At 39.2% G+C, this 142,911-nt stretch overlaps 11 protein-coding genes across 27 annotated transcripts in view; 1 reads left to right on the top strand and 10 right to left on the bottom strand.

Moving 5' to 3' along the window:
• The window catches only part of spop (speckle type BTB/POZ protein), a 60,556-nt gene extending 33,553 nt beyond the window's left edge, over positions 1–27,003 (bottom strand). The window contains exons 1-2 of one of the 3 annotated variants that reach the window (XM_079457626.1): positions 26,878–27,003; positions 9,332–9,450 (exon numbers count right to left, since the gene is read on the bottom strand). The gene's annotated coding sequence lies outside the window, so the exon portion shown is untranslated. Of the gene's footprint in view, positions 1–9,045; positions 9,186–9,331; positions 9,451–26,877 lie in introns of those variants that run through there. The other 2 variants (XM_079457627.1, XM_079457628.1) reach the window with 2 other exon arrangements.
• A 23,630-nt stretch (positions 27,004–50,633) lies between these two features.
• ndufa4a (NDUFA4 mitochondrial complex associated a) lies at positions 50,634–54,173 on the bottom strand. Its single transcript, XM_079455617.1, has 4 exons — positions 53,693–54,173; positions 52,270–52,358; positions 51,935–51,995; positions 50,634–50,937 (listed from the first exon to the last, which is right to left on the bottom strand). Exons 1-4 carry the CDS (start codon positions 53,732–53,734, stop codon positions 50,881–50,883), a joined length of 249 nt encoding a protein of 82 aa, XP_079311743.1. The 5' UTR covers positions 53,735–54,173; the 3' UTR covers positions 50,634–50,880.
• Positions 54,174–56,039: 1,866 nt separating this feature from the next.
• Positions 56,040–61,664, bottom strand: slc35b1 (solute carrier family 35 member B1). 5 transcript variants are annotated; one of them, XM_079455718.1, is made up of 10 exons: positions 61,145–61,402; positions 60,770–61,046; positions 59,797–59,900; positions 59,500–59,630; positions 59,396–59,426; positions 59,083–59,243; positions 58,850–58,976; positions 57,830–57,936; positions 57,540–57,693; positions 56,040–57,038 (listed from the first exon to the last, which is right to left on the bottom strand). In XM_079455718.1, exons 2-10 carry the CDS (start codon positions 60,889–60,891, stop codon positions 56,986–56,988), a joined length of 990 nt encoding a protein of 329 aa, XP_079311844.1. In that variant the 5' UTR covers positions 60,892–61,046; positions 61,145–61,402; the 3' UTR covers positions 56,040–56,985. The 5 variants fall into 5 exon arrangements, with proteins under 5 accessions (XP_079311844.1, XP_079311843.1, XP_079311847.1 ...); XM_079455717.1 differs by having other exon boundaries at positions 56,067–57,038; positions 60,770–61,049; positions 61,145–61,664; XM_079455721.1 differs by having other exon boundaries at positions 56,067–57,038; positions 60,770–61,049; positions 61,330–61,395.
• Positions 61,665–61,901: 237 nt separating this feature from the next.
• Positions 61,902–72,356, bottom strand: fam117aa (family with sequence similarity 117 member Aa). The gene is made up of 8 exons (XM_079457261.1): positions 71,790–72,356; positions 69,862–70,010; positions 66,037–66,132; positions 65,450–65,569; positions 65,010–65,126; positions 64,730–64,847; positions 64,185–64,338; positions 61,902–63,588 (listed from the first exon to the last, which is right to left on the bottom strand). Exons 1-8 carry the CDS (start codon positions 71,905–71,907, stop codon positions 63,336–63,338), a joined length of 1,125 nt encoding a protein of 374 aa, XP_079313387.1. The 5' UTR covers positions 71,908–72,356; the 3' UTR covers positions 61,902–63,335.
• Positions 72,357–73,504: 1,148 nt separating this feature from the next.
• Positions 73,505–87,802, bottom strand: rundc3aa (RUN domain containing 3Aa). 2 transcript variants are annotated; one of them, XM_079457259.1, is made up of 11 exons: positions 87,629–87,802; positions 77,924–78,039; positions 77,568–77,701; positions 77,401–77,486; positions 77,220–77,309; positions 76,780–76,860; positions 76,316–76,481; positions 75,986–76,143; positions 75,773–75,892; positions 75,532–75,632; positions 73,505–75,199 (listed from the first exon to the last, which is right to left on the bottom strand). In XM_079457259.1, the coding sequence occupies exons 1-11, from the start codon at positions 87,700–87,702 to the stop codon at positions 75,057–75,059; spliced, it is 1,269 nt and encodes a 422-aa protein (XP_079313385.1). In that variant the 5' UTR covers positions 87,703–87,802; the 3' UTR covers positions 73,505–75,056. The 2 variants fall into 2 exon arrangements, with proteins under 2 accessions (XP_079313385.1, XP_079313384.1); XM_079457258.1 differs by lacking the exon at positions 87,629–87,802 and adding an exon at positions 86,621–87,001.
• nme4 (NME/NM23 nucleoside diphosphate kinase 4) lies at positions 87,654–93,423 on the top strand. Its single transcript, XM_079457266.1, has 5 exons — positions 87,654–88,059; positions 91,141–91,271; positions 91,439–91,540; positions 91,731–91,843; positions 92,142–93,423. Exons 1-5 carry the CDS (start codon positions 87,936–87,938, stop codon positions 92,260–92,262), a joined length of 591 nt encoding a protein of 196 aa, XP_079313392.1. The 5' UTR covers positions 87,654–87,935; the 3' UTR covers positions 92,263–93,423.
• Positions 93,424–93,795: 372 nt separating this feature from the next.
• tlcd3ba (TLC domain containing 3Ba) lies at positions 93,796–103,666 on the bottom strand. Of its 3 annotated transcripts, none has more exons than XM_079457262.1 (7): positions 102,703–103,002; positions 101,036–101,189; positions 100,641–100,724; positions 98,043–98,265; positions 97,481–97,576; positions 97,009–97,118; positions 93,796–96,800 (listed from the first exon to the last, which is right to left on the bottom strand). In XM_079457262.1, exons 2-7 carry the CDS (start codon positions 101,152–101,154, stop codon positions 96,560–96,562), a joined length of 873 nt encoding a protein of 290 aa, XP_079313388.1. In that variant the 5' UTR covers positions 101,155–101,189; positions 102,703–103,002; the 3' UTR covers positions 93,796–96,559. The 3 variants fall into 3 exon arrangements, with proteins under 3 accessions (XP_079313388.1, XP_079313389.1, XP_079313390.1); XM_079457263.1 differs by lacking the exon at positions 102,703–103,002 and adding an exon at positions 103,559–103,666 and having other exon boundaries at positions 93,803–96,800; XM_079457264.1 differs by having other exon boundaries at positions 94,678–96,800; positions 102,263–102,989.
• Positions 103,667–104,061: 395 nt separating this feature from the next.
• On the bottom strand, positions 104,062–111,483 carry nlk1 (nemo-like kinase, type 1). Its single transcript, XM_079457257.1, has 12 exons — positions 111,288–111,483; positions 109,547–109,855; positions 109,331–109,460; positions 109,168–109,223; positions 108,709–108,815; positions 107,966–108,051; positions 107,669–107,878; positions 107,463–107,564; positions 107,054–107,140; positions 106,758–106,956; positions 106,568–106,661; positions 104,062–106,323 (listed from the first exon to the last, which is right to left on the bottom strand). Exons 2-12 carry the CDS (start codon positions 109,852–109,854, stop codon positions 106,275–106,277), a joined length of 1,428 nt encoding a protein of 475 aa, XP_079313383.1. The 5' UTR covers position 109,855; positions 111,288–111,483; the 3' UTR covers positions 104,062–106,274.
• An 861-nt stretch (positions 111,484–112,344) lies between these two features.
• On the bottom strand, positions 112,345–119,429 carry maza (MYC-associated zinc finger protein a (purine-binding transcription factor)). Of its 2 annotated transcripts, none has more exons than XM_079457255.1 (8): positions 118,343–119,429; positions 118,033–118,183; positions 117,417–117,784; positions 116,648–116,991; positions 115,251–115,314; positions 114,460–114,631; positions 113,960–114,383; positions 112,345–113,477 (listed from the first exon to the last, which is right to left on the bottom strand). In XM_079457255.1, the coding sequence occupies exons 1-7, from the start codon at positions 118,373–118,375 to the stop codon at positions 114,064–114,066; spliced, it is 1,452 nt and encodes a 483-aa protein (XP_079313381.1). In that variant the 5' UTR covers positions 118,376–119,429; the 3' UTR covers positions 112,345–113,477; positions 113,960–114,063. The 2 variants fall into 2 exon arrangements, with proteins under 2 accessions (XP_079313381.1, XP_079313382.1); XM_079457256.1 differs by having other exon boundaries at positions 112,558–113,541.
• Positions 119,413–122,538, bottom strand: cdipt (CDP-diacylglycerol--inositol 3-phosphatidyltransferase (phosphatidylinositol synthase)). Its single transcript, XM_079457265.1, has 6 exons — positions 122,353–122,538; positions 121,884–122,018; positions 121,656–121,809; positions 121,173–121,254; positions 120,823–120,904; positions 119,413–120,658 (listed from the first exon to the last, which is right to left on the bottom strand). Exons 1-6 carry the CDS (start codon positions 122,399–122,401, stop codon positions 120,513–120,515), a joined length of 648 nt encoding a protein of 215 aa, XP_079313391.1. The 5' UTR covers positions 122,402–122,538; the 3' UTR covers positions 119,413–120,512.
• Positions 122,539–123,628: 1,090 nt separating this feature from the next.
• Positions 123,629–141,013, bottom strand: taok2a (TAO kinase 2a). 7 transcript variants are annotated; one of them, XM_079457251.1, is made up of 21 exons: positions 140,889–140,967; positions 137,153–137,198; positions 136,053–136,193; positions 135,863–135,934; positions 135,594–135,695; positions 135,470–135,515; positions 135,156–135,252; positions 134,949–135,062; positions 134,592–134,683; positions 134,162–134,255; positions 133,600–133,681; positions 132,045–132,212; positions 131,749–131,955; positions 131,528–131,662; positions 130,713–130,949; positions 130,449–130,577; positions 130,084–130,287; positions 129,584–129,823; positions 129,162–129,383; positions 127,947–128,129; positions 123,629–127,857 (listed from the first exon to the last, which is right to left on the bottom strand). In XM_079457251.1, exons 2-21 carry the CDS (start codon positions 137,171–137,173, stop codon positions 126,949–126,951), a joined length of 3,495 nt encoding a protein of 1,164 aa, XP_079313377.1. In that variant the 5' UTR covers positions 137,174–137,198; positions 140,889–140,967; the 3' UTR covers positions 123,629–126,948. The 7 variants fall into 7 exon arrangements, with proteins under 7 accessions (XP_079313377.1, XP_079313379.1, XP_079313378.1 ...); XM_079457253.1 differs by having other exon boundaries at positions 129,171–129,383; XM_079457252.1 differs by having other exon boundaries at positions 131,528–131,659.
• Positions 141,014–142,911: the final 1,898 nt, after the last annotated feature.

The following is a 142,911-nucleotide window of genomic DNA, read 5'->3' as shown; positions in this document are numbered from 1 at the left end:
TGACTTTATTACCTTATTCAACCACATACAAATGCACTACAGAGCTGGAAACACCTGAGATTTACATTAAAACACATTACAAGTAACAGAAATCCTGATCTTTCCGCAATTGCCAAACATACCAAACTGTACAACACAAAGCACAATGTTATCGTGATCTGCAGGGGTTGCGTGGTGGAATCAAACTCTGGATCAAACAATTTAAAGACATTTGAAAACAGCCTTCGAAATAACAGATTCGTCAAATAAATCACGATACGTTCAGACAGCATCTGAGATTTGATCTATTGGCATGCACCGAGCGGGTGGGATGAGATGGGTGCCAAGCAACGAGATTCAGCCTTCGAGGAATTCATTACCGCAACTGTTACCCCGCCAAAATAATTAATGAATTAATGAGGGGAGGGCGAAGGGAGCACAGGAGGAATGGAGAAAGGGAAAACATGCAGCATTTCTGCGATCAAATTCTCTTTAAGTTGCGACTTGAAAGAGAAACATCAAGTACAGCCCCGCCCAGCAGACTCTCCCGACAGGCCAGAACCTCCTGTGAGGAAATGAGCGCCATCACATGACCTCATTGTCTCATTAAGCTCCTTCCACAGGGTGCATGCACACTGAAAAGGGTTTTGATTGAGAAAGGGGAGTGGCTGTAACGTGTAGGGGAGGGGCTTAAATGGTTTGTGGAGGGATTTTGGAAAGATGGGTCACCTTTTCCTTTTAAGTTTAAATTTATGCAGTCTCTTTCTTCTCTCTCCACAGACACAGAAGGAAAGCGAGACGTTGTAAGAGAGCAAAACACTTTTTAATTTGACCTTACTTAAACCTCCATTGACAACAAAAATACGTTCAAGGTCAATGTAGGGTCAACACCTTTAAGGAGTAGTTCGTCCGAAAATTGGCCCCATTGACTTGACTATAGTCATTTTTATTTCTACCATGGAAAGAGCTATGCTCTATTCCATTAAAAGCAGCATTTACATTGTGACAGTAGTAGTAAGACAAATCGTGTGACCTCTTTGATTTAACCTGGATTTCTGCAAATTTAAAGTTTGATCTTACCCTTGAATAAGTCCAACTGACTATAAATGAACAAAGTTCAACACTGTTGCTGTTTCCTCAAGAAATGTGGGCGTCCTGTAAATATGACTGCAAAAGCACAGCACAGAATCCTCTAGGATCGAACCCTGAGAGAACCCTGGAGTGTTAATGCAAGACAGAAATCTCTGGTACATGGCATGCAAATGTCTATGTTGATGTGTCAACAAGCGTAAACATACAGTACAGCAAAACAGTGTTCACAGCAGGACACCACAAACACTGCTGCACATCAGGTGTACAAAGAAGCACCTGCATGATCCAGCTGCAAAACATTCTGTGGGCAATGAATCCTGTTCTTGAGTTGTTTAGATAGAATACCATACATATGAAGAGAGAAGCACAGCACACCAACATCAACCTTCATCTGTAATTGTAAAGAATGGTGGAGGAGGCATCAGGGTTTGCTGCTGCTATGCCGCCTCAGGACTCTTACAGCTTGCCATCATTGACAGAAAAATAAATTCCCAAGTTTATTAGGACATTTTGCAGGAGGATGACCATCTGTTCACAAATTGAAGCTCAACAGAAGTTGGATGATGCAACAGGACTACGACCCAAAGCGCAGAAGTAAATCAGCAACAGAACGGCTATATCAGAAGATAATGCGCCTGCTGGATTGTTCGAGTCAGTCCTGACCTGAAGCTGATTGAAATGTATGTGCATGACCTCAGGAGAGAGATTCTCAATATATTCACTAAGATTTATGCTTTATTGGATTTATGCATTGGTTAAAAATTCCTCCCGACAATAGTGCAGGTCAGATCTGCAATTACAGGAAAGAATCATTTTTACCTTCGCTGTGTATGTTTACACCATTAAACATTTTAACAATGTTTAAAAAAGACACAAAAACACAGTTATCAGATGTGTTTGTCTAGCTTTGTTGCAGATCAAATTTGAAGACCAATATATGCAAGAAATGTTTTTTTCCTGAATCTGTATTTCTAAATGAAAATAAAAAGGATGAAAGTCTTGATTTAATATTATTCATCAAAAATGGAATCTAATGTTGGGAATATTAGACATGACCTTGGACCCTAAAACAGACAACATATTGAATGGAGCGTACATCGGTCCATGATCTATCAGAGCTTTGTTTGCTTTTGTAAATTAAATATGCTTTTTGAATAAATATGCGATTCCAGGTCAATAAGTTGATATTGCATAACTTAACGGCAAAAACGTGACAGAAGAGTGAAAAATGTATCAGCTTGACACGCAATCATTTCATGCATCCAAGCGTTCACCTCCTCGCTTCGTGTACGGAAAAATGAAGTTAATTATCAACTTGATTAAAATGGATGAGTAGACGCCAGGAAAGAGAGATGCTGCAGCAGAAAACCTTGTGAGGGTGAGATCGTGCCGGTCTTTCTCACATAAACACACAAACAGGAAAACACTTTAATGCAGTGATCAGAGATCAGCTGGTGAGACCCCGAAGGGGTCCATATTAGCATGCGTGGGATTGGAAGCATGTCCAAAAATTGCGTGCACAAATTTTCACCCAGCTCGCCTAAAATAGTGCACATAATAGTAGCTTAATATAACTAAAATTGCCCAGGAAAATTGATGTAATGAAAGTAAATGAAAGAAAATCCTTAGAATATCCCCGTCTCACTCCTTCTCTTCCCATAATTTCCTCTATTGACACAGAGAGATAAAGACGGTGAGGTAGTCAGGGTGTGTTTGCGCTTCTTAACAGTTTGCTGTTGCACACTGCTGCAGTGTAATCATTTAGACAGCTGACACTCACACCTTCACACCATCCTAGAAAAAATGCATAGGCTGTAAACACACACACACACACACACACACACATACAAATACAAATACACACAAACACCCCTCCCAACAGGCTGCCTCTTTAAACAACATCTAAAAAAATGGAAATGGAGCTTTATCGGTCTACTACACTGCACTGCATTCCACACATAATTGTATAAGTCACATTCAAGAACTTAACTGTTATCACTGCAATGAATTTTCGTTACCATTTTGTTGAAAAACATTCAGATTCATTACTGGGTTTTACAGTACAGTTAGAGAAAGAACAGGAAGCAAAGTGGGTGGTAGAAGAAGGCCCCAACTCATTGGGCATTACACATATGTCGAAGAACTGCCCCCAAGGCCATTGGCTCCAACATATCCTGCCATTTTTTGCTTCAAACTGAAATGGTTACACCGAGGCAAACGCTACAGACTGCAGCGTTAAGCTGAGCTGATCATTATAAACTAAAAATGGAATTGCGCTCCTTATTTCCGCCATGTAAAAAAATGAACGAATTTCACTCGAATCAATTGACTCCAGCAAGGCAGCCAATAAAATAATAGTTATATTCTTATTCCCTTCCACTGCAGTAGCATGCGTGTCACTCTGGAAAGGGCATTGGCCCCACAGGGTGCCCACCCGCTGCCTGCTATCCATCAGAACAACACAGTTAGCAAAACCACGGCTGCAACCTGCCAAAACCCACAGCCGTAATCTGTACATATCCTCCTTTTAAAGCGAGGTGTGTGAGGGGACACACGCAGGCTATTCCTCACTGTTCTAATACCGCCCCCTTCCGTATATCTCCCTGTCGCCCTTTCTCTCTCGCTCAGAGTTTTAGGGTTTAATAAAACAATTTAAGTGTGTCGATATTATGATCTTTCGCAGGCCCCAAATCCAATTCTGCCGTGATTGAAAACCTTGGCAGTACAAAAATGCCTTTTCCTTTACTGCACTGTACATCATCAAGGGTCCTCAAAATATTCTCTCCTGAAAAAAGAAGGATTAATGATGACTACCAATTGAAAAAAAACCATGAAAAACATTGAGAACAACAGATTTGATTCAAGAGATGAGTTTTAAATGAAATTTGAAAGAGAAAAAACAACATTTGATGGATTTTTCCGATCAGCTTTGTGGGAGCCTTGCCCACTGAAATTGCTCCAAACAACCAAGAGTTCCCCAAGGCCTGCCCTCGGGTCCTTTTCTAATTTGTCGTTTACGCTGAATTTAGTGATTGAAGCACATCAGTGAAGTTGAAACAACATTTTTACATTAGGTACAAAGGATCGGTTCCCTCTTGGATCATCAGGTCCCCTTTTGTTTTCAGTGATGACCTTCACCTTGACTTTGCCTCTTAACACCTTCCAGGCTCAATTATCCCTCTTCAATAGATTTCAAAGGTGTTTTTTAGTAGCATGAAGCGGGTAATTAGCGGGAGTCCTCGCTCACGAAAGCGTCCAAACAAAAAGCTGCTCGGTGGCGGCCAATTTTTCTGCTGTCCTTACAGTTGTGTCTAATCTCTGTTGATCCTTCCCTTCGCTTAAAGAGAAAAACACAGACGCTCACACACATCTAACAGTCCTCACCAGCTGAGCCCGAGCCATGTGTGAAAGCCTGTTCTGTCTCTGTCAAGTGCGGAAAGAGAAAACAACTTTTCGCTCATTACCGTATTCTGAAACCTAACTGGTATTTGGCAGAAATTCAAGTGAGGGGGTGCACATTTCCACCAATGAAAAGCCAAACGGATCTGGCAAGAACAACAATCCTGCACAAACAAGTAAACTTGGATGAGTATCCATAGTGCTAAGATGAAGGTCATTACATTAAGATGCGACTATGAAGTTTCGATAGGATGTAACGATTCACGATACTGCTCTCACAATTTGATTTAGAAATTAACAACTTCCATTTTAATTATTTGTATTTGTTTGTAAAATATCAGCATATCCATGTTTACCAAGTTAGCATTAAACACAGCTGCCCCTGCTGTTCAAAACGTGTATTGCGATTCATCAAACATCTCAACAGACTTGAATTGCCACAAATTATAATTAATGTTTAACCAGCTCACAGTGAATCTTTACATCTCTATATTGGATATATCTACCATGGATGAGTCTCCCTCTCTGTTTATGTGTGTGTAGCCTATACATGCGCAAGTGCAGCCTATACGCGTGTTTTCAAATAATTCCCAGCGAATATCGAATATTAAAATATTAACATCAGCCATTAATGTTGATGATTGTAAAATGAAAAAAAATCATTTTTGAACCTTTATTTTTATAGTGTATAGTGTAAATGCAGGAATAATGTTAAATTATTACAAAAAATTACTAAACAGAATAAAATTCAGCTTATTGTTATTCAAGCCACTTGATATGTGCAGAGAATTATATTATTTGCTATTCCCTAGGTCCCTGTGAATAAATAGAGATGAACAATGATATGATAACTAAATCATTAATCCATATTATTTCTATGACAACTAAACCACCAACAACTACCAGAGCATCACCAGAGTAATATTTCACAACACAATCGGAGACCTGGGGTGCACTTCAACTACACCGCAACCGTTCAGTCAACCAATAATGAAGGCAGCGATACAGAAGGAAGACAGTGACCGCACAAAGAGATGTTTGATTATTACGGCCAGACACACACAGATAAAGACCATGTTTGAGATCTGTCGAGCTAAATCTCCCAGTGCCCCCTCCCCTGTGACCTCATCACAAAGTTAACACATAACAGACGGGCCAACAGCGTCCTTCCTGTAAACCAACGACGTTCAAAGGCAAAGAATCAAACCGACCCCAAAAAGACTACAGCCCACCATAGTGTCACAGATTCACTGACACTTTAAAGTCTACATCAATGATCCGGCCCCTGAATGGGGAACAGAAAAGCGTCCTCGGCAGAGCCAATTATGATTGAGTTTTGTGTGAACTGGTCATGCTCTCCAAGCAACAGCAAAAACTTGTTGTCAAGGCAGGTGGGCTGCTGTGGCGATAAGAGAGGGTTAACTGCACTCTTTCCTCTCGCGATAGGACTGGTGTCAGTGCGAATACTGACTAGACTGTGTGCATTTGTAAATGGTGACCAGAATCCAGACTAGACTGTTGTTTATGGTGATCAAGATCTAAACCTGACTGTCGGGAATGGATACCAGAATTTAGACTAAACTGTCGTGAATGGTGACCAAGATCAAGACAAGATTGTTTAAGAAAGAAAATAAATAAATCTAAACAAAATTGATATTAGAACTAGAAAATGTATTCAAACTATACAGGAATTAATCTTGAAAGTGAACCGCCACAATTCATACAAAATTAATATTTATATTTTCATAGGCATCACTAGACGAGAGGCACAACAGTTCAAACACACACGGAAATGTGGGTGGCGAACCATACGGTTCGTGTTTTTACGGTGTGACTGTGAAATGTCTGAGTGACTGTGTGTGGGGGAAGAGATCGTAACGCTGCAGGATCTGTATGCGGCTTTAAACTGAGCCCCAGTGACATTCCGTCACCCAATTACCTGATGCAGACACGCGCACATATCACTGAATATTCTACGACTAGTGCACATGTACACACCCCAGAAAGAGAATAAAATTCAAAGAATTGAGTAAGCTGAATGTAATTTATTAAAAAGGAGAAGTGTGAGACTTCCTCCTATCAGCACAGCCTCGGTTATAGGCAATGACTTAATTGGGGACAAATTTACACTGTATGTGTTTACACCCCTTCAAGAACATGAAGGAAGTCACTGTTTTAATGTGGAAGAACACAGTAATGTGCGACCCAGTTCTTAAGACAACATGTTGTAATTGATCATCTGTAAACCCAATAAAAGGTGTTTTAAATCATTAAAAAGTATTCTCAATCATGTTGTGCGGCACCGCCCATCTCAACATTTTACTGGTTAAAAAAATCTTCACACAGCAGTCCCTCAAACAATATGCTCGGATTGGTTGTGTCTCGCTTTCTATGTGACATTACCTAATGGACGGGTCATCCAACTCAGATCTAATGGTGCCTGTCAACCTTAATGGTTAGACTGACCCAACAACCCGTATTGTATTAGTATTTTATTAGCTCGTGGGTTTGACACACAGGGATCACACATTCTTATAAAAATGTATACTTTGAATGTATCTGCAAAATGCATTAATATAAATGTAACTGCTTAATAATCCCTAAAAATTGCTCTCCATACAGTTTACACAGAAGGTTTGTTTGAACTGAATTTTTTTTATTTTATTTTTTGTTTAGCTAAGTTTATTTATAGAGTACAATAAAACAACGGTCGTATACCATTGTGCTGTACAATACTTATACATATTCAAATAGAAATAAAAAACAAACAACAAAACGGAGACATACAAATACAAAGAAACAAACAAGCTCAAAAACGACTCAAATATTGTAAGCCTTTCCTAAAAGGTGGGTTTTTTTGTTTTGCTTTACAAAGAGATTTTGTAGAAATGTCTCTAATAGAAAGGGGTAGGCAATTCCACAATTTGGGACCGGCTATGGCAAAAGCCTGGTCTTCCTTTCTTTTCAACCGCGATCTACAAACCTTAAACAGTTTCTGGCTAGAAGACCTTAAACAACTTAAGGTCTTAACTATTAAAAGTCACAAGTTCAGATAAATAGGAAGGAGTCGACCCATTTAAAACCTTAAAGACAAAGAGTAGAATCTTAAACTCTATTCTAAAACATACAGAAGAGGAAGATGGGGGGGAATGTGTTCATATTACGTGTGCCAGTAAACATTCTAGCCACTTTGTGTTAAACTTTATGACGTCAGAACTATAAACGCATTATGAGGGAGCAAAATTGTTATAAAATCATAAAAATACAGAAGTGGACGAACAACCGTATTAACTACTCTCGCTGTGTCAGCCTCAATATCAATATCACTGTGCTTTCACTACCTCACTGCAGTTTCATGACATCACGGAGTAATCACAGAATAATAAAGAGGCAAATCTATTTTTTTTATTTTTTTTACAGTTGAATAATAAAATATTGAAATTTAAACGTTATTCAAAGAAACTGACTTCTGTAGAAGCCCCTCAATTTGTTCAAGTTTCATCGCAAAAGCAGCACTGGTCATTGTCCTATCACAAAACATCACAGCATTATATCATAAACTATATTTATGCTGGCATTTTTCTTTTGGTTGCCTTCTTTAGTACATTCTGGTCCACCATTGACTACCATAGTAGGAAAAACTTCAATGGTAATCAAAAGTGCCCCAGAATTTCGTGCTTTCCTACATTCTTCAAAATATCTTTTTCTTTTGTTTTCAACAGTACAAGACATTTTAAAAGCAATTTTCCTACTTTTGTAGTCAGTGGGGTCCAAGAACCGTTCGCTTAAAAGCATTCTTCCAAATAACTTTCTGTGCGTTCATCAGAACAAAGAAATGTATGCAGATTTTGAACAACTTGAGTCATTTTTCTGTGAAGTGTTCCTTTAATTTCAAACGCTTGTTCACTACGATACAGATTTGTGTGACCTGGATTACGGACATACACATGCGCAATACGACAAACCCAACCCGTCATCAATTACAGAGCAGGGGAGAGAGCGCACGCTGCTCTTAAGAGAGAAAAGACACGGAGGTGATGCTGAAAGAGAATCAGAGTACAGAGACGTGGATAAAAACAGACACCGGGTCAGGATCGGCTAATTATGCTGTCAGCAGTAATGTGCTCACGGCTGTGATCACCGCAGGGTCATCCGTACTACACGCACCTGAGAATGAGGGGTGTGTGTGTTTTGAGTTAGCAAAAGAGTCTGTTTGCATGCCTGGTACGAGTTCTTCACCTATGGGATGAGCACGCGGGACCAGATAGAGAAAACCTGACACAACACACATATTAGACCCTTCACGGAGTTCTTTAAAAATGTTTGTTTAGCCCCAAATGACGCACCCTCGTGTCATTTGGGGGGTGAACTGTCTCTTTAACATGAAGGTACCTTAAAACTTAAGAGTTCTTCCTCTGTCTTTCTCTCTAGACACCCGCCCTCCTCCTCAACCTTTGCTCTACTGTTCCCATGGTTTTAGCACCCAGCCGTCCGTTATTAGCTGTAAAACTGCCACTTTCATTACACCATTGTCAGAGATGCTTAAATCTGCGTCCTTCAGCACCAAACCTTCACCTCTTCATTTCTGTTCAGCTTTTCTTTCTGTCTCCACTTCACATGTCTGCTTAACCTCCCAGCATCCTTCTCAGCCCATCAAAGATACGTTTTCCATTGTCCTCTTCGAAAACACTTTCATGGCTCCTGTTGTGTTCAGCCTAGCTTGTAAGTATGACAGACTCACCTCAGAGTTTCACATCAAAACGAAATTGTACCAAAAGTTAAAAACAGCCACACAAAGGGCTTCCCATCTTCAACTTCTCATCCATATGCTTCAATGGGTTGCCTAAAATTGCAAACTTACCTATTAGTGATTAGAAAGGGATGACTATCACATCACTGTCGCGTCTCTCTCTGTCAGCCTGACTATGCTGAGAGGGTTTTGATTTACAGTGAAAGGATGTTTCTGATCTGGATAGTGATCTGGAAAGAAAGTAAAAGAGAAGAGAATGAGCACAATGCTGTGATGTCACTGGGACATTCCACAATAATCTGTGATATCACAGAATGAAAGTAAAGATAAAGGAAACACTACAAAACGAAAACCATCTTATTTAAAAACATGTTGAAACAAACCAAATCCTAAAGTTTAGAGGGGCAGACAAAATGTCAGAAGGTTCAAGTAAATATACATTTACCTGTAAATATTGTTTTTGCTGACAATTCAAGCCAAAGAAAAAGAGAATACAAACACCCCAGTAAATTCCCATAAATAGTCTACAAATAAAAAGGTTATTTGTAGACATTTTTTATCCAAGATTATTTTTTCTTAATTTGTGATTTGGATGCAAAAAATAAATATACATTTGGCAGCGGCGTACAAACAGCCGTGCATTGCATGTAATACTTCAACTAAAAAGTCCCTATATTCGCTATATCTGTTGCAGTATTAATGCACAGAAAATTAATATTTCTTTCTTTTGCCGATACCCTATATGCTGATATTTGTTAAGTCATTTGAGCCGATAGCCGATATAGATATACTATACCAATCTGAAAGTATTTTTTGATAATGATAGAGCAAAAGGTGGCGCTTAAGTTTTTTCCTAAAATGGTATTTCCAATAGAGGAACCTAGGGTATTCCAAAACCACGTACCCAAAACTGTTCATCTGTAAAAGCAAAAGCAATCGTTTATTTATTTACATGTCTATGTTATATTTTACCTTGTGTAAATATCTGCAAATCTTATGTAAAAAAAATATTTGACATAATTACATGAAGTTTTTAAAGAGAGTTTTCTGTTTGACAGCAATAAAACATAGTAATGATATCTAATAAAACCTTTTAAAAAAACTGACAACTATTTAACAAGTAAATACCAAGTGTTTTCCCTACAGACTTTGAGAAATGATCAAAGAAATCACTTGTTTTAATAGCCAATAGCTTGAGCTGTGGCTTAGCATTAGTGTAAACAACTGCTGTTTTTACAGTGATGGGCGACACGGAAAGCCTTGACAGTGTCACATAGCAATCTGCAATAAACAATGTGCTTTTGTCCTCATAATATACATTCATAAATACCTGCTGACTGATTATGGCTTACTGATACAGCGAATCTGGATGGACACGACAGGAGTACAGTACTGTGCTATCGCATTAGCCTATAGCTGACAAACTAACAACAAAGCTGTGAAATGACAAAAATGTATAATCTGATTTGATCAGACGAAATAAGACATGAAAATGAGCTCTTGTGCGATGTGACAGCTGGTGTTTTTGCGGGTGCACGCTCATGTCAGAAAGCGTATCGGGCCGATATTTAATTTATAAGTCAATTTCGGCCTATAACATCTGCGTGCCGATGATATCATGTATCACTAGTACTGACGTATGCTATGATATCAATATGAATCCAAGCTTTTTACCTTGTAGTACAAAATGTTTGCTTTGTTTTCCAATCATGCTAACACTAAACGTCAATCTTCAATGTCTTGACAAATCCAAAGATGGTCTGGTATTTAAGGGGGGAACAAGCTCAATGGTAGCTGATCAGTCCAAAGCCTTGAGCGACTAAGGGCCAGTTCTGAATCCCATCATCCTCCAGACATGACATCAAACACAAGCTGAACTCTAACTGCTCCACAATCTCAGTAAAGCTCAAATCTCTACAGCTTAACACTACTATCATCAGAAAACCTGCTCACGGCAATCCAGGGCTGGATTCTCTATCCCTTCAACCCATCTGTATGTGTGTGCGTCTTTTCTGGTACAACAGGTGGAGGTGTAAATTGAGAATGAGAGATTACTGGGTCACAAGATAAATCGCTGCTTCACAGCAGACTGAATTATAGCCTTTGCACATAACTCCAACGTGAACCAAAGCATTTAGGGATGTGACGAGATCTCGTGGCATGAGATCTCACGAGATTTGTTAGGTCCCACGAGACCACAATATCCTCACACAATTGGCATGATGGAGTGCTGGGCTCGAAATTGCAACCATTTTAGTCGCATATGCTCCCTAAATTTAACCTATGCAACCTCAAAATATATTTGGGAGCATTTGTGTGAATGCACATTTTGTTGTGGTTGGGCTTGTGCCGGCATTACATTTTTATGTGGCGGTAATTGATGAAGCTTTAATTATGTAGACGGTAGTATCACGGTGATGAAATAAATTACAAAAACAGGTCTCGGTGTTATTGTGTCAAAAACAAGTTGAATAACTTTTTCAGATATCAACCTATAATAATAAATAAATCAGAAAGTACAGTGTATATACAATACAAGTGTATTTCGCATTCATAGTCAAATACATACAGTGAGGGAAATGATTATTTGATCCCCTGCTTGTTGAAGTTTGCCTGCTTACAAAGAAATTAAATGTCTATAATTTTGTACGTTTATTTTAACTGATCGGGATGGAAAATAAAATAAAAAACAGAATTTTGGAAACAGTGTTTTGTTCAGTCAGTTGAATGAGCTGCTGTTTTCTGCCGGTCGCTGCACAGATAGACCAAGAGAAAGACGAGCTGTGTCGGCAAAGCAACGTTGCATGAAGGCAAACACCCCCGATATTATCGGATATCACGATGATTTTAAAGTCGATTAACGACTTTACATTTATACATATACATTTTCTATCAGTTAAAATAAACTTACCATACAAATGATAGCCCCTTCATTTCCTTGTAGGCAAGCAAACTTACAAAATCAGCAGGGGATCCAATAATTATTTTCCTCACTGTATGTAACATAATATTCATGGCTTAACATTTAAATGGTCATTTTTACTGACACATCAATTCATTATAAATAATTACCTGTCAGCGTCCGTGGGATAGCTTATAAAGCTTAATAGACATTTAAAAGAAGCACTCTGTGGCAAGATACGATTGTGTTGCGTTTCATCTTCAACTTCAACTCAAAATAATTGTTCTGCCACAGTGCCATTATAAAGTACGATTAGCGGATTACTGTATTTTATTTGTCACTACAAAAATTGCTTTTTTTATTTAACATTTAACTTTCTTATATTATCCAAGTTTTCATTATTTACGTATGACTATTTAAAATGTTACTGCTCTGTGCCGTTTCACTGTTGGATTTGCACATTAAACATTTGCACATAGACGTTGACATATGTACATTAAACATCATCCTCATTTATTTCAGATATCATATTTCAAAAAGTATTTCAACAAGGTCTATTTTTCGCTTCCACCCGTCATGTGGTTGGCACCACTGCGTTTAATTTGACCATTACCACTGCGGTGGTAAAAAAACTTCCACCGTCAAAGCCCTTACCACATGTACAGTATAGCAATTGCAAGTTCACATTACCTTATTTTAAATATTTCCACAGGCAAATCTCTTCAAAAACAGATAATCTGTCTCTTACATACAGTATATGCAATGCAAGCATAAAACATGATTGATGTCGTTTTAACTGTTTCTCTAAAGGGTTCAGTCAGTGGAGGAAGTAGGATTGAAAGTGTGATATGATCGCCACCTCTGCTAACACCAGCACTTTGCAAAAGCATAGAGAAAACAACCACAGCTCTTTACAAAAAGCTGCTCCTGTTAAGATCGGGAATCATGCCATGTCATGCATTCTGACTTCTTTACACTGTTAAATATGCTGGCTTTCCATTCTTAACATGGCCAAATAGTTAAAAAATTTGTTGGACGTATGACATAGTATTTCTGTACTTGTTTCCAAAAGTTTTTTATAATTCTGTATCCTTGTCGTCAAAGGGATCCCATTCCTTTTATTGGCCACTCTCCCAGAAAAGCACGGCAAGGCAAAATAAAGAGCACGCCCAGCAGCCAACCGACAAGCGAGATCTGCAGCGCTTACAATCAAGATTATCTGCGTTACGTCAAGATGTGCTGCGCCGCTTTGCAGCTCGTTACTCTTGCGATAATGACATTTAGGTGTGTCTGTTTGTTCACGGCATTTCAGTGATGCATGCTATATAAACGGTGGATATAATGCTGGATTTGGTGATCGTTTGAAACTGATAGATGGCGTGGCCCCAGTGCTAAAAGATGCCGGACATGAACTGCATGCGGTAAGTCAAACTAAGTCATATGTCTGTGTTTTTGTTGGCAATCGGCGTGTACGTGCAAAATGTACAAAACAAGAAGGAATTAATGTTATGATGTGTTGCTTGCTCGTGCTGTAGTTCTATCTCACTCTTCCCAGTAGTCCCACCTCTAGCAGCTCATGTTTTTCCAGAAATAATCGTACAGCTGTATCTCTACTCTATAAATTTGATCAAACTATATACTCTTTAAAGATACAACACAACGTATGCAATACAACTGTATATGCACTCAAGATTAATATAAGACTGGCAGAAACCGCCTGTGATACGCGATCTTTAAGAAAACAAAGTATCATTTTTGTGCAGTTAGTGCCTGTCAAGAGTTTGATAACATTTGCCAGTGTTTACATATTGATTATTATTGCATTATACAATTCGTTAAAAACGTCTTAATATTTGGTCTCGTCTTGTTCTCGTGAACACAGTCTCGAGTCTCGTGGTAAAAGTGTCCTGGTCACACCCCTACAAAGCACTGACCTTTACAGAGCCGGAGTTACATCTGGCATCATGCACCTGGTCAAGGGTTGTGATCCGGTCCTCAAACAACTTTATTTGTCCATTTCCATCCTCTTTTTATGCTTACTGTTCTGATTACTATTCAAAAACCCAAAAATATTTGAGCCAGTTTATGGTGTTAATTTCCAAATTTCCTGCTACCTAGCAACCTCATAAAATCCTCCCTTCGTGATGCCGTCTGCAACCCTTTTTTCTTTAAGTGGTGGTCAAAGCACGTCACTCACTCTGATGCAGATACGCACAAAACCTTCAAAACATATGTGACAGGGATCGACAATACGTTAAACAGGGTTTTCCTGGCTCAAAATGAGGCAGAGGTGGTGCCATCCTTATCTTGTACACATGCATGTGTGGGCCTATTGTACCTTTAAGTGGCTTAATCAATCACTTTACCTCAAAAACATGAAATTTTTTGGAAATGACAATTATTAAGTTATATAAAAATTACTTTTATTCAACTAAACAGAAATGTTTTTTAATCAAATGAAGCTTTTTATCATTTTCAACTAGCATTTAGCCCACAATAGCTAACTAAATTAACCAGTCTTAGTTCATTTGCAAAGCTTGTTCACATCCTGTGTTCTCTTGTACTTAACTGAGGTTTGAATGATTCACTTATATTTAATATTCGCTAATGACTAAAAGGTTTCAACAGTTTAAACAAGTCGGATCAAAGGAGTCATTTGTTTGCCAGTCATTCTGATCACAATGTGCACATATGATGTCCACGTCAATATTTTTCTAATATAAAAACAGGAATAGGAAAGTACCATAAAAGCATCATCAACTGTTCGTTCATCCATTCATGTTGTGGTAAAAAGCACTGTGGGAACTTACCAACGGAACAATTTATGTTGCACAAAAGAAACACATTCAAACCAAACAAGACACAATAACAAGACGACAATATCATTTTTTGGTGAACCAAACCTTTAACGGCACATGACTTTCACATCCGATCAATTCAAAATGACATGTTTACAAATGTCGGTCGGCCTTCCTGCAATGCTGTTGAAACCACAGCTGTCGTAAAGCAGACAAGTCATTTCAGATCCTGCAGCTGTGCTACACATCAACAGAATTCTCTTGTTCCCCTCTGCTCTTACATGGAAATATAAAGCTAATAGGCTATCTAATGAGCTTTAGAAAGCCAATTCCTTAACATGCACAATCATAATGAAAATATTGATACTTAGCCTCAGTGTATGTATACAACTGAAAAGGAACGATCGTAATACTATACTATTGATTTCTGTACCTTAACTGCAAGAACGGGAACATTTCCCTTCATTTGACAAAGAACACTGGGGTACAAAAGTCCCATACTAAACATTTTGTGCATCTTCATTCAGAGAGAACTCCACATGACACAAAGAAGAAATATTAAAATATTCTGCATAGTTTCTACACCACTATTAAACTTGCCTGCCATTTAAAAGTTCACAAAAAATGAAGCCATTTGTCGTTATTTTTATTTATTTACCCTCATGTCACTTAAAATTTGACACTTTTTTTTCTGTGGAACACAAAATGTTATTTTGTAACTTCAATCCAAATATCTTCTTTTGTGTTCTTAACATACAGGTCTGGAATGACATGTGAGTAAAAAAATATTCTCATTTAAGCAATAGGATAACCAATGGTAAATATTCATTAATATTTCATTAATATTAAAGATTACTTATTACATAGGAACAGAGCACATCAGAAGCATTTTCCACCAGTGGCCTTACTACTACACCCTTTCCCATTTGGTCATTACGGATAACAGTAAATGCATGATGCTCTTCGGATTTTAAAAGACGGCAATAAAATACACACACAATTTCAGAGACGAAGAACAGTTTCCATCTGAAACAAAGCACATACACTGATCTTCAGAAAGTTTCGAGCAAACACTTCCTCATCAAGAAAGCAAACATATACACAACTTCCCTGAATAGAGGGAACGACCGATCTGTATCAAAATGAAAGAGAGAGAGTTTGATTAAAGCAAATAGACTCAAATGAAATAACGGAATAAGGTTGCACGTTGCATGCAAACAACCCTATTAAATAAAAATAACTTTGGCAAATAGGTGCATCAGTCCCTAAGATTGTGTGAATGTGTGTGCAAGAGATGAGAGTGAGAGAGATGAAATGAGAGAGTGGAAGAGACAGAACGAGACAGACGATCAACTCGTCATATCGCAATCTGCTATGAGAGGGAAAGAATGAGAGAAACAGAAAAGTAGAGATGATGAGAAATAAGGAGAAAGAGTGAGATGCAGGCTTCCACAATACAAAAATTAGCAAGGAGCACTGTAGCCCCTGACTGAAAAGCAAAAAATGATGGGGCACAACTTAAATCAGCCTGGGATGCAATTATGCACATTTTCCCCCCAAAATACCAATTACTGATACTGACAAATAAGTTACTTGATGACAGCAGGTTTGGTTCCGCTTATTTAAAAAGAGGCAGAATCTACAGAGATGCTTTATTATTAATTGGTGCTAAATAGAGAGAATGTTATCTGAATTCCTTTGAACCAACAGAAATTGTGCTTGTCAGAAATTATATATTTAAAGTGTTACACATAAAAGCAAAATGAAAGTCCTTGTTTTATGTTCTTACTATGATTTTATTGTGCATTAAGGACACTTTTCCTCATGTTCACAACACAAGTAAATATAAGTGATGGGTCTTTCTTGAACGATTCGCTCTTTTTGAATGAATCTTTAACATGACTTGGGAATAACCAGTGTCTCAGAGAGTGATTCGTTCATTTTGTGTTGACCGCGCATGTGCAACATTGTACCAGAAACAGAAATGATAAGTTCCTCTCTCGAGTCATCGGGTCCTAGTCCTTTCATTCCGGAAAGAGAAAACGGACCGTTCTGTTTTATCTTCGTAATGTATTTTTGTATGTAACACATTAAACGCGCATCTGTCATATCACGTGACAAAAGAACAAACGACTCAACCCGAAGACTTGGGAGATGAACAAATCACTTCTGTATCCGGCACAGTCTGCATAGACTGGCTTATTGAGATCTCACGTGACAAAAGAACGAACCACTCAGACCCGAGGACTCTGTAGGTGAACTAATCATTTATGTTTTCTGTAAATGCAGCCTATATGGGCAAAATAACAAATGACTCGAGCATGAAGTCTCAAGAGTTGAGCTATAATCCTTTTTGTTTCTTGTACAGATTTCAGAGCTTATATGGCTGTCAGGAAATAATTAGATTACCGTTCATTAGAATGAACTTCCCATCAAGGAAATATAACGTCAAATAAAACTTAACAAGAGCATTGGCCTGTAGTTCGTTCTTGCTGTGAAAGGATTTGAAATGATCCAGCGCTGTCTCACGTTATACACAGATGAACGACGTTTTCTGAACTCCTCCGCGTTAAGTTTTAAATGTCACGTATATTAATTTGTTCGTCCTCAGGCTCAAGAAATCGGCAACAGCAAACATCGACTCATAGTAATGTGCATGTAAACTTCTCAATGAAGACCTGAATTGTGTGTGTCCGCATCAGCGAGAAATATCAGTGACACAAGTGAGTGACCAATGCACTGACACGCAGTTGACTTACACACAGCCTGCACTGGTGGCAAGCTTGCGTTCTACTCGTCTATCCACATTAAATAACTAAAAGAAATTCTAAATTTGCAGATCGCGTTTGCGCGAGTTCTTGTAAAAAATGCTTGCTCCGACTTGAAAACTGGTCGCATAATGCGACAATTTAGACAAGTCTGGAGCCCTGAGATGAATGGAAATGGAAATAAAGAAAAGTTGGGTGGTATCTAAAACAGGCCCATATTACACATCCTGCATCTGAAGTGAATTTGTGGGGCAACAGCGCATACAGAGCTTTGACAAAGGACGGCAAGCTGCTGCCTTTACAAAAATACAAAGATTTTACGGTGTATGATGTACTTCCAACATCCGAAAATACCTTTTTAATGCAACCTAGGCTCTATTACAAAATTTCACAAAAATAAAAACATAGCATCGATTTAGAAGTGCCAACAATGACATGCCACCTGATACATCCAGATACACATCCACTATTGACCCACAAGCTGTGTGTTATTGCCCCCTTCAGTCAGGAAGATGTACAGGTGTGCGCTTCAGAGTACAGCGGCGTGTTAAAACGAATAAGTGTCTACATGAAACGGGTTGCTGTCAGCTGCAGGACGGATAGAAATGCTCACACAGGTACACTGAAGATAAACGCTTTCCGTCTGCACGTTCAACAAAAGACATCCAAGGGCAACAAGACACGATGCTCTCTGCCAAGGCTGCTTCGCTTTTCCTGGCGTATTCGTCCTTCCTCCCTCAATCCAAACACATTCACCAGCTTTTATCTGCACCCTTGATGTGCCTTTCTACTCAAACCCTTATCCAAATAGTGAGCGTGTTGATGTCAACAGACGGAGAATGCATTTACGCAGCTATTATTTCAATCTTTATTTTCCACGGTCGACAAAAGCGATAATGAAAGTGGAGCTGCGAAACAAAAGGAAGAACAAAGAAGCCACCAGAAGGATGCGGAAGGACTTTCTTGGACATCTGAAGACATTTATGAGAGAAAGATTAAATAAGAGGGAGATGCACAACAGATGAAAAGATGTACAAGGATAAAAGTGTCCGGGTGAATGAGTGATAAGGAGTTTGACACTAACTTAATCACTGATAATTGATTCTGCTCCTCAGAAGAAGGCGATACAAAGTGCTATAAAAGGCATCGGCGTGTGTGTGTGTGTGTGGGGGGGGGGCTGTCATGAGGTATTCTGTCTCTGCTAAGAGCAAGTCTATAAAGCATCTTGACATCATACCTAATGAGAATGACATCAGAGCCTTCCGCATGGCTTTGATCAATCGCGTAGCTTTTAAAACCATCAGACACTTTGAGAAAGCGAGATGTGAGGCCACCGGTGTGGATGGTCAGCACAAGGATGGAAAGCAAGCTTGTCTGCTTTGACCTGTCGCTTTTGTTGATAAACAGATGAGACTTCGATTATTTGCACAGCCCTAATAACAAATGAATCGTAATCGTCAATATTGGCCTTCATAATTTCCAAAAACAAGATAATGGAGGTAAACGATTATTGTGCTGTAGTCCATTTGGCAAGGATCCTCTCTTTTCTTGTGGTATAAATCAACAGCGAACCCTTTCCTTTACAGTGGTTCAGCAGTGCTATTTCTTTACATTCGGTGTTGATATATTTACTATTTCAGTGGGTCACGGTTGTGTGAAACAGCTTGCAATTAATAAACAGAGAAAGGTTTTATTATGGGACACTTCCTCTGTTGAGAGCGTTTTTAACATCAGCGATAATGAGGCCAGTTTTGGTTTGTAACCGTGAAACAAAGAAATTTAAAAGTGAATATCCATGTTAAAATGTTTGTTGTTATCACAGCAATCTGCACATTTTGGTTGAAAATAAAAATTAGTTTAAAAACGGTTAAGCTTTATAATTTATCAATGGCGATATGAAACATTTTGTAATTAATGTTATTTTGTTTTAAACCGAGACAGCGACAGAGAGGTAAAAGTAGCTGCAGCTTATTTCCCCCAGCTTTCACTGTGACATTAGCATATGGTACACACATTAGCATACACACAGAAAACAATTTCAATTTTATTTTTTAATTAGCAGTAACAGTAAATAGCTCCGAGCAAGACTGCACACTTAATGACACAGATTCTTCTTTTGCTCGAGAAACTTAATTTGTGAAATTTTCTGCAATTTTCTGAACGTTATCAGATGGATAGATCAGCATCTCTAGACTATCAGTATTAGCCATTATCAAAGCCATATTGGTCAGCCATACAACATAAACTTATCAGCAGACTATGCAAGCAATAACAAGCTAATGCCACCTGGAATGTCAAGCTAGTGGTGCATTTCCAATCACTTTTCCACTGCTAATTTTCCACACCGCTTTACTGCCATTCCCAAACCTTGCTTTAGTTCAGTCAGAGGTTAATGATGCTGAGGAGCTCTTTAAAAGATGCACCTCATGACTCCTAAAACGTCTGCATCAGCTTCATAAAGGCACTCTCTCCTAAAGAGAATACTTTTATGAGCTAGGTATAAACATCTTACTCCAATTCAAGCAATATGTACTGCAAGATCCACAAATTACGATAATGAGGACCAAACAAACTGTTAAGTCCTTCGTAAGATAGATATCTTTGCATAAAGGAATTGTTCACCCAAACATGAAAATTTTCTCATAATTGACAGGTCTTCATGTATAGGACTCTTTCTGTGGAACAAAGTTTTTTTATATGTAAAAGTATCCTTTACACTATATAAAACTAACACTATTTTGAGCATACTCAGCAAAACGAAAAAATAAATCTCACTTTACATTTTTTTTGTTGCGTGTTTAGGTAAAATGATAATTTTTGTTTTATTCTGTGAATAAACTATATTTCTCGCAAACTTCTAATAAAACAATAGTTTCTATTTGCATTTATTTGCAGAAAATGAAAACTGGAAAAACGGGTCAAAAAAGAAATGATGCTCTGTACTTTTCAGACCTAAAATAATGCAAAGAAAACAAGTTCATATTCACTTCCTATTTGTATTTAGGAAATGTTCACAAAGTAACCTTTATTCTTATCACAGTTTTCATGTGTCTTGTCAAGCTTTGTTGAAAAGTCAGCAATGTAAAATTCCTTATTCAACCGACACTGGACTGGAATGGCCACAAAATGCCAATAAAATGGCTGTTTATTCTCAAAATATAGTTCCCTCACATCTTCAATGTTAAAGTGATGGATAAAGTGATGGATATTTTTATATAAAAAAAACCTGTGTTCACCTGAAGACCTGAAGAGAGCAAGACGTATACATGAACTAATCCTTTAGAACACCTGCTAGAGCCTCCCTTGAGTTTTCAGAAAGATCCTGCATCTCTCACACACACATCATGTGTAAAGATGACACACACACACACACTCGCTCTCTCTCTCGCTCTCCTCTGTGTGGCTGCTGAGTGGCAAAGCTTTGAGATCAAAGGTTTTACAGATGGCTTAATGAGCAGTTAGAAACATAACAGCAGGAGACAGAAAGAGAGCGAGCGAGCGGAAAGAGACAGGTATTTAGACAGGTAAAGTCACGCAGAGAAAGAGTGAGAGAAGTTGACATCTAGAGAAAGAAATCGACAGAAAGGAGGAGACAGGTGAAGCAGAACAAAGCAGACGAAACTAGAAAATGTGGAAAATGAGTTATTAGGCTGCACAACAATACACACACAGTCTCTCTCTCCCTCTCTTGACTGAACATCTTTTGTTCTGCGTAAAACAGCGTCAACATGAAGACAATTTTCGGTTTGTATAATGCCGACCAAACAACAGACATCAACAAGAGCAGAAAACATACAGAAGGACACAATTGCTCATCCAGTGCCAAAGTTCAGAAAAAGGAGCACTTTGATCCATTTTTACAACCAAGCATGACACAAATAGACCAACAAATGCATTTGAGCCTTCCTCAAACAAATAAAAACACCCCAGCGCATCGGTTTCATCAAAATCCTGATCTACATGTTGCCACAGCCCAGTCTCATGAATATTCATCAAACTCATTACCTCAAAGGTAAGGTTACACAGCAGATTGATTGCAAACATACTTGCTTCCTTTCTTTTCTCACCTTTTCGATCAAATGTGTGTTCAAACATCCAGTGGACAACTTCCACAGAACAGATGCCAGCCACAATTAGACCATCCTCCCATTCATAAATGTTAAACAAGCAAATAAATGTCCTGGTTTGCACCAACGAATGGATTGTGCTGGTACAAGGACACTGACCAAGTGAAACAAGGGTCATTTACAAAGAAGTAACAATAAAAGTGGACTTCAGGGATAAAAAAAATGAAATGCTACAAAACATAAAATGAGCACCTTTTTTCTCTGGTGAGAGATGGTGAAATATAGTCCAATCTGTTTATGTTTTTAGTGTATTGGGTCTACATGAATACTAATGAGGGAAACAAGGATCTAGAAGACAAGAAGAGCGTGGGAGAGAATGTAAGAAACTGTTCTAAAGTGTCCTTATGGACTGTGTCTCTATGAGAAACATTCACTGAGGTTACATGTTTAAAAGTTTATCTACATTTTTCTAATTTCCCTGCGTTAGTTTTTTGCAGTGGTGCTTTAAAATGAATGAATTAAGAAACTCGGAGAGGAATTGAGCGTGCTGTGCTTTATAACATGTTGTTGGACTGTCAGCAGGACAAACTGCCTCAGATTTCAACCCCTTTAAAGCAATGCCACTAGAGTCATCAAAGCAGCGCTTAACAACAAATCCACTGCCTTTCTATAATACACGCATAAACACTTGTCAGACTTCAAAACTGCCTGCGTGCCACGAGCAATGTTGCCGGCATTATAGATATTCCTTGTGTCTATGCTTTTGGTGTGTGCTACGGTTATAGATCAGTTATTCTTTGTTACACATTGAAAAGAACAGTTTTTAATGTAAAACGACATGTTTTATTAGTTTTTCTTGAAAAAAATTCTGAAATGTGACGATTTATGACTGCATTTCAAAAATATACTGCTAACATAATCATGTAAAAACAGACATTTTCCAGCAACTATGGGGCGTCACAAATATACAGTAAAAATACAAGTTGATTCTCGTAAAAGTACATATTTTTCTTGCAAATTTGCCTTTTTCTGTAATTTGACCCCATTTCAAAAATATATAAAAAATTTCATAAAATTACAGTTTTGAACCCTACAAAAGGACTATAACATGTTTTGCATGTGCACAGAAACAAACATTGTCTTTTGTCACTAGGGTTGTGCGAGATATATCGAATCCGCTAATATCATAAATGTTGTTTTAATAATTCCTATCAGAAAGACACTAATCCAGTTCATACCTGATGGTGGCTGCTTATATTAATATAATCAGACACGCATACACCCTTCCTGACAACAATGCCTGATGTGTGTGCAAAAATAAAGAAACGCACAGACACTTAAGCAGGAAAATACCACAGCCTTTATGTGGAAGCTCATCCCCAATCCATATTTGAATTTCCATCCTTTCATGTAAACTAATTCAATCGCCGCTACATTTCCTCTGTGAAAAATGAGCCTGTTCTCACTATAGTCTCATATCTTTACCATATGCACATGGTCTTAAGCCAGATCCTAACTTCTAAACCCATTGATTTCGTCTTCGATACACATCATTTTCTCTTGGTTTTAAACTGCATTTGAAATACAGAGAGAGATTAAAACTGAACTATACTGGTACAATAAAGGGTGCAGGGCATATTTTGTTACCCATAACTTCCATCCACTGTTAATGTTACCACTGCTCTGTTCACAGTTCAGCCGGTTTGCTGAGCAGCCACTGATGTTTTACACCACTTCCTCTTTCCAAAGCCAAAATATGTGGTTGTTAAATGGGTAAATACACACAAATAGACACTTCATCAGCTCCCTTATTAAACATACACTGATCTATGTTTATTGTGCCTGAGCACGCCATTTACCGCTGTTAACATTACTCATTACTTAAAAACAACGGCTTAAAAGAATATAACAATCTGAATATTTCAGAAAGCAATCTCTCTTATTCGCAATCTGCCGCCTGGTCTAGGGTTACTTTGTACATAAATTAACACTGTTCATCATTTGAGGCAATTTGGTGCATAATAATATCTTGGCATTGATGGAGTTGCTGACTAATTGATTGATTACTTTATTTTCAAATAGCGGAAACTGCCAAGCCAGACTTGAGGTAGTAAATCTTTTCGCAATGAAAGAAACCATCACATTTCCACTGGACTTTAATCAGCGCCTAATGCAAGAGTTTATTCAGAGTCTCTCCATCAGCCCTGTTTTACACAGCTGATAGATACAGGAAAGAATCCATCATTCTAGACACCTGCTGGGAAGGCCCGTCAGATACATCAGCCCTAGAGCGAAACATAAATGCAGTCTGATTCACAATCTGACTTCAGACGGAGTCTATCTGTCGGATACAGACTCAATTGTATTGTTATATTAAACTAACTAAAAATTTTCAAAGTCTGTTGGGATTTTTTAAAAATGGCATGGTATTTAAAATACGTTCTAAAAAAATACCAGGGGTTTGGGACTAAAATTAAACTTAAAACTAGGGATGCACGATAAATTATCGGCCATATCGGTATTGGCCGATAAATGGTCATTTTTAATGTTATCGGCATTGGCCATAATACAATTTAGGCAGATATATCATTGCTGATAAATCATAAACCATTTCCTCTGGTTACACTTCTTCAGCTGCACGCTCCTCACAGTTAAAATACCGTACAGTACTCTCTTTCTGTCGTGATCATTCACTTACTGCTATTAGCACAATATTGTTGATGTACGTACAGTATATAGATACATCATGAATGTGTAGATTATAGGAACAAAACATATTGTTTGAATCAGACTGCTTTCTAGCTTGAGACCTGTTAGACATGTGGCTATTAAGTACATCCTGGGTTGCTCTGGAAAAACATCTATAATTTGTTTATTAAATAAAAAATATACCAGAGCAGTTTGAAGGTTAAAGTATCGCTGACTGGTGTAAAGTTTGTTAAGGCTCTTGTTTCAGTCTTAGGGAATTTTTTTATTAATATTTAGATACTTTGTATCGGACGATATATAGGTTATTAGCTTTGAATGTTAAAGAAAAATATGTAAAATGTAACATTTTGTGCAAAAGTGCATCCCTACTTAAAACAGATCAACCTAAAACTAAACGTCTGCAGATTTATGTCATCCAAACTAATACGAGTAAAAGGGTTACATACAATGTAGTGTTCCGCACAACCTATTCCACATTATCTGAATCCATATGATTGTTTTATGTGAGAAAGAAAACCAATGTACAGTCAATAATTCACTCAATTCACAAAATATCCTTATATAGCTTCAGAAAACTTAGTTATATCCTCAGTCCCAATAAGCTTTCAAAACATGGAAAAAATCAGTGAGCAAACAGGATAATATACAAGATGCACAATAATAAGGGAAGTAGAAGAAAAATGTTTCAGCTTTGGGGGAACCTTTCATTAAAACCAGCACACCCACCAGTCATATGGCTGCAATATAAGGAAGATATGAGATAATGCCGACCTGCAAATGTACAGCGATTATGCTATTGCCAACAAAGGGTATTTTACTAACACCTCACTAATAAATTACTTCTGAGAGTTCAGAACTCATAAAAAGATCAAATCCAAGTTGCATTGTGTGATATTTTTATAGATCATATAATGTAAAACTTGCCTCATAATCAATAGACTTGAAAAGGAGACAGACTAAAGGACTAGCAAGAAGTGGGGCAGACTGGTTTCAGGGTGTATGCTTAAATGCCCAAATATATAGGGAAATAAGTGTGTAAAACAGCAGATGGCAAACATTTTGACACATCTGAAAAAAGCAGCAGACAGGTGTTTAACAAATCAGACACTGGTGTGGTTTTAGCACATCATTGCTGGGGTTAAGAGCTAGGCATCAGACAGATTCTAAAAAAACGCATGATCAGAAATGCTTTCAGGGCTGTCAATCAGACATTTTCAAACAATCCAATATGCATCGCTCTCTTTAGGACACTCATGAGGTGCCTTGTGCCCACTAGAGTGGCATGAAAATGTGGTTTCAATGCATTTGCTATTTAAACGTAGTCATACACTGGGGAGTGTGGAATTTATATCTTGAAAGTGAGAGGGTCATATTTTCCATATTGGAGCCTAAAACATGGTAGCCGTGCCAAGCCAAGGTTGTGAAGACTACCATAAACATTTCAAAAGTTGCCAATAGTGCCACGTGGTCTTTGTTGTTACATAATACAATGTTTATTAATATTTCAAACACAGTTTGCACACTTTCATCATGGCTGGGTTGTGATCGGGTAAAATATCCATGCAAACACTTCATTGATCATGTATTGAAAGCAACCACACGGCGAAATTACACACAGTTGAGCTTCAAAACCGCCCGGGCAGACACACATGTCAACTCTTCCTAATTCCTGCAATGCAGCACCTATTCGACGCGTCTGCGTGAAGGGGGACATGAACGCGACTCACTTTCTGGCAAAGTGCGCCCCTGCAGCCCCGCGCTGCGCATGCGCACAAAACAACCCACTATTTAGCAGGACGCTAAATGTGATGGAGGCGCATGCGTGGATAGACGCTTCAATTTACAGCGAATGCAGGATCACTTTTTAGCAACGCTTGTGTCAGTGATACCCAGGCCTCTGCACGAAAACAAATTAAAGGCATTTACAACAATAATCGCGATTTATAGTGAAGGTGTCGACAGAGCGCCACAACTTTAAACACACCCCGCAGAGCTGCGGCGGGCTTATGACAATTAAACTGTCAGATGAAAACACAGTTTGTACATATTACACATTCGTAAACTGCACAACACTTAAAAGCAAGTGAAAGATTCAGTATTCTCATTTAACTATGCCAGTAGTGAACAAACTAATGACTAATTTGACAACAAACCGTCAATAAAATGTCTTACAGCTAAAAGACAGAAGCTGCGCATAAAACGATTTTTCGTATTATACAGAACTCATAAAAGTGATAGGACCGATAAGCGCAACAAGAGGCTAAGCTAACGTTAGTTAGCACTACAAAAAGCTCCAATACAAAACCACACGGCACCTGCAAAAGCGTTTTTCACCTTCACAACGCAAACTGAAGGCTGCAATAGCAAAATGTATAACTACACATAGAGTGTTGTGTTGTGTTTTTAAACGTACCTTTTTTTGAAGGCAGGTTGTTTTATCGTATCGGATATTTTTCTATGGAGCGGCTTCACGTCCGGGTTAAATGAATGACGGAAAGCGGGAGCGCGCACGCACTAGGATTTCAGCGTCGTGGGATTCGAACTGTACACTTGCTTTTGTGGTCTTTGTACATGATCATATGTTGTTCAGTTTGTATTTTATTGTATATTGAGTTAAAAATACTTTATTCCAGGACATGTTTCTTGTGTTTTTATAGTTGTTGTTGTTGTTGTTGTTTTTATACATTATAATTCATATAAGGAGTTAAATCTGAGGTCTAAGGACAGATGAAGTGGGGGTAGTAAAAATAAAATGGCAAAATTATATTGAATGTTATGATCAAAATGATCAATATTAAAATCAATGTTATGTACATTGCATGGTTTAGACTTGACCTAAATTAATGGGAGTTAAAGTTTTGTCCCATGTCGCAGACCGTATTCTAGCTGATGTTTGGTTGAACATCTGAAAGTATTTTAATTAGCAAGAGTTGCAGTGTTTAAAGAAAGATCTATTACTTGTGCTTCATTACATGTCATAATTATCATAAATGAACTCCCTCAATCTTTTCATTACCACCTCAGTATTTATTCCATTACACTCATTGTATAATTTTGTGAAGGGGATTATTGTGTGTGTGTGTCTGTGTGTCTGTGTTTCTGTGTGTGTGTGTGTGTGTGTGTCTACATTTTGTGTCCTCCATCCCTGTGAGCTTTGGAAGAGAGTTGTGTTTGCATAATGTCTTTCTTTCCCTATCTAAACCAAGAGCCAGCAGAAGTTCATGAGAGAAATTTAACAAAAGATGAAAAGAGTTGGAGAAGGAAAAAAGAGAACAGTGATGTGTAAAGTACCTAAGAGCAGTACTTGAGTAAAAGTACAAATATTTTGCCAGAAAATACTTTGGTTGAAGTGAAAGTAGCCTTTTAAAACAGGACTTGAGTAAAAGTCTTAAAGTAACAGTTAAATGTTACGTATCCAAAGTACTTTTTATATTAAATCTACTTATGTATTTAAAGTCAAGTTGAAGCAAACATCGGTAATACAAATTTCTTTTTTTTGCACAAAGATAAAAAATGGTGCTTTACAACTTTGAAATAGCTCTTTCTCAAACTCAGTAGTTTTATCTGGAACAATGTGTTGCCAAATTGCTATATCAAAATACAAGTTCAGAAACCACATCTTTATAACTTTACTTTATAAATTATAACTTTATAAAAGGATAGTTCCCTCCCACCCCCAACATTATCTCAGAACACAACTTGGAACAAAATCATGAATCTGTCTGGCCCTTACTTATTTCATTCCTTGCATTTTCAACAGTAACAACCCAGTCATTTGATAATTGACCAAAACTGAAAAATGTGTTGTTTATCTTTCAAATAAGCAGCACATTAAAACAAACAATGGAAATTAACCGTGGCGAGCACCTTTTTGCACTTGCATAATTGGCTGGTTCAGCACTGTCATGGTGACCGGATCTCTGACTTCTATGCTTTTATTTTGTAGGAACAAACATGTCTTGGAAATGTATCAGAGAAAAGTATACATATTGTTTTCCGGAAATGTAGTTGAGTAAAAGTAAAAGTCTGCAGAAATATAAACACTCATGTAAAGTAAAGATACTCCCCAAAATACAAAGTACTGTACTTGAGTGTGTTTACTTAATTACATTACAACACTGAAATAGAATCATATTTAATACACAAGTATAGGGAGGTGTAAAATATGCCAAGCTCACAAACTATAAACATCACTGGTTAAATCAAAATTTACACTTTACAAGTATTTACAATAAATACTTATTGTATAAGTGCCCTATGTTCCTTTCTTTGCAATAGAATGGATATAATAAATATTGCTCTATTTTCGTAATGTTCCTGGGCTCGTTGCCTATACGATTAATAGGATAAATAGGTATACATGAGAAATGTCTATAGAATGTTTAATCAAAATTGTATTACTTTGAATTATTGTTTACTGTAAAAATATTGAAAACATTGTAAAGATTTTTTTGTCTTTTTAATGAATCGGTTTATTTTCTGTTCAGCTTTTAAGCTTCTGCATTAAATGAAACCCTCTCCCTACTTCGCACCTTACACCATTCCGGTATAAGCCCACTTTTCACAAACTATTTATAGAAATAAAAACGTGTTTATTTCTTTTTGGATATCCTTTTTCACTTTCTCCACCAGGTTACCTGTTTCTGCAGATGTTATCAGTATGTCTTCAATGAAGTGCTAATGAAATCAGACATAAATAAGTATGCGGGAAACAGGAAGTCACAGCTCAATGGGGGAGTAAAGTGAAAAAACAAAGATACTGTAATTAAAGCAGTACTACCGTCACTAACACATTAATAAGGGAATGTGTAATTGTGTGCACGTTAATACACCCCCTGCTTGCTTACCCACACCAGCCCATGTTTCTGTGTATCGCTTGCCACTCATTCCCCCCTCAAAATATTATTATGCGTATTCAGAGAGGAATTGGGTTACCATCATATTATAGAGAGAGATGTAAGGCAAGCTCACACTCGGGACCCCCAGAAATGAACATTGGACGAGATGAATATGGGAAGAGAGGATGTTCCTCGGCACCATCCAGTAACAAATGGTTTGTTGTTTTGTTTATTTAAAGACTTAGGTCAGGGACTCCATTTAGTGTGATGCAAATTTAATGAGGGTTAAAAGTGTTCATTTGGTTGCACTGTCTATGAATAGACATTAAATGAATATTCTGTTATATTTTTATGTCCATCTATACGTTGCGTGCAACTAAAACCAGATCAAAATAGTCTTTCACAGAAAATGGACCAAAATACTGATGACTCGCATAGGATTTTAATTGCTTAATAAAACGCTCTCTAGAATGAAAATGCCCCAAAACCCGACACAGGCCCAAACTTTCTGTTTTTAAGAGATGGTCCAGCAACTCAAGAAATAAAACAGCACTAAAAAAGCAAAGAGGACGTATTTTTCCATTGATAAAGTGCCACATGTCATCTATAAAAAGAGCTCAGCTTCCATGAACTCCAAGGGCTCCTCTAAAAATCTGTCTGGTTTGGTGGCTGTCACGTAGGCTATCCATGATGTCTCTTTCTTCACCTGCATCTGTATGCAAAACAAAGAAAGCCATCCAGGCATGAAGAGGACATCATCCTTGAGAATTGATCTTCCTTGTCTCTCTGGCGAAACCATCTTCAAGAAATAATTTTCAGTTGTTTTTAATGCAGTTTATAACACTGGCGAGCGAGCTTGTTTTTTGATCTGTTTCGCACCTTTATGAGTGATTTCAAAACAACAGTTACTCTCAAGAGCAGGGGAGCGTAATAAAGGAAGTAGCTACAGTGCTGAAGTTTCTTTGTAAATATACAAATAACAAGTATAGCCATTTAGAGAGGATTTGCCTGCAAGCGTGTGATAACTGCCTCTTTAGTTTCCCCCCTTTGGCCACTCGGTAACAAAATAAGAGCATGCTTTAAAAACGAGTACATCAGACGACATGCGGCAAAGTGGAAGGATAATAAACAACAGAACCAAAGAGAAAATCTAATTTGATTGCTTGGCTGCACTTTAAAACACAATGGCAGAGAATATGAATAATTAATTGTAACAGATTCTTCTTAGGAGGTGCTTGCAGTTTAATTACCGAATGTGTTGTTTGCGCAAGCGTGGTGTAGATTAGGGTATTTCAAAGAGAAGAGCTGAAGAGGGCGAGAGACAGAGAGAGCAAGAGTAAAGGAGAGAGAGAGTTTAAAAGCGTGTTTGAAACTAAACTCAATTGGTTCTACAGTCAGGGTTTGAGGGATGCTGAAACCTATTTGTCGCGCCTCTTGTTGATGTATCTTTATCAGTCCTGTTTCAAATGTCAACATGAGTCCAAATGTCAAAAGATGGCAAGTTCGGCTTAGTGGAAAGCTCGAAAGTCTTTGTGTCTGCCGGCCCGACAGCAGTGCGTATTTATAATGTGCAAATGCCTCGTGTTCCACAGAGAGCCGGATGTTCAGAGAAAATCTGCATAATAATTAGTTAGGGAATAGACAACAGCCCCTTATCAGTTCTAAGAATGAGAACATTGAAATAAACGCACATACAGGGACATCTGTACATATAACATACAGCAGGGAGTCTGTGAAGTATTTTGTTTCCTTCACCCACACAGTGTATATTAAGTGAAGACTGTGGGCACAGACAAGCGTGATGATTCTTGAGATGCTTGCCTGCCCCCTCTCACTTGACTTTTGACTTCTTTGTCTATTTGTCTTTTCTCTCTTTTTTGTTTTACTTGTTATGCTCTTGTCATCCTACTGGCTACTTGGACATGGTTCTTGATAAAACTCATTGTTATTGTCTTTAATGTGACTTTAATGTTCTACTCAATATTACGAGTGGAGTTTTTCACGATAATTTTCCAACCTATTACATTTTTTGTGCCGTCTCTTTAATAACTTCTGGAAATAGCAGCTTTCCATGTGAAATGAGAAACAGTGCTTTGCTGCAAGCCGTGGGTTAGCTGTCACCTACAATAAAGTTTTTAACTGCCTCGTCCTTCAACAATGGCCTCATTGGAAAGGGCCTCTTTGGCCTCATTACATTGTGGCAGATGAAGAAAACAATTTGTGCTGAAATGTGTTTTTTTGAGTTCTGAGAATTTTTTTGTACTCCGAACTTTTTAAAGATCAAGGAAAAATTAAATGGGATATGACCCATTTCATCTCTCTCTCTCTTCATCTTTTATTGTTAACATTGGTGGTTGTGGTTGGTTGAAAAGTCCATAGTCATGCCTGCGGTCCAGGTACATAAAAATAAGCCCATACACAATAGACTGTGTGGATCGAACATCCCTCTCTTCTGAGGCCAACCAAAGGCCCTGAGCAAACAAATTACTGCTAAAAAACTGAATATAACAAATGAACAGAAATAAACAGCGACCAACAAAAGTGACTGTCAAACATATAATCAGACCACATGTGTCAATGTGAAATGCATCTTTGTGGTCCTCTTAAAGGGATAGTTCATGCTAAAATAAAAATTAATTTACTCACCTTTGAGTTGTTCCAAATCTGTATAAATGTCTTTGTTCTGATGAAAACAGAGAATGTTATTTGGAAGAATGTAGGAAAGCAAACATTTCTGGGGCACGTTGACGAAACCATTGTAATTTTTTCTACATGGGAGTCAATCGGGTCCAAGAACTGTTTGGTTTTAAGCATTCTTCCAATTATCTTTCTAAATTTATACAGGTTTGGAATAACTAGAGAGTGGTTAATACATGACAGAATTAAAATCTTTGGGTGAACTATCCCTTAAAAACCAATAGAGCTTTCAGTAACACAACATTGAGTGTTTATTAAACTGGTGAGTTAGATGCAGTTCGCGCAGAGGTAAATTGGAAATATAACACTGTTTTAAAAGGTCTTCTGTAAATATTCTCTTCACCAGACATCCCTGACCCACACAAACACAAATGTATGAAAATTCGCTCACGGTTTCCTCCCAATTAGAGGCGCCCATTGAAGAGAGTCTTATGATTTGGGATGTTGTTTGTGTAGCTTTTTCTATTTTACCCCATGGAGGGAAAATGCTGTGCGTGCACACCGTCTCTTTCTAATGACAAGCTTGAATGAGCCTGAAATGTTCTTTCATATACACTTCACTGAAAAGAAGAGTCTTTATTACCATCCCACAGGACAGAAAAATCACAAATGGGATCTCTTTAATATCTCCATTGTTACTTTTGTAGAGCAATGCGATTAAATGGAGAGCGAAAGGATACTTAAGCTAAACTCTCTTGTCTTTTGAATGTGTCCTCTGAGAAATGCCCCCACTGATCTTGCATGTTTATCCTGTACATTTTTCAAAAGTGATCTCACGCTTGTATGTCTCACACTGTGCTCAGACTTGACAGGACAACATCTGCATACAGATGTAAGAGATTTTAATGCCAACATTTCTCATCAAATGGTACCCTGCCTGTGAAATCCAGGCTCAAAAATCGTATCGAGCATCAAAGTTTGATTTCAGTTTCAATCTTTAAAAGATATCGAGCTTTTCACAGAACATTCTTCACATCATAAGATGATTTTATGTAGAAACAACAGCTTAAAAAATGATTTGTAGCTGGGTTTCTCAGTCAGAGCCACAGATTCGGCCAAGACCAATGCAATATACACACTGCACATCAGCTATTGCCTTATTTCTCATTTGTGTCTATTTTTATTCTCAGAACAATAAAATGTTCCTCAGATATTCAATAATATCCCATAATAAGCCTTATCTAAACAGAAGCCATGCAGCCCTGAATTCTGATTACGTTACAGCTCAGTCGGTTCCTGCAATTCTTACCAGATGAATGCCCTGTTTTCTTTTTCACAGTTTCCAGTCTGTGTCAACTCTCAGAAGTCTCAATTATTAATATCTTAATTAACCATCGAAACATGAAAAGTGAGTTTGAGGTATTTGATCTGAAAACTGCTGGAAGGATTCAGCATGTTTCCACAGCGTTGCTCCTTGAATTTGAATCTTCCGGTGGAACCCTGAATGGAATACTGATCTCCAAACACAAGACGACAGATGTGTTCATCTTTTCAGGAAAACATACTGAAATGAATAGTTATTCACCTGTGCCTAAACATCAGGAGATGTTAAAACGCTGTCATCACTTACTCACTCTCTTGTCATTTCAAACCTGTATGACTTTCTTTCTTCTACAGAACACAAAGGAAGATATTCTGAAGAATGTTGGTAACCAAACAATGACGGTAACCATTGACTTGCATCCATACAATTTTAAGTCAAAGGGTACCGCCATCAATTCAGCAATTATTTAATATGTTAGTAAAGCGATTTTTAAACCTTTAGGGATGAATTTGAAAGTCTTTGGAGTGCAGTTATAATTGACTGCAGATAAAAGGTTGCGTCAATGAAGCGTCCTCTGGCGTCCAGTTTGAAATGACAGACACAAGGGCAAGAAAATGATGACAGTAGTTTTGTTCTTTTAATGTGGCTTCCTTAATAAGTAGCTAGGTCAAGTCCTTTGGTTTTCTCGCTAATTTCATACGTACTAAACACAGACACACACGCTTTGGTGTATGCAAACACAGAAGACTGTCTAGCCATTACCGGAGCCAAGTGAAGTATCACAAGCATCTCAACACTAGACTCATTAAAGATGCCATCGACTGTTTAATTAAACCTCATTAGAGCGCAATTAAAGTGCACACGAGACGCTACCCACATTACTGTGAGATAGATAGATAGATAGATAGATAGATAGACAGACAGACAGACAGACAGACAGACAGACAGACAGACAGGCAGGCAGGCAGACAGACAGACAGAGAGACAGACAGACAGAGAGACAGGCAGACAGACAGACAGACAGACAGAGAGACAGACAGACAGACAGACAGAGAGGCAGACAGGCAGGCAGACAGGCAGGCAGACAGACAGACAGACAGAGAGACAGGCAGACAGACAGACAGACAGACAGACAGACAGACAGGCAGGCAGGCAGGCAGACAGACAGAGAGACAGACAGACACAGACAGATCTCTCTTTTCATGATCTCACTCGTTCTGTCTGGCCTGTTCAAAAGATTTCACAAAGAGCCATGTCCTAATACTTCATCAACGAAAATCCAACAGCCTGTTCCACAACAATATCTATTCATCCATTACATTCACATCTGGCCAAAAAAAACGGTTTCACTCAATTCACATGGCAAAAATAGGGGAGGGTGAGGGTTTGAGATGAAAATGGAATGTATCAAAAGAGATGAGAGGGAAGGAGAGGGAGAAGGAGAAGGAGAGAGAGAGGTTTGCAACGCACGGCCTGGATTTGGTGGTCTTAGGTCATAGCCGTTTCTGTCTTCAGACACAAATGGGGTTTCAATCCCTTTATACCGTCTGTAGAGAAGGTCCGGCGAGAGCACAAAAACACGCACACGCTGTTGAGAGCAGGTCGTAGTGACCTCCAAACGTAAATCCGAACCCTAAATCTTCCGGAACTCACATTGATGTCTGCGCACAGAGGGGGCAAGCGGTACATTTCATAAATTGTGCTAAACACACACACACGCATACACAAAACAGACATATAAAGGGCAGCAGACGGCAGGTCTGAATTTTTAGAATAATGGCTGAATAATAATGTCCATTGTAATAGGTCACATTTGATTTGTCATGTTTAGCATTACAGATTTAAATAAATGTCAGTGCTGGGAGGTTGAAATAAATTGTTACAAATACAGCAAATAAAAATTATTATAACTGAATGCCTAATACTAATCAAACATGAAAAACAACAACTTTGGAAAAATATACAGCATTAACTAACTGAAATATATACAGTGAACATCTGATATACTTTATACAATATTTGTGTGGTCCACTTCTCTAAGGGCCCTTAAGAGGACGATTATCATTAAAACATATCATGAACTGTATTTTTGACAATTACATTTATAGATCACATTTATCATAAATCAAATTTATTTGTATAACATTCAAGTTTCCTGCACTACATTTTGTTTTAATTCAAAAGCATTATTAAATCTTTAACCTCAATATTAAAGGTTAAAATTATGCCTGTAAAATAGTGTAAATGTCAAGGTAAAAAAGCATGATTTGCCTTTGCATTTACATTTTGCAGGTTTTTATTAATGTGTACACAGCCTATCAAACTTATTTTAAAATACTTTTATTACATGTCCTCCTTTAAATGCAAATTAACAGTCAAATGTGTGTCCATAGCGTGAATCCCATTGACAATATTTGAGGCTCAGGCTTCAATCTTCTATTAAATCCATGCACAAAAGGCAAAGGTCAAGCATGTAGACTCATTTCTGATCTTCACCGGCAGACAATAATCACCAGTCGTGCGGCTGGAATTAGCATTAGCTGCTAACAGACAGAGTAGAAACTGAGAACTCCAGGCTGATGAGTTTAGCCACTTCTGCGCGTTGCTGTGGTAACTCTATTATGGGGAAAGTAATAGAGAGCGACGTTTGTTTGCAAGCTTGGAATTTGTTTAATTATGAAACTACGAGCAACGCTGGTTCACATTTGCATATGTAAATCTACAGCGGCATCACACGAAGCGGTTTCGCTGCGAATAGGTGTATAGCTCACCTACATAAAAAGAGAAAAGGACATCTGTTAGTTTTAAAGCAGTTAGTCAGAATGTAAATGTGTAGTTTTGAATGGCAGTCGATAGAGAAACAATAATTTACCTGCATGATGGTGTAGTTACATTTACCAGAATGTATATCACAATTCCATGATGATTTATAATTATAAACACTGTATTCACAATTTTGCTGACGTTATGCAAAACCCTTTCCAACCCTTTACTAATTTTTCCTCTTTTTTTTTTGAGCATTCTCTCTCTCCGTTTCCATCTGTTTCTCTCTGTATGTGGTTTATATGGAGGATTCATCAACAGTAATTAGCCATCTTGAGAGGCTGACACACAGCACTGCTCCTCGGGGAGGTTTTTCACACTAGGTTGAAGGGCTTAAACGTGTCACAGCACAGGTGTGCACACATTTTACTCATATGTGTTTTTGCATGTGTGTATTTATGATATATTGCATTAATAGGGCGGCATGTCAGTTACAAAGACAGGATGGATGTAGCATCAGTGGCTCCCCGAGGCCAAAGAGGAGAGTAAGTTTGCAGAAGTTGAGGTTGGAGGCGGAGCCTGACTCCATTAGAAACCAACATGTATGCACCTTGAAATTCATCATAGGTGAGGACTAAAATGTATATAAATGTTCAATTTTTTTATTTTGCCTCTACTTTATTAAAATGTTGACATTACATGTTCATCTGATGGTTCAAAAAGTTCAGCACACACACACACACACACACACAACAAAACCCAGGTCTTTTCGTCTTGCTTGTACATTTGTCCCTGTCTTTTTTTCTCTCTAGCCAACAGATGCCAAGATTCTTACAGTCACCCCCGAGCGTGCTCTCTTTTTGCCCACCCTTCCTCTCTCTCATATCTGCACAGAACACCAGCGCTGTGCTGAGACTGAAGCTACACATCACCAATTAATCTCCACAGAGGACATGTTCAAGACCAGATGGCCATGTCTTTGGTTGAGTGTGCGCAAGTGTACATGTACATGTTTTATTGCATTATTAACAGCTTTTCTATGACCTTGCTGCACAACATTATTTTTTTCTCACCCCGCCTCCTCTTTCTGTCTGATAGTGACTGTGATGTTTGTAAATCCTCTTGTGGGTTGACCTGAAATCACCAGGGTCAAAAAGCCTCCTTTTTACGTTTTCTCTCTCTCTTGCTCTCTCGATCTTGTTCTTATTTTTGCTATAGCAGATGAAAGCCACACAGAAACAGAATCACAATTGCGAACAAACAGAATAAACAAATCAGAATGCACATATAAATATTATATGGACATTATCAGTACACGATTACATTTACAAGGTCTAATATTCAATGCAACATTTTTAAGGTTATTTTCAATTTATTTCAACATAAAAAAGCTAATTAAATTACATGTGTAGGAGTGATGATATAATAAAATATAGTATAATATAAAAAGAGGATATAAGAGGCTATAAAAACATAGAATGAGACTTTCTGACCTGGTGTGGATGAATACAAGATGACAGGTTAAAGGAAAAAGCCTCAGGAAAATCCTCTCTTGCTCCCAACTTCCTTCCTGACATGACACATGCAGGGCTCCACAATTCCTAAAATCAATGACTCAATATGTTCAGTCACAGATAACAGATGAGAATAAAATAGGCATAATAGTCCCCACGCAATGCACGAATGTCCATCACCACAGCATGAATATTAGACAGGAATGAGAGAGGAAGGTGAGCAGGGTGAGACAGAATCTTGTGGAAATGTCAATAGCCGTTAAATGAACGCCAAAACAGAAGAAAAATGAATGCAATATCTGGAAACGGAATTAAACTTTGTATAAAACGTGGATGTGGGAGAACTGTAACATTTGTCACCTCTATTGCTCCACATCCGCAAGAGTTCCTAATGTGGGAGTGCGTAGAAATCCAGGAAATGGCACGACCCGGATTAATTCCAGGGATTGCATTTGGAGAGTCACCGTTTAGTTCATCCTTAACTTTTTTCTTTACAATATTACGAGATCAACGTGACAAGCAAGATAAAACCAATCAAGGTACATTATTTCCTGAATCTCTTGGCTACAGATCTTGTTAAAAAATAAGTAATGCAGGTCACCTTGTGTTTTGGACGCTGGTGTCCCAACCACGCTTTTAAACAAACCAGACCATGCTGGTATAGCAGAAATATCTGCTTGTATATATTATAACTGCACCAGAATCAAACCACCAAGACGCAACATGGAAATCACACAATTTATTGAACTATATGGTTTGCAAATAAGATCTTGTTTCAAATGTTATCTCGCGCTGGGAATGAATAATGAGGGATCCCTTTTAGCCACTAGAGTAGCTTGAAATAGCTATTGACATTCAGACCACAATGTTTCAGTACAAACGTTGAATAGAAAGTGGGACTTTCCGTGGTAATCGCCTCGCTTACCTGGCTAGGACCATTTCCAGTCTCTGATTGTGAGTTTAGTTCCTGTTCGCACAGGTATCTCCTGTTCTATTACAAGCTGTCGAGGTGGAAAATGAACATTTTTCCGCAAACAACCCTTTTTTTCTCATACAATACGTTCTCACCTATCTCAAATAATACAACAGCCAGAACTAGTTATATCTTCATTCCATTTCCGCGTATTACACTTTGGAGACAAAATCAATCCACCTGCCGCAGCTTAAAAATAGCTTAAAACATGACCAGCATGATTGAATAAAATCCACTTCTAGTAAAAATGTAGAGTTCTCCTAGTATTTGATCTCTTTTTAGGAATATTACCACAATAATATACACAATAATAAGACACAGTGACAGGACTTTCTTTCTCCAGCAGAACACAAAATATATTTTGAAGAATGTTGGGGACCGAACAACGCCGGTACCCATTGACTTCTATTGTATGAACACAAAACTAATGCAAGTCAATTGGTTCCACCGTTGTTCTGTTACCAACATTCTTTTTCCAATATAACTTCTTTAGTGTTCCGCAGAAGAAAGAAAGTCATACAGGTTTGAAATTATAGGAGGCTTTGTAAATGACTGTAGAATTTTCAATCTTGTTTGAACTATCCCTTTAAATTTAAACGTTATATACTGTACATCATATATCTAGTCCTTTTTAGTCCATTTTTTATATATATATAATATAGTCTTTGTGTCTCAAAATAAAAAGGTTGAGTACACCTAGATCTTCATGAGTTTACCTTAATGTACTAGACACTGTTAAGTACAAAATTTGCTTGTGAAAATAGTGTATTTTAGAGCACTTTTTTCACCTGGGTGATACCAAAACAATGGCTAACATTGCAAGATATGAATATATTTAAAATAAATAAGAAAATGTATATTGATGCAATACAAGTCATATGTACATTTATTATGATTTTTAAATCATCTGTAAGTCAATTTTGTCATTCGACGTTGTCAGTAGACTAAAAGCCCAATACTTGAAGCTTTATATTTGTAAAATATATATATCATAGGCTCTTTTAAACACTATTTTCTCACTTTACAGAAGCAAAACATGAGTGTTTGTATTGCGTAGGAGGAGACAGACAAGCAAAAGGCACACGCTCAAACACTGCTTCCCCTGGCACCCACACGTCAAGCACCTGGACTCAGAGACCTGCCTTCTGTCTTGATAAATGTAATACATAAACACAGCAAATCTGTTATTCCAATAAAAAAAGCATAATTGCCGAGACTCTCTAATATTTATCTTAACACCTATCCTCGCCTTACTAACAGAAAACCTGAATTTATACGATCCGAGGGGTATTTAAAAGGCTTGTTATTGCTGCCTCGGAACAAAGACCAAATAATTTGTCCGCTCTCATCCTAAGGTTACATCTAATTGTCTCTTTAATACACAAACACTGACAGTGTCGTCTCATTAAATCCATCTGGAGTTCTTGAGTTTCGGGACTGAATGAATTAATCCTCGCCTCTCGATATGACCGTGCACCCTTCGCTGGTTCGAAATGAGGGTATGGTTACATGCAGCCAATATTTCTATAAAGATCTGAAGCAGCCAGGCTTATGATGACAGTTTCCAACACAGAAACAAGATTGTAATGGATAATTGGCAACACAAAGACTAATCAAGCACTGGTGATTGCCTGTTTTTTTTATTCTCTTGCAGCCCTTGTATCAATTTGCAACTTAATGGAAAAGGCATGTGCATTGGAATCGGTAATGTATGTTTCTCTCTTCTCTATGGGTCAGTGGCGATCGCAAGTTCAGGGCTGGTTTTCAGCGTTGGGACTGAGGGAGTGGTAGTGTATAAAAATAAAAAGGCCTTGCGCTTTGATTCCTGCGAGCACCGGTCAAGAATAATAATGCATTGCAGCTCACAACAGACACTGAAATTTGTCCACATGTCGTGATGTCCCACCGGAGACCCTCTGAGCTTCAGTGTAATAGCGCCCTCTGTGGATCTTATATATAAGTGCAAACAAATAGAATTGTTTACATTTACGCATTTGGCAGACGCTTTTATCCAAAGTGACTAAAATTGCATTATACCATACATTTGTTTCTAAGTATGTGCAATCCCCTGGGATCGAGCCCACGCCATTGACATTGCTAGTGCCATGCTCTAACCACTGAGCTTCATCAAAGCTGCTGCATATTAAAACGCAGATACAACAGATATAATATATATGATATACTTATAACAAATAAAACTACAGATCAAGGGCACGCAGACCCAGAGAAAGGAAAAGAAGCAAGTTTGTCCACTGCACTGGCACAGGTGTTTGATGTCACAGCAGCTGGTGAGGTGGGTCCACCTGTCTCCTGCAACCCACCCCCCCCCCATTCTCTCTGCTGTCTCCATAGTGACAGATGGAGTCCAGAGGTTCTGATGTATTCTTAGCGCTCCTCCTCATGGTCTGGTCCATTCCAGCATGCTCATTTGGACTCGGCAAGGTAGCGAAGGTTAACTGCTTACAGGAAGGGTCAAGACCGAATGAATGACAACAGAGACCCACACTTGAGCAATTAAGGGGCATAAATTGATTTATGGTCACATCTAGCAAAGGGAAGAAATTTCTCCTTTTCAGGAGTACAATTTTAAATAGGGTTGAAATGTAAATTATGATTAGGAATTTGTTTTAGTTCATTCTTACTCTTTCTGAATATGAGTAGATAAAAAATGCAGGCAGCATGTAGAAATCAATGTATCTGTGGTCTGTTTTCTCCTGGGACTAACCTATGTATCACAGTGTAGTATACTTTATATCCTCAAAGCTGATTGGATTGTTCCTATATTGCTTGTCCTGAGGATGATCGATCGCAATCCTGTAAATCACTCAAATCCATGTATCCTATAGGATTTAATAACGGTAGTTTGTTGGTCTTCAACCAAAAATCCGAAAAAGCCTTATTGCATGTTCATTTGAACCCATGGCATTCATGTCGACTAATATCTACTAGCTCGACATGTGAGGGAAGACACTTAACAGCAGCCAGATGAACATCAATGACTGCTGCCTCTGTGGGGAGAAAACAAGTGCCTACACACGAGGCAATAGAAAGCCCTTAATAAACAAGGAAATAAATAAATAAACAACCAGGCAACCCTAAAGGGTCTGTGAGACCTACATCTGTCTCATTTTCTGTCAGGAAGTAGCTCAGTTCGGCCCTGTTCCAGTTTTTTCCAAGCGCGTTTTGAAGAGCCTTCTTTGCCGATAGGTCTGAGTTATAACTATGGCGGCCATCTTTGCAATGGCTATGGAACTGCTTTGCTTCTCCTTGCGTCCATCAACACGGCTCCCCCGGATCCACAATGGCACATTAACCAATCCCCACCCGTCCTATAAAATAGAAATACTGCAGTACCGGCCGAAACAGCTAGACACTTTTTTCATAAGAGCTGTGGGTTTGCAGCCAAAAGCAGAATACCCCTAACCCCTTTATGACAATAAAACCAGATAGTCAGACATTTTGGATCAAATGGATTCACGTTTACCAGGCTCGAACTGATTCAACTATCTAAGATTCCCATTGAGTGTAATGTCAGTCTGTGAGAATAGGAATGACCACAGGACCTTACAGTCAGGCCGTATCTCCATGACAACAGTCAGTCAGGGCCACTGCAAGGCATGATGGGAGGTCAGCATATGACTTGTTCTTAAAGGTTGAGAGAGATAGTTGGAGACCAGGATATCACATACCTAAATAACATTTTTACAGACGGTATCAAGGCAACAACATAAACAAAAGTTACTTCGCATGCGCACATTTAAGGATCAGAACTTAACTTCCGTTACACATCCGCAAACACCAGAGTGCTTATTGATTTATTTTTTGATAACAAGCAAAAGAAACCGAGAAGAACCATTACTTGGCTAAACTTGCCTCTCCAATATTTTTAATTAAGACTGCGATACCAAGCTCGTCCGCTAGATATCAATATCACATACGGTTTCTTTAAATACAACAAAGATGGACCAAATCAACAAAATGTTTATTTAATAAAAAAGGAACATACTACATAATTCATCAAATCGTTAATTTAATACAATGAGTATACAATAAAATAAAAATATAAATTAATATTAATATAAATAAAAACAAATAGTTATAATATTACCACGTGCGCTCTATGAAACCGTCTATAATCTAGTTTTAAAAATGCATACGAATGAGCTACCGCATAAAGAAGTGACAAACTTTATGAGATCAAACTGTGTTTTTTCATTTTGCATATTAACTTGAACAGCGGTTTAAACTTGACTTTGCAAAAACTATGTGTACCTTAACCAAACTGGTTGTTATAAGCATTTAATTTCTAACTCATAGTGAAAATGTGTGTCATCAAGTGGCTTTAAAATATTTTTGTGCTGTGCATGAAACAACCAGATCCATTAAGAATGGGAGTCTACATGCCTGTGCCCATGTAGGCTACTCTAAATGGTTTACACAGAGCTGCATAGAAATACCTGTCAAATCACTCCCAGCAACCTTTTGAAATGAAATGCCAACAGTTCAGCGTTCCTGGCAAACTATTATTTCAAAAAGCATCACAATCAACTGATTTAGAAAGAAACAAGTATGTTGTAATTATAAAGCCGCCAGGGACATTTTGTAACCATCCCAATTTCAGTTTTTTTCTTTTCTCCCCCGTGTAAAGAGTCAGGGGACTCTCCGGCACATCAACGAGTGTGTAATATATCCACAGAGATAGTTTGGACCAAACATTGAACCGTTATCATTCACAACTTAATTACACGCCTAGGGAGTAACAGCGAGCACAGAGAGAGAGAGAGAGAGAGAGAGAGAGAGAGAGAGAGAGAGAGAGAGAGAGAGAGAGAGAGAGAGAGAGAGAGAGAGAGTTTCATAGTCACTAAATATAATGCATGACAACGTAAGACATATGATCAGGCTATTTAGAAGCTCCAAACACTCACTGGCAGACAGGATCAATATCAGGTGAACTGTGAGTTTGTTGGCGGGCACCACACTCAGGTGAATGGAGGTGGGGGCATCGCTACAGCGTGACGCTAATCAGCTGTTGGCAACGCTGGACGAACGGGTGGTCTGAGTCTGGCACGACAGCATCTTAGGACTGCGGAGCTCGGTTTGAAGTTTAATGATGCCAGCTGCCGGCGCTGCCAGCCTAGAAGCACTAACGACCGGGCGGTGCCAGCACAGAGGCACCTGGACGTTCGGCACGACGCAGCACGGACGGGGAGGCGGAGCCGTCACGAGCCGATGATGGGGCCGTACGGCGCAGAGGGGCCCGTGCGCTCTTTGAAGAGTAACCCCCACACCATTTCCATATTTCATTACACGCAGCTGAGCGACAGAGCCCAAGCCAGATGTTCTATTTTGGGCTATTTAAATTTTGACCTGCTTTTCCCGGCTTCTGTTTGCGAAGAAGAAAAAGATGGAGGCATTTCAATCAACAACAACAGCACAGATGCCAAGTCACTTGGAAGGATGTTGGGGTGGATGAGCATTTCTGTTTTTCACACAATCAATGTTTGATTTCAATCTAGAAACAGACTGACAAAGCAGAGAGACGTTTAACCCCGTTTAACATTATCGGTCTGTGGAGGGGTGTTTTCACGTGTCACACACACATTCACTTAGTAACTTCTAAAAGATATCCCATAGATTAGCAATGTAATACCATTTATTTTTCCTCAGCTGTAAACCTAACCCTCTATGAGACGTTTGAATAACAAGACGGGCTAAAAAAGGAAGAACCTTAATATAATCATGTATCGATATAAAAATGACCTGATCATTTTATTCACCCTTATGCCATTTTAGCTGGATATGACCTGTGTTATTCAACTCATAATTAGATATGAAACTGGTATTTTGTAACTTTTGAAGCTCCAAAAATCGCATGGATCCATTATTAAAGGTATAGTTACCCAAAATGTACTCACCCTCAGATTGTTTCAAACCTGTTTAAATTTCTTAGTTCTGCTAAGGAAGATATTTGGAAGAATGTCAGTAACCAAACAGATCTCAGCCCCCATTGAGTCCCATACTATTTATTTTCCCTACTATGGCAGTTAATAGGGGATGATCAGCAGAACAAAGACATTTATAAAGGTTTGGAATAACCTGAGGGTGAGTGAATGATGACAGAATTTTTAGAATCTTTTGGGTGAACTATCCCTTTAATGTGTCAAATAATCCCAAATACTCCAATGGGTCAAACAATACATCTGTGAAAGAAAGCAAACATTTTATACAGTATATATTAAAACCAAAACACAGATCGGCATGACAGATGCAGTAGACAGAATGATTTAACTTAGTCTTGAGACAATTTGATGAGAAATGTCTGAGGCACATTAGAGCACCGACATTGCTGAGATATCTCTAATGGAGACTAAGTGAAATTACTGGTTTCTCAATCAATCCTGGAGAAACAACTGACATATTAAAGGGATCTAATTCGTGAATCCTCTGGGAGTACAGGAAATACTCTCACTTACACCCTCCATTATCACATTAACATGATACAAATACTCACTTCCTCTATTCCACAGGGACCTGTTTCTGTGCAATTCACACAACAGCGCATTCAAACACATTGATACACCGATATAATTTCTCTCCAGGCTAATGTACTGACTAACCTAACTGCTATTAATATAGATTTGGTTCTGAGATCATGCAGTACCCAATACCGCTCTAAACTACAGGGACACGTCTGACCTTTGTATGAGTGTGTATAGGAAGAGATGGAAGTAGCGGGGCACAAAAAGAATAAAGGGGCGTGTTCACATTTACATGACTCATCTACATCATATCATATAAGCAATTTCAAAAAAAAAATTGTATTCATGTTTAAGGTAAAACATCTGGACATAATCTAGACATATACGAAGGCAGAATACTGTGTGCCTGAAGCAGAGATAGGTGCTGTCAACACTTGAGGCCATCCATCACTGTAACCCAATCATCTTTAAGTGCTCAATTTAATCCAATCAACCACAAGCACACTCGTTCATAATCCAATCGAAACAGGCCATTCCCTATCGACACTCCCCACCTGTCAGCGCCAATGAGCATGTGCCAAATGAGATATCTCATTGGTTTGTGGATTATTAGTGATCTTAGATTATCCAGAGCGGAGTTGAGACCCTCATGAAGCAGGTTGGGTCATGAAAGGTCATGTGCTTATCAAAAATAATGACTTGCATTGAAATTCAGACTCATAAAGCCAAAACGCAAAAGAGATTTGGGGGATCTCACCCTGTGGTCTGTATGGCTCCCGATGCCCCAATATAGTGATGGGGACACTATACTGTAAAAAGTACCGTCCTTCGGATGAGACGTTAAGGGATAGTTCATCCAAAAATGAAAAAGCTGTCATTATTTACTCACCCCCAGGTTGTTTCAAACCTGTATAAATGTCTTTGTTCCAATAAACACAAAGAAAGATATTTTGAAGAATGTTAGCAATTTTCAGTTCTGGTACATCTTCCACTACCATAGTAGGAAAAACAATATTCAATTTTTTTGTTCTGTTAAACACATAATGAGATATTTTGAAGAATTTAGGAAAACAAAAAGTTTTCTTGCACCTTTGACTACCATTTAATTCTTCCTACAATGGTGGTCAATGATGTCTAGGAACACAAAATTACTAACATTCTTAGTATTCCAAATATCTTTCTCTGTGTTCATCAGAACAAAGTTATTTATATGAAATTAAATAACGGTGAGTAAAGGATAACAAAATATTCATTTTTGTGTGAACTTTTTGAATTATAGGATGTGATAGATGGTGCGGTCCCAGTGCTTCAAGATGCCGGACATGAACTGCATAAGGTAAGCGAAACTAAGTCATACATCTGTGTTTTGATGGCATCGGTCTGTACGTGCAAAATCTACAAAACAAGAAGGAATTGTTATGATGTGTTGCTTGCTCGTGCTGTAGTTCCATTACACTCTCCCCACTAGTCCCACGACTAGCAGCTAATGTTTTTCCGGAAATAATCGTACAGCTGTATCTCTCTTTTATAAATTTGATCAAACTATATACTCTTCGATGATACGACGTATGCAATACTACTGTACAGGCACTCAAGATTAATATGAGATTGTCAGAAACTGCCTGTGATATTTAAATTAACAAATCAATTGTGTTGCTAACTATAATGAACATGACCCAGCATGAGTAGTCTACTAGGTGTCAACATTATGCTCAGCAATAAAGCTCAAATAGATAAGCGATCATAACAACTTTAGTAACTTATTGCTCTTAAACATACTTGCCTTTTAAACCCAACAGCATTTACTGATTGCAAAGAAATTTAAACCCTGTCAATTCATCAAATCACAACTTCGCCCGCCCATCCAGTCTTTATAACATAAACTAATTTGAAGGAAAGAAACAATGCTTGAGATAGCGTTCTAGCGTTTCTTTGTGTGAGCTCAGACAACAAAGAACGCAAACACACTCTGTTCTCTGAGAGCTTACAGTGAGTGAACTTTTTTAAACATCCAATATTTACCCACCAATCCCTTTTGCAGGCAAAATCAAGACAATTCATAACCAACTCAGCGAATACAGAAGCACAGAGTAATATAAAGTTAAGCAAAACAATAGCAATAAAACTTGTGAAACACTTCAAATGGTGAGCAAACATTTAATAAGATTTGTGTGTTCTTTGTAAAAATGTGTCGCCCTGCACTACTTTCACGGTAGTATAACAATTTTCTGTAATAAGTCACACAGTTATTTCCCACCCAAGCTGCAATATGGGAGCATATATTTGCAAAAATCGCAAATTGCTCATAGCAGTATTGTTGATAGAGGTCAATGTCTGTGACCCCATGAAAAGCCTTCAAAGATAAGCTTTTTTAGTGAGCTAATAATTCTTTCTAAATGTGTATGTGACTGTGTGTTTCTGTTTCAGACAACGGTGATCTCTCATCTGACCTGTACTAGATCATCTTCAACACTGACACTTTTTCCCTCACACACTCATTATATTCCACCTGCAGTTCGATCTGACACAAAGGCCCACGTCCACATCAAGGTCAGAGGTCATGACTCATGAGACTGACCCCTTAGGGTGACAGACAGCCTGAATTTACTATCAGTCTGTTTTATAATCGTGTTATTGTCACCTAAGTATGAGAATGATTTCTATATGAGATTATAGTAAGTAACATCTTGAAACCATTCTTCTGTGATTCTTTGTCTCTATTCAACATGTAGTTTGTAAGTGAGGTATAAATAGATATACTGTTATGCACTACCTCCCACCATTGTCAACAAACTTAATAAATGTTATTTTGCTGCTGTTCAATATGCGTCATTGACTGGAAAGCATTGAGGTCAGAGGTAGAACGGATTTTCGTGACCTCAGCTTTATCTTGACAGTTTTAACATTGATTCAGTAGGTTTTATATGGTGTTAATATTATATTATATGTTATAGATTACTGGTTTTAAAGGCAGTGTAGGCAATCCTGTCCAGAAACGTTTTTGTCATGCTGGTCGGAAGTCTCTTAACATCCTGATAGCAATCAATAAGTAAAGCGAAACATTGGTATTTTTATAATTATATATTGTCTGTGAAAGGCGTAGGGTCAAAAATGTTTGGGCCAATTACTGACCACGGTCCGAAGGCAATGATACGTCGTGTACACTGTCAGTCAGCCTATTTTGCATCCCACTGCGCACCCTGTTCACCCAGACATCATACGTCATCAGCGAGCTCATGTGCGATGTGCAGGCAGCAGGAGGCGGGACAATGGCAGACAGATCTGGAGATGTTTGCTACTGTAGTAATGTAATTCACTTTGAACTATAATGTTTTCTCATCTGTGAATGTGACATGACTTCACTGGAACCGATCCAACAGCTTCTGGTCTGTGCGCACGCTCATGTGTTTTGGAGGAGTTGTGGCTTTGGATGGTGATTCACGAGAGGGAGGGATCGTATGAATGCACTGCTAGCAGGCAAACCTTAGCATTTTCCAAATGATCTACTCTACCTTTAACTAAGAACGTAGATTATAGTGGGAAATGTGCTGTACATGAGTTACGGTGTGAAAAACAGTCAGCTTTGTGTAGGCATTGGCTACAAAGTGTGCCATTAACATCAGATCGGGTTCACCCATTTTGATTCGACAAGAATTCTAGTTCTCTTTGAAAACGTGAATATTTTGTGCACGTTGTAAGCAGTTGTCACCAATAAAGGACCGGGAGGAAAACATTACCAACAAAAAAACAAACGATCAAATGATTAATTCTGCGGATCAGGCACTCTCTGTAATGTGGAATATAATTTTCACACAGTAATGGGATGAACTTCTGAAACTGTTGTCGTACACTCTAGCACACGGACAGATACTATAGGTGTGTCTGAATTCGCCCCCTATCTCCTATGAGTAAAAAGCTGTCATTGTCTCTGAGTAAACAACTTTTTTCCTACTCTTTACCCACAATGCATTCTGATTTTGAGTGTATATCCGACGTACACTCACTCATTCATATTTCCCATGATACAACGCCAATCAACCATCTGATTAGAATAGTAGTTATTTTCTACTTTTTGAGAATAAACTGATTAAACAAATGTCATAGTAGTGTTTCATTTTAAATATATTACGTACTTTTATTAAACTTAATAAATGTTGTACTAAATAAACGTGGCAAACATTTGTCTTGTTCTCTTAAAAACAAATAATGTATACGAACCATTTTACAAAATAATCCATAAAGCCACACAGGTGAAATATAAGCGTTATGGTGTCACACGCAGGATATATTACGTCAATGTCCGAAATCGTTCACTCATTTTCATCGTCTTCTTCCCCTAGTTAGTATTCGCTATTCACTATCAGCCCACATCTCAGCAGCCATCGTAACAGTTCTTTCATTATCTGCGAAAAATGTGAAATAACCTTTGCGAACGCGGGTGAAGTTTTAAAGCTGCTGGTCTCCTTGACATTTTGCAGCTCATCTTCTCACGCGCCTTCTCTTGTCTGCGGGAGGAGATGTGCGCGCCCCCGTGACATTTGCCAAAGACATCAAGCATAGAAAAAAATGGCAGAAGCATCGAAGAGCCTGTTCTCTTCAGAGCAGCGCTTACAGAAACACTTAAGCAATAAGCATACAACCCAACGGCTTATCTAAGATGAAAAGCTGGCTAGGGTCGTATCCGAAACATTTCAGACGCATATGTTCATTATCGCTCTTCTAAGGAAAACTATATTATCTTTCATTTAAACTACATTTCTGCGTCATAGCCTATGTCAAAGACAGAAACGAGTTATTCCGTTAAAACGAGGCGTTAGAATTGACGTAAAATATAAATATTCCGTTACAAAGCATTTTGAAATTGGCAGTCAATCGAAAGTGTCCATGGCTTCGAGAGCTGCAGTCTCGTGTTCATCCGCATGTGGGCGCTGCCGGGCGGCTCCCGTATTCTGACATAAAGAACAGGGCATTTGATAATATCGTTAAGGTTCATTCTGAGAAATGAAAGCTTACATTGTTACCTGCATTGATGAACAACTGTCTCCACATTAAACTCTGGTGGTGTGCTTCATAGATATTTGGTGTGCTTTACAAAACATCGTGACTACATGGCACAATCTTAGCAAACTGAAAAGCAAGAGCCTAGTGGCTGAAACTTGCGGTTTTCCCAATCCTAGTCCTAAAGCAGAAGAAATAAGCAGCGTTGGGTTTGCTTCCTTTTCTGAAGATAGGTGGCAACGTGTTTTTTTAAAGCTGACGTACTGATTATAATGTTTAGTGGCGAGTATTTTCTCATATTCAATTGTGAACAATATGGCCTTCACTACGGAGTGCATACTGTATAAACAAACTATATGACTAGTAATAGTTCAGCTAAACTTGAGGCAAAATTTAAGTTTTCCATTCAGTCACTCATATTGCTCTTGGCGTCTGACAACCTAATTTATCAACCAATGTACATTGACTTACAAAATAAATTAATATAATCTACGGCACCATATGCAAAATAACAGTGGACAGAAACCCTAAGAAACACGCCCAGCTTTCCTAAACCAGTGGAAATCTGCTTTTCCAGCACTGAATAAAAATCTGTTGCGCACACAAATACACCCACATAATCATGACACATCAGCTCATTTTTCTCTGTATGTGGGAGAAAATCCCTTTTTATTAATTGTTCCACAACAAACATTGAAAAGAAAATACGATTGACGTCATAGATCAAATATGTTAAGAATGTATCCAGCAAATTAGAGACAAAGTTGAGCCATTTAGTCTCATTGCATAAATTAATATGGGAAGAAGGGCCATGGAAGTATGGACTTGTTGTTGTTTAGTTTTAAATCAAGCCTTTGGTCCAGCACGGAGTCTGGATTTCCTAGATGCATTTAGAAGTCAGGGCGGTCCTTCTTCAGTTTGTTGTAGTCCATGTTTACTGTGAAGAACTTTAAAAGGGGGAAAAGATGTAACTGATGAACTGAGAGTACATATTAAATAGTTTAACAAACAGCTAGCATAACACACAATCCCCAAAATCCATTAACTCGGCTGCCTGTTTAAGTATTGAACTTGAACTCGACTCCACATCAAATTCACATTAAGGCATGAGCTTGATTAGATTCGTGGAAACTAACGGAACACATAAAATGAGTTTACGGAGCGCTTAATGAATTAAACTCATTAAGACCTGAGATTAGGTCTTGATACGGTCCTTCAGTCACATTTCTTAGTATGATCCCTCTAGACACTTTGGAAACAATGGCGGCACTTTACTACACAAGCCGGTCAGTTAGCTTTGAAACTTAAAATCACTGTCGCAGAAGAACATCCTGAAGCCTGTTTTACCATCACATTTATGGCCTGTTCTCAGCACAAAGATGTGAAGCTTATCAATTTCATTAACGGCATGGTCTTGAATCCCATCAGAAATTGTTTTGATTAGTTTCTGATTTTGTAAAAACAAGCAAAGATCACACAAGAGGTCTACAGGGCAAGTCATTCTAGAAAGCATTAAGCAAAAATGTGCAGTTGTTGAAGAAGTGCTCACATTATTGTATTATTTGAGTTGTAAAGTTGTAAAAATAGCCATTTTTCCTGCATCAGAGTTCATAAGTGGATTTCTTTCAGCTTGTTTTGCTTTTACAAAATGTTTACCAGTTTAAAACTAAGAATGGAAGTCAAAAGATTGGACAATGTGGCACATACATAGTTTAATAAGCAATGAATTATATTACATTCTTGGGCTATTTTCTCCCTGATAGATGTTGACTCATTAAAGCCACATTGTTTAGATGCATGAAAATAAGTGTAAATAGAATAAAAATGTTTTTGTCTTTAATAAGATGCAAAACACAATTATGTACATGTATCAAGATACATGTGGATCATGATATATTAATACTGCTTTTATCTTAAAGCACTGAAGGACATTTGATCTCATACCTTGTACTGGTCAGTGGGCGCCATTTTATTCCAGGGCTCGGGGTTGTTTTTCCTATCCCAGCTGTGGAGATGAATGAAATAAGTGAGTGTGCAAATGATTTCAAGCGAGCATGAAAGAAAAGGAACACAAACATGGGATGAACAGCCTTTCAGCAGCCTTCCGGCCCAAATGACTGGGTCAAGGTATCAAAACTTTCTAGTAAATCAGTAAAGACAGATTCTTGATCAAAAGGCATTATTCTTCAAGTTGTGCAATAAAAAACAGGCCTGTTTTTTATCATCAATGGTGAGAGCCAGATTATTAATAGACTACTTTCAGCAGCACATATGCTTACCAGACATCTGGGTTACGGATGGCCAGGCGAGCCAGATATGACATGGACATGGCGCATCCCCCACCAATGAAAAATAATAGTGGAATCAGCTATAGTGAGAGATGAAGAAAAATATAGAACGTCTGTAACAACTTGGTGTTTGCAAAATATTGGCGCTTGACAAACATGATTGTTGTGAACATTGCAGGAAATACAGCAGCATGCTTTAACAACTATTTTGTGTTTAATGGAAAAAAACATATAGGCCCGGTATCACAGAAAAGTCTTAAAGCTAGTCCCAGACTAAAATGACCTTACCTCAATTTAACTTGCCCAGAAATATCCTAATATATCAGTGCCATTATTATGTCTCAAGATGCACACCAGTAAAGTATTATTCTAAGGCACTTTTATAAAAGCGACATGAATATCTTATTTCAACTAAGGGTTAGTCCTGGCTTCAGCTAAGACGTTTCTGTAAAACCGGACCAGAGGGTTGGAACAGCTAGTAAATTAAGTAAATTATGACTTCATTGTATTGCACTGAAATTATATTTCTTTTGATTTGCAAATGAATATGATATGTTTGTATTAAAGAAATACAACGATAAAACAACATTGCCAACACTAGTGCCCTTTATTCTAGATTAAGCCACCTGTCACTTAAATTTTTTTAGCAGTTTCTACTGAAGCTATACTTTAGGTTAAGGAATAAAGAGATACGTCCTAGCCAATATTCATAGTACCAAATAAAAAGTGACAAGGAACGCATGTATAAATGGCTGTAGTAAGAAGTTGTTTTGTACTGTCCTGTCTGCCCTCCGTGTGCAACATGCTCGTCCTTGAGCTTCAGTGAGAAATGCTGTCACGTGACACGTGGGCCACCTGTGGCACTTGTTTGCCTTTACTAAGTGCTAATAAAACTATTTTTGCCTTCCGATATAAATCTGCCAAATAACACAATTGTGAATACACACGGTTTAAAAGCAATGAGAAAGTGCGTAACTTATTTTGAGGGTCAACAGTCATTTGACATTTCGACAGGTCAACTTTATATCAAAACGATATTAAAACACGGCGTTCCACAGTAAGCATTTTGAGGATATCGCGCTAAGACTTTACAACATTTTAAAGCACAGAAAAAACATTACAACGTTAGTTATTCTATGGGTTTTTAGTCCTGTACGTCGCACTTTTAAGGAAGTCATATATTTTGAAGCTTCGCATAAACATAGCAACACCGTGCTTTGGCGAACACGGTTTTCTATTACAATACTTTGAGTACTTGAAAAAGTACTTTATGATGAATCATTAGTATTCAGTATCTACAACGGTGGCGTATTTAGCATTCCGTAGCAGAGACGCTAACAGTTACGTTTCAAAACCGCGCTGCTGCCGCTGAGTTTTAAAAGTTAAAACCGTCTCAAAATCATAAATATCTTACGGCAGGGTGGCTCTTGAGTTGCCGACTGATCGTTCCCAGCATTGTGATGAATGAGATGAGTTTACACTCCCAAAGTGTACAGAGGACAAGATTAACCGAGGCCTGTTAGCGATTTCTGCCAGGCTCGTTCCAGCACTGAGACAGGACGACTCAGTTTTACGGGAGTTTACGGAGATTGCCTGATTTTGTTAATTTAAAGTTTTTACGATTACTATATTTTGTTATCTTCTTAAGGTTTTTAAATTATAATAACTGCAAAATACATTGAAATAATAGTTCATTTAAATACGTGAAAGGTAGGAGTGATGGGAATATTATTAAATGATTAAGTGTTTTGTAAAGGCGTTGCTAGGGCCACCCATTTTACGGCGCGTTACTCTTTCTATAATGATCGCTGAGCTGATCTAGAACCAGCCTGCGTGTTCCGCGAGCTCTACGTCGTGCTCTCGGTGATCTCAGATATCTGATCTCAGTCAAATACAGCGAAGGAGTAGCGCGCATGTTAGAGAAGGTCATTCTAGGTCGTTTTATAGTATTACCTTTGAAGTAAATAGGCGAAATTTGTTGATTTCATGAGTTTTAATTTGTTCAAATAAACATTTTTGAAAGCATTTGCTTCACATGAATTGTTAAGACGGCGAACATCACAAAATCAAGGCTGGTTGCTATACATATTGAATAATAATTACACAATTTTAGAATATTTAATTTATTAAATAAATAATTCTAAATTTGCCAGTAGATTTATAAAATATTATTTTATTACCTAAAGTTACTTATGAATTATTTTTTTATGAATCACTCATTTATTTTGTAAGAATTTAGGAAGATGCACTTATTCCTGTCATGATTCCGCTATCATTTCATGTTTATTCTTGGTCTTGCAGCGGAGTCATGGCATAGCCTTAGATTTTGTGTGAGAAAGACATGGCTTTGTTTTGATTCTGACTTGCCATGTGCTTTCTCGTGTCTCGTCAGTGTTTCCCGACCTTCTGTCTCGTTAACCTTCCCTGAGTGTTTCAGTACCCACACATGCCCATTGTTATCTCCTTTGTTAGTTTTCCTATAAGATGCCCTCATGTCTATTGTCTTGTGCTCGTTCGTTGTACTTGTTACCCCGTCATAGTAGCCTTGTCAATTGTCCTTGGAGTTGTCCTAAAGATACTTAAGTTTATTTATAGTCTTAATGTATATTCTGTTTAGTCCTGGTATTTTGTAGTTAGTGTTCCTGTCAAGTGTGTTTAGTTCTTATCAGTTTATCGTGTTCCCTGTTCTTGTTTTGTTACCCCATTGTGGGTGTTTGTTTTCTGTTTTGTGTATATATTAAAGTCTTGTTAACTCCTTCATCACCAACGCTGCCTGCAATTGGGTTCTTCCACCACCTCCCGTGACAATTCCTGTATCCTCACAATATTTCAACAAAAATACCTTTGTCATTATTGTAGCCTACACAATTGGGAAAATCCAAAAAGATAATTCTAGTATTTGTCTTAATTTAATAATGATGATTCGATTCACATGTTTGGAGTTAATGCATTATGTTATTGTATTGCATTATTATAGCCTAATATATGTAGTATTTCAATCAAGTAACTATTTAAATGAAATATGCATTTCATTTTAAAAGCAATATTTGTCCTTGGTATAGGCCTATCTATAAATGGTTTCTTGCCACATTTATTGCATGCGTGTAAATGCACGGACTAACAAGTCAATAATTCCAGAGTAATAAAATCATATTACGGCTGCATCAAAAGCTTCACTGCTGTTGGCCACTTATTTTGAATCAAATCTTAAAAATGAATGTTAAAATGACAGGGAACAAGAAAAAAATAAGTTCTTCATCATTCATTTGAGTCATGACACCCTTAGGGCAGCTTGTTCAAATGTAGAGTGTGGAAATTTAGTTTTGCTGCCAGTTCTCGTCTGTTGGCTCTTTTAATCAGATTGCCTTCTTGACATCCGGCCGTGTTTGTTTCCCTGCAATTTCATTTTCTGCTTTGAATTGCACATTAACCTTTTCTCAGAGTTCCTGTTAAGCAAACAGTAACTGTTCTCTATTGCGATCACAATTATGAGATGTGGAGTGTTGACTCTTGTCAGGTACATTTGATCCAGTTTAAGTGCTCTAGTCCTTTCAAGTGAACCCGAAATAGGTGTCATCTACAACACTGATGTGTATTGTACCACCTATATCTACTTAAACAAGTTCATGCACATTACACATTACAAAACCTTGCATGTCCAGGGTTGTGGGTTTAATGTCATTTGGGTTTTTTCTGTTCCCAAACAGAGCGAGAACATGACGCTGGCACAAATCCAAGAGGTTTTGGCAGACGTCCCCAGTGACAGCTGGTCAACTGCATCTTCCAGCAACCTGATTGAGTTTCTCTTTTATTTGAACACCCAATTCCAAGTAGATTCATTCTTGCACAGATAGACAGACTACAATTCATCTATAAAATATGATTTTATTCTGACGTAAAGACACAGTATAATGAAGATGAGATCTATTTTTTGTGTAAAAAATGTGAACTTTCTAAACATTTGCTTTTTCACGCAAACAAGACACATGAGATGCATTACTCAGGATTTGAATATAAACATGGCTTTCATACCAGATGTCATGTTTTGACGAACACAATCTATACAGGTGTTCTCTGTCTGACTGTGAACTTTGGTAAACAGCCTCCCACCAACTGTAAATGATGTTCGTGTATTTCACACACAATGTAAACACCACACACACAAACAAACACTTCCTGCGGAATGCATTGACAATAACCAGACGTTACACAGAACCTGCCGCCTAAATTAAGACTAACGTTAAGGTAGAGCCCGCCTGTTTTATGTCTCATCTGACTGGGAGGTATATTTAAATGTGTCAAAAGAATCTACGTACTTAAAAATTCCGTGGTTGTCTCGCTGGGAGTGTTCCAGGTAGTAGAATCCAGCTGTGCCGTGTGCACTTTTCAAACTACGGTTTCATAGCGGATCTTCATCCAACCCTTATCCATTTAGATTTTTCTTCAAAATTTCAGCATGACAGATTATGATTAGACACAGACACAATGTAGTCTGCACTTTCTCTTTGTTACCATGGATACCATTTTGAGAGATGAAAGGCAAATATAAACCATAATTAAATGTTCAGAACATCAGCATAATAACAATATTTTGAGTGCTAAAAATGAAATCTCTGCAGTAAACCACTGATGAAATTAGTGGGGTAAAGTGTTTAGAAAATACATTTCTACATATGTGGGAGTCCTCATGCAGACTGCAGACGGTCTTTAATGTGTAGTCTTCTTTGGGGTCTTTCCATATTTGGCATCCAGTCCAAGACCTGGAAGACAGAGCAGAGTCATGGTCGGGCTTATTATATATATCTACTCTCTCTGTTCTCACAGCTTTTGGCTGATTATTATCCCTGTTGAGAACGTCTCAACTTTAACAAGCATTGCCAGTCAAAAGTTTGGACAAACTGAATCTGTCATGATTTCAGAAAGGCTTATCTAAAGTCTTCAAATTAGCCAAATAAATCAGTAATTAATTTGCGTTCACAATTTCCAGCATACATGGGAAATCCATGAACAGGATTAAAAACATAATTCCAAACTTTGTAAAGTGAGAGAGAGAGAAGAGCAACATTATTTGAACATTTCAAATTGAAGACATTTAAAGGTCTAGTGTATGAAATCTGGTGGTGAGGTTGCGAATTCATTATATTAAGTCTTTATAGACATCTGAAGACATGTATAATATATAGCATTTCTGTTAATATATCCTGCAAAAAATAGCACACGGGACCTTAAATATATTACAAAGAAAAAATATATTGACTCACCAAGGAACACAAGTGTAGTGCCAAACCACTGCAAAGTGCTGATGACATTACCGAACAGCAGCACAGAACCGAGGATGGTGAAGAACTTTCGTGTTGTTGTGATTATAGAACAGGTGAGCGGTCCAAAATACACAACAGTCATAAAGATGAAGGTCTAGATTGGGAAAGACAATTATATTACATAACTTTACTTATGTGTCACACTACATTGGGTTACTATTTCAGTCTGATCATTACTGTGTATGTGTGTTTGAAGGTGAAGTTCTATTGTCCACACACAACAAACCTACCTGTCCAAGAGCACTGGTGATACCAAACAGGAGGATATTAGAGATGATGCCAGGATACCGTTCAGTAAATGTCAAAAACTCCCACACTTCACCTGTCCACAGTACAGCTATAGAGACAAGAAAGAGATTAAACATAGCAAGCAAAGGTTACAAGCAGGGTTCAGAATCTACTTCATGCCATACTGTCCAAAAATAATGCCTTGAGAAAATACCAGTAAAGAAATGCATTATTTTCATAAAAATATCTTCCCGTCTATGTGACAATGGGACTCTTTAGCCGTGCTGATGAGAAAATATAATCAAAACGCTTTCATTCACTCGCCAAATCCAATTTGTACTCCCATTTGGCACTTGGCGAGTGATCATTTTGGATTTAGGTTACAAGCAATCCTTTTGTATTTGCATAGTTAGAACAGAATGTTTCTGTAAAAAAACTTCATTATTTCTGATAACTTCAGAAAAGCGCCACAGGAAAGCTCCTCTGGATTCATAATGAGACGTGTGGAAGGAAGGAACTTTCCCGCATGTATGATGAGATTAAAGATTAAAAGTGAGGAACAGATGCCTTTCAGTGATGAAGCAGACAGACAGAACAGCTGCTGGAGAATAGCGGGGTTGCTTCTGTCAAACCCTGCCATCACAACAATGCTCAAGGTAAAGATAGAGCCAGGGCTCCCCCTACTGGAGGATTGGATGATCGAACAGATCACACACTACTACAATAATGCATTGAGGAAATATTCTTAAAGTCACAAACCTGAAGATTTTGTTTTTGCTATGGAAAACGTCTAAAAAGACAATGTTGAAAGCTAAAAGCAAAATAAAATGCAAATCTACTAAATCAAGTTACCATTTAAAAATTCTATTTTCACTGAATGAACAAAAGAAATACTGCTATGTAATTATTTTATATAGCTATATACACGTCACTATTTTAGTTTAACAAATGAATACGATTAATATTATAGCGATTCAACAAAATTCAAGAAATGATTTTAACACCCCTCTTTAATAACTCACTTATTCCTAGGATTATTGTGGACCAAAGGTTGACATTCAACATCATGTGATTGGCTCCGGTCTGGTAGCGCACCCTCATGTGATCCTGAGAAACACCTGTCAGCCCATCCAGAGTTAAAGACAGCAGCTACCATCAAAAAGAGGATAACATAATTATAAAATGAGGACAAAAAAATTCTAAACTTGGTCATGCTCTATGGGAAAATGTGGAATAGATAAAAGCAGAGACTAACCAGCAGCATTTCTCCAAAGCCAAATGTGTGCTCATCTGATGTGGAGGAGCCCTTGTTGGGTTTGTAGAGGAAGAGGGCGACCCCAGTGACGATCAGAAACACACACAGATATTTAGCCATGGGATATTTTTTTCTCAGGATTGTGACACCTAGAATCATTACTGTGGGAAGGCAATGGAAACAACTATTGAAAAAACATAATGAAATTGTTTGTGTACAACAGTCAAAGCAGTGCAGCATATTTAACATTCCTGACTGAAGCATAACATCTCTGTTTGTGAGATTAAAACAGATAAGGATGCTATTCTCTTACCTGGGATTGGTTTACAAGATTTCCCCAACACCTAAAAAAGATCAGACTCATGAGCGCTGTGTTTCAAGAGGGGAAGAGAGACATGAGTAATGAGTAGTACACACCTGTGTGGGGTAGTTGACATATTGCAATGCAGAGTTACTAGACACCATGGCACCCAGGTAAGACAGAGAGCACAAGCCATAGAGCCAGCTTTTTGTATGGTCCTGCCTTGAGCCCTCAAAAAACAGTATTACTACAAACAAATGAAGAGGAAGTAAAATCACTTGTGTTAGTGAAATGTTGCAAAAGATCCTTATTCTATAAAAACTAATAGGCAAAAAGGGGGTGCCACATCTAAAATGACTATCCACATGGTTAAAAACTCAAAAGCACTCTTCTGTTTTTATATGTGGACTCACAGATTTTGGCGAAAGCAGCATTTATGATGCACTGGATGAAGACAAGTGTGGTTGCATATTGAAATTTCTCCGTCTTCCCTGCGTGACTGTAGTCTCCTCGTGTGCTGAAAGACACAAAAACTCAATCATGAAACTGACAGGATATTATAGAATAGTTTTGTCATATATTCATCCTCGTGCCAGTAAGACTGATATATAACTGTTTTCTGTGGAACATAAAAGAAGATACTCGAAGATAAATGTCTTGATGATAAAAAATGATAAAATCTTGCAAAAAAAACACTTGTTGTGTTACTCATGGCACAACTCCGCATCTTTAAGCTTCGGGGATTTTTAATTTAGTGCTCTGAAGTATTTTACAACACTACACAGCCCTAGAGATAACTATGAATCGGATGTCCTGAGAAATGACACTCGTCTTTGCGATAGGCAGCCCCGTGTTCTGTAAACAAAAAGACGTGGGAGTGGCCTCCGCCTCCTTGGCCACTTAGAAACGCTCTTCGCCTGTCAGTCATTTTAACCGTCTGGATGTGCTGACATTGGATTGGTTCATATTTTGTGGGGGCGGAACTTTAGTGAGAAAGGGCGTATGGTGAAAAGGTTTCGTGCGTTCTGGCACAAACTCGCAAATTCTAACTAGTTGTATTACTAGACTTTAGGGACAATCAAATCCCTAAGTTAAAATAACATAAGATCTGCCTTACTACACTAGAAAATACAGACATAAACAAGCGTGAATGATAAATACCTAATGGGTCGTGTCCTCTCTCAACTAACTTCACCACTAAAGCACGCAGATAAATACCGTTTGTCGTGTTCAAGCAGCAAAATTATGATTCAAGGAAGATGAATGCCAGGTTTATAATGTACGTAAGTAATATAAATGCACAAGCAGAAGCTCAACTAGTACGCAAAGATTAACGTAGAAAGCCATGCATACTCTTCCCAAGGCAACGCTGCACTGTGTACTTACATTGTCTCCTGCAGTATTCCATAGTAAAAGTAGCACACGAACACGCCAAAGAAACACACGATGAATCGGAGCCGCTCGTTCTGCAAAAGAGACGGTTTGCTCTCTCCCTTGCCGGTGGCCATGCTATCGTCAAGCAGCCTTGGTATGGTCAAGGACACCGCTCCACTCCCCGTACCCCGCGATCCTGCGTCCCGATCCACTCTACCGGCGACCGACGGCCTTAACGATGACGTGCCTCTAGCTAACTTACCCCTTCTTATCTCGACAGATGACGAGACTGCTGGGATATGACATATAGTGCAAAACAATAATAAATAAATCTTCCTAATGACCTGTTAGACAATAGAAAATAGAGCACGTGTGTCATGCACTAACGTTAGCGGTGTACGAACTTCGGCATCGTCAATGATGCTCGCAATTAACTTGAGTGTACACGCAGCATTTATGTCCAAATATTGTAAGGAAGACTATTAAATATACATGTACTACTCGCGATATATTAACCGTCTGTGTAAGATATTTAGAAATGTAAATGATAAGTGCTGCTTGCACACACTAACATATGTTGTTATTGACGCGTCAGATATGCTAGACGAAAAGGACCCGAGGATTGTTAACGAGTCTGTTTTGCATGCCTGTAACTTCTGGTGATTTTACTCTTCAAGGGAAAAAAAGCGTTGTAAATATAAAGACTTTAATATGTAAAGCGATTTCCTTATTTCTTAAACCGCGACTTCTGCACGCCTAGTAGTCTATTTATTTATCTTTAGTTACGTTATAGTATTTAATATCCTTGTTTGATGAATTTGATAGTAATGTTTGCAGGAACTCTTGTCACATTAAAGGGGTAACTATAGTCTTTGCACATAATAATGCGCACGTTTCTCTCCGCTTCAGAAGTGACTATCAAACGCTTTTTTTCTTTTCAAGCTTTCTTCTAAATTATTGAAACAATGTACAATTACAACATTTGATTTAGGCAATAGAAACGGGCGCCTATAAACAAATCTAAAGGGGCCTTTCTATAAAACATGCGTGAGGTTTTGTACGTGTCCGTATGTGGATTATTTCGATTGGTTCAAATAAGCAAAAGCTGACGACATACTGCAAATGATAGGGCTGGATTCTTGAGGAGGGCGGGGCATGGACTTCATTGTCAAACATGTGCACGACACTCTTATGCATACAATAATATCTCACAAAATGACATAATGAAACCCTTCGCTTCAGGTTTAAATGTACAAGTATACTATATGCTTTTGTCAGGAAACGCCATTTTGTGTAGTTAAATAATGGTTATGGAATGATGCACAATGTTAGAGATCCTGCACAATAACACCACTCATTTCTCAGAGCTTGTTTCTCATTTATGGGCATCAAAATCGATAACATAAATGCACAATTTAAATCTATGACAGCATATTAAGGGGCAACAGAAGACAATTAACAGAAAAAAACACCCCGTTGTAGAACAAAGTAATAGTAAACTCAGAACTTTAAAAAAACTACAAGTAGATAATGTCAGACTAAGGCACAATACTGCTGTCTGCCCCATTTATCCATGGAAATAAATGGGATTATAACAGTGCTTTAAATTTTAGGTGATGTCAGCAAACAACAGGTTGCTTTGTCCCATTCTTTAACATCTGTGTATACAAGCTAAAGAGCGTAAATAATCAGCTCAGTGCCCAACTTGAACATTATGAACACTGTTATTAAGCATTTAAGAAATAAAATGCTATTTTCAGTAGAAATAGGAGATTTCATGTGTGTAGCAAAATAAACCCTTTTAATAGGGTCTCGTTGGTGCTTATTTTACACTGATTTGCGTGAGATGCCCACAATAAACTACCATCAAATAATATTTTTGCTGCTTTGCCATTCTCTGTATCGTGTCTGGAATTTCTACACAAAGCCTAAGTGACACTGTCGAAGATGACTCTTCCTTGAACGGAGCTAGGATTATTTATGTGTATAATATTATCTACTAAACAGACATGCAAAGCAAACCCAGCATTTGAAATCACTGAAGATATCAGTTCTCATTATGAAATGCCACTATTAGACATAAACGGCTCTTTAGAGGCTAAATACGAGATTTCATAAACACTTTGGACTATGTGTGCCTTTTTCAGGTCAGAGAAAAAGTCAGCATGAAATAATGACTTGCGTCTGTGAATACTAAATTAAAGAGTCTTATTTTCATAATGACCGTTATTGTTTCTGCTATCTTACAATAGAGCTAAAAAATACATATTCTTAGTCATCAATATTGCATTAGAGCAATATAGTGAAATATAGCAACAGACTATAAAATTTGAAGAAAATGATCAAGTGCCAACTGGAACGCCCTGAGGTCAACAAGTCGCTGGCACGTCATTGCTGAGAGTCCACCAAAGAGTTTTTGAGATAGCCTCCATAGGTTGAAAGTCCATTTCGTACATTCATATCACTCTGTCCCATTAAAAACAAATGTTCTTTTTCTGAGACACTTAATGTCAAGTCTTTGATGAGGCAGTCACAAAATTCTAGTCTTTTATTTCATTTCCCATCGTGAATGTCCTCTTTACAGGGAAGTTGTGGTTGAGTCTGGGAAAGGTCCGCTCATGTAACTACCTACAGCATGTGGGCCAGGACCTTGAGCTGAACAGCCTGTCACAGGTGAAACAGACAGGCCACGAAACAAAAGGTCCATAGAAGGGAGGAGGGGCTTGAGGAGACTGACAGGGCAGAATGCGGATCCTCCGTGAGGTGTAAAATTAACCTTGTTAGGGTCAGGACAGGAGGGCTGGCGAGGGGGATTTCCATGACAGGAAAGTCTAAAACAAACAGAAGTTTTGGAAATAGTTGATGTTACTGTGAGTTCACCCCAAAATTCTGCCTTTTATCTGAGAAACAAACGAGAATTTTGATCAACAATACTACCAGTGGCGATCAGTGCCCAATCTTCAGGGCCAGCAGTAACTCAAAATATGTGTTCAGCGCTTCATGTCAAAATACATGCCTGCTGCAGACGCATTGAAAGGGTTTATGATAAAAGAGATGCTTGTGTTCAAAAAATACTCGCGAGTGTCTTGCGACTACCATTTGAACACAATCGTCTCTTTATCTTAAACCCTTTGGACGCCTCTGCAAGCAGGCACGTATTTTTACATGATGCACGATATACATAGGTTCATGTGATGCGCCGAACACGCTACATACATGTTTTTCCAAGCTTCCCATTACTGCTTCCCCTGAAGAGGAGGCGCCGGTCGCCACTGCATACTACAGAATGTTTTTTGTCCTTGGAGCTTGACAGCCGTAGTCATTGTATTGAGTTGCTTAACATTCTTGTTGTAGGGTAACTTACATGTATGGGGTCCTAACCCTTCCTATTCATCACATTCAGTACAGGTACGTATGTGTAACTTACACGGCCTCCTCAGACACACGCACTCTCTCGCATCCCTCTGGAGGCTCTCTCTGGAACACGTATGTTTTGTTGGGTCGAGGGGAGGAGGACGGTGGCTCAGACATACATTGAGGAGGCGATGAAGGAGGACCGACCGATCCACACACTACCATATCTAAACACAACACAACACACAGACAGACAAAGAATCATAAGCCAAACAACTCAGTACTTAACACTGAACCTCCAGTCATGTGGTAACGTTGTGCTGAGATAACAAAAATGAATAACACGCAAGAAAAGAGGAAAACAGAAACTACTAAAGCTATAATAATTATTTTGATTATTGGAACCTTGGAACAGGTTTACATTTGGAGAGGTGTTAACTACACTGAATTTAAAATGTAATAACAACAACTAGATGTTACAGTATTTGTATAGCCTGTGTATATGGATACAATATGTTCGTATAGGCTATACAATACATTTATGTAATAAAAAAATATAATATATAGCCTAAAATGTCAGAACCCCCTCCCCTCAGTTCAAGAAAAAAAGTTACTGACCGGCGTCTGTGATGGTGCAGGGTGAGTGTGAGGGAGACAGCTGGGCAGGAGAAGGGTCACTTTGTGAATGCCTCTGTGCAGGGACAGGTGCTCTGTGACCATCTGGAACGTCGAGAATCTAAACACACACAGGTCATGTTAATACAAATGTGGTTGCATTTCAATTCTATAACTTTGTTTTTATTATACTTTAGAAATCACTTTGCCGTTTGAAAATATCTATGGGGCAATTTTATCCTTGAAAGTATTCCTGAGGTCAAACACGTGGGAAGACACTAACTTTGTGAGGTTCCTTTGACGTTTCTGACACGAAGACACCCTCCAGCTCCAGGTTCAGTCCCTCCACGCTGCGTCTCAGTCTGGGAGCCAATCGGCTCAGTGGAATCAGAGGCATCGTCTGCGTACACAAACCCCCAAAATCAACACACAGACTTATAATGTATTGTATATCTATATAAATCTACAACTGTACAAACACAAGTCCAGAGTGTGTGAGTGTGTGTGTGTATGTGACATATCAATGGCAGCAACTCGCTGACATCATCCCCTAAGTAAAGCTGCTCTGTTTTTAAATCACTGTTGCTAGTGAGAAGTGGGGTCATTCAAATGCTCAGCTTATAATCACAGCCCATAAACAATCCATATCATATTCTCCTCCCTATTGTTAACATGCTGCAGAAGATCAATTCTAAAACTGTTGAAAGAGGCACAGGCGTTTACCTGCGTACTTCCAGGTGTATGCGTTTGGCTGGTGTGCATGTGTTGGTGTGTGTGTTCGCAGTCCATGGCAGGAGGCGCATGTCTGGAGCGTTTCTGTAGGGACTGCCGTAGCTTAGCGACCTGAATGAGAACAAGGTGGAAGTTACAGTATCAGATACGCAGTACTAATGCAAGAGGTGGACTTCAGGTAGTGATAAGCATCTTACAGTACTATTTAACTTTTACGTGTTATATTACATTCTTTAAAAATACATTTCTATTGAAATAGTTATAAAATATCAATGATGTACTACAGACTGCATCATGAATAGCAACTTTACATTAATTTGGTATATATCGTCACTGCCCATCCCAAACCTTGGGTGTCCAAAACCAGGGTTTTTCATTGCTTTTTCAATAATGAAATACTGCATTGTCAAAGTTGACAGGCACTTTTTTAATACTTTTTATTGATTAGATCTTTGCAAAACCTATAAAGGGTGACTAGTAATAATACAAATCCTGAAATATGGAGATACAAGGTTTCAGATGGACAGCAGCGATATGATGGATAGATTCAAACTTCACACTTTCTATCAGATACTGACCTCTCTGAGGTGCTCAGCGCTGCCCCACGATGCCGAGCGTTTGTGACCGCTGCCCCCTCTCCGACCTCGTGTGTCTTCTATCCAGGAACTGGGTGTCTTAAAGACAAGCAAACGTATATGATTTTCTTTACAGCCTTTTTCAAAGGTTTGCGACCACAAGGGTTTCTATGAGAGAGATCAAAGATCTAGCAGATTCAAGACATTGAAAACTGTACCTCCCTTTTTCAGACCCCAACAATTCCAAGCACCCTCACACTTTACATAAAGTAATCCATACCCTCCAAGCGAACAAAAAACTGTTAACAACACACCCTGAACTGTTGACAGCTTTCCAGTTGCAAGACAAGCACAATGCAAAGCCATGCTGTTCTTTCATGCACCAGTTCAAGTTAAAGCACCTGCTGTATTGAGCGCTGAAAAATATTTTGACCCATTTTGTTCTGCATTTTAACAAATGGAACTGAAAGCTGCTTCCGTGCCTCACCGAGTTTATTTGAATACGAGACACAAGATGTGACACACCTGCTAGACACACCTGGAACACAGAGACACGTCCAAACACACACAGCTGTGTGGAGACTTGCATGATAAAAACCACCGACTTTTCTGCACTACATGCACAAGACGCAGAGAACAAAAAACACTTGAGTGCGTGTCCCCAGGAGCACTCGCGTGCACGTACTGTCATGACGCCCGTGTTTCCTTTTTGCAGCTCCCTTGCCGAACATATTCTGCGGGGTGAAGTCGGCAGCCCTGGTTAAGATCACCTAGCTGCACTTGCACACTCCACTAACCGAGAGCCACAAGGTTTCTGTGCATGTGTGACTGATCGGCGCATAAGGGGGGTGTTGCACCTAGAGCACGAGGGGTGGGTGGTGTGCGACAACGGCTACACAAAATGTCATCTTTTCATCAACATCAGTTGTGACAGAATCAAACAAACAACCATGTCTTTCCCAACAACTAACTGTTAATACAAAATAAACATTAAACACAGTTAAATGATGATGGTCACACTCTTCATGATAGCAAATAAAACAAGTGTGTCTATGTTGATAATAATGGTCTTGTGCACCTAGGGGTCACTAAATACATCAGCATGTATAAAAACAAAACTATAAATAATTCAAAATGAAACTTCAGACTGAGGACAGGCCTAAGATGTAGTAAACTGAATTATGCACACAAAATCCTATTACTGGATGTTTATCAAAAATAGTTTTGTATATAAATTTGCCTATTTTAAGTGCACATGTCTGAGGGAAGCATTCACATTTACAGTATGTATGGAAATATCATGTCTGCATATGCAAACTAAATGGACTGAGATAATATCTAAACATGCAACCTGATTCTGACAGTTACAGGATCGGGTTGAAAACCAGTTTTCAGCATGCAACGTGTCACGTTCACAGTAAGAATTATATATTGTTCATATTCTGATGTGCCCCCTTAAGGCTGAAACCTTAGAATCTGAATGTAAACGGACCCATGCATGTGTATTTTTTGACAATGTTTTACTAAGGTTCTTAAGGCTGTTCACTGCTAAAAGTTTTAATCTGTATGAACACAAAAGAAGATAAATTGAAGAATGTTGGTAACCAAACAGCGACGCTACCCTTTGACTTCTATTGTATAGACACAAAACCAATGCAAGTCAATGGGTACCGCCATTGTTCATTTACCAACATTCTTCAAATGATATTGTTTTGTGTTACAAAATAGGTACATACAGGTTTAAAATGACAAAAGTGTGCCTAAATGATGATAGAATTAAAATTTTTGGGTGAATTCTTCCAGAAAAACATATAGATAGCTTTATATTTTCAAAAGTTCGGTATTCGCTATAAAAGTATTCGCAAAAGCTTGATTTTATTTGTGGGTCCCCCACAAAGTCCAGAAACTTTAGTCTAGATTGTGAATTTCACTGTCGCCATAGGTCAACAGGGTATCGGCCAATCACTGCACTCCGTCTCAGATCTTGCCGTAACCCTTGTCTCTGCCAGAGGTGATGGATATCTTGTGCTAATGTAACAACATGCCGTCGTATAAAACTGTGTCATCACTTCTCCTCCAACCCCCATGGCGCGAGATCGGGACTGACTGCGTCTGCTTAGTGACTGAAGGTTTCACATGGCCGGGTGGGGGCAGGGGTGTGAATAGATTCAAATTTAAATTTGTCCCTTATGCCTTTCTGCCTGGACACTCGCCCACATCAGCCTGCTATGGGATTAGACCTATAAACGGACATTCAGCTCTGTATGCACAGCATGTTAGACGCTGGATAAAGTTTCAGAAGTTCCCCATTTGCACTCGACTGGACAGGAAGGGTGATCGGATGGGGGTGGGGTGGACCGTTCAGAGTGTCTTGAGCCTGTACAATTGTTAACCGCTGAAGGTCCACTGTGGTAGGGCTTTTACTGAAATTGTAGGTCGAGTTCATCCATTAAGGAATGAATGGATAACATGAACTGGGGAGACATGCATGTATGTATTAAAGGCATGAATGACGGTTCTGCCCGTGCATTGTGTGTAGGGGGTATCACAAGGGTTGGGGGACGGTCAGTATGAAGGTCATGATGAACAAAACCATCTTTTTTTGGGTGACTGGTTAGCGGATCACCTGCTGAGAGACACAGGCAGCTTGAAACATCCTAAAGAGAATCCACAACCATCAAAACTGACAGACAAAGCAGAGCGCATACAAATGCAGCAAAGGACTAAATGCGTAACTTTTGTTACAGACTAAACTTTCTGAAGAAAATAGAAGTGGTCCATATTCCAGCAAAGTAAAAAAAAGGATATGCAATGTTAAAAGTGATGCTAATACTAATTTCTAATAATAATAATACTAACTTACTAACAATACCAAGTTTCTACTCTAAACTTAAAACATGAATCCAGAAGAGCACGGAAAGCTACCGCACGAAGACTTTCACCTTTTGTGTATGACTGAATATGGTAAACTCGAGCAGGCATGTCAGCAGCACACCAGAACCCCATATGGAACCCATTTGGAAAACACAATATGGCTGCCATTCCCAGCTGAGGTCTCCTTAACTTCCTCCATTAGCAGCCAAACTCGTTCCCCAAAGCCAAGATCTCTCTCATTAATAACCGCCGGACTTTAAACAAACAGGCTGTCCCCTTGGTCATTAAAGAAAAACCATTTATAAACAATCATTAAAACAACAAGTAGATCAAACCAAGGATTTGTTTTTTTTACAGCTCCAATCTTCATCATGCACGGTGAGCAAGACCTTGTTGTTTGCTATTAATTTCACAGCCTGGGCTGAAGAAGTAGTTCACCCAAAACATTAATTCATGTTGCTCCAAACCCATGACTTTCTTTCATCCATGAAACACATAAGCATATAAGGATTAAAAATAGGTAAAGAAGTACAGTTAGGTAAATAAGGATTGACAACTACAGTTTTTGCAACTGAAAGCACGACATAAATTGTACAGACTACTTTTATAATGCGTTTAAGTCTTCTGATGCCATATGGTCTTAATAATACTTCACTTCACCATAACTCTACCATTGAATTTGTGCTTCATCATATTTCAATCTAGGCCCAATGAGATGAGAAACACCATAGATAAGCAATGTCGTTCCAATTTCAGTTTGGTCTGTTCCTCACAAAGCCATGAAATACATTTACGAAACTTTGAGAACCATTGAGATTCTCCAAACCCTTTTTAGAAATAAAGCAACATGGGTGTGGAACAACACACGGTGTATAAATGATGAACCATTTATTTACCCCATCCTTTTCACAAAAAAAAAAAAAACGTGTGCGCGAGTACACTGAAGGTTCTCACCTGTGTGGCCTTATCATTGACGCAGGTAACGGGTTGAAACTCTGCTTCCTTAGGCCAATGGCCTTGCAGGTACGGCCCCACTAAAGTATCCAAAGATAATGTCCGCCGCAAGGTTGGCTTCGGTGGACGGCCCTTCGTTCGACATTCGGCTACAGAAACAGGACAGAAAACAACATGAGAGAATGAGAATTTTTTGGTTTACAGGCTCAATATGAGGCCAAACTCAAACTTGCATCCCTACTAGTACATGCATGCATAAACTACGCTGCTGTCGATCAGACTGTCATGAAATAATTTTTTTACGGTTTATGAATAATCGTATTTTCAGGTTTATCTCATGAGTTCGCACTTTCAGCCACTTGTAAATCACACCGAGACACATTCCATGCATGAAAGACACTTTATAAATAGCCGCTGTTGTCGTAATGGATGCGGAACATCCTGGTGCTTCATCAACACACTGCAGACAGGTTGGTATTCCGGCTTTTTACCTAAAATACTTAACAGGATCATATTCACACAAGATTAGTTTCTTTCTTGTGAGCATCGATCACGTCACAGAAACTAATAATGGATCATACGATATCTAAACTTGTCACATCCTCCCTGAATCCATTTACCCGCTCTCAGCCCTTGGGGTCTTTGCAGAGAAGCTTTTGATGGTGGAAGTTAACTTGCGGGTGCTAACTGAAGCGCGTTCATCTGTTATTTTGTGAGGGTGTGGTATCAAGCAGGTTGAGTGACTACAGTATGTGTGCGACAGGGTGACATTGAGGTGCTTGATGCTTATTTAAGTCTCTAAAATGGTGCATAGTGCGTGCATTTCACCCTACAATCAAAAGGAAAAACATTGCTTAAGCTTACATTAAGGACGATTAATGTGTTGTCACCAAACATTCTTGAATGGTTCATTTTTTAGGGGAAATGTAAACAGTAAAGGTTTGGTGAGATTCACCCATGCGTTTTATCAATGAAGCATGAAAACTGCCTGTGAACTACAGCTATCGATAGCCAAGCCATCCTCCCACAAGTGGGAAGCATAAGGAACGGTTGGCATATGGACAGGAGTTACACACAACCAGGTGTGCTAACACACGTCTGCCATGACATTGTGTCGATTTGAATGATGGCACATAAGAATCAAAATATTTAGAGGGATCACATAAAGGTCAACCAAGACTGAATCTGCCAAAATGTCCTCTTGAGCATTGTTAAACTCAGGGTGCATTCAAGGCCTCATTGTGATTCTCCTAAAACTTAAGACTTCTTCAAACACAATCTTTACATCTGTTGATATAAAATACCCGAGACGTTGTGACACCTACAAAAAAGTGACACAAAGACCAAAGTTTGCTGAGATCCTTGACCTATTCTTCCATAAAACAACATGGTTTACACAAGGTTTAAACCCAAAACAATGCAAGACCTAAAATCTGACATCTTGGTGTGAAGCAGCAGGTTATCGGAATGTGACAATGATCATTTGTTTTTCCTGATGCAGGCAAGAAGACATTTAAGGTGAAGTAAAACAGACATCCCGAGCTCTGGCCACACAAACTGCCAAAACAAAAACAAGGCTTTATAAATCTCGCAGGCGAGCATCAACAACGAAAACCAAGATCAAAAGTGTCCTGAAACTTCAGGCGTAATATGTTTATTTAATCTCGTGCTGTTTCTTGTGACAATATTGACCACGAAACACGGTGCGGTCTAGGTGGGGGTCGTTCAATGCACCGAGGAACCTCTTGAACACTGTTGCACCGAAGCCAATAGCAGATGCCACGAGAACGCAGCTAAACAACACGACCCACTCACATTTACACACATTTAAATACTCAATATTATCCCGAGAGTTGGGATTTGGCACGTCGCGAGTCTTAACTGCGTGCATATCTGGCATGCTTTTGTGTGTTTATGCTCGGTTTTACCTGTTTTGGCTTCTTTGCAGCGTGGTGCGGTTCGGTTATGCAGCTGGAACGCGACCGTGGCTCGGAGGGGCTGCAGTCCGGGATTACCCACCCGTGCCATTCCACTCCGACAAGACATTCACGCCGTCGCTTTTCGGAGTCCGTGCAAGTTCACGAATCGCCAAACTTCAGTGTTTACGTAAAGCTGAATCCTATCGTCTGACGTCAAAGCTCGCGTGCTATTATTCTAATAACAACGCGGGTGAAGTCGCTAGCTCTTCAGCTAGCTAGTTTCTTTTGTGATGCCAGTCAAGTTTTTCCAAACTAATAATTACTCAAACGAAACACGTTATTTTCTCTCCTTGTGAGAAATCACGCAGAATACGCTCGTGTCCACCGTCCTGAACGGTTTATCACTCGTGACCCAACGTTAGTAAACTTATAGTTGGAGAACTAAGGTTTGTTGAAGAGCAACTACATTGTGTGGGCTGCTGCCAATTCTTCAGTCCACAATCTGACAACAGCCAACCTACACACTCGTGTCGGATTCACGCCACAGCGTAGCGTCTAAACACATGCTTCTGCTCCGATTGGCTGCTGAAAAATACTACTTTCATACTATTGGTTGCTGGCAGCATCGATCTGGTAGAGGCGGATCTTCGACGTCGACTTTCACGCCCACCTCATTAAGATTCATTCTTTTAACTACCACCAGCAGTGAACGGCACAGTGCATGTTAAGAAAAGTTCGGCCTGGTTTTGTTGAGAGTGAATGTTTTTAAAATTGATACAAAATTATTGTTAAATTACTAATGACAGGAGAGGTCATTACAGATGTAGCACCATGCTACAATATATCCACCTGAGACAGTGGTGAAGTTTGACTTTTCGTTCCTGTTCATGTTTGTTGATATTTACAAATTAAGCCTTTTTACAATTAATATCACTACCTATATAGGCTTCTTTCAAAACTTTGCCTATTTAATTCAACATTTGTGACCCTGGACAACAAAACCAGTCTTATGGGTCAATTTCGAAATTTAGATTTTGACATTAACTAAAAGCTGAATTGTTAAGCTTTTTATTGATATATGGGTTGTTAAGATGGGACAATATCTGGTGGAGATACAAGAGTGTAAAACTGGAAGTAAAGGGGGCAAAAAATCGAAATATTGAGAAAATCGCCTTTGAAGTTGTTAATCCGAGCAGGCCATCCACTCACAAAAATAAAGTTTTTATATATTTTGGGTTGAAAATTTACAAAATATCTTTATGGAACATGATCTTTACTTAATATCCAAATGATTTTGACCCACACAATGTATTTTAGGCTTTTCCTAAAAAATTTCCCGTGCTACTTCAGACTGGTTTTGTGATCCAGGGTCACATTTGTGTGGTTGGATGCATAAAACCCATGAGACCCCTTGAACCTTTATAAAAAAGGGTGGGTTAAACTGCAGTCATGAGCCGTTTAACAACAACCAGTAAAAAGTATTTCTCTCACCTCTATTCTAAATCACATTGAGTCATTTCTTCATATCAGATCGTTTTTTTTCGTAGCAAACTTTGTGTGCGGGGTCTACTAAACATTAATTTCCAGTTTCCCTTAAAAAAACAAGACAAAGAATCTCCTCTAGATGTTGGTTTCTCCCATGGAGTGATGCTATCGTTCTGACTGCAGTTTGTGCAAAGCATTCTGGCATTATCATGCGAGATGTTGAAATATACAAGCAAGTTGAGATAAAATAATAGTTTATTATAATTCGAAACAGCAGAGCACTTCCACAAAATAGAGAACTGTGTATACGTAAATAAACCTAAACGAAAATGAAGAATAGATATAACAAAAGGTCTGAGTTTAGCTGAGTTAATATACTTGCACTCACATCATATAACAATCAGATGGGCAAGACGAAGCATTTACAGCCTCAATAAAGCGCTTTTCACATGTAAATACAGGTAGTCTCAACTGTCTCATCTCAACCGGTGTCTCTTTTTGTCGAATAATACTGCTAGGCGGTCATTTTCTTCTCATAAAACACATCAAACATAAAGAAAGGAATAGTGTTTAAAGCAATGTTTAAAATCACTCACACGAGACAAATACTCCAGACATATCTTTACCATAATTCAAGCGTATTTAAAGTTTTATTTTCGTCTGAGCGGGTCACCTCATAGGGGCAGAGATTCTGAGTTCATACGACCGGCTGAATACTAACATTATAGGACACAATCGCAATTGGAAGAAAAATGACATATAGAAGCATTTCTGCAATGGCATCAGTAGTTGAAACCGTGTAATGCTACATTCACAGTATACAGTCCGTTTAAAGCTAAAAATCTTTCAGGTTGACCAGCGGAATAAACAAGATAAACAAAAAAATACAGAGTGTACCTTTAAGAAGAGTGTATGAGGAATGATAAGTGTATAAGTTCAATATCTGCCAAGGCGTACTTTTTAATCACTTTGCTCTGTTGTGTGCTGAGAATAGTTCACTCAGAAATACAATTCTGTCATAATATAATCACCCTCGAGTTGTTCCAAATCTGCATACATTTCTTTGATGAGTTGAACACAGTTCGAACAAACTGTTCATTTTCCCTACTATGGTAGTCAATAGTGCCTCAAAACTGTCAGTTGCTTACATTCTTCCAAATATCTTTCATTGTGTTCAACTAAACAAAGAAATGTATGCATTTACATTTAGTCACTTAGCAGACGCTTTATCTAAAGCGACGTACAGAGGGTTCAGAGAGCAATAAGCGATATGTCATACAGGAGCAAAAATATAGGTGCTAATACCAAGTTACTAGTTTCAACAAAAGCTAGAACACAACCTGTTGAGAGAAAGAGAGAGGGTTATGTTTTTATCTTCATTTGTCTGTCGAGTATTCACAAAAGAGATGGGTTTTAAGTAGTTTTTTGAAGGTTGACCGGACTGAGTTAGGAAGAATAGTCCACCAGGAAGGAGTTGAAGGAGAATGAGTGGGAAAGCGATTTATGGCCCTTTTGAGAAGGCAATACAAGACGCTGCTCGTTTGCAGAACGCAGGGTTCTCGGTGGGATGTAGGAGTGTGTGAAAGTATGCCGGTATACAGGTTTGGAATAACTAGAGGGTGTGTACATCAATAAAGAATTTTCACTGGGTGAACTTTTCTTTAAAAGCTTCATTAAAATAAACTGTTATGCATGTTGTATTTAATACCAGAGGGAATTATAAATTGATATAAGGCTGATGCATCGTTTCCTGTAGAAAAGTGCATTTGGAAAAGAGGGCTCTGGTGCCCCCTAGCTGGGGGAGAGGGCTGGACTTGGCTCTGTGCTGATGTTGACCAAATACTCACTGGATTTAAGACTGGCCAAAGACTTACAGCTGGGTAGAGAAGCCAAAGAACCGCACAGACCCAGCATAGAAGGTGTGTTGTCTTTAGCTGGGAGAAGAGGGGAAAACATTAAAGGTATTTCGCATTAAACACATTTTGTTAAATACACACAATATCAATTCAATCTTTGTCCTGAGAACTCTGTGTACAAAGGAGATAGGTTGGAAGCAAATCCCCTTTCGCCAATTGAATAAACCAATAAATCAGAAATGCTCTTTGCCTGTTAAACATGTGACACTATATGTGGAGGCGGGGCTTTGGAAAGAAGGCGTGTTGTTAAATGTACAGCACAGTCTAATTTAGTCCTGCGGAAATTGGCAAAATGACTGAAACTGCTTACAGCACCTAATCAATACAACATGCAACTGCACAGTTTGTACCTGCTGACCAGGTCGTGTCTCCATTTGGATTGCCATCTTCCTTCTGACAGTCAGAGTTCAAACTTACATCAGCTGAGAGGTCCAAACTGTGAAAGCTTCTCCTAAACACACACACACACAACATGAAAAAAAAGCAAATCCATGACTAGATTTTTATATTTCTTGATAAAATGTGAGTGTCGCCTGTGCAAAACTCGCCGCCAATGTGCCTCAAGGTTTGCTCAACGCAAACAGTGCTTACCTGCGGAACAACTTTACGCTTCCTTGGTCATTGGCAGCGTGTGCAGTTGTCCAATGGTTGATGAGTGGAATAGAAGGGCCTTTAACCAAATGAGACGATTCACGAGGAATGATGCCAGTTCTACACAACAAACCAGAATAGGGCCATTAGATAATGAATGTTTGGACAAATACAGTATTGTCTGTGCGTTACGTAGTGTGTATGTATGCGTACAGTTGTGCTTGTAGCTCCAGTATAATGTCCTCTAGTTCCTTCTTCTCCTGTTGGCTCTGGATTTGTAGTTCCTCTAGTTTAGCATCTAGCCTCTTGTTTTCAGTTTCTACATTTTTCAGCTGGGACTCCCTCAGGCGCACCAACTCCTCTAAATAACCCTGAAAACAATAACACGAACAGAGTACTCTTATTAGACCTAAAGCACATGATAAAGGTGGTGTGTGCTCCAGATAAAACTGATCCACAATTGTTTCCTCATTCCAGAGCACAACATTTACTGGCTTAAACTGGGTCTGCCAACATTAGAGATCAAAAACTGCTTATTTTAACCTTTTGGGCGTAGACGATTTTGAATCTTTGCTCCATCTTTCGACACTTGTTACTCCAGGTCTCCTCATCAGTGACCAGAGGAATGTAAGGATGCTCAGCTACACTCTCATCACTGGCACTGCTGTCCACACTGTGGCGGTCTTCTTCATCGCTCATGTAGTCATAACTGCGAAAGACACGATATACTGTCAATACTGACAATACAGTAATATTTAAAAACTTGATTATCGATATTGTATGCATATGATGGATCGTAAATAATTAAGGAATATATATTTATTTAAAGATTTGAGAAGAGCTATTGTGGTTGCAAACTCTCTGTCTCCCGAGTCCTATTTTAAGTAGGATTTATTTCAAATAAACCAAAATGAAGGAATGCCCTAGCAAACAAAATTAATGATGCCCTACTACATTACAATTTTAATTAAATGATGAAAATTCTCTGCTCAATATTGTGTCCTCACCTCTGGGTAAACTTCAGGTAAGGTGTGTAGTCAATCATTGCAGGTGTTTTTCCATCTAAAACCTCTCCTTTTAAACAGAAACTGAAAGAACAAGAGAGAATGTTACTTTGACACTAAACCTTGTAGTTCAACAAAAACATGTCTGGCTAAACCGCTTAAACCACTACCACATTAAATCTGTTACAAGCGCACACTTGCGTGGGCAGTTTATACTTTAATGGCAGTTTCAATTCAAGATTTTTTTTTTCAAGTAGTCAGAACCATAGGCAATGGGGACAGCACATCAGATATTAACGCAGTTTCGAGTCCCCTCTCAGTTCATGTCCTTTGAGAAATACAGCCAAAAGCCCCCAAAAAAGTTTAATTTTGTATAAAGTTTACATCAAGATAAAGTGCATACATTTCATGAATGTATGCACTTTATGTATGGACAGTATTACCTGAAGTCAATAGCGCTGAGACCAATTAGCATCCCAGTCAGTACAGTTGCCTCCTCTCTTAGCATTATAGCCCCATCATCATAAAATCTCCTGCAGCACAAACATACATTGACAACATCAAAAAACACTGACATGACAGGACACCGCTGAGACAGATGCCTGTACTGTGCAGAAGCTCGACCTGGTGGTTCGCGTGTCTCTTAATGCTGTGGCGACATATTCAGACAAACGCTTTTCCATCAGCGCCACACGAATCCATGCTCGTCCCTGCATGAGTACAATTGGAAAATGAACAAAGATAAAACAGAAATGCTACAAAAACAAACATAAAGGTAGAAAGAGTCTTGCCTTCGCTCGTGATGTGCTAATGTTCTCTATGTTCTCAATGCTACTGATACAGTTGTTGTGGACTTTACTGCAGGCCAGCCGAACATAGTCCCAAAAGCTCCTCTGGCCATCTGAACTGAACCAACCACCAGGACCTGAAAAAATAAATCCATCAACACACACAGTATTCACGAGCACCTACCTTCTACACATTAATTGTTACTCATGAAGCACAGTGCATTTCACTTTGAAATTGAATGCAATGGTTTGTTTGAGGATTTCTGAACGGCTTATGAATTAATTTACTTCAGGTTTCTTGAATGAGGCAATGAAAAATCTGTGTGTAAGTGATAGGTTACATTGGCACGCTATACTACCTTTGAAACGGTGACTGAGGATGTGCTCCAAAATGGCAGCAAAGTTGATGAACTCCTCAGATGAGTCATCAATGGGCTCGGCTGTGTACTTTTCCAGCAAAGTCTTCACAGAGAACCTGTGGAGGAAAAAAAAGCCAAATCAGAAAACATTTTTGCTCACATTTTTGCTCTTTCACAGCTCAGGATATACAGTATTATGAAGTTAAGTTTAAAATAGTGTCACACAATATGAAAAAGGTAGGAATAGACACAATTGTGGACATAAAGTATAAGTACATGGCTCAGATAATTCCCCAAGCTATGCTGAAACTTTTCTAAAACACATATAAGATTACTAGAAACATCTTTATTTATGCAAGTCTCCACTTGATCTTCACTAAATCTCACTGCATGTCTATGAGTGACAACTGCAATATTACAAAGATTGTATTTGTTGGGGATTGACAATGAAAATGATAAATATAAAAAGTAATGTAAAACTCAACAAAAATGTGAAAAGATGGAACAACATGAAGTAAACAATATGATCAACATCACAAAGACACATGAGCGGTAATCTTAGTGCAGGTCCTGCTCAAGGCTGCCACTCTGACACAAAGACAGGCGGTTTTGGCAGCGAAGCCATAGTGGAGTGCTGAGGTCAATCCCAATTGTCCTGTGTGCTACACAATGCCCTTTTGATGGCATGTTCACGTTACCATTCCTGCTATTACAATCGTTCCTTGTGCCCCTACCAACAGCGCAACACTACTTGTCGACGTGTCGACCTTTGTCCTCCCGCTCGGGTTCCATTCCAACCTCAGCGCCTTTTTTTTTTTAAAGTGTAGTGAGCAAATCTCCACTGTATCACTCACACGCTCACTTTCTCCTCCCACCCACTCACTCTGATGGTGGTGTGATCTATTTAGGGCTGTCCGAAATCACTGTACAGTTTCTATAACCCGTGATCTCCTGGCGAAGTCAAACCTGCAAGGCTCCGGCATGCCAAGACTCTAACCCACACACAGACGACAGGAAACCCGGCACCCTACATGCCTCCATGGGGAACACTAGTTTTACGGAAGGGAAGACTGCCCTGTCTGTGGGCGGCTCTTCAATAGCCCGAGGCAAGACTTCCATCACCATGGGCAAGTCCTCCATCACCCGTGGTGTCACCACCACCTCAATGGGTGATTCCACCATTACCAGAGACAAGACCACCGTCGCTTTAGGCAGAGCCAGCTTCAGCCGGGGAAAAACTTCCACCTCTTTCCGCAAGGCCCTCATGCCCAAGCGCAGGACCAAGTAGATGGAAAGGATAAGCACAAACGCTGACACCAGGGAAAAGACTTCAAAAGCAAGAACGACAGAGACATATACACAGCAAGAGAGGCCCAAGGAGAGATTCAAAGAGTCAAAGGGGAAGGGATTCCTGTTGTCGAGAAAAACCTGCTTCACAAAAGGGAAAATCAAACTGATGAAAAGCAAGAAGGCCATTTCGTGGGGGGGGACGGCCGTTTCCAGGACCAAAACCAAAATGATGAAGGGAGAGACTGCGTTTGTGGTGGGTACAACTACAATCTCTCACAGGGACACCACTAGTTCTTTGAGCAAGGCCACTTTGAGTCAAGGAGAGAAATCTGTGACTGTGGTCAAAACGTCCATCAAAAGAGGCAAGGAGTCTCAATGGAACCTCTTCTGGGATTTTCATCTGTGACAAACGTAACCATAAACAGTAAATGTACGTGCTCAAAGACTTTGTTTTAGACCGTTTAAGCAGGTTTGTCATTTTGTGTGATGCAAGTGTCTGCCAGTTTGCTCTAGAATTGTACACAGTGCATTCTAGAGGCAAAATGTAGATGTGCTTTAAATTGGTTTGGAAATGGATATTACATATTTGCCCCAGATTTGAAATTTGATGGAACATGATAACAGATTTGTCTTAGAGAGGATGGTTTTCATGTACTGAGCATGTAGAGTATATGCACGTGTGTGTGTGTGTGAGAGAGAGGGTGTGCCGCTCGCACACAGTTGTGTGTCATGAGTGATGTATGTTGGCACAGCTGGTGTGTCGCTCACATTCACAAGGCTGTTAGTTGTAAACGGATCCGGAATGCAAGACTGTGTGTTTGGAAATAAAAATGTCAGTAAATAAAAAATGCTACTAATCTAAATCTACTAATCGTACAAGCACAGCCTCAAAAAATAACTGATCATTAATTTGTTGCTTCTATTAATGTAGCATAAATAAACAAATATAACAAAGTAAAAATGATTGTCAATAAATAGATTGCAAAATGCTTAATCTTTGTGTTATCATTAATCTTAAAAATATTTTTTAAACAGAAACAAAACAAAACCAAAAACACATGGTAAACAAATAAACAAAACGCTTTTACGAGATGCAACGAGAATATTGCAACGTTTAGGGCTGATCATCTCACATAAAAATCCAAAAAGTAGGCCACACCCATGATTACCTGCCCAATGTCTTAAGGCTAAAAAAAAATTGAAAACCTTTGCTCAGATTTTGTTCAGATTTTCAGTCTGGACTAGACTTTGTGGCAGTCTGTAGATTTGATCAGTCAGTGTGTTTCTATCGGAGACTTTCAAAAGGTCTGCGTTCAGATTTTAAAAGTACTGTATTTCAGCCATTAGGCTCACCTTTATCAAAAACCATGTACAGTAGCTAATATCTCTAAAACACCGGAGAGCAGTACTAAGAGGCACAATGCCACAAAACTAAGTGATGTCATCACCGATTGTGCCGATCAACAATGTATTCTTCAGTGTGTTCCAGTTCTCGCTTCGACGATGGGACAATGCAATCTACTGTCCCCTCAACCCCCAGATAGAACTGAGGCCTCCTACGGCAGCCTCTGTTCATTCACGGGACACACGGGAGATATGTGGCCTGGTGGAGCCCACGTTGCACAATTCAACAAGAGCTTTATGGTGCTACATGAGGGTTGCTCTCACCACGCTTAGCATTCTGGTCCCATTCGACACGATCTGCTTGGACCAGACGCTGTCTGTGTGCGTTGGGATGTGTTGCTGCCAGGACATGCAATGAGCCATCGTAACTTCATCCTGTAGAACCAGGAGAACAAAACATTCCAGAGGGGTGAAGCAGTGAAAGTTTAACCCTGAACGTGCTCCGGGTCTTCTAGACTGGCCGCTGGAGGGGACCTCCAGGATCTTCTCCACCACTATGGGTAACAGCAGCATCACCGAGGGCAAGACGGCTCTCAACATGGGGAACACATCTATCAAAAGAGAAAAGTCCAAGATCATGTTGGGAAATTCCTCTATCTCTCGTGGGAAGAGCACAACATCCCTGGGCTCTTCCACCATCACCAGTGGCAAGACCAAGATCTCCATGGGTGGCGCCTGCTTTAGTCGAGGCACCAAGTCTACGTCCTTCCGAAAGGCATTTATGCCCAAGAGGAAGACTCTTTAACGGGGTGTATGGCCAAATTGGGGGGGGTTGTTTTTGGGGGGAACAGGGTGCTGGGAGTGGGGTGGGAGGGAGGGAGCCAGATTTAGCAAGCTTGGCACAAGAAGATAAACATAAGCAAATATCACCAGGAGCTGGAAAAACACCATACCTTCTGTGGAGATTTTTTATTGGATTGTCCAACTTCTTTTGTGAAATAAAAAAAATCCAAAACAAACACAAACTTATACTTTGGATGAAGCCTATTTTTCATTTTCATGCATTTGGATATAATCCTGAATACAGGTTAGTAGCTACTTAATACCTCTGATATGCCAAGAAGCGATTACCTTTTCTAAATGTTTTACCATTTAGTAACATCAACTTGATTTTTTTTAAACGTTGTAACTTGTGCCCAAGTAGTCTATTTTTCTTTAGTCTACGGTCTTAAACTTACACCAAGACTTTTAGCTTTTTCTACACAAAGACCAAGTCTTTCTTCTAATTTAGTATTGTTATAAAAATCCTGTCAGGTGTGTATTCTTTAAACATCATAGATGGCTTGGATTCCTTCACAGATCTATGCTTGACCAAAGATTGGTTTAGGTTTTCCAAAATGGCAATCCCATGCATGCCCCAAGAACAAGACTTATTGGGTATATCACCCAAAACCATTCTTAATGTGAAAAATCTACCAAATGATTGCACAATATGCCACAGCATTACACAAGAATGACAATGTTTTAATACATTCAAGTTCATTGCAAAAAAAAGCCCTGTGCTTAACGGGGCACAAATACTAATGCAGAAATGTGGAAGTAAGACACTTGGTACGAAATGACACCGAAAAACAAACGTGCAGCTACTTGACAAATGGCTTTTGTGTTCTGGTGCCGCCCAGTTTGGCAACATGCAAAATATAATTATATAAAATATTTGATCACACTATTAGCTATTAGGACTCTCTATAGCCTTTTCTGGGTCTGTTATGGTTTTGTTGTCAGCATTTAAAGCTTGCAGTCTAGACTTTCATTGTTACTCGCTTTATTACTTTGATTCCTCTATCCTATGCCTAATCTGTCAATCATACCGGTTTCCCTTTCCTAACCCCGCCTCTTTATAACCTGAGGAATAAAAAATGTACTACCATTGTGTATTTTGAATGTACTAATATTGTTCTCCCTTCCTTTACCCCTCTTGTAGGCAGGACCAGGATATGTTGATTCCTATAAAATGTCCCTTCCATTCATCCAATCAATCCAGACTGACTTCAGATTGGAAATGCAAGCCAAATTTAAATCTCACAGTTTCTTACCAACTTGTGTCTTTCCTGTAATCAAACATCCACATTCATACAGTGGTGTCCAAATATCTGAGACAACATGAAAAATCTGCCATTCTAAATGCAACTCAAGCCTGTAAATAAACAAGATGTTTCTGAATTAAAAGAAATGCTTTCTGGAACATCTACAGATCATGCTGGTAGAACATCCATGTCAGTTTTTATGTTGTCATTAAACCAAAATAGAGGGATACCAAAAAATAGAAAGGTATAATCTTGTGTAAACTTTCCAATTCAATTTGACTCAAATTGTTATGCCGCTTATTAATAATGTGTATTGCTAAGATATTTGTATTCTATTCTTGTAATCTCTCTAGTGGCCTCAGATGTGTGTAACCCAGTTGATATACAAATTAAAGATGAAGTTAATAAATGGATTTGGAATGTGTTATCAGTAAATCTAAGTAAGTGATATGGAGGATCGGTGTACCAAGCACCGACATGTTTGGAAAAATAAATGTGCCTCTGGTTTGCTCTTCATGTCATCAGATGGTGAAAGAATTGCTCTGAATGAACTGAATTTACGAAAAGTAATTTCTGACTCTCTCACCTTGATCTCCAAAACCTCGAAACAAAGAATCTCTAAAGTATGTAAATACACACATGTTTAAAATCCTGCTGCTAACAACCTCCAAAGAACTATATGTACCATTTCAATTCTTTCTACACAACTCAACAGTGACTGTTTGTGTATCATTTCAGATCAAAATATCATACAAAAAACAAACGCTTGGTTCTGCTGATACGAAGACTGACTCAAACGCTCATCCTTGCAGAATTCTTGAATCATTGGAGACCACGCTGTCACGTCATGTGAAGGACTTTCTTCAAGAGATGGCACTCCCATGTTATTTGAAAGCCAAGCATAGGGGGCCTCAACAAGATCCTTTTTTTGACCGCTGGAACTCTTGCCTCTCATCTGGGAGGCATTATCATGCCCCATTATACATTTTCATAATGTTCCAAACCCCTAAACCTGCTCTCACAAAGATGCCACAGATCAACATTACTGTATCTCTCTGTCTTGCGTACTGTATTCTTGACTTGGATATCAAAACAATGTTACATTTACACGTTTGGAAGACAAGCCGCTAGAGAAGACCAACCAACAAACATGTACAAGTTTTAAGTATATGACTTATAATGAATCTCTGTGATATTTAGTGCCCCTAAAACTGACATTTGTTAAGTCTGGGTTTATGTTTGTGTAAACCGTGTGACTGTTTAGTACTTTTATTTCAGTGATCCAGATCACATGTGTGTAACTATTGTAAAAGAAGCAACAGATAGCAATACCACTAATTTTAGTACAGAATGAACTCAGCTTTGAGATAAGAAATGGGTGGGGTTATTGGTTGTGTGCTTACAATGTGAAACTAACTATGTTTCTGTTGGTCAGAACCCTTCTCCACAATGTCAGCTGCTCTCGTTTTAGATATAAATGGTTGATATACATAAAGTGGATTTGCCCTTATACATACCGTATATACCACTATTCAAGCTACCTAAGAGCTCTGTGGGCCTTATCTGCTATTCTTCATTGAACATAGAGTATACTCATGTTGATTCAGGGTTACTGAAAATGAATTTGATCACTAAAGACAAACCACTAAGATGATGCCACAGTAGCATTCCCACTATAATAGAAAATTTTAAAAGTTGTTATCGATGTGGGCCGAGAGACATGACAATGAGGATGAGGGTTTGGTGATTGAGAGTGAAGGAAATAAAATATTATGGTCTCCTGATCTCAACATACCAGTGAACTACAGACAGCTGATAAAGACACGGGACATCGTGTCCTTATGAGCAAGTAATTTGAGCTAATTTATTTGATCCAATTTAATTGTTTTTTTTTTTTTTGCTAGCATCCGTTACTTAACATTCAAATTTGAATTCTTTATTTTTTTCTCGTCAAGTGTCCTGTGTGACTTGTCTTTAAATGTTACAACAGCTCTGTCAGGGCCAAATAAGGGATTTGGGTAGCAGATAAAGTGCCCTGCCATTTTACAACAAAAGCGTCTTTGTGTCTGTAATAATCTGTGAGTTCTGAAGTCCATTTTGTCATTCTATCACGTTAGTTTTCCCACACTGCATTAGCATAGTATGTGTTAGGTGCGTTTAACAGCTTCTACATTATGCCAGACAGATGGCAGAACTTTGGAAAGTTTGGTTCTGACCATGATGCTGTACGCCTAATAAATATGTGCTTACATTAAAGAAGTATGATTTATTGTCTTCTTATCAAAATATCGCAAGTAAATGCTTACGCTTAACATTTAGCTTATCCGCCGATTTACTAATATTATCCTATCTAGTACTCATATTCTTAGATGCTCAAAGCAGAGAGATGGGCTGATGATGTCACAGTAGTTTGCCCAGCTCACAATCATCTCTTTGACTGCATTTCAATTATGACAAAACAATGCTGGTGCTGTCCCAACAACTGTGTTCTCTGTCCATTCAGCGACTGTACATGACCTACGGTTGGGGCGCCCCCAAACACCATGAATTATTCAACACCCACTTTATCTGCTGTATACCAAACAACCGCTTAAGTGCAGCTGTGGAGCAGTCCTACACACCCCTGGAGAGCAGAATGCAGTGATGGAATCTCTTTAGCGTACACGATTCAGTAATGACTCACCAACGCATGTTGCATTGCACACTGGGACAATTGTTAACATGCAAACATGGCAAGCACATAATGAAGGGATTGACACGGTAAAAGCTATGGATGTGGTGTATTCCCTTAAAAATCATACATAAATTACTTAAAGGGATAGTTCATCCAAAAATGAAAATTCTGTCATCATTTACTCACACTCATGTAATTTAATACCTGTATTCCGATGAAGACAAAGAAAGATATTTGGAAGAAAGTTGGTAATTTTCAGTTCCGGGACATCATGAACTACAATAGAAGCAAGATTTAAATGGTAGTCAAAGGTGCCAGAGAACTTTTTGTTTTCATAAATTCTTCAAAATATCTCATCACGTGTTTAACAGAACAAAAAAAATCTAAGTGTTGTTTTCCTACTATGATAGTGGGTGATGTTACAGAACTGTAAACAGCTAACATTCTTCCAAATATCTTTCTCTGTGTTGATCGGAACAAAGAAATGTATACAGGTTTAAAACAACCTGGGGGTGAGTAAATGATCTTTCATTTTTGGATGAACTATCCCATTAAGGACTTAAATTCATCAGGATTCAAGGATTAAAACATCATATATACATCACAACAATACAAAATAAGATTTGAAAAAATAACTTCTTTCTCTCTCCCTCCTCACATTGACTCCCAAAGAAGATGTATTGTCACTTTATCGTTTCTTTGATTCTTTTGTCCCATAACAATGACTAAAGTTACACTACCGAAATTTAAGCTAATGTGGTCCTCGGCATGAAATGGTCGGGTGGATGGAATGGCGTCAGTCACGGATGCTGGGCTGTTGCGCTTCCGCTGGTATAAGATGAAGAACCAGCATTCTTAAAGGGACCCTCCTTCAATAATAAACCGCTTTTATAAAAGCCAGTCGTATGGAATACGCCGTATAGTCTGCGTCACAGCTATATGACAAAACAATAAATAAATATATGAATTAAATCAAACACTCGCACAGAACAAAAAAAGCTTTAGTAGCATGTCGGTGTACCTAAAGCATAAAGCGAGAGAACACCTGAAGGTGTGAAACCCAGCACTCCTCTCATGGCAATGTAAACAAATTATTTTGAATGTAAACCTCCGCTAACTACCGAGATGCTGACAGACATGTGCCACGTATAACACACGAATCCCCATCACTTGTCAAAGCTGCTGTCCTCTCTATATTACTGCTGTATTCCGAGGGCTGTCAAAACACGACCACAACAAATGATGCGTTGTGCATGCAGAGCCCAAATGGTCTGAGCGGTGGGCTTGATTTAATGACACTACCTGCAAACGGTGATGAGATTCTTGCGCTCCACAGCGATGTTTCTAGAAGAGGATTTTTTCGGTGTGTGACCCATAGCCATTGCGGTCTCGAGACAACGTGACATAATTCAAGACACGCCGCATCAAGCCTGTAGGTGTGCGTTCGGAAGCGCATGCGGCCGATCGGCGTATGACGTCAAAGAACCGCGAGAGCGCTTTAAAGAAGTCCTCAAATGTTGTACAAATCTTGTTGAAATGCCTTACAACTGCAGCGTTTCAACTATTGGTAAAACACAGTTATACTAGTATATCACAAACTGCACTGTTAAGACAAAACGTCCGTTGTCTAAAGCAATGTATAGATCACGAGTCTGCAGGCCCACGTAAAGACGCCGCAGAGGGAGGTATCATTTAACCAACAGTGTTCTCAAATCCCGAACGTCTCTTCTTCACCATTTGTTTAAAAGTATTATTTAAGATTTATTTGAAGTTCAAATTGAAGCTCAGCTTTGAGGAGAATCCAAGGAGGCTCGGGCAAAAATTCACAAAGTGTATTGAGTAAAGTCCCAAAGGACAACAATATAAACTGGTAAAACTGAGCTTTTCTATAATGTTAGAATGAAACCTCAAATTGATTTTATTTTAATATACTTTTTTAAAATAAATTCAGCGAAATTGAAATCTAATATTCATCAATAATGGAGATCTTGAAAATCGGATTGGGGAATCTGCTGCCATCACCGAGAAGTTAGAAGTTAGTTTCCCCACAGCATCTGGTTTTCAACAAACAACATTAATAAAAGTTCACAGACAACATGTTTTCTCAGAATACCTATTGGAAGTGCTCCCAGTCCCCAAATAACTGGATTGGTGATCAAGGCCAAAGTCTGATGACCATAGATTTGCCATTATCTGAGATATCATGATCAAAAACATGCTGTTCTTGTTTGCTTTATTGATTTGTTTGTGTGGTTGTCTTAAATTGTTTAAAACATATAATCCAAATACAAATAATCCAAAAGCTTTTACCTTCGCCGGTGTGTGTGTGTTATCTGTATGTCGATGGTTCTCCAAACAGGAAATGGTGTTAATGAAGTGGTCATGTTTGTGCACGTGATAGTTGGCCAGTTATCTGTATAATCTGGTTGTCTACGGACACGCGCGCACACTTTTCATGTCATCTGAGCAAACTTTTGATCTGTCAGGTGAATGACCGCATGTGTGTGTGGTCGAGTATAACCGGCTAACGGGGTTCTAAGCGTCAGATCATTCTGCATCTGGTGCTGCATGCTGGGAAAAGAGATCTTGTCTGCTGAAGTTTGGGAGAACATTGAGGATGGCGGCAGGGACGTTTGCTCTCTGCGTCCACGCGGCGCGAGCGGCCATGAGGAGCTCCACGGGCATCAGTGTTTCCTGCTTTTGGCGTCACGGACAAGTGCGCAGCCGCAGCAGTAACGCAGGTCTGCAACATAATATTTTATAACCCAGGAGACTAGATTGCTGTATAATGTTGTTTTTAAATAAATAACATAAACAGCTCTGTTTTGAAACGGAAGAACTTTCAGTATTAATAATGTGGTAGGCCTACTACGATGCATTTCAAAGTAACAACTCGACGTATTTTTGTTAAGATGGTGGTCCTAGGCATGTCAATATAAAACAAAGTGGAAGAAAGGTTTTAATTTTCCATAAGCCATTGTGAGTAAACCTCGTATGCCTATTCATGTTTTCGAGCAAGGTCCATTTACAATTCTTGTCTTACCAATCCTTTTCATTTTTTCCCATTATGATTCTTATTAATGTTTTGACAAAGTGTCCCACGTGACCCTAACTCATTAGGTGTACACTGTGAGACAGAATGTAAAGTTATAGTTTACCAAAAAAGAGAAAATTCTTACATTAATTCACCCTCATGTCTTATCAAACCTATATGAGTTTCCTTCTGGAACACAAAGATGTCTTGAAGAGTGTTGATGACCGAACAACACTGGCCCCCATCGACCTCCATTGTATGGATACACAACCACTGAGACATAACTTATAACGTCTTCTTTTTTGTTACACAGAAAAAAGGCACATACATGTTGTTTCGGCATCCACCCATTTCGCCTTAGAGACTGAGAAACTGTGACACTTCTGTTCACGTCTCAGTTTTATTTGACAGAACAAACATGTTACTTGTACGGTCAACAGAAAGTTGGCCATCCCATCGCTCACCCCACCAACCAACCACAATAAACAATTTAACACACCGGATATAAAGGAAACAGAAGTGAACACATCAAAAACACTTTATTACAAATAATCAATAGGAAAATAAATGAATTAAGGCCACTACACATGTGCTGAATGACAGAATTTTAATTGAAGGGTGATCTCTCCCTTTAAAGGTCCAGTGTATGAAATCTAGCGGTGAGGTTGCGAATTGCAAGCAACGGCACACTCCACCCCTCTCTCTTCCATTCTAAGCATGTGTTGACACAGGACTAAGACCCTATCCACACGTTTTCGTTTAAAAATGCAATTTTTTTTATGTATGTCATGTGGCACAGTAGTTTCGGCTGCTCTTCTGTTTAATAGCATTAATATCAGTTCATGCATACTTTAGATTGCATGTTAGGAGACAGAATATTTGTTTGGCAGCGGAGTGTGAGTTAAGTTTTGCAGCTTTATAGTCTTGTGTTACCCGCATCAACATCTCTAAGACTACATTCACAATGCCACCAAAATCCTTTTTTTTTTGCGCATATGTGACCCAGATCTGTTTTCTGCATGTCAGTGTGAACAGGACAAACCACGTGGAATCCGATACTTTTAAATCTGATCTGAGCCACTACCATATGTGGTCCTAAATCAGATACAGGTCTGATGTTTCGCAATGCTACCTCAGTCTGAACGGTCATATCGGAATTCATGCGATTTTTACGTCATTCCACATCGACCCGCTTCATAATTCCGGGCCGGTGCGACCTACCATTTCACCTGTTTAATCGCATCCACACACACCACCGTACAGAAATGACAGTAATTGCACCACAAAGTGCCATGGTTAAAAGTTTAGCCTTTTTCCCCCTGCTCCTTGTTCTCCTTATCATTTGCTCTGGAAATTTTATGGCTACCGCTACACATCGTTTAAAAAAATATAAGCTCCTAACATGTTAACACAAACTTCCATGGCCTCCATGTTTACTCTTAGTGTGCTGCGTGTGACGTATTGTTATTGTTCTTCTACATAATGAGGCAGAAAGTAAATAAACGCCTGACAGAAATGACACATGCTGACGTGTCTTAGGTTTTACTCATGCGAAGTACATGGATACAAGCGTTTTCAGGCACTAATGTCTAAGATGTCTTCACGTTTTCGCTTTTTTGCCGAAAGAGTTAACTTCTTTACGAAACACATTCTGTAGAGCAGTTTGTCCGTTAAGGGCTGCTGTTGAACGTGGTGAATTCCATGCAAGGGTGTATGTATGTAGATAGAAACATCTCATTCTGAGGAAATAAAAACATAACTCTTCATTATGTGAATTCTTTATATATTGCATTTCTGTCAACAGATCCTCCAAAAATATACACACAGCACCTTTAAACTGGTCACCCTACATGTGATTGAATTTTGCATTGTAATGACATTACCAGCGGATGAGTTGATCCAGTCATTTGTTAACTGGGTTTTTATGTGCTGTGAAAAACAGTTTGTTGGCGAGTTCTGAATCCTGTCGACATTAAGCAAATACAGGTATATCTGGTTAAACCAGAGCTGTCAATAAAATGCATTTACAGTCCAAACTGTTGCATTCTTTTAGTTATGTTGCCCTATTAGTTATTCCCTTCAGAGTAACTTTAGTCTAAATGTCCTCCTCTTGTGGCATGATTGGTCCATCAGTTAGCCAAGACTTTTATATTGCATGTGAACATCTTAAATGTGATTAAGGAGTGAATGAAGAATCCCGTGCCGGTCACATTTGCTGGATTTACTTTTGAAATTGAATGTGTGAGCATTGGTTTCTAAGCATTTACTAAATATATAAATATGTATATATATAAATGTACACACATTTTTACTTTATTCACTTTCGTTAAACAAATAAGTCATGAAGAAGAAATAAACTGAAAGATGTTGGGAATGCTCTGTCACAACCAATGACAAATAAAAAAACTAAGAAACATGTTAAATGGGCTTAGCGTTGACATTACAGATGATGTGATTCTTGTATAACATTTATGCATTTGGCAGAAGCTTTTTCAGAATTATCAGTCTTTACTAAATAGCTGTCATGAAATTCCACACAAATGTCTGTCCTGCACTTCAGCTTACAAGAAGTTAAAACAAAGCATTTTTATTTGCCTAACTCACTTTTTGAACAGCCCAGATAGCAATAAGCTTTCTAGAAATATGCATTCATTCGCTTCCATTGCTTCTGACACTAGAGCAATGTGTTACCATATTGTAATCATACAGAGATAGGCATATCTGCTTTTTAGGTTTCCTGTGTAAAACTCACACGTGCATGCTTTTCTCTTGAAACGTACCGCTATAGATTTTCCTGGCATAAAGGAACGAACTTTGGTGGCCGTCAAGCCAGATGGTGTTCAGAGACGTCTGATTGGTGAGATCATCAAACGCTTTGAACAGCGAGGATTCAGATTGGTGGGTTTAAAGATGCTGAAGGTGAGTGACATCATTTTATTTTCTGCTTCTGTACTTGTCATGTTTGCAAGACACATGGAGGGTGTATAGCTTTCTTTTACTCATTTGTTTATTGTATGACACCAGCTATTGGTTTTCATGTGTATTAAAGATACAATGCTGTATGTTTGTTTTTGAATCTTTTTCAGGCTCCTGAGAAGTTGTTAGCTCAGCATTATGTGTCGCTGCAGAAGAAACCCTTCTACCCGAGCCTGCTTCACTACATGACCTCTGGCCCTATAGTTGCAATGGTGAGGACCAATCAAAAGCTGAGCTTCAGTAACGGACTGTGTTAAATATATCATACACAGTATCTAAATCTTTTGGGAGTTTGAGCTCTTGTTAACCTGAACCAAAAATAGAATATGAGTCTGATCTATTCTATCGCAAATTATTAAAAGAAACATGAAATCGCTACATAATTCATCTGACCGTTTACAGGTGTGGGAGGGGCATAATGTAGTAAAGTCGTCTCGCATGCTAGTGGGGGCAACGGATCCAGCTGAGGCCACGCCTGGAACTATTCGAGGAGACTTAAGTGTGCACATAAGCAGGTATGAGCCCATATAGTATAAATACAGCGCTATCAGTGTACTGTTTAATCAATGCATGCTTCACATTAGACTGACTTTATTTTCTTAGTGATGTGAAAGTGTACTGTATGTGTTCACTGTTCACTATTGCAAATTTAATTTTAATTCAGTAAGTGGAATCCTGTTATTGATAAATACAGATACTGCAAACAGCCATTCAAAACAAAATGTGTTTAAACAATGCAGAGTAATAAAACAAGTGCCTTGCACATGAGATGCATAAACAAAACAACATTTATGATTTCAACTGCATGTCTAGGAATGTTGTCCACGCATCTGATTCGGTGCAAGGAGCAGAGAAAGAGATTTCGTTGTGGTTCCAGAGTGCAGAGCTCATCGATTGGGAGGGATGTGATCACGGCAACATTTACCATCTATAAAAGCGTTTGCCTCCAGAAAGAAAACACAAGACTGTTTTTAATTGTTCTGTAGCACAACTGATGTCTGTCCTCATTACTGTGATCAGGTTAATTAGAGATTAAAAGGTTTATTTTATTGTAACGCTTAAATAAAGTTTTAAACATTTCTGAAAACCTTTTAGAATGTTGAATATTTTTTAAACGAAGGCTAGTTTATTTGAGATGTACAACTTTTGATCAAAGTGACTAATTCATTGTTCTAAAATGTAATGTTACATTTTGAGACTGTATGTTCCCACAAACACTTTAATACTCAACGTACTGTAATGTCATTCCGATAAAACGTGATGAATTTTTCATGTTCAATAATATTAAAAACCCTGTAAGAATGAAGCAATAGATTGCTGTGTGAATATGTTTACATGCCGTCTGAATCATTATCCGGAGTGGTCTTTGGTATTGATAATCTAACTTGTGACAACACATCAGATGAATTCTAAAGAAAATTGCTTGCGTGTCAGCACTCAGCACTCTTGGCAATAAAGCTCTTTTTGATTCATTGTACCATTAGAAAGCAAAAGCATGAGTTGGCCACCAGGGAGCGCTGGTGAATCAGCTTCAGCACATTTTCTGCATTAGTGTCTACCTGCCAACACACATTGCTTTTGAATCAGACTGATTCAATGGCTAGATTCAGTGTTTTTGTACACAGACAACGAAAATGCATTAAGATCCTAATGCCTCTTTAACGGTTTACTCTTCAGAAATACAATAAATCAATGTATTGCAACTTACATATTGTACATTATTCAGAATTTAGAAATGCCAGGAACCAATTATAAAATGCTTTAATTCTGTGATTTAAACCCTGTATGGCGTTCATGCTTGTTACCCGGCTCATAAACACTTGGGTTTTATAACACATCTACTTTATTCCAATAACAACAAAGACAACATGTTAATATTTGTAATTTACCTCTGTTTGTTGGTGTGAAGGTCATTTGTTTCCTGTATAAATGTACTCTGATGAAACATGTTGAATAAATATAAATTCTGAAGTAGCCAACAGGCCCGAACACCACACAAGATTCATGGAAGAAACTGGATTGAGATTAATGGGAAGAGACAGTTTGTTCTTTTGGACCTTCTGGCCCCTACTGCCAAAATAAATCAATCAATGTCACAGAGAGAGCTTTAGTTTCTCAATAAACATATTTCAGTGACACATTCAGGACATTTTGTCAGGGCCGCATTAAGACCGTGAGGGACCCCTGGGCTTTACCTCTTCAAGGGCCCTTCATCCACCCGAATTACAGCCTACATTCACACAATCTCAATAACCACATTTATTTGGCAGAAATAAATGCCATTAAAAAATATCTTAGGCAATAAGTCATGTAAAATATACACAAATATTCCTGCATTAACTATGCACATAGTCCTATAATAATACAGCTCCTCAAGATTCCCTTGTTTATGTATAAAAAAGGATTTATATTATCGTATTAGTTTTTTGGAAACATGATTTTAAAAAGAAAGAAAATAAACATTTTACCTATTTAACTTCGGGTTCCATAATGATTTATTGGCAGCAGATATTTACACTAAATAACAGTAGGTTCTGCTACACTAAGTGAAAATAGCAACATTTCTTCGCGATATTGGGATGGGTTCAGCAAAGTCTGCAGCAGTAGAGTTGGAAGAGGAGCAGTGAGGGTCAAATGCAAATAACACACACCTGACTTGTTGCATTAAGTGGCTTCAGGAGAAAGAGAGAAAATCTTGAGAGAGAAACTGGTGTGAGGACTCGTTTGCGTGTGCTAAACATTGTGAGAGAGCTACGACCAACTCTCTTTATTTTTATGAATGTTTGTGGAAGCAGAGGTTTATTTTTTAACTTTATTGGAGAGTAAATAAGCCCCAGTAAAGCAGAACCCGTCTTTCTTCCGTACTTTGATATGCTTTACACAAAATAAAAGAGTTGTATTTTCTTTGGATTAAGTAGATAGATGTTATTGATGTCTTATAGTGTCAGCTACCGTTTGCACATCAGTGTTGTTGTACATTACACATTATGATATAATAACAGTGTAAATGATTACATTTATTAAAATGGTGGCAATTAATTGAGATAATAAAGCCCTAACTTTATCCTACACTTATACATTTTCAAATGCATTCTTAATTTTAAAAAACAAATGTCTGAAATTATCTGATATGTGATAGGAAAAGGCAAAATAAAAATGTTGCTAGGCTGGAATTGAACCCAGTTCTCCGGCATCTGTAGTACGCCATAGGAATCGATGGTGTCATCCTTCTCTTTCTCTATTACAAACAGATACTGATGGGCGGGAACGTAAATATTTTCTACCAAGTGCTATTTACACTTAAATAGACAGACTATCTTTTTTATTTCATTGAGGCTCAGTATTATTTCCATGGTGCTTAAAAACCTTTTCAGTGTTTATTGAAATGTTGAACACACATTGAAATTACTTTCCTAGTCAGTGTTTGCTGCTCTTTCCCTCTCTCTCTCTCTCTCTCACACACAAACACGCACACAAAGCAGGTGGCACAGAGCTTTTGTGTCTGAATAAAAGGAGGTCAAACGCAGTATCACAGCAGGAGAGCAGAGTATATTTGAGCTGGGAGAATCAGAATTACAGGACAGTCTTCAGGCAACTACAGGAAAATAAGTCCACTCAGAAGAACATTTAAATGTGTATTCATATGTACATTCAGTCCAATAAATACATAAATAATCAGAATAAATAAACAGTTAGTATTAGTGTTGTGATGCCCTAGTGTGAAACAATCCAATGGTACTTCAAGAGTATGTTGAATGCAATATCTCGAGGGCTACATTGATGCCTTTGGGCATAAGCTCGAAGTATAAATTCCCCAAATAAAAACGGAGTAATAGAAACATGACTAATCTATTGTAAGACTTCAATCATAGCGGTCAAGAACTAAACCCTCTCACATCTGAGAGGATCTCTTTATACAGTTCCTCCAGGTGTCTCAAAACAGACATGCGTGTTTGTTTAGCACCGCACCTTGTGAGAATTCAGTGCAAGTTTCCCTGTGTTCAGAAACCAATAATACTGTTTAACATCAAGCTGACAGCCCCGTCTGTGAGTACAGCGCAACAGACAAGCCTGCCCTGCGGGAAGAGTTGCTAAAAGATCATTCTTACACCGATGACACTAGGTGGGAACTAATTGATGACATCACACGTCATCAGGGTATCTTCGGCTGTTGGGACGCATTTGGATGTTAAGAATGATCTCACGGAAAAGGGTGGAGAATAAATGTGCTGCTACCAATTCAATGTGTCGATTACAATCACTTTAGTGGTAGCACGGAATCTATTTAGTCGTGTGGAAATCTGCTGAAAGGACCGTGTACACTTCTTGCGCAAAACTGTACTAACCGATTGCCTGAGGTCTGTCCAAGTGTCTTGGCAAGTACAGCTTGGTTTTCGAGTACACACTTTTAAAGTGCGTCTCGTTCCCTGCCTCCCCTGTCCAACGATCTTAAAAGGATTGGAGTAATGCAGTGCAGATATGCTAATGCATTACCTCAGCACCATCCAAATCTTTTAAATGTCCCCCTCCTCCTTCATAACTGCTGATTCACTATCAAACTGCACGCAGCGGCTTCCATTTCGTTTTCAGCAGTGTGATAAGCGGCCGGAACAGGGAAAACAGGAGAAGATGGAGAATTGGTAGAGATGGCACCAGGCCACGCAAGGATCTCAATGGCTGAATAATAACATAACTGACGTTTTTCGTAGCATTTAACCTAATCTACCCGTAACGTGGAAAAATAATAAATTAACAGATTCTACAAAAGTCTAAAATAAATAGATCTATGATGTTCAACATAAATATTAAAACGTATGTACAAACCGGCCGAGGAATCGCTGTTCCCTTTTCGGCAACTGCAAAACAGACAAAAGAAGAGTGGCAGAGAGAGTCAAGAGAGGAAATGAGAAGTGATGTATCCATTTCCATCCGTCACTTATTTTCAAACACTGTTTCACTGTATCCACACCTGTTTTTCAACAGCTTGTGACAATGGAAATCTACAAATGATGCGCTAACCCTGCAATGCAGCAGATCAGATTTCCTTGAACAAAGGAGATCTGCATGTTTGCTTTGTCTGCAGTTTTGCTTGGAGGATTCTTAAGGCGAGGAAGAGGGTAAATAACAGGCGCACATATCTTCACAGTTAATTTGTCTGTTGACTCCTCTCTTTACCGAGACTTTAATCTAAGAACCTTGTGCCTACCAACTCCCTCTATCTACCCCTCTCTTCAGTGTGAGTCGGTCTCTTTAGGGCTGTATCCGTTGGCAGGGGGCAGGAATGAGGTTTTAGGCTCAGTGTCTGTGCTGCTGGGGGCCCTTCTGTGCCGCGAGGCTCTGGTGAACAGACGGAAGGCGCCCCTGCAGATGAGGGAAAACCAGTAGACCTGTGGGGCCATGAGCAGAGCTGCGCCAGCATTACACTGCCAGGGTACAGACAGCGGCACCATGTAGAATGGGATGGACGCATACCTGTACACATGCACAAACAAATTTCAGCTCGTAGATTTATATTGAATACATTTTAATGTGCGTAACTTGTGCAGGCAAGATGTGGTTTTCACATTTTTGATGTTGCTATAGTAACATTACAATACTTCAAGGCATTATAGAAGGAAAAACTGAAATACAAGTGACAGTAACAGACTGAAGGATTGAGTATGTTAGATGGTGATCATACCTGCCATAGGCGTAGTAGAGGTAGGGGAAGAGAAGAACTCTGCAGATGAAGAAAGTGACCAGCATAAGAGCTCCATTGACTTTATGAAGGAGAGTGTGTTGCTGCTTGTACTGAGCCAAAGAAACAACAAAGAGAGAGAGCAAGAAATAGACAGAACAAGAGTGTTAAACAGGTAGAAAATGTTAATAGGCAGAGCAGTGCACCCGGGTGTCCACCCTTGATTCGACAAGTCCCATTAGTAATTTAACATTAAAGACAGCTGAACAAGAGAACGCAAGGTTGAATTGTTAAAGTAAATCAAACCCTTTTAAATAGGGTACTTCAGACCGGAGCAGGCGACCTGACTACTGTTAAACCATTCAGATCTGAGATTTTGCATATAAACTAGCAAGAGAGAGAGAGAGAGAAGCTGCAAATCTGCTTATTAAAGTCAATGAAAGTGAAAAATGAAAGAAGGAAGTTATTGTAGTACCTGGATGAGTATTTTTCCCAGGCAAACAGATGGAGTGCTAAGTTCTGCCATGAACATCACACCCTGGAAATAATCTCCCTTACCCTGTCTCCAAAACTACAGGAAGGGGAAAGGTAAAGAAAAGAAGAAGGAAAAGAACAAAAGAAAAAGAAAACTTGCATTAGAGGAGATCAATCTTGGCAGGTCTCTGGTATAAGAGCAGATGTGCTGCAGATGTTTTCTGGTCTTATCGGTCCAAAACACTCACTGCCATACAGCTATGTACATGTCAGGTTGCTTGTTGCCGTCTCCATAGCTACAAATGGAGAGTGATGGAGAGCATAATGACAGGTTGAAAGTACACAGGCTCGTTCGGGACAATTTTGACTCAGCCACACTTCACGCCACCCACGGAGCACGATCACATCAAATCACTATTAAACAGTCATGAAGCCAAAAGCACTATAACACACAGCCAGTTCTGCTCTGACTGGCTTCTGTGGTCATATTTTACAACTACTTGTGATTATGGGAAGATGGGTACATTAGTGTGTCCACATCACATAGCCCTCATCCCACTCACCACAGAGACAGGGAAACAGACGGTAACCATGACCACATGGTGTAGGACCATAAGGAACTCTCTGCGCAGGTAGCCGCTGATGGCTGACTTCATTGGTTTGGTCTCACTTTCGTCCACATGATCTTTGACCTGAAGCTTGTACCAGTGGCACAGGAACATGGCGTAGATGTCATAGACAAAGTATGGGACAGCAAAGAGGATGTAGCTGCTGGTGAGCCAATGCCTAGATAGAGGGAAACAAATGTGTGCATGAAGGAATCACAGTTAGAAACTTTGAAAATACTATGAGACACAAGTCATTCGAAATTGTGTTTTATCTATACGGTCCTTTACATTTAACTCTTCTTTGTTCATTTACATTGCAGGGAAAAGATAGCATTTTAAAAACATATTCTGCAGAATGTCTTTTGTTTTTAAAAGAGGAGAAAGTCAACATAAGGGTGAGTAAATAATCACAGAATTTTTGGTTGCCTTTCAAATTTGACTTGCAAATCAAACACCATGTTGTAGAAAAAGCAGTAACACATGTTCAAATGTGTCACAAGACTAGAGGTTTTTATCTCGAGTTGTACTCTGGCATAATTTTGGGGGACAAATATGTGTGTCATAAAAGCTCTACTGACTACCAAATAGGCCTCACTATTGTCAGATATTTATTGCGCTCAGCTAGACAAACTATAGGCATGTGAAAAAAAAAATGCTTTCCACAAATATGTTAACCACAAAGCCTGGGTTGCCACAAAGAGCAAATCAAAGGGTTTTATACATGCAAATACATTTTATGAATATGCAAGTCAGGCTGTGATGGTATTGAACAATTTCCAGGAATAAATAGAATTTATTTTAGATATGAAACTATCTAACTGAATTACTTCACAAATGATCACACCCATAAACATTACAAACTCAAATACGTCAACTTGACTTGACTGAGACCTATAACAAAGGTCATCCTTTGCAGATGTGTTTACAGTTCATAGCCTTCCCATTGCTCCCCAACTGCTGCATCTATAAGAAAACTAATCAGGTTTACTTGGTTAAAATCCTTTACAAAACCCGATTGCTCAAACCTATTTCAGCTGCCGCTCTTTATTAACTTGAGTGTCTTTGGGTCGTGACACAAAATAAACAGGACACAATTCACTGAAGTGAGGAAAATTAAATCAAATTGGAACCAATCGCTTTCCGCAAACAATCTGCATCAAATCACTTAAGATGAGTTTCAGATGAGCTTTACAAACCAAGAGTGTCATTTTTTCAGTGTTAAAAGACGTTCTCCTATCCTGTCTAAATATCCAGAGGCTTACAATGACCCTTTCACAGACTGATTCCTCTAAAAAAAAATTTAACCGTGTAGAACTATTAAAATATGGAGATAAATTCATTCAGACCTGCCTGACATGGCTAAATTAGCTTTTGGGTGTGACAGTCTTACATACATTACCTTTGAACGAACTTAAAACAGCTGACTAAACCCATCATAAAAAGAAATCAAGTGTTTCAGAGCATCTTGTCAGTCTATCTCTTTCCCCTCGGCTTGGTGTGCCACAGTGGATTTACAGAAAGAAACTAATTAGGTTGAGAGCCTAATTAGATTACACTGACACAAGGTGTGCATTAGAGAAATAGCACATTCTAAGAAACACTCAAGAGTGAAGGGAATACTTTTCACTCCTACACGTCTGGGAACGATTCCATACAAATCAGATAATTCTCAGCTGTATACTTAAATACAACACACACACATAAAACCAAAGATACGATGAAGACACACATGCACAAGGGAAAACAGACACTGCGTGCTGTGTTGAGCATACTGAAACCCTACATTGAAATCAATGTCTATTTTTGACATCCCACAATAAACTAGGGATGCACAATAAATTATCGGCCATATCGTAAATAGCAATCTTTTTATGTTATCGGTATCGACAGATTACAAAATTGAAGCCGATATATTATAGCCGATAACTAATAAATAATTTCCTCTGGTTAAACTTCTTCAGCTGGATGCTGCTCACAGTTAAAATACAGTACAGTACTGTCTTTCTGTCGTGATAATTCACTGCTTTTAGCAAAACATTGTTGATGTAGGTACAGTATGTAAATACAGTATATATGAATGTGAAAATTAAAGGAACAAAATCATATTGTTTGAATCAGACTGTTGTCTGTCTTGAGACCTGTTAGACATATGGCTATTAAGAAAACATTTCTGGGTTGCTCGGGAAGAACATCTATAACTTGTTTGGTGAATAAGAAATATGCCAGAAAAGTTTGAAGGTTAAATAATCTTGAACTAGTGTAAAGTAGACTTGGTACATGACTTTCATGGGAAAAAAAGAGAACGTACGGTTACCTTGTTTTCTGCAGTGAATGTTTTCATATAAAAGCAGTTGTCCACTTTTTGCCTTTTGTTTCAGTCTTAGGAAATGTTATATTAATATCTAGATACTGTATATCGGCCAATATATCGGTTATCGGCTTCCAATGATAAAGAATCATCGGTTATCGTTATCTGCCAAAATGTACATATCGGTGCATCCCTACAATAAACCAAGCTTTATTTACCCTGTCATAGTCATGAATGTTACTTACTGGTCCTCGATGATGTCTTTACATGAACAGGCGATGAGATAGCCAGCAGAGGATGCCATAATGGCTTGAATGGAGGATACCAGTCTGAGAGAGAAAAAGAGACACTGAAGACTATAGAAAAACAAAAGTAAACGACAGGAGGCTTTAAAAATGTAAAGCAGTTGACAACAGATAATGGGCGAATCATCAGGCTGAATATTGCAAAGCACAAGAAATGTTACAGTGCAACGGAACTAAAAGCATATCTTACGTTAAATTTCCAATTTGCCAAAATAAACCATTCAAAGTGCAGTTACTAAACAAACCTTTTGTATATTCAATACTGGCAAATTAGGTAGCATGGGCCTGACAGCCTCTCTAAATACACGTGGCTTTCTGTGGGCCTTTTTCTTTACCTGGATGAGACGATGACGGCATCCTTCTCGCCCCACTTGAGCCCCTGTTTTAGGATTCGCTTGGACAGGAGAAAAAGGCCTGGGAAAAATATGGAGCCAGCTGCGACGATGCTCAGCATAATCCCGGGAAATGTTGCTCAACTTCACTATCTGTCTAAACAGGGATAATTAATACTCGTGTCAGTGATGTCACAAAAGGGACATCACATCAAGTCTAATAAACAGACCACGTACATATTACTAACATATGACTATTCAAGCTTAGATTATTGTTATGGACATATTCCTCAAATATTGTCTGACCACAAGGACTCCATCCCTTCAGTGATCTCTACGTTATTGCTTCGTAAGGAATCCTTCAATTATTCAGGACGACTGGATCTTAAATTACGTATGCCCAATCCATATTTACATCGAAGCAGATGCTGGGACGGACGAACGTCTGTATTAAAATAGACACGGAAAGGATTAGCAAGCCTTAGATTTAGAAAGATTACTGCAGGGGGAGAGGGAGGGGAGAGAAAGAAGAGAAAAAAGGGACGGTGTGTCCAAGGGTGAAGGCGTTCATTCTTTGGTACAGCAGTTAAAAGTAAGGTGGTAACCTCGTGGGAGGGGTAGAGCTGATGTATTCCTGTAAGTGCTTGAAGGTTCATAAAAGGCTATCACAGGTGAAACCTTTCCCTAAACGCTACATTAAAATGTGATGAACAAAGAGAAAACAAAACTGACAGATACTACAAGTAACATGACAGCACCGGACATGGTCAACATTATCCAGTAGGAGGCTTGTATTTATACATCTCTTAGGAAAATGAACCGTGTTTTTTCGTTCTTTTAATAGCACATGTGCAATGGCGAATGGTTATGTTACAAATAAACTCAATGTTAATTTTTAGCAAGGACCTGCAACATGCATCTTATTCAACTACGCAAAGCACGAATTTAACCAGGTGACATACGACAGATTCTCTTATGAAAACACAGCACACACATGCTTCTTTTCCATCTCTAAAACGTTGCGTCTGCGTCAAATAAAGAGTCGAGTCGAATCTCACTCGAAACATTGTAACCGTGAACATATGACACATGTAACCCAGCTCAGGTCACGCAGCGTGCGTCCGATTTTTCTCCGTGCGTGGGAACTTAACCCAGACAACTACGAAGCGAACATGTTCAATAACCCAACCCCTACGTTTCAATTCCGTAGCAAACATGTCACGTCGGTACCTTTTGAGCTATCAGGCTAGCGGCATCCATCCTATTGTCTCCTCGTCAGCGGTCCAGCAGCGCACGAGCCGGATCTCGTCAGGACCTCTTGCTAACAGCTCGCAGGCGATAGGCCCTATCGCGTTTATCGCACCAGTCAGTAATAAATCGCTGTTCTTCCTCGCATGGTTTGTGGAAAAAACCCCGAGCGCTAAAACGGGGAGGCGCCCCACGACCCCCAACACGAGCGAGAATAGGGGTGATGTTGCGCAAGAGCCGTCATCGTGAACTATGGTATTATTTCGCAGCTTTAAATAGCGCGGCTCTGTCGCTATAAGACAATGATAAATTAGGCTGGGCGATAAAGGGGGTTTTACACAAAGCTGGGACAGGTGGGGCAAAGCGTGGGGTTATTTCGGATAGGGGGAGAAGCGAGACAACAAATAAAGGCAGGCAATTACATTGGGGTGTGGGGCAGGACGATCCCGTCACAGTCTTGCAGAAATCGAATCGCGCGGTCCGAGCGGCATCTGTGAGACGGTTCTCATGATGTTGTCCTTTGATCCCAAAGTTCTTCACAACGCATGTCGTGAAAACGCATGCACGTTTATATAAACACAAAATCCACGAGAGCCGGAGGACAGCGTGACAGTCTGTTTACCGAGTCTAAACTAGTAGACAGTGCGTTCGTCTTTTGAGTTGCCTGATCTCATCCGCCCGTCTGTCAGCCCCGTGACCGCGTTTTGGCAGAGTTGATCCCCACATGCAGAAGAGTCCACCTAGTCTTTCCAAAGCTTATTCAGCAACTCGAAAGCTGCAGTGGTCAGGTGTGACTCCACTCAAACATTAGCCTTGCAAATCGCTTATTTAAATACAAGAATCTAGGTTACCCGTGGCCGAGATCGGATACCTGTACTGCCAGATGGATGGGGAGAGAAGCAGGTATCTAGGCAACCACTTTGGTCCCCGGTTCTGCATCTCTGACCACCTCGACAGGATTAGACAAAACAAGCGGGGACGGGAGAAAGCCGGCTCTTATTTGACTACAAAACATGTGCAAATCCTGAAGCAAATTGCGAAAGTTATCTAAATAATGGCGTTATTCTAATTCGACTGTATGCAAACTGTGGCCCCGTGCGCCTGGAGAAAGAATGACGCTAGCTTGTAGGCTAGTGCTTTGCTAAAATGACTCCAGAGCATCGCTGAGAGGACAAATACAGCAGTTTAGTCCGTGTCATACCACATAATTGTTTGTTCATAAATAGAGAAAGGCGAGTACGTGTTGATTAATCAGTAAAAACAGTCAATTTAACTTACCGTGCATCACTCCCGGTTGAAATCGCGTATTTTTTCTGTCCCAAATGTGTTGACAAGAGATTAATTTTACTTTTAAATCTGCACCGCGACTCTTGGTTACTCAACTGTGATTGGGTGTTTGAGGCGGACGCGATAGATTTTCCCTTCACTGATTGGTTCAGGGTTTGACTGACAGGGATATTTACCAATGGCGACTGAAAACAAAGTGACCTGATAGCGCGAGCCCGCATTAACTATTGAGGGTCCGACCTTGTTTTTAAGTGGGCAGTGCTAATACATTAAGATATAGCTCATCTATCTATTCTTTATACATTATACACACATATATTTGAAAGATTTTTTATACAATTGATCTGGCCATTACGTTACCATTATTTGCGTTATTTACAATAAACGTGATTTAGTCATATTAAATAAAATCGGGTTGAGATACTTAAAGCAGTATGACCAACCAAATTCATATGACAAATGGTTAAAACATAGAATATAAAAAGATGCTGAGTCAAAGTTTCCAGTGTCGGTCGCTTTAATATCCATTTTAAACTAATCCACTTTTCTTTTTTTTCTTAAAAACTTCAAGTATTTGTTGGGAACACAAAAGTCCAAAAACTTTTTTCTTCTAAAATGCAAAGACAAAGAAAAAAAATCTAACAAAACAGTTAACAAATAATAACCATCTTAAAACAACTGTTCAATCATATTACCAAAGCCATAATAGTCATTGACACGAATATCAAGTTCAGCATCTTAAAGTCTAACATCTATCTTACAACTAAATGAATTTAACCATTTACTTAAAATGTTCACTTTCTGCTTGGCAGTCGGTGAGACTAAACCACCAAACTACACCAACCCATCGATATTCATTTTTCTGTGTCTACTCTGCTAGATTTCCTACCAACACAATAGCAAAAGTGGTCATAAAACAATGTCAACAAAATTAAAGACAAAACCTAAAATTGGTCGCAATACGTGAAAACAAAATGCTAAAAGAACCAAATATGTTCCTGTAATAAAATTAAATAGCAACAGCACATTTAAAGTTTCTAAAATAAAACTCCTAATGCACTGCAATTGCAAACACAAGTAAAGTCTTTACATACATGCATTCAGAGACATTTTTAACGAGGAATCAGCCTATGCGTTTGTTGCCACCTAGTGGTATGAGACAGGCATTTACGGTACTGGGCATTTGAGAATATTGAGGCTTCTACAATATATTCACAAAGAGCACCAGCAATTGCCCATATACAATTACCCTGCCGTGGATATAAGTATTGTGTCTACAGTCTAGTCCATATTATATCATATGAAACCTGAGCTCTAGACGTTACTTTTACAAATGAGTCGGGGAGGTTTTGGAGGTATTAGTCAAAACAAACAGCAGCATTTCCCCAACAACTATCTTAAACGCATCGATCGGCCACTGTCCTGCCAATCCCTTACTCTAAAAAGGGGAAACGTAGACTGATGCAGAACTTCAGAGAAATCGACGGAGGGAGAGACTGTAGATCCGCACACTTGACGTCATTTAACTATTACAGTACATTTGTGATAAAATGATTGGGTTCAGTCTATACACACCACAGCCCATTGAACCTGTTGGGCCTGTTGAGGTAATGAAACATTTCAAAAGTACAACACTGCACGTTCCCTAAACTCTCCACGCAAGTTTTCAAAAAATATGCACAGACCAGATATCTCATTCATGCCTCCAAGAAACAGACACATCCGTTCTGCCTACTCAACACAGAACAAGCTGGACAAGACAATAAATTAAAGAGAAAAAAATAAATAAGATCCAACCAGAAACCTTGGGTGTCTTTTCCGTTCACCCAATCAGAGCACAGGATACTGGTGTAAATCTTGTTTGGTCCTAAGTGTGGGAGGAGACCTTTGGAAAAATGGTTTAGGTGGAGAGTCTTTGTAAACGATACAAACTTCTGTTCCACAGATACGTGTAAAAAGTAGAATATTCTCCCAGACACAATCACCCATATACAGCAATCTAATACATATCTAAAACACATTTGCTCAAGAATCATTTGCGCAGGAGATGCAATGTTCTCTACAAGACATATGAGGAGGTTAGAAAGAAAGCGTCAGAATAAAACCATGTAAAACTCCAAACTAAATAACTGTTGAAGCACACATTTTGAGTGCTGTTGAACAGAAAGCAGGGAATGTTAAAACTGAAAAAAAAATCTAAAGATTTAGGAACTTTTGGTTACCCGAAGATTAAGAATAAAACCTAAAACCCGCAAAAGGAACACAGTGATAAAAGTCTATAAACAGTTTGGAGATACACTGGCAGACTTCAGATGGCCATGAGGGCGAAGAAATGGACTCGTGGACCACGTCATCTTATCTCATCTGTGATACGCCGCATTAAAATCGTCGTCAGCAAAGTCTTGTCAGTTGCATTATTCCAGATATCTGTATTGCACAACATCGATGCTGGCGCATTAGTCAAAACTCTACAAGCCGTGAGATTTTTTTTGTTGTGAAAAATTATTTCCCATAATCCTCTACACCAATGTCAGTATAAAAATGTTCCTAGAAGCATCAGAAGCATAATTAATCAGTTCTGTGAAAAGTTTCCCGTGTTCAGGAGCGCTGAAGATTCATTTAAAAGCATGTCATTCCTCGAAAACCATCTTCAACGATCTCCAATACAAGCCTGCTCCACATTTCCTAGAATCCCATTTTATCTACCTCATCTCTCTTCTTTCCTTGATACTTTAGAGGAATGCCAGGCCGTAGATCTGATACAGGAAAAAAAGGTAAAAGTTTAATGAGAGAGTTGTTTATGTTTGCTAAGGCCAAGACACATCCAAAATGGCCTCGATATACTTAACCAGAACACATTTAGCCATTTTGAGATCACAAATAATGTGTCAAATGCAAATAAAATTAGCAGTTTCCAAAATGGCCAAATTATAGCAAATGACCAAAATCTTATGTAAAATGCTAGTTAAGTAAATGTGAGGTTTGGGTTCTTGTACTGACCTAATGAAGGTTTTGAACGCAGCACTCTGGGGATTGATGCACAAAGGCACTCGTTTGCCTTGCTGGTGCTCTGTTATAAAACGATGAATGAGCTCTAAGACCAAAAGAGAAAGCAAGCCATTATAAGGTCCTTGACAAAAGAAGGAACATTTATCATGTTGAAAGACGAGAGTGATGAAAAGCCAGTCACCTTTGCCCTGCCAGACGGAGTGCATACTCTGCTCATAGTTGTGGCTAAAAGGGCGATCGGCGGGTGGCTCAAAGTCCCGTGTGTACACCCTACCGCTGGGCACAGAATAACAACACTTGCACATGCAGGTGTGGTACCTCAGACGACCTTCATCTAGGTACGGGTGAGACAGAGCGTCACTGCCTGAGATCCGCTTGGCCTGCAGATAGAGACAGACTGATTAATTGCTGGAGTGATAGCCCAAAAAATGTAACACCAACACCATACACAGAATTCAATTATAATGTCATACATACCGGATCAAACACAAGCATGCGACACAGAAGATGAACAGCTTCGTGTGTGGCCCCATCAGACAGCATGTACAGAACAGACAGTGATGGCTGAGGGAGACAGAACACAACTGAAATTTACAACACTGTCAATGAAAAGCAGTTATCCCTGAATGTACAGCTGAATAATAGTTTGGGCAGATCAGTCAATTTAAATCCTCCTAAAACAACCGGATTTGTCAAGTATTAAAAAGATATATTAAAAATTGTGCAGCTTTTCATACCGCAGATTAAATGCATTGTTTCTTAAAATTATTATTTAAAAACTTTTAGTATTTATGGATAACACTGACAAAAAGTAACTTCTAGCCAATGAAATCTATAGAAATATAAATAACTTTTTTAGCATTTAATAGAAGGAATGGTACAGAACTGGTTTGTGAGGTCCTCTTAAAATATGCGCTCGGGCTCCTTCGCATGCAGATGACATGGCAGAGAGAGGAGGAGTTCCGAGTAGATCAGTGATAAGGTCCAACTGAGAGAGAGAGAAAGAGAGAGAGAGAGAGAGGGAGGGAGAGGGGACATTCAAAACACAATGCGAAATACAAAAAAAGATTATTAAATGTATTATGGCCGTACCTGTTGTATGGGGCTCTGAGCCTGGAAAAGAATGCGACGACCCAGCAACTCTGCAAAGATGCAGCCTACAGACCAAACGTCTATAGACGACGTGTAATGCTGGCATCCCATCAGGACCTCCGGAGCGCGGTAATACTGCGTCACCACCTCCTGGGTCATGTGACGAGAAGGGTCTGGCTCCTCCACTCGTGCCAGACCGAAGTCACAAATCTAAATAAAAAAGGACGGCAACATTTCTCAACTTCTCATTTTACTTTATTGCACAGAGTATCATTATTATTTGGGCGCATTTGGTACCTTAAGCAGACAGTTACTGTTGACCAGCAGGTTCCCTGGCTTGATGTCTCTGTGCAGAATGCCTGCTGAGTGCAGGTACTTCAGTCCTGAGGAACAGAGGGAGAGACTCCGATTAGAGAAACAATTCTTTACTGCGGCACAAAACGGGTGCATTGTTCATTTGAAATATTAAGACTTTCACATGTCATGCTCTGCAAACTACATAGTGTTGAATGACTGTATTGAAATAATTTGACGGATACAATTAGTAGCATCATCTTCCATTCTATGTACACAAACATGGTGTCGATTACAAAACTGGTTTGACTCTTCCAGCAATGAAAATCAAAAACGCTCTAAATGAAATAAACGGCTGGGTAGGAATTCCATAACAAAATGTTATTTTCATGACACGCGATTAAAGCCTCACAGACCGATTAAAAGATGAATCCCATGGAGTAATGCAACTAACCCCTATCTGTCCAGATACTCTAGTCTAGATGGCCAACGTCTTCAACTAAACCAACTCTTTATGCATTTTCGATGCTCGTTTAAACAACAAATGACAAAAAAAATTGTGAAAACGCTGATGTCATGCACATTCATATTACGGGTTCAGTCTAGGCCAAAACAACAATGGCGTGTTACAGTATAGCATTTACTTGTTTTAGAACGTATGAACGTTATGACAACGTTGTTATGTTTAAAAAAAGCTAACTTTTCTTCTACTCCATTGTTATCATGTAATGCAGATGTGAACTCACCCCTGAGTATCTGGTAGAGGAACACTTTGATGTGATCTGTGGTGAGAGGCTGTGGAGAAACGATGACTTTATGTAGGTCACTCTGCATGAGCTCAGTGATAACGTATCTACAACGTCTCCAGTCAAGCAGATAACAGATCTTCGACACATCTCGATATAAACCACTACAAATAAAATAAACATTCTAGAAAATTACGGGAAAGTGGTGCAACAAGTTCTTTCTTATTACGTGTTTGGTGTTTTTGCATTTTCTTGTTTTTCTAGAATTTAAAGGAGTACTTGATGTAAGCAGTCCTTCCAAGAGATCTCTCTGCAAATACATGCATTTATAGCATAGCAACCTCTTTATTGGGTTTACAGTCATACTGTAGTGCTGGAAACAATACAACAACTTAATCATCTCATTACTGAGGCATTAGGATTCCCCTTGTGAGAGAGAGAAATAAAACAGAAGGATACATCTCTTCAAAGCAGTCGATTTGTGGAGGCTGGAGAATGTCAAGGGCAGACAGCACCTGTCAAAGCAAATTTCCAATATTAAATCAAAACATGCCATCAAAAACACACCCGCTCATTAAGTTACACACTGCCACACATGCTTTTACTCCATTCTAAAACATACGTTGTCATGTTTGAAAAAACACAGCATCCGGAGTTCCCTGAACACACGCTTGCAGGAGACCAGGTTCTGGAAGACATTTGGCATTTTCTTCAAAGCCACCTTACGTCCATCTCGAGGGTCCGTCACAGACCTACAAAAGCATTTTTTTTAAATATATCACATATATACCTAGATACATCTATAGACATCCATCAAGTCCATATCCGGTGTACTTACCAGACCACGCCAAATGCGCCGTAACCGATAGGTCGATCAGGCTCCATTTCTGCTGGACTTGGAACTTCACTTGCTGGGTTACTGTGAGGTTGCGGGATGGCCGCCCCTCCACCTGCGCTGCCTCCAAGAGATGCCGGGTGCCTGGGAGTCCCAGCTGGTGCGTTGGGTCCGGTCGGATTTGGCGTTGCGCTGAGCCCTGTTGAGGTATTGCCAGCCGTGGTGCTGACGCAAAAATATTTATGTCCTAACTCTGATCCAGGGAACAAATTACCACATACTGTTGGCCGAGTGGACCCATGGAAGGCCATCCTGGATCAAAACAAGAATCAGTTGTTTTTAGGCAAAGCATGTGGTTACATGGGTATATTCATAAAACGTATCCAACTGAAGTTGTAAAATGTGAATGTATAAGCTACAGGTCATGGATGTGCTTGTGTCATTACTCTCAATAAAAAGATAACATTGTTGACATTGTTTTCCAAAGAATACAAAAAGAGAAGATGCATTTCCTGTGCTCAGAGCTCACAACTTTTATTATATAGCACCTTTAGACTGCACATGAAATTAACATAACTTAAAACATTGCCAGTTTAACACTCCCTGTAACCGGTGTTGTTGTTACTATGAAAAAGTAATGAATACTTAGTTACAAATTACATATCTCTCTCCAAAAAGTACTTAATTACTTATTACTAATGACTTTCTTTATCCTATATCAACCTTGATTTGAATTGATTTTTTTATTAGATTATATTAAACTTTATTGTCATTACACATATACAAGTACAGTGTAACGAAATGTAGTTTAGGTCTAAACCTAAATCCAAATAAACATCCAAATAAATAACTACATAAACTATTCTTATTAACTAACCAAAGTATACAAATGTGAGAAGGATACATTAAAGCACCCATTTTAAAGTAAGACTTGTCATTTTTATGCCATTTCTACTATTGAATATATGACGCAGCATTTGGTTCAATTACATCAAAAGTAACTGTAATTCAATTACAGAACAATATTTGTATAATGTTTCAAGGGAAAAAGACAGGCATTAAATTACAGTAACTAGTCACGTAGTTACTAGTTACAAGGGACCCAAAACTGTCAGTAGCAAACCCAAACCGAGCGTATGCCAAAGGTCTAACGTTATGTACTTTAATCGTGTGTTCAGTCTGTGCTGAAGTGTGTCAACACCTTTGTCTACAACGTCTGGACACCCTTCACAAAGCTGTCTGGAGACGGACCAACAGCATTAAACAGCACTTTTAGTTCCTTATCTTTGTTCGCAGTGACCTCTTTCCTCTATGTAGCCAAGCTAACAAGCTACCCTGCAACGAGACGTTGCAACATTATTATTTTAGCTACGATAAGCCTTCTGCACACCACATCCGTCATCCAACACACAAACTCACTTTCTTTCCTTTTTGCTCAGTTTGATATCATTTGACGGCTTTGCATTTTCTATCAAGAGCTTCTCCGGTTGTAGCTAACGCGACCTCACCAGCTGTTACCCCCGGCTAGCTCAAGCGGGCTAATTCATCTGCTTCATGACCTATATATGATTGTTTATGTTCACAAATGTGAATATTTAGACCGAACACGGGACATCAAGTATGTATACTCTTTTCTAATGCATAACGACGAAGAAAAGCCGAGCCGTGGTCTGTGTTAAATCGCGGTAATGTGCGTTTATTCGCTACAGATGTTTGTAAAGTTAGCTTTAGCACAGCGGCTAACCTCTCGGAGCTGATGGCAGAGGCGACGGAGCTCAAATCTGCATCGCTGATGCTGGCTGACCGCAGCGTTTTCTCTGCATTTTCACCCGCTTTAAATCCTCCCGATGCCAAATCCCGACCGTCTGTGGACGCCTTTCTCTGTCAGATCTGGAAATCAGCTGTTGGAAATAGCGGTAGTGAAGGAGAAGGAGGAGCTGAGAGAGGGGGATTGGAGATGAGGTGAAAGAAAGGAGGGATGAGCGAATGGGGGAGGGTAGGACCACCGGTGTAAACAATGCGATTTAACCGTTCACTGTCCTGTGTTAATACAGACTAGACGACTATACACTTTCCACGAAGAGGGTGTAAATAGGGTCTGGAACTATAAAAAATATTTTTCACCAAGTGGCGAGTCCCCAGCAGCAGCTCAAATAAAAAATGATTTTAGCCGTTTCATAACCATTCACAAACGTTAAAATGGTCCAAATACAATTATCATACAAGTATCCATCTAAATGATAAACATTCAATTAATATCACATTTATAATAGCCTATTTATATGCCATAATAGGTAACAGGTTGCAGATGAGCCTGAATTATTAATTCAGATAGGTTGGTGTTAGATGGAACAAATGTAGATATCATTTTAATTTAACCATGTTTTCACTACAAATCAAACAGAAAGTCCAAGGTTCCATTTTATATGAAAGAAAATTGGTAATTAAATATTAAATTTTTGGATAATTGGAATATATTATAGGTCATTTTAGCCGTTTACTTGAAACGGAAGATTTAATAAGAAAGATAACCCACTTGGCTTCTTTAAATGCTTTAGAAAGGTTCTAAATGATGAAAACATGCATTTTTACTGTATATTGAAAAGAAATGCTATAACAGGTTAAAATCATGCAGTTATAGGTTGTATGGGGACCCAGCCAAACAATGTTTTTTACAAAACAATGATTTTGTGGTGTGTTTAGATGAAAAATGGAATGGAAAAGACATTTGATGTGTGAAAGGCCAAAATCCCTATTTCACTATTACTAAAACCAACTAGTTTTTAAATTATATTAATTTTGAAGTAGATATCAGTTTCTCTTACATAATACGTTTCACTACCAAAATTTTTTTCTGTAATGTTTCATAAAGAACGACAATTGGATACTTAAAAGTTTCCTATTACTAGAAAGTGCGACACCCCTGTCGCATGACCTATCATACTATATATCAACATAGAAGGGAACTAGACATACACAATAAAGAATATCCCAATAGATGAACAGAGTCTGCAGTTAGTTAAATGCAGTATAATTAGGTGCACGATCATTGTACAGAGATTCATAGGATAAGAGTACAGTGACACCAACACATATTGGCTTAACAAGCATCAACACAAACAGAACTTGAAAAATCCTATGCAGCTTCATTAACATTACAATTAACATCCTCACTTGAAAACAAAAGCTAGTAGATAAATCAAGATCAATGAGAACTGTGAGAAATATCAAAGGAGGCATTAAACAATATGCTTTTGCAGCTTTCACATATACCACATAAATTACAAATATTATTGTCCATGTTAAGTTTGAAATCCTAACACCCCATTGCACGGATTAAAGAGAGGAAATGGCACCATATTTGATCCCCCTCGGACGTTCTGTATAGTGGTCAATTCATGTAAAGATCATTTATAATGTAATGATCTCTTACAACAGAGTGTATTCATTAATAAAATGTTTCTTCTTCATTTTCAAGACCATAAGTTAATGTGAGCTATTATAATATAAGGAAATGGTTGGGAGGCATAACGTGTCAATTCTTCTTACTCTTCTACATTCCTATGTGGAATTTCATAATGAACATTTAAAACCAGAGTGATCTTTCCATGGGGAAATGACTGACACCCAACACATTCATCCACCAGATCGTCATAAAAACAACGTTTTTTTTCTTCAAAACAATATCAGACTGCATCCATCATACCAGATCAAAGCATACGAGGAGCACTCGATCCAATGTGCCTTGTTGGTCTATCTTTGCATAAAAATGAATTTGAAGCAAGATTATGTTTTTTGAGGATATGTCACACTTTTGAAGAAAGTCATTACGTTCCAGCACAGTGCCAGGAAGATGGAAAGTGGATGGGAGGGGTTGGGTTGGGTAACGAGTAGGTTCCCATGGCAATTTTTGTGTTGGCATTTCCATGGAATCCTGGAGTAGGAAAACAGTGAGGTTTGATTGGTAAAGTTGATTTGCATTCCCAATTGCTCCTCCTCTATGGAAATACCTCCATTAATAAACAAATTACACAAAACACGGGATAACAGGAGGCTACATTAAAAACAGATGTTATGGTTAAAACAAACATCTGCACATATTAATATCTTATTCCTTTACATGCACACAACAATTATATATTTTGTTTTTAAATAGTTTCAAGCATGTTAAACCCATGAAGGGAATTATATTAAAACTTTGAATGACAACACAAACTGAGTTTTGAATTGATTCACAAAAATGAACTGATCTTTACAAAAAAATATTTTTGCCAAGAGACGATATAAAAAAACTAATGTAAACTTTAGGCACATGTTACATCTAATTAAAATCATTGTTATATACACAATGATCTCTGAATCACAACTTTGTGAATGTTCAATATATCAGCTTGCCTAGTTTACTTCATTCCTCACCTGTCTGGGTTAGACCAATCCTCTCGTACAATTGTCTCTATTAATCCCCATTCCATCCATCCATCCATCAAACCCCACCCTCCCTCTTTGTGGTGTGCTTTTGGCTAGCTGTGGCTCTGAGGAGCGATACTGGAGCAGTCGGTCACCAGCAGGCCAACCGTGAGTGGAGGGCTTGAAACAGGAGCCGCTGCGGCCACAGTTGCAATTGAACTGCTGCTGATGGGGCAGGGAACATTGGGGTCTGTCTGGTTGGCATGTGTGGCCATGTGGCCCTGCAGCTGTGTGGGCGTCTTACAGTGCACCCCGCACAACTGGCACAACAGCACCCCCCCTGGACCGGACCCACGACCGACCCCACCATCCTTCCACTCTTGCCCGTGGTGCTTCTGAGCGTGGACACGCAGGTATGTCAGCGTGGTGAAACCTATGCGGAACCAAAGTGTAGTCAATACAATCCCCTTTCTTATCAGACCACAAATGAATGAATCAATGAAACTCACTGCGGTTGCATATGTGGCAGACATGATGCTGTGACTGGTTATGGACCCTCATGTGATCTGTGATGTAAGCAGGGGAGAGAAGTTTGCCACATATGTGGCAGGGAACCTTATCCTCGTGTCTGATCATATGAGCTCGTAACCGGTCCTTAGTAGCGAATGCAGATTCGCACGTCTGCACAAACCAAAAACATGATTCGTCAAATGCTTTCAGAGTACATACGTCGTCATTCTTTTAAATAGTCCACCCTATTCCTATCTGACGCACACATTGTGACTCATCCTTGGCTCACACACAAATAGACACATATGGCTGCAGCCCACGTACAGGTCCAATCACATATGACTAGAAAAGCACTTGCTAAAATACATAACCACATGGTAACAGTAAGTCACTGTAATACGCAGCATTACACTGTTGTAATGAAATACGCTGCTGATGGATTTGGGATTAATAATGAACGAAAGAAATTGAGGGAGGATGACTCAAACGAATGTTCAGGATTTAATAGCACTTATTTCTATACACTTCATCTGTAACACTATGCTGTTGATAGTATAGAAATGATTTACAAGCATCCCCAATTGAATATACATATCAATAGCTATAATGTAACCTAATACGTTATCACTCAGTATTCAAGTTGAGGCCAGAATCAGCACAAATGTGGTATTTACCCTCAAATCTGTCATTAAAACCATGTTCTCATGACCACTTATTTATTAGGTTAAAGATCGCTATAAAGACCAGCAGATTGGACAGTGATAGCAGTAAAACAGTGGGTTTTGATTACCGGACATTTGAAGGGTCTTTCTGTGGAGTGCACCTGTCGCACATGACTGTTAAGATGGTCTGGCCTGGAGAAGACAAAGAGAGGGGTCAAACACAGATAGAACAAAGTTGCACTCTATCTCTATGTGAACCACAGTCAACAAAGAGGCCAAAAACAGACAAGGATTTTTTCATTGTTCAAAAGTTTAAGAGGCCATTTACACGAGAACGTTTTCAACTGAAAACGCAAAATAAATTTTGCATTTTGGTTGTCCGTTTACACTGAAACAGAGTTATAGAGGACTGAAAACGCAAACTATTGAAAATGCGTCTCAATGTGCAACTTTTTGAAAACGCCGCCATTTTCGTTTTTCATGTAAACTGCAAGACGGAACTTTCTGAAAACGATGATGTCACGTGCATGCGTATTACACACTCAGTCGTGCGAGTATAGCCAAAACAATATGGCGGCTTCCCGTTACAGTGAGCTCTCGCTGCCCGACTATGTATTAACATTTCCCCAGGAAAATGTGGATTTGCTACACCAATTAGACCAACGGGGACACACTTCAAACACACATATATGTCGACCAACGGTATTAAAAAGTCCTGTGCAACATCGCCATTCACTGGCCTGGGCTGCATACTACAGCGTTTTTTCTGTTTTCCTGGATCCGTGTAAATGCGAGCCAATTTGATGAACGGGTGTCGTGTGTACGTGGAACTTTTCAAAAACGCAAATGGAAAACTTTAAAGTTTTTTATCGAATACGTTTTCCTTTGCGTTACTGAAAAGTTTAATGTATCGAAACGATCTGCATTTACATGGATCCGGGAAAACGAATAAAACGATGTAATATCCAAGCCAGTTCAGTGGATGGTACTGTTGAACTATAAAGAAACCCTCCGTGCTTGTGTCTACAGACTGAACGCGTAATACGCATGCTTTTGACGTCATTGCTTTTGGAAAACGCCGCCTTCAGGGTTTACATTGAAACTATAATGCCGTTGTTTTCAAAAACTTAAAAAAAACAGTAACAGCTAAAATCTCAATTCAAAATGGCTCATTGTTGAAGCCAGTACACTGGTGTAAATGTTTCTATATAGAGTATAGATAGATAAAAAGACAGTCATAGAAGGTCACTAATTCCTCATCATATTAACCCACTTTAAGTCTCAAATTAGTAATTAGGGCATCTCTCTATAGCTTTATTAACAATATCATTCACAGTCCTTGTCCAGTCTCAGATCTACAAAATAACTCTCACTGTTGCGACCTGCTGTGAATTAACCTTCGAAATAAATAATAAAACATACTATTTAAACATTGATCATGTGTTTTTATGCAACTGATTGGAAATGTCCTGACTGTCATATACATGTGAACCTGTGCACAGGAATGTGGAAGTAAATGTTTTACCGAGAGAACCCCTTGGCACAATGAGGACACACGTATGGTTTCTCTACCCCTCCCTGATGTGACCTGACATGATAACTCATGCGATCCTTTCTCTTAAACCTCTGCTGACAGATCGGACAGGAGTACGGCTTCTCATCGGAATGGGAGAGTCGATGCCGGTTCAGATGGTACACGTCCCTGAACGCCTTTCCACAAGCCTCACAAGCATGGTTCTTCCTTACCGGATTGGGGTTTGGGTTGGGATTAGGAGTTGCGTTTACTGGCAGAGGATTTGTTATGGGGATAGATATTTGGATCGGGGTGGGATTATTGAGGTTGTCGTCTGCATTGCAATTTGGTGCAGCCTGAAAAAGAAGGAAACATGTCAGGATTTGTGACCTGGGCTCATTTATTTGGTTTGTGCCTCTTGTGCTTTAAACAAGTTATTTAGTTAAATGAATATTATTAAGTGACAGGTTTTTATTTTCTGAGTAAAGCAAGAACAATGTTTGCTGACCTACTAACCGACTGACTATGCATGTTCGATAAATGAGGTGAATGCAGGTATGAGACCTTGTTACACAACTGCTGACGCATTAGCCTCATTTTGAGTGAGATTAGGGAATTGGTAGATAAGAGGTCTTAAAGCATCTTAGTTTGTTACAGAACAGAGAGCATATGGTATAATAATAGGTAATACTAAAATAATAAATTGAGGCCATGCTGGGTTAAACATCAAGGACAGGACAGCACGGGTATGCAAAGTATGCAAAACAGGACACAGACCAACCTGCACCATTGTCCCAGTAACCACCACTGCAGTAGGGAGGGGTTGAGTGACCGTCATGGCAACCGTTGCTGGGGCAATAGAGACAGAAACTGTCTGCTGATTTCCAATAGGGGAAGGATGGGCCATGGGGTCGACTGCTGTAGGTATAGAGGCAGGTATGGACAGATGAAGAAGGGAAAGCGGGATGGTCTGTCTCTCCACACGTGCTCCAGCCTTCCCTCCATCTAATTTCTCTCTGGCAGCCCTGTCCTTCATCTTCACACCGGTGTGGACCGACTGGTGACGCCGCAGGTTATAGCTGTTCTTAAACTGCTTGTTACATATGGAGCAGATGTGTGCGGGTCGGGCTGGTCGAGTAACTGGTTTCACTGGGAAACAGATGCATAGAAGGGAAGGTTTGATCATCTTGTTGTACCATGTTGCCTACCAATCCTATTTTTGATTTCGGTCCGAATGAAATGAACATTTAATACTGTTTCAGATTTCTTTTGGGGGGCATACTGAAGCACATTTTAACCTTACCCAATTAAAAATGTCAGCAATGCCTCAACTCAATGCCACAGCCTAACCTCTCTTTCCTCTCCCCTCCCACCCTCCTCTCTTACCCCTCCCTTACCCGGTAAAGGCTCCTCGCTCAGCGCTGCCGTGTCCACCGTGGATGGGGGCGGGGGTATGTCTTCAGTAGGCGAGTCCTGAGTGGCATCAGTGAGCTCGGGCAAAAGATCTGATTGGAGGGTCGCATCAGTTTGGGACTGTGAAGGCGGAGTCTGTAGTTGGAAGTGGCAAAATCACAAATTTGAAACTGCTTTTACTTTTGAAGGAAAGTGGCACAGTATTACTGAGCTTTTGTTAATTAGCAAATTAAAAGCCGGTGACATTCTTTCAATTCTAACCCTTATATTGCAACCTCAGAAATATTTTCTTACCTGAAAGAGGAAGTTGCTCCAAGCTGCATCCATCTTGAGGTGTGAAAGTGTACAGCTGCCGTCTGGACTAAACTATTTTTTTCCTTGACAGGGTTCTTTCTGTTTGTTTAAGTGTTAAGTATTTATACAACGAGTTTGTTCCGTGCTTTGTATTGATGACAAGCAACTACATGCAAAACGACGCCACCACTAAAATCTAAAAAGTACACTAAAACAGTAATATTTTTAAACAGCACTAAATATTAAAACAGAGCACTGACACTCTCGATTATTAATGATGATGTGAAATTTACTTGATTTACAGCTGTCAATCTCTCAAAATAACTGGCGGGTGCAACGCCCCGTTGTCATATACCGGTGGCTCGTCATGCTTTAGGATGCATAACATTAGTTTAACTGCATGTAATGCTTTCTCGTTAATGACACCGCCATGTGAAACAACACATTTTTTCATGCAAAATAATATCATTTTCAAACCAAATGGCATTTTATTGTTTGTTTGCTGTTAGCGATCTCATGGCGTGGATAAAATTCATGCCATCATATTTATTATAATATTCTCCATCCAGGCCCCATCGGCATCTATTCGAGCCTCGGCGCTGCGTTAAATCCCATTCCCGTCTTGAGAGCACTTTACCGGTCGTTGTCCATGGCTCCGCCTCGGCATTTCAATCGAGAGGATGACATTTTTCTTTTTTTCCCCCTGCAATACTCTCACCCTCCCACCCTCGCTCTTTCTTCCTTTTCTTTTTTTATCCCGTCTTCTCTGCCCCGCTATCTCTCCCCCACCGCCGTGTCCCCCTTGTTTTAAAGGGATAGTATATTTTGAGAGAACACCCCCTCCGTGTCTTCGTCCCCTCCTCTACGCGATGTTCTCGAGCTCGGTGTCGTCCTCTCGCACCCCTCCGACGCGTGAGTTTGGCCGACGCAAATTACAACATTAATGTCGAGAGAAGATAAAGAAAGCGTCCGCGCGATGCTTTTTGAAGACACGTACCGCAACACAAAAATAATCGAAGAGCGTCCGTACGTATGTGGGGAAGACGAGCTGTCTTGTGCACCAAAAACGTCGCAGGTCCTTAAAGGTAAAGACGCACGCAGACGCATCCGCTGTAAATAATAAGCGTCTCCAGATCACTGCCGATAATAATTGCACGCGCTCGATGGTATTAAATACATAGCAGACAAGCTGTGACATAACATGAAAACGCTATTTAAATATTAAAATAATGAATAAATACACTAACAACTGCATGTGGTGTCAGGTATATTTATAGTCAAGTTACCTTTTACGGTGTAAAAGGATATTCTTTATAGTCAACAAGCTCTCTTTATGCTTTACATATACCCGAATACCCCAAAGTTGTAAACTAATTTATAACAGTAGCTTTTAAACTTCAGGGTATTCAGTTGCTCAAACACATCATAATGTATATTTCTGCACCCTGCCAAAACCCAGCAATACATTCAGAAACTGATACCACAACTTTTATATAAACAAATGCTTTAAACTTCTATTCAAACATATAAATATTTGGACATATCTGCAACAAAACCAATACGAGTCTAAATCAAACAGTGCTGGACAGCCACAACATCAGATATCAGATGAAGGCCAATAACAATTAAATATCATCAACAGCCAAATACAATAATACTCATGTGGCTTTAAGTTGAAGTGTGGAATGTGCCTGTATGTGTATTTGTAAACAAAATGGTGCTGTGAAATATAAGAGCCACTCTAAAATATTTATGAAGTATTATTTTGATCAATGTAATCATTATGAATCATTTCATTTCTATAAACTGAAAACCCCAAACCAATGACACCTAAAACCCATTTGACACTCACAAACGTAAGCATGGTACACTGATACTACAATTAATTCCAATAAAAGCAAAAAAAAAGCACAACTATAGGAGTATGAATAAAATATTTGCCATGGTATATTAGCATTGATAATCAATATTTAAATCAATTTAAATGCTTATACCGAGGCATTGAAAGGTCCCATGATTTATTTCCATTTACTCATCCTACACTGGCCTTCAGTATTTTTAGGACTACCAACAATATCACTGCTTTCTCTTTTGATATTGAAAAGCACCATCTCTCGCACATCTCCTTTTCTCTCTTTGTTTGCTTCTGCTCTCTCTTTATCTCTCTCTCTCATTTTGCTTTGCTCTTCTCTCTCACACGGTCAGCGACATCGATGGCAGCCATATTGCGGGAGGCTGTGATGAGGTGCAGGAGACTTATGCCAGACTTCAGCACACAGACTATACCGCACACTGCCAGCAGCCATTGCAGCCACACTGTGCAGAAAAGAAAGAGAATGATGGTTATTCTCTCAAAACTCCATGAGGATTCTTCATTGCCTCATTAAAAATACAAGATAACCAATAATTCTTAAATTAATAAATCTGACACAATATTGAAATTTCAAAGCAACAAAGTAACACTGACTGATGGTACTCACCCTGGGGTTCCTCAATGTAGTACATTATATACAGCAGACAGAAGAACAGCTCATTCCCCATACACATGAAAAACAGCACAGGCTGTGGAAAAAAAACATTGAGCAATTTTATTATTAGGTATGCATATATTAGATCAACCATTTATTGCAGCATCCTACAAGAAAACTGAATAACAACTTTACAGGACTCTTTTTATTTTAATTAAAATGTCACTTAACATCCCCAATATGAAGACTGGTGTCACTAGAGATGTTAAAAACAGATGCGACCACATGCACAAGCAGATTGCAACAAAAATGTGCTTAAAACTAGTGAGTGGGATATTGGGAATGTATGACTGTGTTGTTACCCTGGATGTGTAGTACAGCCTTAGGATGGGGTTGCCAGAGAGGTCAATGGCTTTGTGACTGGTGGCTCCCGTCATCGTGGAACTAACAGAAACAGGAAGAATGAAACAGATTATAAACACAAAAATTCACACAGGTAAAAAAATCCCATAGTTATGTGTCCTAATGGATAGTTCACCCAGAATATAATATTCTGTCATCATTTACTCGCCATCAGATTGTTCCAAACCTGTATAAATGTATTTGTTCTGCTAAACACCAAGGACGATATTTGAAAGAATGTCAGTAACCAAACAGAACAAATACATTTATACAGGTTTGGAACAATCTGAGGGTGAGTGAATGATGACAGAATTTAAAATTTTGGGTGAACTATCACTTTAAGGCGGTCTCCTGAAAAAACATTTGGTTTGCCCAAGTAGAGTAGCCAACTCAATCATATTTAGATTCCGTGGTGAATCGAGGATTTTGTTAGTTTAACAAACCTGTGCAGGTGCAGCCAGTGGCTGGCCACATCCAGACACATGCTGAGCTGAAACAGGAAAGTGTAGGACGGGTACAACAGTGCCAGATTTACCAACAAACACATGGTAGCACAACGATCTGTCAACATGTCCAGCATGGCCCCAAACTTTGTACCTAAGGGAAGGATAAAAAGAGTGAGAAAATAAAAATAAAGACAACATATGAAACTTATGTCTATAGATAACAACCTTGATTGAGAGCCCGGGCTGCGTGTCCATCGAAGGCATCCAACAGCGCACTCAGTAGATAACAGAATACTGCTGGACCTGGGCAGCAGGGCATCAAGAAGAAGGATAGCAGAGCCAGCCCAATACGTGCATATCCTAAAGAGGAGGAGGAAAACGATACAACGATACAAATCTGGTTTACTGGCGGGGTGTTATCTGATGAATGGGTCCCATTGGAATGAAAGTGTCACCCCAACGTAGACTGCATAAAGGTTTTTGTAATGGCTTTATTGATATAGAGTTGATCGTTTATAATGGGATTGTTTTGTTTTCATCAGAAGGCAACACATCACCCATATCCAAACAAATTACATTCATAAACAGACGCTCAATAAAATAAACGCTGTTGTGAAACGAATCCCACTGAGCTGAACTCTACGAGCAGCTTCCGATAACTTCGTCAGACCGGAAACGATGGATTTACACTCACCTATCAGATTCGGGACGAAAAGGAAGATGTTTTCTTCGGTCGTGGTCATGTTTTTATTTGGACGGAGCAGTTTAAGAGCTGAAATGCCTTTTCTAGACTTCTACTTCCCTCTTCGACCCCTCCGCTCCGCTGGCTGAAGGACTGTAGGGAAAGCAACACGTGACGTCATGTTTCCTGCGTGAGCGCACGTTGTTAAAGGAATCCTCCCCTTTAACTGGCACGCGCTTTTCGTCGGTGCCTGAAAACGCATCACAGAGATGACCCGAAATCAGCTATGCGTAACTGAGGATGGGGGATGTGTTTGGATATTTGCTATCTATTGATCAACTATGAACTTGTTTCCGTTTACGCCATCATTAACACCCTCAGACCTGTATACATGTCTGTCTTTCCGCTGAACACAAAGGAAGGTTTTTGGAAGAATGTAAGGAATTTTCAGTTCTGGGACATCATTGACTAAGTAGGCTAACGTTAGTTGGATATATGTTGGAAAAATGGCAACCAGAGCCCAAACCGTTAGCTTTCCTAAATGATCAAAGTATCTTATTTTGTGTTCAACAGAACAACATTACTTTAATGTTTTTTTTACTATGGTGGGGTAGTGAATGATGTCCCAAGACTGAAAATTGCTAACATTCTTCCAAATATTTTTCTGTGTTCATCAGAACAAAGAAATCTATACTGTTTTGGAACAACTTGAGGGCCAGTAAATGGTGACACACATTACATTATTGGGTGAACTATCCCTTTTAGCCAAATAAAAGTTATTTAGCCAATTTGTCATGCATGTTCTATGCATGGAAGGACTATTTCAAACAAAATAAAAGTTGATTGAAAACGTGAAAATAAGAAATTAAAAAGACTTAACATAAACAATTTGTTATAGAATACACCATTAAAATTATATTTATTATGGAATTTCGAACCGCCAAATGATCTTTGATCATGATCAAAATGGCATCGCAATGATCTGTGAACAAAAAGCAGGATACTGTGCCACATAACAAATGGTCTCTGGGGGCTTTTGAGACGGGATCCTAAAATAGATTGAGTGATAAAGTGATAGGATCCCTCCGCCAGACCCAATATGTGCTTTTGGCAAGCAACCTCTAATTTCCACTTAGTGTTGCCTATGTCTCTATGGAAACTGTTTTTTTTCTTCAGATAGCATCACCGAGGTGATGGCAGATACCAGGCGTGCATTTTTTGCCATTCACAGAACTGGTCACAGGGATTCAAAAAACAACACGTGCAGAACACACAGGAGATAATTTTTGTATCCTTTTTAATAACTTGTTAATCATTTACTGTACAAGTTCTTTAGCCCATGAGTGTCCCTGTACTCGTTTCACCTGAATGTAATTTGGCCCTTTTCTGAGCCTACAGCTCTGAACTACCGCTCTCTCCATCAGCTTTCAAACATCACAATTCATTTTTGCAATACATTGCAGCGCAGAGGATACAGACACACTCGGATGTCTGTGATCACAGTTTCACCTCCACCATAAAGGCTCTCTCAAACACTGCAGGATGACAACAATTTCATATCTCTACCACAAGTCTCTACCAAAAGATATTGAACGACCTCTCTTTAGAAGATACACCAATAAGAATCCAGCATATTTTGCTGTAAACACATCACATGGTGGCCCAGAGCTACAGGTGGGCAGAGGTGTATATTTACCCCTACTCCGTCCATAAATGTTAGCAAGCAATTATGGACACGTAACAATGCTGTGAAAAAAGAAAGGGTGTGCAAGAACACTGAAATGGAGTAAGAGGTGATTGGCCAGGCACAGGGAAATGAGGTACTGCACATCTTCTTGGTTAAGAAGATCGATAAAGACGGTCCTAGTGAACGCTGGTGTTTTAATAGATCTGGCAGTGTGGGAACACGTAAGAGTTTCCCTGGGGAATACATCAGCATTGGCAACATCTGCCTTTATCACCGTATATGAATACACTGGAGATTTTGGTTAGAAACAGATTGCATTGCCTTTTGTCTGTTTTGTTGTAAATAAAAATTGAATATGCGATCGAAGCAATGCATTCCGGCATAAAATGGGAGGAGGAAAACGTGCTGGATTGGAGGGGGTTGTTTGAGACACTTGCCTAGAAATTTTCTATACAGCTAAAATGTTATCTGTACAAGTTTAATACTGGCTCTAAAATACTACTCTCCTGACAAATCACTGCACAATAGACTCCTACCCTGAGATGCAACAAGGAATGCTGGGATAGGTAGTCTTTTAATCTTTTTTTCTAAAATGATACTTAAGCTTCTTACTGTGACACTGCCAACATTTCCTGCCTAATTGTAAGCATTGATTAAACAAAAAAAAACGTTTTAAAAAGGAAAAAGTAGAAAAAAATTAGTGTACGACACAAATATTACAGCGGCAGTAGTAGGTGTAATAACAACCACATTTTCTATTCTCCGTCTCTCCAATTCACATAACAAAATTATTTTTACGCTATACAGGAGTTAGTGCTTGTATATACACACAGATTGTTTAAGTACAATATAGATCAAAAGTGTTGAACGGGGAACAATCGTATGACTTTCCTGTAAAACCTTTGACAGGTGATTATACACATATTTACTCAAAAGTCATATATAAACGTCTGTCGTGTATATTTGTACACAAATGGTCTCTGTACATCAGTCTCATGCACGGAACTGTAACCTCGACTCTCCTACGGACATGTACATCATATTTACACAGTCTGCATTTATAGAGAATCAAGGAGATGGCTTGTTCCCTAGCCAGGTTCAATCTCTTAAAAAGTCATCACACTTATCACTAAAAACTGACATTGAATAACAGCCCAGTTAAAACTAAATGGCGGCTTCCCCTTGGAAGGACAGTGGGCGGAGTTGCCGTAGGTCAGCCAAGCCTCTAGGTATGACCGTGTGGCATAGTTTAAAAAAGAAACAGAATACAAAATAATTTCAAAATAAAAAACGGCCTCCTGTCTTTGACTCAATTACAAATGTACAGTTTAAAACCCCTTAGTGACGGATGTTCTTTTAGTATTGTTTTAGTACTATATACATAATTACAACAACAAAAACTTTGCGGTTTCCTCAGTTTACATCTCTTCTCCCTGAAACAAGTTTCTGGACATGCTACAGCACCTTTCTATTGCATCCTACTCGAATCTCGCTGCTCTCATTGCAGTAAATCTGACATCAGAACTCATTATCTCTTGGCTCACACGGATACACAGCTTATAGGAAACGTTTAGCTTAAAATGAAGATTATTGACCCAGCCAAAACATTTTCCAAACCCACATGCTATTTCTTGCCATGCAACGTAAAGGAAAACATTCCAAATCTGTACCAAATAACATAACTGGTCACTGTATGAAGCTCCAAACAGCATTATAAAACATTGAATGTTGTCATATGTGACCCATGTGCTTTTTTTCAAATCTTATGAAGCCATACAAGGGATGTATACAAAATGAAGAAACAGTATAAATGTTGAAAAAATGGCACGCTCTCATGGCAGGATTGATATAATTGACACAAAAACTGGAAATGCTGGAAAGAAATGTAAAAGCTTCAGCAGATGGCAATTGACTCTTTAGATAACCAAATGTTTTTCCTTAAAGTGACTCAAAAATATAAATGTCGTCATCATTTGCTCAATCACTTGTCATTTCAAACCTGTTTGAATTTCTTTCTTCTGCAGAACACTAAAGAAGATATTCTGATATTCTGTTAACTGGCACCCATTCACTTGCATTGGTTTTGTGTCCACACAATAGAAGTGAATGGGTGTTGGCGCTGTTCGGTTACAAACTCTCTTCAAAGTATCTTCTTTAGTGTTCTGCGGAATAAATAAAGTCATCAAATTTTGAAATGACAAGAGGGCGAGTAAATGACAGAATTTTCATATGGCTTCAAAAGACTCAAAATATGTAGTGCAGATGGACAACAGCTAATGTAAACATGAACTCGTTACAAGAGTGTGAGTAAATAATGAAAAAAAATATTTTGGGGTAAACAACAAATAAATTCAAATTGCACTGAATTAGTTAGGCTTTATGTGATCCAGCCAAATCCAAATATAATTGCCTGAAACAATCTTACAGTGCCAAATCAAAAGCCATTGGACGTGAAGGCAATTAAAAATCTTAAAAGTGCAAAACTTAATGGATTTGTTTGGCAGTTTCATCGTAAAGTAAAAGCAAAATGAAACAGCAGATAATGAGCCCGATCTACAGTATTGGCACCACTCTTGTTATTTAATCCCTTCGCTCCAATACACTCAATAGTAAACCTTTCTGCACATTAATAGTACAAAATCTTCCTCTCTTTTCTGCTCCTGATCTAAACCCTGAGCCCTCCTGAAACCCAATCCCTTGGTTACCCTGAGATGGTTCATCTTGTAAATACAGGTGTTCCCATCTAAAAGTTTAAAGTGGTCCACTCTGCTTAATGCTTTAATGACCTAAAATGAAGGTCTTTCTTCTCGTAACGCTAACAAATACACCTCTCTTTCATTCTCTGAAGGTGAACACATACATCTTTATTAACCCCTCCGAAACACATAGATCTGCACCATCTGAACTCCCTGCCTGCCCCTCTACGAGTAAGAGAGATGGGATCCGTTGGAGATGTGTGATGTCACCGACGTACTCCGACTCAAGCCTCCGTCCCCACCTGCCCCACCACCTCCGCCCGAGGCGGTCCTCCGAAGGGGCCCTGGACTGTTCCTTAGAGCCATCAGACTGGGGCCCCTCACAGCCAGCCCCTCGCCCCTTCCTCCATAGCCACTCTGAGAGGAGGAAGACGAGGAGGAGGAGGGTGGAGAGGACGAGGAGAGCAAAATGGGCGGAGGAGGTGGTGGTGGAGGAAGAAGGGCGAGGGATTGGGATGAGGCATGAGAGGAGTAGTGATGCGAGTGCCCATGAGAGGAGGATGATGATGAGTGGTAACTCCCAACCCCTCCACTACCACCCCCACCCCCACCCCCACCTCCTCCACCCCCCCACTCCCTCTCTCGGTTGTCGCGGTACAATTGAGGTGTGCTATGGTGGTGGTACTGCTGCGGCACGTAGCGAAGTTGATGGTGTGCGGACGAGGATGACGATGAGGCAGAAGAGCGTGAGCTCGGGTGGCCACGGGCACCCATTCCATCCAAATCCCTCTCTCGATCTCTCTCGCGAATGGAGACTTGTTCTGGTCGGCTGAACCCGGCTGTACTGTTCTGACTTCGCCAGGAGGGCGGCGCCACTGAGTTTTGGACCCCGTGGCTCCACTGGCTGCCTGAGCGTGGCACGGGACGGGACGGCCAGCCACCAGGCCCTGAGGAGGGAGGGTTGGGGTAACCTTGATTGTAAGCCTCGGCAGGGATTCCGCTTAAAGCCATGTTGCTGAAGCCCTGACGCATGCTTTCGGAGTCAAAGGACTCGATTTCTCGAGCTTGATGCTCAAGGAGAGCACGGATCCGCTCGGAACGCTCGTTCTGCAGAGACAACATTTCCTCCTCGATCTAAAGAGAGGATCACAAAAATGATTTATAAAAAGCAAAAATGTATCTACATACACACACTCGCAACAATCTTTCTTTTGTTATTTTACCCTCTGTTCCAGAAGAGCTCTTCGTATGGACACCCTCTGCTCCAGGTCTTTGGCCTCTCTCTCGTGTTGTGTGTCTGTGTGCATCTTGATTTTACTTTGATATGCGTTTAGCAGTTCCAACTCCTGCTGCAACTGCATGCGCAACGCTCGGTACTCGCCCTCCTGTGTCTCATCCAATCGCAACTGTTGGGCAAGCAAAGAGGTTAGTTAAGGTGTTTAGCTTTAATGTGGAGGCTTTGTGATGTTTAGAAAGTTCTGGTGAAATTCCACACAAACAATGAAAGTTTATTTAAAGAGTAAAAAAATAACAGCAGCCTTGTTTTGGAGAACTGTTTAGATGTCTAGTATTGTAACAGTATTTCTAAAACTATACTTATAACCATAATCCAAAAAATAAATAAAATTCTAATTTCTATAGGAAAAGGTTACAGTAAATTGACCAGAAATCTTCAAATGTATTGTATTGGAAATGTGGGTGTAGCTTTGCAAACCCCTTTGTGTTTAATTGGGAAACAAACATGCTTGTGTCAAGAAAACATTTTAAAAATCTAGTTTTTATTATTGTTTACATGTTAATGGGGTGTTTTTAATGTGCTTCAAGACAAACCACGTGCATATTTATAATACAAAAGAGACATTTTGGGCAATCTCCCACCAAATAAAATGTGTCTGGAGCCACAAAATATATGTAACCTTTAAATGACTAAAACAAAGGTTATGCATGTAAGGTAGTAGTTACCCAGTTGCACCACTAGGTGGCAATATGGTAAGATTTTTATTGCGTTTAGATCTTAGCAACCTATATATTTTTATCCCTGGCAATAAGTGGGAGTGTTGCCACGGGTTGCCGACCCCTGCTCTAACCACTGAGCCACAGGAAAGCTATAATTAATTAAGCTGAGGTATAGAGTTACATTTAAGATATTTTAATGTTTAAATATGTAATTTCGATGGTCAGAGATTTGTTTTAAGGGATTAAATTATCGTTTTAAAAGGGGGACTTTAATCGTTAAAAATAATGTTCTTAATGCAAAATTACATTAGGACTTAGAGTGAAAAGTGGCCAGGACAAGCTCAATGAGATTCACCCATAAATACCTCTATATATATGCATTAAATAGTATTAAAAGTTGAAGAAAAACCAGTATTTCATATTGAAAGTGTCTCGTTGAATGTGAAACAAAGCATAATAGCAAAAAAATAGTCTCTCCTTGCCTTACTCACAGCCTGTGTGGACAGCATGTCTTTGATGGAGTGGTCGTACTGCTCAGCCAAGATGGCTAGTTTACGTGTTTGCTCCTCTTTGAGTCTCTTCAGTACGGTTTTATGCTCTGATTTGGGCGTGGTCTCCAGCAGGTGGTTCCTCAGGGCTTTGTACTGCCTGGTCTGAATCTTACAAGTGTCTTGAAACTGCCGTTTGATCTGCAGCTCTTTCGTCTAGAATAATAAAAGCCAAACAACTGAAACTGCATGTTTGGCAAACATCTGGCTTACATTTGCATCTATGGAACGTTTGTGCAGGTGTACGGTCATGAATAAAATGGACTAGCTCTTACAAACTCTTTTCACTTGTTTTTTCCCTAAACAAACATCTGTCAACATACAATGAAATAAAGGTTTGGAACGGCCCCTCGCACCTTAAGGCTTTTGGGTTGCTGGCGAACCTCCACGCCGTGTTTCTGGCGGAGCTCCTGCTCGCGACGCTTATTGTACTCCATCTGATTGGCTAGCTCACTCTGATGCTGAGTGCGGATCAGTTCGGCCCGAGTGTGTTGGACCAGAGCCAGCTGCCTGAACTCAAGCTCCTGAGTGGACTCGTGATGTCTCAGTAACATTGCGCACTCCAGATCTTTCTGCGTTTGACGCTTGTTCAGGTCCTACAGGTACAGGTAAAGAAAGATATGGAAGTGAGTAAGAGGTGAAAGGTAATATGGTAAGGCTAAACTTAACAGGAACAATAATATATAATATAGTCAATTCTATAAAGCAGTGGCTGACAAATGTTGGTTTTTCAATGGAATATATTAACATAAAGAGTAAAATTGGTTGATGCACTGTGTCACAGACTGTGGAATAGTAGTCTAGACCCAAATAGGCACAGACTACCATTTTTGGCAGGCCCTCACATCCGTCTCACCTCTCTGAGCAGGTCTTGTTCCAGATTGTGTCTCGCCAGAAGCATCTTCCTCTTGTACTGTCGGCACTGGAGCTCGTAATACTGCCTCTGTCGCCTTAACAAGCCCGCCTCCTCCTCGGCCTGAATCTGCTGCATGCACTCCTTCTGACGCACTAACCACTCCTGCTTCTCTCGCTTCGGCGTGGACTGGTTCTCACTCAGCTCCTGTTGCCATGGGGAAGGAGTTTGGGGTCACCAAAGTGTGATATGATAGAAGAAATGACAAGTCAACCCACATATCGCAGTGTTTTGACCCATTTATAATTAACCACTTTACTTACTCTGAATTCATTATGAATGTCTGAGAGGAGGATTTGCATACGCACCTCTTTTAGCTGCTCCTTGCGCTGTCTGTACTGCCGCTTCTGAGAATCTAGCAGGCTGTTGAGTTCCTTCTTCTGCTGGTTCAGAATGTGCTGCTGAAACTTCTTCTCTTCGGTCTGAGCGGCTTTGATCTGAAAACATGCATTATTATTTTGGTAACAAGTAGAGCACAGTACTAGCATAACAAGGATATGGGTTTGAATACAAGGGATGTTATGTAAATGTTGCATTATAGAAGTGTGCTGAAGAACTTTTAACACGCTCACCTCTTTTTCCAGGATGGCCTGATGTTTCTTACTCAGCTTGTCAGCTTCACTGCCAAAGTTATTTCTCTGCGTCTCCAGCTCCTTGTCCAGTCTGAGCTGGTGTTCGTCCATCTCAGACTTGAGCTTGTTCTCTAGAGCCAGCAGCTGTTTCTGATGTTGCCTCCTCATGCGCTTGTATCCAGACATCTGCTCTCTCAGAGCCGAGCCCTGTTCATGCTCCTGTATCTGACGGGTCACCTGTGCAGAAAGAGGGAGATCACCGTCCATCCCAAGATCACATCAGAAGAAAAATGTCAAATAATTAAATACAAGGATGCTACATGTTTTAAAGCAGTAGTTCTCCAGCAGGGGGCCCAGACGACGGTTCCCTGAAAACCCTCCCTTTGGAACGCGAACGCACATACGTACACGATTACAAATTGGAAGGAGCGCAATGTTCCATCTGAAGCTGCGCATGCATGTTTGACTTCAAACTGTAATTTCAGAATAAGCGCCAGTCTCTCTCATGGCGAGTTCAGAGTGCGCGTGAAGGGAGTGCAGTGTAAATAAAGTTCCTTTTCATATATTTTTGAATTTGTATGGCTGTTTAAAGCTGTTGACAGTTATTAAAGATGTAAAGCAGCAAATGACACCACACTGCGTCTGTATTCTAAACTGCAAATAAATTCTCTGGGCGCCAGTTCTTTAAATGGGTTTACAACAGGGCGCGACCATGAAAAGGTTGAGAACCACTGCCTTAAAGACTGGGAATGACACAGCATCATCCCACAGGATTTAAAAGATGGTTGGCTGTAATTATGCAGTCAGCTGCTTACAAGAGAGGCTGTGCGAATGGTTGCAAAATGGTCCCGGTTCCGGTGAACCCTTCTCCGTGCGGCCGATGACGGCTGCTGCTGTTGTGACTCCATCTCAGGTTGATAAGGGTCATCGTAGATGTTATCGCGAGCCTGCTGGACAAATGCACGAGATAAAAGTGTTGTCGACCACAGTGGGGGACAAAAGTTAATTTCCAAAGGATTTCGATCTCTCTACATACAGTGGGACGGTGAATGATAGAACTGTTGGATGTAACGGTTTGATCTCCCTCCTGCATCATGGCCATCTCAGTGCTGTCGTCTGAACCGTCAGCCAGGCTGTTGACCGATGAACTCTGGGAGCTGGCGCTGATGGACATGGATGGTACAGACTGAGAGCTTTCCATACTGTTCACCGTGCCCGTTTGCAATAGGTATTGCTCTGCCTCCTAAACATACACAAAAACACACAAAAACTAAGAACTGCAAACTTACTTCAAAATTGTGATGTCTCTATATGCAAAGAAACCAAAGTTACCTCTTCCTCCTCTCCTCCCTCCTGTGTGGGGCCGTTGAGAGTTTCCTGAAAGAGGATCTTCTTCATTTTCCTGTACTGCAGGTTGTCCAGCTCTCGCACGGCATCTTTGGTGCGCGTGATCAGGTCCATCACTACAGAATGGGGGCGCTCTCGGCACAGGAAATGGTGCTGCGGAGAGATTGTGATACATGGACATTGAACATTTTCACAACTTAACTAAAACCTAAAGGTGTGTCAAGATGAATGAGCAACAAGACAGACAATTGACACTTTGACAAATAGTTACTTTCATACAAATATCAAAAAATTTTCTTAAAATGTTGAATGTGAAAGATGGTTGTATTTAATATCGTTCAAATATATTTTGCATACTTGAAGCATTATCGTATTTCACATTGTGTATCACATTACGCAATATGTAATATTGTGTATGTATATATAGCAAGTGCCTGCTGATGAAAAGACGACGAGAAGATGTCTTTAAAGATACATATGAGAAAAACAAAAAGAGACCATTCCAAATGTTAATAATATTAGCATTTCAAGATGTTTTGTGGCAATTCCCCAGTGTCTTTTGTCATCCAACAGTAATGTCTACGTCGTTCCAGAGCACATAATTCGCAGCTACCCTCTCAACAAAATCCATGTCAACCATTTCGCAACCAGACTGGAGCCGGCTGGCAGAAGCCCCTCCCTTGACGCGAATGACGCGAGTCTCAAAATGTTCAAGCGTCCAACTACACATGAAAAGCGCGTTTTACCGCGTTTGGTGTGAACACTCTATAAGTCAGCTTGTTATGTATATAAAAGATGCCTGCCAACAGAATCTGTATCTTCCATTTCAACCTCTTTACCACCATGGTCAAGACCAAATAGGTTTCAAAGCATGACAGGGACAAGATTGTTGACCTGGACAAACCTTGAATAGGCTACAGAAGGAAGCTTGGTGAGAAGGAGACAACTGTTGGTGTGATTATTTGGAAACAGAAGAATATCAAAATAACTATCATTTGCCCTTGGTCTGGATCTCCCTGCAAGATTTCCCCAATAGGGTAAAGATGATCATGAGAAAGGTTAAAGATCGGCTCAGAACTACATAGAAGGCTCTGCATATGTAAATGACTTCAAGCTGCTCTTGACATTAGTCCTGTAGAAAATCTGTGAAGGAGGTTAAAACTTACATTTGCTGAGCTACAGCCAAGAAACCTTAAACTAAAATGTATCCTGACACATATGCAAACCTGGTGACCAACTAATAGAAATGTCTTGGCCATGTTCTTGCCAACAAGGCTTTCTCCACAAAGTACAACGTTATGTTTTGCTCGGGGATCAAATACTTCTTTCACTGACTGAAATGAAAATCAATTTATGAGACAGATTTAGAGACAAGAGTATGATATCAAATCAATGAGAATCTTTAGAAGTATTTTCTCAGTGTCATTGGGGTACAGTGATTTGCCTCGGTGCGTCATCGAGTCGTGATTATATAATCATAACAGTGTAGCTAGAATACGAAGCGATATGTGTGAAAAGCGAGTGTGCATTCATATCTTACATTGAGCAGCACATCTGAGGTAGGCCTGTCCTGAGGGATCTTTTGAAGACAAGAATCCACAAAGTTCCGGAAGTAGTCTGACCTGCATTTAAAAGAGAGAGAGAGGAAAAAACATATCAAACAAACATGTATATACAGTGCTCTCCACTATTATTGGCACCCTTGGTAAATATGAGCAAAGAAGGCTGTAAAAATTAATATTTTTATATTTTATTTAAAAATAAAAGAGCGTTTTTTTCTTATAAATTGAGGCTGAGGAGTGTATTAAATGGGTGACAATTATTGTGGCCAACATGTATAGAAGAAAAATATATTTTTACAATGTGATATTCCCCCTATTTCAAATTGTTTTCCTTCTGTGAAATATTGGAATTTTGTAGATTTTATAAATAAAAGATCAAAAGGAGAAACAACTATTTTTAAAGCCTTCTTTGCTAATATTTACCAAGGGTGCCAATAATAGTGGAGGGCACTGTAGGTACAACACAACAAGAAAAAAAGAGAAAATGTAGAATACAAGGAAAAAAGGTGGACAAACAAAAAACTAGACTTAAGTTCTCACCAGTGGTTTGATGCCAGGACAGGGCTTTCGTTTTGTGCAATATGGTATAAGGCACTCATAGCATTCATATTGAACAAGGGTGGCTTCCTTTCAGCTGTGGAGAGAGACAAAAAGAGATATAAAACCAGAGCAAACAGACAGAAAGAGAATGAAGTACAAAAGAATGAATGGACACGACTAAATGCTATGACAAAAACAGAGTGAAGAGATGAAATGTCAGGAGAGTGACATCAACAAAAAGAGAGGGTGGAACAGGAAGAAAAGACAACATACAACTCAAAGCAGCTTAGACACTAAACCCAAATTCTCTCCAACACCATGACAACACAGAATCACAGGCTGGCCTAAATAAACCTCCTTAATACCCGAGATGACCTAAAGATTCAAGGGTCAGTCGCAGGTGGAATGTCAGGGGGTCAATATCACAAACCTAGTTCAATGCAGGTGATGCCTAGAGACCAGACGTCCACCTTCCCGTCATACTGCCCCTCATCCATGGCAAGGATCACTTCTGGGGCCATCCTACACACAAGACAGGACATGATACAAACAGGAACGTTCTTACACTTTAATAAGATGTAAATATCGGTCATTCAGAATGAGTGACACAATTTTTTTATTTAGTGAAAGCTATGTGTAGATAATAGACAGTATTGTTTGTTACTATGTCATAAAAGCAGCTCAACATTTCTTGTTCTCACACAAAATGAAATCAAGTTTAAACTTGATTTTATGGTATTTTACTTCATGCATAAATCATTAAAATCCAGTTTTAACCACATCTTACCAGTATGGTGTGCCCACAAAAGAGTTGGCAGGAGAAACGATAGAGGCGGAGCCAAAATCTCCAAGTTTCACCTGACCAGGCTCAGTCAGCAGAATATTACCCGCCTTCACATCTCTAAACACACACACAGAATTACATAAATGTTTGTGTTTATCTTACAGCACTGAAAAAAGAATCCACCTACAACGAACATGAAAGTGAACTTACCTGTGTATCATGTTATGAGAGTGAAGATACGCGAGGCCCTGTAGTGCACCATGGGTAATAGCAGCTATTTCCACCTCCTGCAGAGGCTTCTTATGCACTGTGGGGTTAAAACAAGTGAAATCTTTCACTGTGGGAAAACAAATCTTTCCAGAACTCTGCAGAGTACATTTTTCCAAAAAACCTGCATATATCTTTATTCACAGATGACCATGCATAAAACAACTAAAACAGCAAAAGCAAATGGGATCGAACAGGGCAGCTGGGGGACCTTATTTGGGAAGAAGGGAGGATGTGGGCCGACATGAACTACTCACCCTCTAAAAGATCAGAGGCTGATCCTAAACAGTATTCCATCACCAGCTAACAGGAGAGACAGACAGACAACATTACCACACGTCACATCAGACAAACATCAACATCCCTCTCACGTGCACTTACCCATGCCGTGTGCTCTCTGAGGTAGCACCCTTTGTATTCGATAGTATTGGGGTGTCTGAGCTTCTGTAAGAACTTCACCTCCTTTATGATGTCCTGCCATTTCTGCGGGTCAAGAGAAAACGTTACAATAAAAGCTTCATGTTTAAAAAAAACAAAGACATACATGCATGAGTGAGTGAGGGAATAAACGCATAATTAGCGAGCCTAAAGAAAACTATGTTTTTAGCTATATCACCCAGGGCATGTTATGTAAGAATGGTGATGCAGACCTCATTGGACTGTTTGCCGCTGAACGACATCTTTTTGATGGCCACCACTTCATTGGAACGCACATCATGAGCCTGAAAAGCAGAGTTTCCGTCATACAGAGCACCAAAACACACACAAACCAATGCAGCCGCGCGCACATGTTCCAGGGGCTTGGTTTCCTCCCAGAAAAGACGCTCTTGGCTCACTTACGAAGTATACGGCCCCAAAACTGCCGTGACCGATTTCTCTGAGATCAGTGAAGAGCTTCTCAGGATCATCTCTGTAGAAAAGCTCAGCCACATCGGAGTCCTTTAAGGTTCCGGTACGCACACTGGCCGGCATGACTGGATCCTGAGAAAGAAAGAGAGAAAACTATAACTGTCCATGTGCCTTTGGTTGATACGTTGGAAGTGTTTTTTCCAAGATTAAACGAATTTAATAAAAAATAAGATCAGTGCAACGGATCACAAAATTGTGGATCATTTGATTGATTTTGGTTCATGGATCGGATACATTGCCGAACATTTACATTAAGATATCTTGAAAAATATGCGATTCCATTTGATAACGATTCACAGGGTCATGATTCGATGCATCTTAAGATATTAAAAATAATAATATACAAACAGTTAAACCTCTTTCTTTTACAATTTCTTTTGTTTACCAGCTTTCGAAACAAAACAATGTCAAATAACACGACAACTTGTGTTCTCACTCAAAAAAATTTAAAAAGTCCAGGCAGCTTCTTTCTGCTCTGGAGAAGTATAATCAACCAAAAACTTTCGGATTATGAAAACTACATGACAATCAAGAATTGCTTTGTGATCTTCTTTGCCCGTTTGGAGTTCAGAGGTAAAGCTATTGCTTGCTTTATTGTTGGCTGCACAACTGTTTTGTTGGGTTGCTAATTGTAACCCAGTGAAACGGGAGATGTGATTCCTCATATTTGTTGTGTTACCAACGTATTTAATCCTGGATAGACATTTCCTGGACACTGCATACCTTTTATCAAGTAACCCTTTCTCGTCTTCGTAAAATCCTAAATGTGTCCAAATGTCAACTTTTAAATCTGGGGGCATTTTTAGCACCTGTGCACCCTCGGCCATATCTCCTACGGTGTATCTACGCCGTGGCATTTACCTCCGAAGGTCAAAGGACATTTTTATTAATATTTTAAAAAGTACTTTATATTTATCAGAAATAATAATGTCTGGTGTTATATTTGATTTACATTTTTAAGAATCGATTATTTCATTAAATGCATCGATGCAGAAAAGTTTTACGTCCGCATCGTGAAAACAATTATTTACCAGAGCTCTAGTCAACAACATTCTTCAAAATATCTTCTTTTGTGTTCTGCGGAAGAAAGAAAGTCAAACAGGTTTGAAAGGACAAGAGGTTGAGTAAATGATGGCTTCACTTTGAAGGTGAACTACCCCTTGAAGACAGATACATTTAACAAACAATTTAGTTTCTAAACAGAAGAGGCAGAATCTACAGAGAAGCTTTAAGGGCGAAGCAAAGAGACTGTTTGAACTCTAAATACAACAGTCCAAATTAGTACTGAATTCATTTGAACCAACAGGAAACATGCATGTCATTTTGTATTAAAAAGTGTATATATTTGATTGTTTATAGTGTTAAAGCTAAATCTTAATACGCTCATCTTAAAATGCTCCAGTGATGATTTCATTGTGTATTAAGGACACTTTTCATCATGTTCACAATTCGCCTGTAGGCACAGTCTATAGCATTTCTATAGCTCAGTGGTTAGAGCATGGCACTAGCAATGCCAAGGTCGTGGGTTCGATCCCAGGGGATTGCACATACTTAGAAACAAATGTATAGTGTAATGCAATGTAAGTCGCTTTGGATAAATGTGTCTCAAGTAATCCACAGAAAAATGGCATATTCTGAACTCCTCTGCGGTAAGTTTCATTTTACACGTCTCATATCAAATCATTCGTCCTCAGGCTCAAATAATCCATTACAGCAAACAGGGAATCGTAGTAATGCGCTCATGTTGTGTCTGTAAACTTGTCACTCAGCAGCGCCGCTCCGGACTCTCCCCTTCACAAAGACATAGGCCTTCACTGGTGGGTTCCCGATCTACTCATCTTTTCACATGAGATATAATCACTAGAAAAAAGTTGTTATGAAATGGATTTAATATTTTAAAAAAAAAACTTTTCGAAACCTATATGAACGCTGGGGGGGGTGTATTGAGCACAGAAATACTACGTCATACTTCCAGCTTGTTTTTATGACAAGTTGATCATGTCAAGCATGAGAAGACAGCGCGTTTAACATTGTCATAAAAGTCAGAATGCATGAAACAGTTGCATGTATACCCGATGATGGGCTTTCACATTGTACTCGTCGAGATATTGGAAAGGAAGCGAGAGCTTGTGTAAACTTACAGAAATCCATGGGTCTCATGCATTCCAAACAGTAAAGCACGATCCGTACAGATCATGGATCAACCACGATCCATTTCGCCACTATTTTTCACAGTGTTCAATTTGGTACCCACATGCTGACAAGTTGAAACATGGCACCATGTTTTGGCACTTTTAGTATTAGTCGCCCCATCGTTAATTGCTCCGTATAAATGATGCATGCATGCATGCATGTCTGCTCAATAGCATATTTGTTTTTGCTGCAGTATAAACACTATAGGAAGTTTTGTTGGTATTGACCGCTGAACTCAGCATCGTGCCAACCCTAGAATTCTGAGAACGTGAGCCACACTAAAAGCTTTCATAATAATCTTGTGGTGTTGGTCCAACTCTGATATCAGAGTTCGGCTTGGTCAGTGTGAAAGTAGTCTGTGCACATGGTGAACAACAACACACTGAGAAACACGCTAAATTACACCACACAAACCAATATCATCGCTTGCCTCGCCTGGCTAATATCATGCAGCAATCTGGCATCGGCAACACACCCAAAAGACCCAGAAGTCTCTGACCCACTTAGAAGTTGTCAGACTTTGTACTAGGCATTAATAATGAAGATGCGGTAATCTGCCCTGGTTGGATGATGCTGTTTCGAAATCAGATCAACATCTACTTCTTTAAATGTATCATACGCAAAATTATATATATATTGATCAGTTTGGCAGTCGCACCGGTGCTCGCACTGGCAGTTAAAATGGTCACAAAATAGAGCCCTGAGGGGTGGAAATCGATCACTACTAGAGTTATTAACCGATTTCATAAAATTATCAAACTGTCATGCGCTCAGACAATGCCAACACTTGGAATCGCATGGAATAGCAGACAAATGGAGGCATGCTGTTTTGGTGAGATTCCTGTATTGTTTTCTTGGCACTCTCGCTAGCTTTTGAGACTAAAGCTTATCTGTGCATGTTTAGTTATTTTGATATAATAAATTAATTGGTCAATTAACAAGTGTTAATAACAGTCTAGTATTGTATATTAAAGAACTATGTGGTCTGGACTTGTATTATAAATCACATTTAACTGCAAATGAATGAAAACTAATTTGAGACTATTTTATGACTCATTTACATAAAATGCTGTTTGCAATTTGCAACCCTTTTGACATCAGTAATCTGACATACGTCATTGTATTTGCCTAGAGAAATAAAGTGTAGGCTGTAAATTAATTGTATTGATTGATAATTCATTAGATTGAAAAGAGTGAGTTTTATAACAGAATGTATACGTTTTTTAGAGAATAAAGGAAGTTAACACATTTAAATAAAAGATCAAGGCATCATTCTTCACGGTTGGAATAGCGTGTGCAGTAAATTGTGCCTAATACCATAACAATGTATGAACAAAACAAGTCAAGTAAAAAAATCATGTTGATTTAAAACATGTGAAAGCAGCACACACGAGGAACACATCAGAGCTACACATCAGATCTGCGTAGTTAACACACAAATGCCGAGATACAGCTCCGAAAAACAATTCAGGAAGAGACCCTGCGACTGCAGTTTAATATCTTTACCAGACACTCCTTTACAATAGACACACAGCAGCAGCCATCAAACCCCATAGGAAAATCACTGCATGGAATATCAAAAGTGCTGATCAAGTTTCAAAAATCCACAATATTTAAATCAAGGTTTGAAGCAATCTATTAAATGCAAATGCTTTTTCTTGAATCACACATAATAAAATGTCAGACATCCTGATAGGGTGGGGTAATGGTCTATGGAACAAGAGAAGTCTAATTCACATTTCCTGTTTAAAAGAGGGAGGTTTACCCAAGATCTGAAGAAAATTCACAGCTGCAAATCATCCCACGAAACCTGTACCCAACCTAATCACATTACTGTGTTATTTACAGCAAATCATAAGCTTATTACAAAGTATTGATGATGTTTTTCACGCCCTCCTGTTTGTTACAGTCCACTAAAGCAACACAATACGCATCATGTATCGATTACACTCGCAGGCCCTAATGTGCCATCATTGTGCTTTAAAACTTAAATGGCACCAGTGATGTTTCTTCCACCCACTGAGTGCACTTAAGGCTATAATGGGTTTGTGCAGTGCATTGCAACTTTCTTAACCTTTCCAGTGCACTTTTGCGAGCTGGTTATCACTTCTGTCGGCCTCAGGACTAAATGTATTGTCAAGTGTTGTTATAAAGTGTAAAGATTTGCATACTATTGTATGAATGCTAATGAGGAATCTGGGCACCATCAGTATCCGGTGTTCTGCAAGAAAAGGGAAACTACACAATAGGCCCATGCACAGAAACACTCTGGCTGTCCCTTAACCCTATAGTGAGTTGTTAACCAGAATTTGTAACCCAAAATTGCAGTTAAACATCAAACTGTGTCTTTATTACGACATAGATTTTGAGTCCCAGTCACTAATATGTCGATTACTGTATCGCCGTTGATATATTGTTATTAAGGAAGATACCCCGACGGTTCATGACAGGCTTACGATAAACGTCTGTCAACAACAGAAAGCCTGGCTAAACAACCCTCATCCAGCTACAGACGTGTAACAAACATTACACCATTTCAAGCCTTAATGATCCGAGATATACAAGCCGTCTTACCGTGGCGTGCCGCGATTGTCCTCTTTATTCCCGTCGAATAAACGGTTATCCAGCTTTCTCCGCAAGTAACCGCGCCGTTTGTTGTCGTTGCCCGCTGCGACGTTTCAGACCAACACGCCGTCCATATTTCTATCGACGTCCCGTATGCAACAGAACTAAAAATGACAACTACGAGTGTCTTAAAACTCATGCATGTCTATGAACTCTTTATGTGTCGCTAACGGTTCGTTAGCGAGTTAGCCAACTGTTTGCACTTCGAATACGGGCCGCGGCTGGTGTACCTTCGCCCGCTCCCGCCTCTATCATATTGCAGTGTTACATCCGAGTTTCAGATTATCTATACGGTTTGTTGACTTAAAAAACAAATCTGCTCCTGATTGTCTTTCTATCTAACCCCTTTTTTGTCCAGGAAACGCAAAATGGCTACGTGGGGCGGGAGCAAACCGGAAAGAATGTCAAAATTCTATGCCGTGTGCTTCCGGTAAGGAGCGGACCGAGGAGTCCACCATCTTGAGAAGGTATATGGAAAATTGCTAGCACCGTTATGGCTAGAAGGGATACGGCTATCTGCACTGGGCATGCGCACTTCAATACCGCATAATTTTTTTGTCACGCTGACAACAGTTAATTACGATTTTTTTACTTTTGTAAAGTTAGGTTTAGGGTTGGGGTAGGTGTGGTTGCTAATGTATTTTATTGTAATTTAAGTAATGCAAAATCTTGCCAATTAATTACATTAGGTAATCACTACACCTACCCAAACTTAATGGAATTGAATTGTAATACAAGTTTAAGATCGTTTTAGCTGAAGTTAGTTAGCAGCATTTCACACCAGCTGGACACCAAAAAGTATTAGCCTACAATATGCTAACTAATTGGCACTTCAATTTTGTAGTTAAATTCTCACATGTTAGCTTTTACACAAACCATTTACATGATGTTATCTTGCTTGTTAATGCTGATCATTGTTGGTTAGCTGGATATATGCTGGAAGATTCATTGACCTATGCGATTGGCACTGAGCCAAACTCAATCCTGTCCATATCACAACTGTGCCGTGCTTTCAACCACTTAATGTATATTGTAGGCTTCAGACATGTACACCTGCCTCTATAAGCACAAAATATACATAGAGTTTGTAAAATACACATGTCTATGGAAGTGGCAATAACAATATCATCAAATGTAATTCATCTTGACATCTTGCACATCAGATACTCAGTATATGCATTGTAAGCAATTGAGACCACTCTATTCTTCTACCAGTTCACCGGGCACTTACATTTATGTATTTAGAGAGAATTGGATTAATTCACATGATGTAAATTCAACAGATCTAAGACCGCGGCAGAAACAAACATGGCGGCGCCCACTTATAGAGGGTCAGCATGCCAGAGTGCGCCCCTGTGAGGGGCAAAACTCGTTTGAAATTAAGCGCAGAACCGATCACCGGTGATCAGCGCAAGATGCATGCCGGTAAGGAATGTGTTATAACTTAATACATTAAGACCTGGACGGATCAAGTATTTCCACTGGTAGTTCATCAAGCATTCACTTGAGACATCATATGACATCACATGCATTCTGATGTGCGCACTTTGGATGATCCATTTTGTGTCTAAACATCTTTGAATAACCCTTAACATCAATCAAGTCCAGCACTTTCCAGCATTTTCTCTAGTAGGCCTACAATTATGTCCATTCCTTTAACGCAAAAGTCAGACTCACTATGCTTGATATCTATTGCGGTAATAGGCCTATGCACTGTAAAAAAAAAACCCGTAAAAAAACGGTAAATCTCTGGCAGCAAAGTTGCCAGAGGTATTCCGTCAAATTACAGTAAAAGAATGTTTTTCAAAATTACATGCAAAAACCGTAAAAATACAGAGAATATTTTACAGTCATAATTCGTTTAATTACAGTGTATTACTGTTAATAATTGTTATTTAACTGTAGAAAAACAGATAAATTGTGTGAAAATACATTAAAAACAACTACCTTTAAGGTTAATCTCTGTAAATAT

Source organism: Barbatula barbatula, assembly GCF_947034865.1.
Source record: "Barbatula barbatula genome assembly, chromosome: 5".
Classification (NCBI taxonomy): Eukaryota; Metazoa; Chordata; class Actinopteri; order Cypriniformes; family Nemacheilidae; genus Barbatula; species Barbatula barbatula.
This window is presented reverse-complemented; position numbering and strand designations above follow the sequence as displayed.

What these genes read in the sequence shown, in the direction of transcription:
- cdipt (XM_079457265.1), bottom strand. Translation starts at nt 122,401, where the DNA reads ATGACCACGACCGAAGAAAACATCTTCCTTTTCGTCCCGAATCTGATA. An exon ending in TTTCGTCCCGAATCTGATAG is followed by an intron (nt 122,019 to 122,352) that starts GTGAGTGTAAAT and finishes CCTCCTCTTTAG; the next exon opens with GATATGCACGTATTGGGCTG. An exon ending in GGCTGTACTACACATCCAGG is followed by an intron (nt 120,905 to 121,172) that starts GTAACAACACAG and finishes TTTTTTCCACAG; the next exon opens with CCTGTGCTGTTTTTCATGTG.
- nlk1 (XM_079457257.1), bottom strand. Translation starts at nt 109,854, where the DNA reads ATGGCCTTCCATGGGTCCACTCGGCCAACAGTATGTGGTAATTTGTTC. An exon ending in GCATGCTTGTGTTTGATCCG is followed by an intron (nt 106,957 to 107,053) that starts GTATGTATGACA and finishes CTCTATCTGCAG; the next exon opens with GCCAAGCGGATCTCAGGCAG. An exon ending in CTCCGTCTGGCAGGGCAAAG is followed by an intron (nt 106,662 to 106,757) that starts GTGACTGGCTTT and finishes TTTTGGTCTTAG; the next exon opens with AGCTCATTCATCGTTTTATA.
- nme4 (XM_079457266.1), top strand. Translation starts at nt 87,936, where the DNA reads ATGGCGGCAGGGACGTTTGCTCTCTGCGTCCACGCGGCGCGAGCGGCC. An exon ending in CTGGCCCTATAGTTGCAATG is followed by an intron (nt 91,541 to 91,730) that starts GTGAGGACCAAT and finishes GACCGTTTACAG; the next exon opens with GTGTGGGAGGGGCATAATGT. An exon ending in TTAAGTGTGCACATAAGCAG is followed by an intron (nt 91,844 to 92,141) that starts GTATGAGCCCAT and finishes CTGCATGTCTAG; the next exon opens with GAATGTTGTCCACGCATCTG.
- maza (XM_079457255.1), bottom strand. Translation starts at nt 118,375, where the DNA reads ATGGATGCAGCTTGGAGCAACTTCCTCTTTCAG. An exon ending in TGTGCCAAGGGGTTCTCTCG is followed by an intron (nt 115,315 to 116,647) that starts GTAAAACATTTA and finishes TGTCTTCTCCAG; the next exon opens with GCCAGACCATCTTAACAGTC. An exon ending in AAAGACCCTTCAAATGTCCG is followed by an intron (nt 114,632 to 115,250) that starts GTAATCAAAACC and finishes TGGTTTGTGCAG; the next exon opens with ACGTGCGAATCTGCATTCGC.
- tlcd3ba (XM_079457263.1), bottom strand. Translation starts at nt 101,154, where the DNA reads ATGCTGAGCATCGTCGCAGCTGGCTCCATATTTTTCCCAGGCCTTTTT. An exon ending in AAAGACATCATCGAGGACCA is followed by an intron (nt 98,266 to 100,640) that starts GTAAGTAACATT and finishes CCCTCTATCTAG; the next exon opens with GCATTGGCTCACCAGCAGCT. An exon ending in CTCTACTACGCCTATGGCAG is followed by an intron (nt 96,801 to 97,008) that starts GTATGATCACCA and finishes GCATGTGTACAG; the next exon opens with GTATGCGTCCATCCCATTCT.
- slc35b1 (XM_079455717.1), bottom strand. Translation starts at nt 60,891, where the DNA reads ATGGCCACCGGCAAGGGAGAGAGCAAACCGTCTCTTTTGCAGAACGAG. An exon ending in GGAATACTGCAGGAGACAAT is followed by an intron (nt 59,901 to 60,769) that starts GTAAGTACACAG and finishes TGTGTCTTTCAG; the next exon opens with CACACGAGGAGACTACAGTC. An exon ending in ATCTTGTAAACCAATCCCAG is followed by an intron (nt 59,244 to 59,395) that starts GTAAGAGAATAG and finishes GCCTTCCCACAG; the next exon opens with TAATGATTCTAGGTGTCACA.
- ndufa4a (XM_079455617.1), bottom strand. Translation starts at nt 53,734, where the DNA reads ATGCTGGGAACGATCAGTCGGCAACTCAAGAGCCACCCTGCC. An exon ending in AACTCAAGAGCCACCCTGCC is followed by an intron (nt 52,359 to 53,692) that starts GTAAGATATTTA and finishes CTCTCACTATAG; the next exon opens with CTGATTCCACTATTATTTTT. An exon ending in CGCCCACTGACCAGTACAAG is followed by an intron (nt 50,938 to 51,934) that starts GTATGAGATCAA and finishes CCCCTTTTAAAG; the next exon opens with TTCTTCACAGTAAACATGGA.
- fam117aa (XM_079457261.1), bottom strand. Translation starts at nt 71,907, where the DNA reads ATGTCTTGTCGGAGTGGAATGGCACGGGTGGGTAATCCCGGACTGCAG. An exon ending in CTGCAAAGAAGCCAAAACAG is followed by an intron (nt 70,011 to 71,789) that starts GTAAAACCGAGC and finishes CTGTTTCTGTAG; the next exon opens with CCGAATGTCGAACGAAGGGC. An exon ending in CGTGTGTCTGAGGAGGCCGT is followed by an intron (nt 63,589 to 64,184) that starts GTAAGTTACACA and finishes TGTTTGTTTTAG; the next exon opens with ACTTTCCTGTCATGGAAATC.
- taok2a (XM_079457248.1), bottom strand. Translation starts at nt 137,173, where the DNA reads ATGTTGTTGACTAGAGCTCTG. An exon ending in GCGGCAAACAGTCCAATGAG is followed by an intron (nt 135,696 to 135,862) that starts GTCTGCATCACC and finishes CTTGACCCGCAG; the next exon opens with AAATGGCAGGACATCATAAA. An exon ending in CCACACAGGCTGTGAGTAAG is followed by an intron (nt 128,130 to 129,161) that starts GCAAGGAGAGAC and finishes CTTGCCCAACAG; the next exon opens with TTGCGATTGGATGAGACACA.
- rundc3aa (XM_079457258.1), bottom strand. Translation starts at nt 86,724, where the DNA reads ATGTCACGTTGTCTCGAGACCGCAATGGCTATGGGTCACACACCGAAA. An exon ending in CTGGAGCTACAAGCACAACT is followed by an intron (nt 75,893 to 75,985) that starts GTACGCATACAT and finishes TTTGTTGTGTAG; the next exon opens with AACTGGCATCATTCCTCGTG. An exon ending in AGACACGACCTGGTCAGCAG is followed by an intron (nt 75,200 to 75,531) that starts GTACAAACTGTG and finishes CTCTTCTCCCAG; the next exon opens with CTAAAGACAACACACCTTCT.